The sequence below is a fragment of the Carassius carassius genome, chromosome 39 (genome assembly GCF_963082965.1).
Source record: "Carassius carassius chromosome 39, fCarCar2.1, whole genome shotgun sequence".
NCBI classification, from domain to species: domain Eukaryota; kingdom Metazoa; phylum Chordata; class Actinopteri; order Cypriniformes; family Cyprinidae; genus Carassius; species Carassius carassius.
In genome coordinates, this window is record NC_081793.1 from 22,924,289 (window position 1) to 23,068,467 (window position 144,179).

The 144,179-nt window shown below is 36.8% G+C and overlaps 6 protein-coding genes and 1 long non-coding RNA gene across 9 annotated transcripts; 3 read left to right on the forward strand and 4 right to left on the reverse strand.

Annotated features, from left to right (window-relative positions):
- Positions 1-3,166: 3,166 nt before the first annotated feature.
- On the reverse strand, positions 3,167-14,044 carry LOC132121659 (G-protein coupled receptor family C group 5 member C-like). Of its 3 annotated transcripts, none has more exons than XM_059531309.1 (6): positions 13,807-14,041; positions 13,609-13,675; positions 8,531-9,579; positions 5,062-5,162; positions 4,747-4,857; positions 3,167-3,782 (listed from the first exon to the last, which is right to left on the reverse strand). In XM_059531309.1, exons 3-6 carry the CDS (start codon positions 9,564-9,566, stop codon positions 3,756-3,758), a joined length of 1,275 nt encoding a protein of 424 aa, XP_059387292.1. In that variant the 5' UTR covers positions 9,567-9,579; positions 13,609-13,675; positions 13,807-14,041; the 3' UTR covers positions 3,167-3,755. The 3 variants fall into 3 exon arrangements, with proteins under 3 accessions (XP_059387292.1, XP_059387291.1, XP_059387293.1); XM_059531308.1 differs by having other exon boundaries at positions 13,609-13,680; XM_059531310.1 differs by lacking the exon at positions 4,747-4,857 and having other exon boundaries at positions 13,609-14,044.
- Positions 14,045-17,677: 3,633 nt separating this feature from the next.
- On the reverse strand, positions 17,678-23,447 carry LOC132121660 (probable G-protein coupled receptor 142). Its single transcript, XM_059531312.1, has 3 exons — positions 23,289-23,447; positions 20,820-20,967; positions 17,678-18,726 (listed from the first exon to the last, which is right to left on the reverse strand). The coding sequence occupies exons 2-3, from the start codon at positions 20,950-20,952 to the stop codon at positions 17,771-17,773; spliced, it is 1,089 nt and encodes a 362-aa protein (XP_059387295.1). The 5' UTR covers positions 20,953-20,967; positions 23,289-23,447; the 3' UTR covers positions 17,678-17,770.
- Positions 23,448-29,366: 5,919 nt separating this feature from the next.
- LOC132121657 (BTB/POZ domain-containing protein 17-like) lies at positions 29,367-34,982 on the forward strand. Its single transcript, XM_059531304.1, has 3 exons — positions 29,367-29,635; positions 31,432-31,702; positions 33,492-34,982. Exons 1-3 carry the CDS (start codon positions 29,542-29,544, stop codon positions 34,576-34,578), a joined length of 1,452 nt encoding a protein of 483 aa, XP_059387287.1. The 5' UTR covers positions 29,367-29,541; the 3' UTR covers positions 34,579-34,982.
- Positions 34,983-36,700: 1,718 nt separating this feature from the next.
- Positions 36,701-58,208, forward strand: LOC132121663 (dual specificity mitogen-activated protein kinase kinase 6). Its single transcript, XM_059531318.1, has 12 exons — positions 36,701-37,151; positions 50,140-50,203; positions 50,362-50,410; positions 51,362-51,475; positions 52,712-52,831; positions 53,147-53,263; positions 53,425-53,476; positions 53,558-53,685; positions 54,633-54,710; positions 55,270-55,409; positions 56,658-56,703; positions 57,396-58,208. The coding sequence occupies exons 1-12, from the start codon at positions 37,064-37,066 to the stop codon at positions 57,471-57,473; spliced, it is 1,074 nt and encodes a 357-aa protein (XP_059387301.1). The 5' UTR covers positions 36,701-37,063; the 3' UTR covers positions 57,474-58,208.
- A 44,487-nt stretch (positions 58,209-102,695) lies between these two features.
- On the reverse strand, positions 102,696-109,399 carry LOC132121664 (inward rectifier potassium channel 2-like). Its single transcript, XM_059531319.1, has 2 exons — positions 109,213-109,399; positions 102,696-106,449 (listed from the first exon to the last, which is right to left on the reverse strand). Exon 2 carries the CDS (start codon positions 106,203-106,205, stop codon positions 104,922-104,924), a length of 1,284 nt encoding a protein of 427 aa, XP_059387302.1. The 5' UTR covers positions 106,206-106,449; positions 109,213-109,399; the 3' UTR covers positions 102,696-104,921.
- Positions 109,400-112,056: 2,657 nt separating this feature from the next.
- LOC132121665 (inward rectifier potassium channel 16-like) lies at positions 112,057-121,850 on the reverse strand. Its single transcript, XM_059531320.1, has 2 exons — positions 121,843-121,850; positions 112,057-113,322 (listed from the first exon to the last, which is right to left on the reverse strand). Exon 2 carries the CDS (start codon positions 113,309-113,311, stop codon positions 112,148-112,150), a length of 1,164 nt encoding a protein of 387 aa, XP_059387303.1. The 5' UTR covers positions 113,312-113,322; positions 121,843-121,850; the 3' UTR covers positions 112,057-112,147.
- Positions 118,047-121,880, forward strand: LOC132121666 (uncharacterized). Its single transcript, XR_009426294.1, has 3 exons — positions 118,047-118,556; positions 119,987-120,032; positions 121,779-121,880. It is a non-coding gene; the product is annotated as an uncharacterized LOC132121666 (long non-coding RNA).
- The last annotated feature ends 22,299 nt before the right edge of the window (positions 121,881-144,179 follow it).

Sequence of the window (144,179 nt, forward strand, 5' to 3'; positions counted from 1 at the left end):
AAGGCAACGCTTTATAAGGTGAACAGGAGTTTGCAGATAGACTCATTTTGGTTTACTGAGTTTTGTATATTTCGCAACAACTGCTTTTAGCAGACACCTTTAGAAGACACTAAGCAAACATGACATGCCCAGTTTGGTTAAATTTTACACCTTTTTTTTCTATATCGGTTGAACTTTATGTGGAAAAGAGAGATACGTAACTTATGTACCACAAAAATAACAAAAGGCCAGTCTTTTGAAGTTCTGGTTAAGAATGGAGATCGTATAATACAGAACATGGGAATTGTCAGAGTCAGTATTAATAAGCACTGTGGTAACTCCATAAACCAATCTCATTGATCTCATTTAAAGCCTCTCCCCACCTGGATGAGAACAGCTAGGTCATTGTAAGCCTGCACAGGAAAGTGGCTGAATACCTCATGCGATGATGCAAATCTATTTGTAAACAAAGATCCAGTTTCAGCTGGAGTTTAGTTCGGGTTTAATGATAAAATATACCCTGAAGTGTGAATTTAAGCCATTTAAATAAATATACATGGCTTAAATCCTCACTTCAGGGGATATTTTAGCATTAAACATGAACTTATATTATATATATATATATATATATATATATATATATATATATATATATATATATATATATATATATATATATATATAAATCTTGTGCCTGTAATGTGAGACTTGCTTTGTTAGATTCTTGATTTAATGTATGTTCATGCAGCATTATTTTTGAGTACAAGTATAAAGCATTATTGATCAGTACAAGTACAGGCAAATAAAATGCCACCCCTTTATGAGGATGAACATTTGTACAAACAATGTACATCGAGTTTCCAAATGTGGTCATATTCTGATAAGGCTATCATAGAAAGTATTGATATAATCCAGTTAAGTCAATATTTTGTCCAAAAGTCCAAATAAAACAGCTGGCATCCTGTAATTCTGTACCCTGTAATTTTGGGCCTTATTCAGAATATACAGTACTATATATTCAGTGTAATTGTGTATTCAGTATAAAATGTTTTACATTGATATATAATCACATATTACTTTCATTTGTCCATGTGCAATACTTTAATACAAATTAAAGTAATATTTGATATAGGTAATGCCTTTTTTTCAATTAAATACGCTGATTATATATTATAACACATACTAGTGTTATTTTAGCATTATTTATATACAATAGTTTTTAATAATCTATAGAATTAAAGCTTTTATTTTTATGTTTTTCACTTTAATTTTAGTTTATATTTTAGTCATTTTGTGCTTTTATTAGCAATAAGCATAACAGGTTTATTTATTATTTCAATTTAAGTTCAGTATAAGTTTTTATTTCCAGTTGGTAATTTTAGTGCTTCATTCAACTTATTTCAACTTTTCTTATTTTAATTTACTTTATTATTATTTAAATTTTTTTATGTCTTCTAATATTTTAATTATATTATATTTCAGATAGCAAAAATGTTTTTCATAATTTTAGTTTTACTTTCAGTTAATGATAATATCTGATACATACATCCTACTTTTTGGAAAAGTCTTAACCATGAAATGGATATTAATAAGACAAAAATTCTGTACATGCAAACTTTGACAGCCTCGAAGATGGACTCTGATAGAAAAAAATAAAATAAAATAAATTAAGGTGAGAGGTGGCAATATCAAATTAATTTGTCCTGGTTCAAGAGTTATTTCAGTAAAGGTCTCGTTAAACCACACAGACCGACAGATTGCGAACATGTTCTCTTATTTACATCAGATATGCTACATAATTTAGCCAAATGGGTGGAAAATGAGGAAAGCTGATACATCCATAACACCTACTCATTATTTTAATGTGCCAAATGTCCTTTTGGAATAGAATAACAAAATGCCACAAACATGATATACAATGTTGTTGTAGAAGGACAGGTCTACATTCTGCTTAATACTCAACACACACTGAGGAGAAAAGGCTTATCATATTACCTATAGATTCAGTATCTAGATTTTACCGGCAGCATTTAAAATTTGAAACATGGCCAGGACAGGCTGCAGGGGAGACATACAAGAAAGCAGTCGGGTTGAACTTGATTAGAGACTGCAGATGCATCCTAAATCATTCTCACATCATAAAACCAAGAGGGTAGGTTGTGTTTCTATTGTGAATTAATTTTGGGAGGCTCCTGTAAAATGTAAAACAGATGCTAGAGTTGTTGAATATGATGACCAGAATACTGCAATCTAAGTTAATAATTACTACTACAACATAAGATGATGTTTCAAACAATCTTGGGATCCAAACAACGCTGAGCTCCATTAACAAAACACACAAACACAGGAGGCAGAGATGCATTGATAACCTTGATACAGTATATAAAAAAATATGGTGGTACATTTGCGTACTGTGAACATTTACTGGAAGAGAAAGCCGCTGACAATTTACTGTATGCAAAAAAACCTATGCTACTGTTGAATCTTTTGTTTAACTGTGATTAAATGGAAAGAAAGTTCTGTGAAGCTTGATTTGCAAACTCATTTTATGAAAAGCCTGCATTACTAGATGAGGGAGTCCTGAAGCTACACTCAATCATTTAGCATTCTCTCCTAAAGACAACCTGCTATTATAATTTTAATGCACCTGATCATACTTCTCTCTCAGAGAATTTTGGCTTTGCAAAGTACGTTAAAACTACTCTGGACTGATGTTAAAAAATTATTGCTGCGATTATTAAATAAAAATCATACTGACCCCAAACTTCTGAACAGTAGCGTATACATGTATCAGTATAGTGCTAATGCATTTACAGTAATGCAAAAACCAACAGTGTTCATTATGTTCTGTGCTTTGGTTATTTGTTGACACAGTGGCTACCTTTAACAACCCTCCATCAGGAACCCTGCAGCTCAGGCTGACGTACGGAGGAACTTATCAGCAGTACCTATGTAAATGTCATTACTAGTTACAAAGAAGTGCATTTTCCATTCGACTAACTTCCCTTTGGGAAGTTATCCTGATTATGTCCCTATGACCTGGTATACGCACAAACAGTCTCATATTACAGAATTGAAAAAATTGTGTTTTTCACAAGGACAGCTGTTTGTACCTAGAGCACGATGAGTTTATAAATATCCTTGAACTTTAATATCTATGTACATCAATAAGCAGAACATTTGCATATGGTTTGAAAAGGTATTCTGTTCAGCTTGAGTTTAATTCTAATTTACAGTCACAATAAATACAAACTTGGGAAAATAATGAAATAATCAGTCTTGCTGCTGCACCAAAATGATTGTGATTGCACATTTTATACATGTAATTTCAAGCTTATGCATATGTATGGTATTGCTACAGCTAAGTTTACAGAAGCAGCATTTCAAAACTCATTATACAGGAAAAGTGACAGAAAACCAGCACACATTTATTTTACAGTCCTTTGCTGGTCTGTGTTCCTTAGTAAACACAATTGGTAGCATTGCAGTAGTCTATACAATCATTTTTACAACTTATCTTTTGAATGTGCCCAATGCACAACCAAGCCATACTGTACAACATCTTCTGCTGTTCATTAAGGTTGAGATAACCCAACACATTGGCTTTCAGTGGAGCAAACCACCTAACTGTTGCTCATTCAGTCTGAGTTCACAGAAGTCTGTCTATGCGGTCGAGCACAGCGATGAAAAGAAAAACAAAATCACAAATCTTGATTTAGAAACACCAGAAAAAAATAAAAATAAAAAATAAATAAAAACTAGTTTAGGTGAGCTGATCACTGGGGTCTTCTGATGTAATTTCCCTGCAGTGAGAAACAGAGGAAATATTAGATTACACCTGAATCAATCTGGAAATATTTTGAATTGTTCTAAAAATCAAGGTTATTATAGTTAACTAAAACTAAAACCACAATATATATATATAAAATGTAAAAAAATATAAAATTAAAATTAATAAAAATAAGCTTTATGGACATTTAAAAACAAAAACAACAAAATTACTAAAACTTTAAATGGAAAATATAATAATAATAAAAAAAAACAACATTAATTAAAAACTAGCATCTCAGTGATTCTAAAATAATACTGTTTAGATGAAACACTGTGTAAATATACAAATATATATATATATATATATATATATATATATATATATATATATATATATATATATATATATATATATATACACACATATACATATACATATACATATATATATATATATATATATATACAAAGATATATATATATATTTGTATATTTAAATATATATACAAAGATAGGAATGAAAGCATATCATGAAAGAATGAATGACAGGGCAAAGAGAGAGAAGAATTCTCAACAGTGTAATCAAGAGAGACAGACAGAATGAGAGGCACCAGAAATTCGAGAAGTAAAGTTCAAGGACACTCTTTTTTTTCATCACCAAAAAGAAAGATGAGGTTGTTTTGTGTGGGTGATTATGAGTTTAATCTAAAAATCTGTAATATGCACATTTATCTGTTAATTGAAAGAATGGCATTTTCAAGTCACAAAAACATCACTTTATATATCAAACATACCACATTAATGGTAAATATAATACAAATATTTTCCATTTGTATTCATACAGCACCCTTACACAAAACTGAAAAAAACTCTCAATTAACAAGATCATTATAAAGAGAAAAAAATTATATAGAAGGGTGGAAGCTAAAGGTCAAAGGGCAATAGTCTAGGGAGACCCAAAGCAATCAAACACAGCATCAATAATACTCCACGTACATTTGTATATATTTGTCTCATGTCATCAGGTTGTGCGGAGGGGCTGATCTGGCCGTTCTGTGCTCGTGTGGATGCTCGTGGAATTACATTGTCATATGAATCCATCTTTTGCTAAAGCCGAAAGCAGTCCAAATATACATGGCATGTGAACACACAAATGCATAAAACATTGGTGGCTTCAACACATACTGTATGTAAATAAGGTTCTTTTGTGGACTTGTAAAAATTCAAAAATAGTTTTTGTTTGTGAACAGCGACCACAAGACTTAGTGGTTCTATGCATATTCAAATTAGTAGTAAAATATGTGCACTCACTTTGTTCATTCCTTTGGTGATGATGGCCAGTTCTGTCGGTTGGTAAACACAACTTCGGTGTTGGCCGTTATAGTCACTGTATGGGGACACAGGCTTATTACCTGAGAATACAATGGTAAAACAAAAATGTTAGCGGTTTGGATTGGAGTATGGCGCCTCTGTGACACGATATTCCTTATACACACTTCAGAAAATGGCAAAGCTGCTATATGCGATAAATGCAAATAGACAACCTGTTTTCCACTGAATAAAAGTAGTTATTCAGGGGAGCATATTATATATATATATATATATATATATATATATATATATATATATATATATATATATATACATACATACACACACACACATAATAGACAATTAAAACAACAAAATTACCCCCCAAAATCAAATATTAATAAAAAATATGATCTCTATGAAACTTAAATAACAATATTTTATTTAAAAATAAATAAATATGAATGTAAGAAAAATAAAAATATAAAAATACAAATATAAATATAATATATACAGATTAAATAAAACTAATTGCAAATATTCACATATAATTTAATTCTCATATAATAATCTGGGGTCAGTAACTTTAAAAGAAATAGTTTTTTCAGCAAAGATGCATTAAACTTATTAAAAGTGACAGTAAAGACATTAAAAATGTTACTAAAGATTTCCATTTTAAATAAATGTTATCGTTTCTGCTCATCAATTAATCCCGAAAAAAAGTACCACGGTTTCCACAAAAATATTAAACAGCACAAATGTTTCAACTCTCACAATTATTATGAAAAACATATCTTGAGAACCAGTTTAGCATATTGACTGAAGCCTGGCATTATGGCTGCTGAAGATTCAGCTTTGCCATCAAAAAATTACATTTTATTAAAAATAGTTTACTGAATGCCCTGTTGAGAACAAAAAACACCAAAAAAATGTAAAATAATGAAAATAATGAAAATAATTATAATAAATCACTGACCACAAATTTTTTATCGGTAGTGTGTAATATATAATATATAATAATAATAATATAATATAGTGTAATATAGTGTAAGGTTGAGGGTTCGTTTCCCCGGGAACACATGATAGGTAAAAATTGATAGCCTGAATGCACTTTAAGTCGCTTTGGATAAAAGTGTCTGCTAAATGCATAAATTTAATTTTTAATTTGATTAATTTAATATCATATATATATATATATATATATATATATATATATATATATATATATATATATATATATGATATATAATATATATTTTATTGACAATTTTATTAGCTTATTTTGAAGGACAAGAGCAAACTATAAAACAATGTTATGTTTCCAAGAAACTAGACCTTTCTTTTATCACAGTCACTTAGCAAATATCTCAGTATACAGTATCTTAACCACCATATCATGTGCATTTAGAGACATATGACACAGAGCGCTTTGATAAGGTTGAAATGGTGCAGTGGGGCAGAAATGTCCTGTTGCTCTGTGTAATGCCTATCACTGATGATACTGTTGCCACACCTCAGTATCCGTGGAGACATGATAAAGTAAACACACTCTTCGGGATCTCTACAGAGAGTCATATAGGAGTAGCGTGTGCTTCTATTGACTCATGTCAGGGTGGGAAAGGGCTTTCATTTTGCTCCAGCTGTTCATTTACTAGTGAGAAATGATTCCTGAACTTTCCAGCACTCAATACAAACAGAAGCATTCTTTCCACATCACAAAACCACAGATGCTATGTAAACATTGAAGATGAGGAAATGTTATTAATATATGCTCCAGTCATGTCTCAATAACACGCTATTGATACATGATTGAACATATGTGACTACATTGTGAGTGATTGGTTAAGTAAACACAGTTGGATATTGTTGATTCACAATAGAAAGGTTGAACCCATAGCTCTGAATGCACAGATGCATTGACATTCTCAGCTACCTGGGTTCAAGTTCATGGACATCAGAAGGCAGCAAAGAAATTTGCATGATGGCTAGCTAAAGGGGACACGCAGATGCAAAGATAAAGAGAGAAACAGACATAGGCAGTGACAGACAGATAGTGAGAAGACAGTGAGCAAGAGGAAGAGAGGACAGATGAACAGCATGTTCAGTGTGGTTTGATCAGATATTAGACTAAGTGGATTCAAACATCAGCATATCAAATTCAGGGGTGTAAGCAGAAGTTATCGTGAAATTCAGCCGGTTTTCCAGCATGTTCTGCAGCGTTGTCCTCTCTCAAAGTCACACGCTTCTTCTCCTCTCAGTGTATGCTAGCATACACAGACATATTGGGTTTCTGGATTACATAATTGGCACGATTAGTTTATTTCATAATCACTGCATGGAGCGTTTGAAAGGGCACAATTTAAATGGGCAAAACTACATGGCTGTACACAATGTCTAAGATGTTTCAGATCCCTAAATAATAGTAATTCAGAATTCATTCTTTAAAACAACATTAACAGTTCTGGAACATCTGCACTCATCAACAGAGCCACCTATGGCCTAAAATATTTATGTGAAATGTGAAAATAGAAACTTTTACCTTTAAAGAAATATGTCAAAACATATCCCAGGGTGCAACAAGAATCCTTTACACTTTCAGTGTTTCCAAAAGAGATGCTATATAGTGTGTGTCAGCGTAAACCGTCTGCTACAGATCAAATACAGTACTTGCACCGTGAATAAATACTGGTTTAGAACTTTCTATATGAATACTTATACTGAATATAAAAACTGCACAGACATACGAAGGTAATTTCAGGATTGCATCTGTCAAATGCAAATTGCGACTAGAATTATGAAGGAACCAGAATCATTGTGTAAAGAATGATCAAAGATAACCTACCATTCAAAGGTTTGGGGTCAGTAAGATTTTTTTTTTTTTTAATGAATTACTTTATTCAGAAAGTAAGCATTAAATTAATCAAAAGTGACAGTAATGACTTTCACATTATTACAAAATCCTGAAAAACAGTACCACTGTTTCCACAGAAATATAAAGCGGCACAACTGTTTTCAACATTTATAATAATAAGAAATGTTTGCTGAGGACCAAACCAGCATATTAGGTTGATCTCTGAAGGATCGTGTAACAACGAAGACAATAACATAAAAAAAAAAAAAAAAAAAAAAAAATTATATTTATTATTATAATTATATTTATTAAAAAATTATATTTATATTTATATATATATATATATATATATATATATATATATATATATATATAAAGATTTTATAAACTACATAGATTAATAAACATACAGTAAAAATATAATTAATGGTTTGGCACTTTTTTATATCTTTATTAAAAAAAACGTATTATCTGGTTACAATTAGCCTAATAGCTGATATGGATACAGATATATTATAGATCCCCAATAAAAACTAGTTTGTAAAGTTAGATAACTTCAAAGCAAAGATAATAAAGTTTAGACGAATACAAAGAAAAAACTCAAAAGCTTGCATTTACCTGCATTGCGCTCATCCATAGAGAAGGCCTTATTTTCCATATGTGCACTTTGCTCCTTCAAAATGTCCTCGTACCCTCCGCTGGGGAACAGATTTTCCCCGACAGCTGCATCTTCATCTTCCTCACTCAGGCTACACACCGCTGGCACCGTGTGAAGTAGCAGAAACACCCACGCGTTTGAAACCAGTGCTATTGCCAATGTGGGATCGTCCCAAGTCGACCCACCGTTCTTTGCGTTCCCATACACATACATGACAATCCACGCCACCCAGATGCCCACCGAAAACAGTCCTGTGACCAGGATGAGGGCTCCATCTTTGCGCCAATGCTTGTGCTTACCTGCCAATATGGGTATGGATGCCACCACAACCGCCAATAGTAGATTTAGAACATAAATGAGCGCCATGACAAAATCCTGTTTTTCAATAATACAGGGAACAGGAGTAGCAGAAGCCAGAATTCCAGTGACATTAGTTGGGTATCGCACAATAGTAATGATTAGCCATTCTGTGTTGATGACAACTTCTACCAGCCAGAGCCCCAGAGCCCCCAAGCACCAAACCCAACCTCTGGGCGCCGAATTCCTCCTGGCCAGTATGTTCAACCTCACAGCTTGCATGAGAAGGCAAGAGAAGCAGCCAGCGAACAGCACACCAAACAGAAAGCGGCGTGACGTGCATGTGGCAAAGTTGTTCCCGATGATGAAGGCAAATGTGAGGGCGAACAGTCCAAATGTGAAGATGAGGAACCCTGTGTGAAGCCCTAATGCACTGCGCCACTTCTTGTCAGTGACGAAGGGTAGGCTGGCTAGCAGCACGATCAGAAGAATCAGGGTGGCCAACAAACCAGCAGCTGCAAATGACTCCACTATAACACCCCAGACTGTTGTCAGGTCACAGAGTTTAAAATACAAGGAGTCCACATTATCTCCACAGCCCCTGGGGATTGAGGTCTGGCCCAGTGATCCAGGAAAGACACACAGAATGATGAAGAGCAGATGATGAAAACATTGGGATTTGGAAGTGAGGTGATCCATGGTTTCCCAGCACCTAAGAGAGAAAAGCAAGAATGAGCATAAAATTAAGAGTTATAAGATACTGAGTGATATTGGCTCAAAACTCTCCCCTTACACACCCAGTGAGGGAGTGACAATGTCCAGATCATGACGATATCAAAACCATTAAAATTTCACTCACAGGTTCATGCTCCACAATGGCCTTTTAGGTTGGCTTTCTAAAGATGTGAACTCTCTAGACTTTTGAGCACGCAAAGCTACTTGGACATTGCAATGATTATGGGCAACAGGATAACATAATTGAAATCATGATTTAAACTAATTTAAATATCTTAATTTAAAATATCTTAATGTTTTCTTTAATAGTTATAAATTATTGAGAATATATGTGTAGTAAACAGACTGATTTAAAACTCACAAACCTAATGTGCACATCATTCTAATTGTACACAATAAACCTAATTGTGCACAATTCACTGCCTGAATGGGTCTGATTTATCTAGTGTGACCACACATGAAGAGCAAAAATTAATCATTAAGTGCAGGAATTCTACACTTGGAGCTTATCCAGATTTGTCTGTTAATAATTGATTAGACTTTTTAAAAATACTCATGTTCTTAGCTCCAATTTTTAAAACCTTGTAGAGAGTGAATCAGGTAGTGAAAAATATACAAAATGATAAATTGATCATATGGAAGCATATGGGTAGGAAAAAAAATATTTGCAATATGTAAAATGGCAATGCATTTCATTATTTAAATGTTAATTTTCCCATATATATGTGCAACATTTAGTGCAAAATGAAAATTCAGTTATATAATTTCCATTTTCTACACTAGTTTTAACATGTAAATTAAAAACCTAAGTTGCAAAATTAAAATAAAACTGTATTACCCAAATTGATTAGATGTTTAACATGCTCAGGAAAATACTGTAGCAAAATTATTATTTAAATGCAATTTTCCTAAATGCATTTAGACTTAGGTGGTAAGACACTTGAGACTGCATTTTCATCGTGCAACCACGAGATAATTGTAGCAAAATGCAGTGTGAATTTCAAAATGCATTCTCAGCCAAAGGTGCGGATTTGGTGCGGCTTTTTTTTCTTTTCTTAAATGCATTGACACTTACACTTGATACGTTTGTATTGCATTTTCATTAATGTAGTTAAGGTCAATGTGGATTGAAAAATGCATGCCAAGCTGATCACGCCACCGACCTGTCAATCATTATATCAAGGAGGGCTCGGCAAAGATGCACAATAGGTCAATATTCACCAGTAAACAAACACTTTTCACCTCCCTCAACATCTCACAGTTTTACACTCCAATTGATGCACATAAGCAAATGGGCAGTGCACCATCCACCATACTTTATTCTTCTCATATTATAGATTACGTGTCCCCAAGCACTTAAGTGTTGCAGGTGCGTCACACATCACGCAGAGTGATGCGCGTAATTAAATAGTGCATTTCTAATGTAATTACCCCCTTACATTATATTTTGTTATTCTTTTAATACATAATATAGCATGTTCTGTGACAGCTGCATATAGATCTGACTGGTGAAGTGTCATCTGGGGAAGGCAGTAGCAGCAGCGTTTTCTGTGTGGTCACGGGCATCAGCCGGAGTGTAAACAGACTGAGGGATCTGAAGGCACACATGATGCTTAGGTGCCACGGGATGTGCGCTCTATTATGGGTTAGAAGAGAGGAAGACAACACCATGTATACACCAGACCCGAGCGGACAACAGTATTGAACCCATTATAATCAGGGATGCTGTCTACACTGGATGCGACAACTGTCGCGTCTGGTGTAACCACGGTGTAAGGTGGCAAGTAAAGAAGTGTAGAACTGCACTGTCTGTTTACACATTTAGCAAGTTATAAAGTTAAGTGCAAGTTAAGTGCAAGTTAAGTGCAATTAAACGGACAATTTTGACATACAACTGTTTGAGCCTATCACATCATTCAGTCCGTTACAACGCACCAATCAGAGTGCAGCACAGGCAGGCATTCGTGTCTGTGACTGACTGGGCGTCTCACCTGAGCAGGTGAACAAAGATTATCCCCGCTGCTTAAATATAAAGAAGTGTAGAACTGCACTGTCTGTTTTCTTATGTGCATCAATTGCAGTCTAAAACATTGAGAAGTTGAGGCAGGTGAAAAGTGTTTGGTTAGTGGTGAATATTGAATGAAAATGCAATTTAAACATCTTAAGTGTCAATGCATTTAAGAAAAATAAAAGACAAGTAAATCACCTTTTTTTGCAACCATTTTGCTGCACCGAATGCATCAGAATGCATTTTGAGATTCACACTGCAAATTGTTACAATTATCTTGCGGTAACACTATGAAAATGCAACTGTCCTCCACGTAAGTCTAAATGCATTTAGGAAAAATGGCATTTAAATGATAATTTTGCTACAGTTTTTGCTTGGACATGTTAAACATCTAATCAATTTGGGTAATTAATTGTATTTTAATTTTGCAACTTATAAAGCATTAAAATAGGTTTTTAATTTACATATTAAAACTAGTGCCTAATGTAAATTATATAATTTAATTTTCATTTAAATTTTGCACATATGTATGGGAAAATTTAAATTTAAATAAAGAAATGCATTGCCATTTTGCAAATTACATTTCAAAATGAATTTTGCTACCCATATGCTTCCATACATTCAGGCTAGAGCTTCAAAGTTTCATTTAGTACTCGGTAAGAAAGCTAAATATTTCAAACACCACCTTTATTTTCTATTGTGTAGTGAAGAGTAACCAAAATGAATTGAGTTCTGATGAATTGTTAACAAATCTCATTACAAACCGGAAGTGAGTCCATATATTGTCACATTATTCTGATTTTATTACTTAATCAATACTTCCCCTCAGGTATCAGAGTACACTTTCGAGAACTGCTACAGTACAGTTTGTGCTTTACTGAAGCCAAGTGTTTTCATATTAGATTTATAAAGACTACTTGTATTAGTTCATAAACTTTATTTGCACTGGAAGAACTCTCTCTGAAAATCACAACAGTAACAAATGCATAGAAGGTAAAAAAAGTGTCTTAACTGATTAACACGATGTAGGGCCTTAAAAATAATATAACATGAACTCAAGATCTGTTAGTTGTGCACCTGCTGGATGGTTGAAACAAGGAGTTCTCTAATGTTCTGGTTATAGTCAAGCTCCAGCAGAGGATTAAAGCTTTTCAGCATTGCATTTCTTATATTCTACCATAAATGTTAACAATATGTAAATTCGAGCATTCTATTTTAAGTTCTAAACTAGAATAAGGAGGGGGGAAAATTCTAATGGCTTGTGGTGTTTTCCACATTCTTGGGAAAGAGTTCCAGTGAAGAGTATTTATTCTGTGTTCCTTGTAGCTCTTCCTACTATTGCATTTAATTTACATACTATGCTCTTTTCTTTCTTTGAAAAGAAATTAATTTAGCGTTAACATACTACGTATATGTAGAATATTTATCACACGTCCATTCAAATATATAGTGCTAACAGACATATAAAATGTAGTGATTAAATATGACATTTTCAGTAATATCATCACACATTTTAGCAAGTTTTTAATGCAATTAAACGAACAATTTTGACATACAACTGTTTGAGCCTATCACATCATTCAATCCGTTACAACGCACCAATCAGAGCACAGCACAGGCAGGCGTCTCACCTGAGCAGGTGAAGAAAGATTATCTTCATTGCTTAAACATAACGGGATAATTTGACAGATGAAGCTGAATTTGAGTTTATTATTATTAATATAGCATTAATAAAACCGCTGTAAATGAGATGCAACACCTAAAACAAAACATTACTGAGTGGTGTCTATATCGTGTTATTTTCACCAACACATTTATAACCAAAATAAAGCACAAGCACATTTATATAATAATAATAATAATAAACAAAGCACATGCAATTAATATAAATAAGCTACAACACAATAAATGAAAGTACAAAACACAAACATATTGTAAAAGTGCAAATCAATGTACGAAATCACGGAGGTGCACAATAATATAACAAAACAAGCTCACCTTGTACAGCCAGACGTAGACACGGTGTCGTTGCTCTGTCACTCTTTGGTATATGAGCACAATATACCTGTTCTAGCAAGTGCATGAAAATAAGTTAGACATCACGACGCCAACGTGCCATAGAGCGCTGAGGTGAGGTTTCAAATCCTCAAAAAAGAAAAGAAAACAATGTTCCCTTTGTATTCCAGGCAAACAAACCTTCAAAATGCTTCAAGGATAGTCGAGGGCAAACACTTGGCGAGTTTTGATAGCTTTCAGCCGCCAGTGATGTGACCCAAACTTCTCTCGCGCGCACACGAGCTTGCACGTCCCTCTCGAGCTCTTCTGCTCTAGCTGTCACTGTCGGGAGCGCGCCTGCTTTCACTACCTGGAAAAAAACAGGAGCTGAAAAAAGTATCAAAGTGGCACTTTAGTGAGCTTCTTAAGGTGGAGTTAGTATTTTGTCAGCTTCAGCTTCATCTGTCTATCCACACAGTACATCCCAAGAGCCATTACTAACTGTACCACTTTTGGTAATTTGGGGCCTCAGTGCAGAGTAGCTTTGCTCTTCCCCAGCACCAGTCTACGTACACAGGTAAAGCTGACAAAAGCTTTATTTCTCTTTTCTGTGATTTCTTCTGGGTCTGAACAGAGCTGAAAAGACAGTCTGAACTTCAAAAAGAATCGAGGCACAAAACGAAGACAGATTAAATCTTCCTTTGCTTATGCTGCCCATTTGAAATATGCCGTTTGTCTCTGTAGTATTACAAACCTATATTAATATTACAAATATATATTTATGTTTTCTACTTTTCAAATTTACAAACAGAAAAGTAACAGGTTTAAAACTTAATCATGTGGGAATTATATTTCTAAAAGTGCGTGTGCATTGCCACCTAGTGGAAAATCATTATATAATCATTAACATTGATCTCGTGGATCTTGCTCGACTCCAAAAACATTTTCTACAGATTAATCTAGTTTGTTTGATATTTCTTCACGTGTAGACCTACTGTGCAACTGCAATTCCCGTGTTGTTTATTCCAGCAGTGACAAGACAGCATGGGAGCAACCTGCGGTCTGATGTCTTGCTCAAGGTTACATCTTGATCCCCTTTTGCACTACCAATAAAGCCTTATATTTATGTATCTGATTGCAGCTCAATACAGCTGAATATTCTGTTTTATATCTACACCTGGTTGTATGGTGTAGTACTCTATATAGGACTTTTTCCATTTCTGTTACAATTATGATATACTGCAGACAGAGAATTAGCGGACTCATTGTTTGTTTTCTTGTCTGGTGTGAGGTGTGAATGTGTTCTGCTCATGTAACAGGATACTGTAGCTATTGCACAGTGTTTTCTTTACTTTTTGTACAGAAGGAAAGAATGGGGGAGGGGGGGGGGGGGTTCAAAGAAACCTCTGCATGTATCACAACTAATTTTATAGGCTTGAATTTAAATGCTTCCATCACTGAATGCTTTTATTTAATTTTTTAAGGACTCCAAACAAATAGATCCTCATAGACATATTTCCTGTCAGGCTGATCAAAATGTAAAAAAAATTGATCAGTTATTATCAGTGCACATATTTGATACCGTAGCCAAAGGAAAGCTTGTGTGTCACAATGTAAACCATGAACAATAACACAACTCCCTTTAGAGGAAGTATTATGCAAGAACCTTATACCATTTTGTGGGAATATCTGTAAAGTTCAGCAGTTATCCTCTTATGCCACATCACATAAAAACATGCATAGTGACACAAGATTAAGTCATATTTCACAAAACAAATGGGAAAATATATCACGTTGCATCATTGATGAACAGTTAGGCAGTTCTCATCTGCCAGACATCACCAAAAAAAAAAAAGCAATTAAATCATCTGCTATAGATCATTTAAAACCATTCAGGTCAACATAGAATCACAATCAACCCCATTTATTTTCTTATTTTATATATAACAGGCAAGTGTGTACATGAAAACATCAAACATCAAAATGTTTAATTGCATTTAGATTGAGCTGAATCTGAAGCTCTGAATCTGTTCTTAAGTACATGCTGGCAAGTACTGCATGATCTGATCAGATAACAAATTACAGAGTAATATAATTGCCCCCTGCATATCTCTGGTGATCCTGGTGAATTCTAGCAAATGGACATTTTTGCTGTTGCTGCATGGGTGCACAGAAGCTCAAGGCCGGCTTTGTTCAGCAGTTCAGCCTGAGCTCCTCAGATGGGTCTGTTTGTCCAGTGGTGTTTTTACTTGTGTTCCCACATCATAGCCCCTTTTAAAGCCTCATCCAGTCTCCATGCACCGAAAATAAACATCTAAGCGAGCGAGTGCAGTTTGCACAATGGGGTTAAAAAGGTCAGCCATCTTGCTCTGCTTCACTGGATGGGCTCTGAAAGGGTTTCATTTAGTCATGCAACATAACCTACAGCTGCAAGAAAGTTCTCGGTCATGACAATACATTTGTTATGAACATTATGGGACCATGTCTTCAGTTTGATCAATAAACTATGAAATACTAATTACATTAAAATGGAAAATAAGATGTCTTGAGTAGATTTAATATGGCTTCAAATCTACCAAAACAAACAAAAAAAAGTATAGTATGGGGTGATGGATCATAAATTAATGAGAGAATACTGTTAATGAAACACTATTGTATGTGTTTAAAGAACTTCATTCATCTGCAAAGTGAGCAAAATTTATAAAAAAAACACTAAATTGATGTCACATATTCTTACAATATCAAAATCCAATTTAATGTAATAATTCACTCAAAAATTATATAAATCTGTCATCATTTACACATCATGTATAATGGTAACTTTTTGGATTACTCATCCGGTTTTTGATGTCAGTGTGACCATAATCATAGATGTCAGAACTTACTCAGTATGTGTTGGTGTCATATTTGAATGTATGCAAATCTAAAAACAACATAAGGTTTTTTATATAATTAATTAAATTTCAGCTGTTTTCTCACACAAAGCTATCTTATATGGCTTTAAAAAAATTAACAATACATTTAAGCTGTTTGTTTGTTGTTGTTTTGGTCATTGTGGCACTTGATAGCATGCATCACTTTTATTTTACATTTACTTCAATAATATGAAAAAGTGTATTCTACTTATCTGTGTTTCACAAAAAAAGGTTGGACCGACACAAAGGTGTAGAAATGATGACGAAGTATTCATATTTCAACCTCTTCGGATAGCCATTTATGGAAAATGAAAATATATAATTCTCATTTGATGAGCCTATCCTTGTTTTGAGAAATACTGTGGTATGTTTTCTGGTCCCCACAGGGGACAGGACAATAAATAAAACACATATGTAGATAAGTGCAAAACACACTGTTTTCTTAAATGGTTATGTCTTGATTGGAATGTCCTGCAAACCTTACTTTTCTTATCAGCAAGACAAAGTTAGCATTATTCAGCTTTTGTTTAATGAGTGTAAACCGTGATCTCTCAGGTTACTAACCAGAGGTCAGAAAAGACATTGTTCAGATTAGCATTACCTGGTGCACATTAGCATGAATGGATGATAGACTGTTCTTCCTGAGGGTAATATATGGGAAACAAGTCAGAATTTTTCTATTCTGTTGGTGATGCCAATCATGCAAAATTATACACTAATGCTGAGGTGACATTTACTATGGCTCAGAACATTTGTGAAATTTCATGGATGAAATCCTCTCATGACAATAGGATTAGATATTGCTCGTATTTAGGTTGGTTTAACGAATTTTCAGCATTGACCAACAGAATGCTGCTTGGTGTAAAAGTGAATTCTGCGTGAGCTGTGCTTCATACATTGCTTCACTATAGACAATGGACCATTTTTGCAAGCAACATTTCGCTAACGTGAACGCATTTTTAACTTATAACCATAAAAGCGACAAATTTGAATTCTTTTCTACTTGATCCTAAGAAAAATACCATGCTTTTGTTGGGACTTAAGAGGATAGTTCGCCCAAAAACTTTCAGTGCTCTGAAGAATGTTTCAACTTTTTTTTTTCTCAAAATAGTAATATATAATGGGTTCCAAAACCACATACCTTAATGTACCCTGATGACTGTCACTGTATGAAAAACAAAAACAAAAAAAAGAAGTCACATAGTTTTGGAACAATATGAGGGTGATTAAATGATAACAGAATATCCATTTTAGCAGGACTTGATATCTGCCCTTTTGGGAGAGAGTGGGGTTACCTCTCGTTGGGAATGTTTGGAGCTGGAAACACAGGTGTTGGAGGCATTGGCAGCAGTGCGCTGGTGATGTAGGGGGCGGCGTAGGTGCAATGGTCCCCACCGGAACAACAGGACATCCTTCACTGCTGCTTTAAAAGGTTTGCTGACAAAACAGTACAGAAAGAAATTCACAGCAGTGTTTAGCATGGCTAACATGTTGGCTAAGTCATATGCTAAATGTACCCGCCAATCGTTGTGCACCGATGACACATAGAGATGGTAGAGCACCACTGCGGTACGAGGTGCCCACAGGACAGCAAACACAGAAGTCACTGCTAGGAGCATAGCTGTGGTTTTACCCAGCTTGCCTGGCACTGCCAGCTGCTGCCCGCTCTTGTCTTGGCACATCTGTTGTCTCTGTCTCTTCCGGAGCCTCAGGATGATCAAGGAGTTTAGCAGCAGGAAGATGCAGCATGGAAGAAAATAAATAATAGTCACGTGGGTCCAAATCAAGGCGGTATCCAAGCTGTCTGGTGCACGGCTGACCCTCCACATGTCCGACCACCAGAAGAATGGCACGCCGGATGTTAGCGCCAATGTGAGCACCACTGCGATGATCCGCCGAGCCCGTGCCGGGTAACTGATCTGCCGATGGAGTAGTGGGTGACACAAAGCAACATATCGGTCAACCGAGAGGGGTACGGTGGCCCAGATGGATGCGTGGTTGGCGGAAAACTCCATCATACTGACCGACCTCAGCAGCAGCAAAGGGACGTCTTGGTGAAACATGGCCGTTTCCAACAGGAAGCCCACGAAGATGATAAACAGCTGGCTGAGGATGTCCGAGCCAGTTAGAGCAAGAAGATACACATACAGGGCCTTCTGAGTACGAACAGCCAGCCGGTACAGAGCCACCAACGTCAGGATGTTCACTAGGGAAAAGAGACAAATGGAATCAGAAAGAAGAATTGAGGTAGAGGACGATGGACAAGGCATAAACAGTTAGGGAATGAGGCCAGAGAAGGGAGCGGCAGAAGACTGAGATAGAAATCAAGGGCATGGAGGGAGTTGACACAGCAGGACTAATGGGAAGTAAAAGATAAGGGGGTCACATTTACTGAACATGGCGGCCATGTTTTTTTTTTTTTTTTTTTTTTGCTGGTTGACACAACAGGAGATTTAAACATTGGATAAAACTATGGAGAATTTTACTCAACTGAATCAAATCAAATGAAAATATGATTTCTTCTCATTCATACTTATTGTGTTCCAAACCCATATGCTGTTATTCTTTTCATCAAACTTTACTTACCGTGTCATACCACATTAGAAAAGCCTTTGGATCGATCAACCAAAAATTCATGCTTACAGTTTGTTGTTCCAAACTGATCACATCACTTACTTTTTTTCCGTGGAACATAAAATAAGGATTATAGAACATTTTTGTGTCCATACAATGATGTTTTGGACAATTTTTTTTTTACTTTCTTCAAAATGTCTGCAGAAGTAAGAAAGTCTTACACGTTTAGGATGACATGGGCGAAAGAAATAATGACAGAATTAAAATTTTGGGGTAAACAAAAGAGATCTTATATTAGACTGCTATTAAACTGATCTGAATTGTCTGTTGTGAACACCAAGCATCTGTCTGTGACCCTGATCTGATTTATATTAGCAATTTGGCTTTCAAATGAGTCTCTAATCAATTGTCATTTGTATTGATATTTATGGATATTAGTGAATTTATTGATCTCCTTTCTTTTCCTAAAGCATCTGTCAGTCTCTCCTATTGGTGTAGTAAAATGTTTGTGGATACTTAATGATTTTTTGACTGGTCTGATGTGTGTCTCAATGAATGATTACCATGACCTTCCTCTATCAAAAGACTCAAGGTGAAGATAATCCATTTCCCATGTGCCAAAAATATATATTTTATATATGGAACCGTTTTTTGCACCATGGTTAATAGTCAAATAAGATCTTATTTCATGGGGCTTGTTTATTTATAATTTATATACTGCTTCCATGAAAGTTTGAATTGGCTATATGTTCCACAGAATGCTGAGTTTAATTTGAGAATGACATTGGGAATTCAGTCAAATTAAACTAAAATAAATTTCACACATTCATTTCATGAGCTGCTTTATGTTGTTTGGCTCCATTTTGAGGATTTTATCGGTAAACAGCAAAATTCTGGAAAATGTGTTCTTCCACAAAGGTCCATAAAATAAAAGATTGATTATAAATGTATTTGATTCTTGTATTAATATGTTAATATATACTACTTATTTATTTATTTATTTAATAAATAACATTGTTTCAGGCTGAACAGGGAACTACAATTAAAATTCTGTCATCATCTCACCCTCTTGTCGTTCCAAACCTGTGGGAGTTTTTTGAAAACATATTTTGAAGAATATGGATACATATTCTGACATATTTTGAAGAATGTGGGTAACCAAACAGATGATGGTCCCCACTGATGTCCATAGAATGGAAAAAATATATATAATGGAAGTCAATGGGGATCAGAAACTTAAAAAAAAAAACACTTTTACAAAATATTTTCCAAAATATCTTCTTTTGTGTTCAGCAGTAGAAAGTAATTCATACAGGTTTAAAAAACTTGAGGGTAAGTAATTGATGACAGAATTTTCATTTGTGGGTGAACTGTTCCTTTAAGGTTAAATATACTAAAAATGATCAAATACAATAATATGCATTTGATTAAAATATGGTCATTTATAGTATACTGAAGTATATATAATAATAAATTAACTGCTATTTTATGTAAAATGGCGAAAGAACAATTAACTTCACAGATTGAAATACTGCACATTCTGAGGTAATTTACATAGAAAAAATTAATGTTTTATTAAAAACCACCTTTTCATTCCATTCCATCTTACTTCCCTAAATGAAATACAAAATTACATCTTGATTCTTAACTTTAAAAGGATTTTCAAAAAAGCATTCTGGTCTTAATTGACCCATGTTAATAGGAATTAAAATGCACAACTCATACCTGGTACTCCAACACACAAAAGAGTACTGTAGTAGACGACAGGGATGTAAGCCAACACACACTCTGACCTCTCCTGAGTGCTGCTCTCATCGTCCCGCTGGCCGAGCACTGTGCCATTGGGCCAATCAATCATGGCATCTCAGTTCCTCTTGTAAAAGGAAAGAGAACAGGAAGGAAACCTTAAAACTTCAATATCTGAATATGACCCTAAACGTGAAGGTGTAATGCATTTCAACATGGACGTTTACTTTTCTCTGGTGTCCTCTTACCGGGTCATTGTGTTAATGATGGAGACAGATTGTCCTCAAAGATTAAAAACAGTAAATTAGAGACAGATGGAAGGAGTGCACCACTCTCCATCATTTACTTGTCTTATCTTTCCACTTTCTAGCTTTCCTTCTATGTTAAGCTTTGATTACTCCCATAACTGCCCCCTCCTGAGAGGATGAGGTGATCAGCTTTGTGCCAAACATGTTTATTTGCTTTCAGACCCAAGTGCAGAGAGTGGAAATGATCGCGTTGTGCTGTATATTTCCTTTTACCTCATTACATCACTGGGTTTTTACGAACAACTTCTCTGCTAATGTGTTTTGGTGCTTTTCTTGTGTGTATCTCGTATTTGCAGTGTGCCGTTTTTGTGTTGTTATTGGAATTGAACTGTGGGTTATTCATAAGCCAGTCATTCTTTCTTCCTATCGAAAAACAATATGAGAGATGGTTTATGTTGTGGAACATGATTGCCTGCTATGATGGGAGTGCTTCATCAACTATCCTGGTTAGATGCGATAATTCACACTGTGGGTGAGAACTGAACAAGGCAGTGATGATTGGTCTTGTGTCACCTTATAATTACTTAATCTGTCTTTGTTTTACTGGGGATGTATGTGGGAGTCTTTGTTCGGACTGGAGCTATTCTTTCTATAAATGAAGAAGCGAGGTGACGCAGAAGAGAGCACTGTACATTCACTCCCCCCACCTACAATCCCTGAATACAGAGATTCAGTCAAATCAGTGCATGATCAGGGATCAAAGTTTCCATCCAGAGGCTATAATCTACAATTAGGGTCTCAAAAGATGCATATGAAATAACTCATACAAGCTGTTTAAGCTGAAAGCATGACACTGCAGCCTATAGCACAGCCCAAACAATGTGAATCCCAATGTCTGTCATTACTGTACCAGTTCACATGTGTGGCCGCCTGCCTCAGAGCAGTTACCCATGCAAACATCCATATCTGGTCAAACAGTGATAATGAAAAGAGTGATTCACCAAATAATAAACTACATTGTCTACACTGCGAAGTATAAATGTCCTCTGTTTCCATTCCATTTTCCAGAGATGTACAAGGAGTCGATGTGTGAGAGGTTTCAGATCTGTCTCCATGGACTTTTTGCTCAAATGAACATGCTCAATTATTCATATTCGGCCGGTGACCTGAGACGTATTTGCTCAAAGACGACGATATAGCAATATCGTCCATATCAGGACACGCAGGGAAAAGAGCCTAAGTTTCATAGTTTTTTAAAAAGGAAGAGAGAACATGAGAGTGACACAGAAACAGAGATCTTGAAATTCATATAGTTATACGAATATACACGTCAAATAACTGATTTATGTTTAGAACCAACCAGTTAAAACTTGTTTTTAAAAAGCTGTTTGGTAAGAGGATGTAATTAACAGTGGAAAGTGCACATTGTATGAACATTAATAAAATATTATTGTTTTCGTGCATATGGATGTTTTGGAGTCCTTCTATTTTATATACTTTTTAATACTTTTTATAAAATATAATTTTTTATAAATGTAAATTAATAAAATATCAAATCATGTATAAAATAATATTAAATAACAATAAAACATTCACATTCCACAGTCTCGTGGGTTTTATGGAGTAAATTTTATATTTATATATACATGTATATTTGTATAACTATTTATTTTTTGTATATATATATATATATATATATATATATATATATATATATATAGAGAGAGAGAGAGAGAGAGAGAGAGTAAATTATAAATTGATATATAAATGTATTTTATATATCATTTTATAAAAAATATATTCATTTATCACAGTCTTAAGGGTCTTATGGAGTAAATGATAAATTAACAATTATTAATTATTAATTAAGTGACGAAGAGTTTAACATTTAACTGTGTATTGTCACTTTGAAAGACAAAGATCTTGTAATACTTTCTGCTAATTCATCACTGGTATCATTTTAAAATATGATTGCTTAGCTTTTTACCCATTCATACCATTTTAAATAGCTAAAAAAAATTATACTGCATAACAATATAAAGAAATATTCAATAAAAAAGAGCCCTACAAAAACAGCATACACAATAAGTGTAACTGCAACCGATGGTCAATTTAAAACATTCACATAACATTCTTTAATAAAAATGAAGTGATCCATCAGATAGAGACTGATAGCTCATGGTCTAACAGGTTTTCTTACCCTCACAAATCGCTGTGGGTCCCCATCCGTGGACTCTTCCGCTGAGTCCTAACCGCCGATGCCCAGCCAGGCAACCCTTGAGGAGGACGGGGAGAGAGGACAAGGGTCTTTGAATAACAGACACATAACTGCAATCACAGAGCGAGTTCGGGAGGAGGTTATGGAAGTAGCTAGAGAGAGATAGTGAGAGAGAGGGAGGGAGGGGTTAAGCAGGGCTGATTTCTATAGGGAGGATTTTGGTAAACGGGTGTAGCATTGAGAATGCTAGGTCAATGTAGTGAAGACACATGAGAAGAAGGGTGTATAGTTTCACAAAGCAATGCCTTCAGACCCACGGGAGCTCTTATCCATTGTGTGCTCTTCTTAGTGCCCTTTATAGGATTCCTCTGGCTGTGATGTTAATGTACATTTAATTTAAACCTATGTATAACTTCTGAGGTTCTTTTTAGGCTTGAATCATTTGAATCAATAGATTTGTACATTCACTGAAGAAAATGTCAATAGTCCTTGCCTGTGAAAAACTCACCGTCATGATGCTAAGGTGGTTGCCAGGGTAAAGGGGTTGCTAAGGTGTTACCAGTGGTCTTAAGCACTTTTTTATGCAGTCGCCAGGTGGTTGCTTTGGTGTGCTGTCAAAAGTCAAAAGAGTCCAGTATTCTGGTTTGTAATGTAAATATGTAAATAAATTCTTCAATGTAACTTTGTGGTATTTTCATCATCATTCATTTAGTGATCCAACAGAAGAAAACTTTAAGTCTGATCACTTACTGTACCACACTTCAAAAATAGTCATTTTAGTGTTATTTATATGCTAGCATTTTTAAAAGCATTGTGAATTAGCTTTTATTTTTATATATCCCATTTTAGTCATTTTGTTGAGGATTGTTTGTGTGTGTGTGTGTGTGTGTGCGTGTGTCAATTTAAGTTTTAGTCATCATGTGCTTTTGTCATTTTATTCATTTTTTTAATATTTCTATTTAGCTTTAATTTATATCGGTAACACTTTATTTTAAGGTGTCCTTGTTACACGTTACATGTAATTACTATTATAATAACAATTAATTATGCATAGTTACATGCAAGTAACCCTAAGCCATACCCAAATCCTAAACCTAACCATAATTATATGTAGTTTATTAATATTACTCAGAACTTATATGTATAATTACACGGTCACAAGGACACCTTAAAATAAAGTGTAACCTTTATATCTATTTCAGTTTGAATAATTGTATTGCTTCAGCTTAAACTTATTTTATTTCATATTATCTTTCATGTTATCTAATATTTGTGTATAATATTTAGTTTATAATTATTTAGTTAAAATCAACAACTCTGCTCAAAATGTCACATAATTTGAAGTCAATAAAAAATCTGACTCAAAACTGGCTCTTTAATGTAGTAGTACCAGTAATAATTTTTTGTCATTTATATATATATATATATATATATATATATATATATATATATATATATATATATATATATATATATATATATATATATTTTTTTTTTTTTTTTTTTTTACCTATGATGGTAGAATCACTGTAATCTTGAAAGTTTTTGGCTTAGCATGTAATCAATATAAAAGTACCATGGTATTACCAGCTGATACCATCACTGTACAATGGTACTGTTACAGTACATTTTGTTCATTTAATAATGTCTAATTTTTAGCCAGATAAATACATGTATTAAATGTTTTCTAGAATAATTAGCTTTCCTCACCAGCCAGCAACACACGTCTCCAAATGGTTGGAACAAAAAGTACATGTACACCACCATCTGGACATGAGGAGAGAAAGTGACAACTGGGATGAATGGATGCTCTCTCTCTCTCTCTCTCTCTCTCTCTCTCTCAAGCAACCATTTCTTCACTTTTAGTTGCATAACAGTGAAACTGTTTCTTGTTAATTAGTAAAATTATGTATTGGATTTTACTTAAAAAAAAAAAAGTAAATAATTGAAATGAAATGAAAATACTTAGCAAAACATAAAATATCAAAATAAAAAATAAAAATACAATAAAATCCATTAAAATAATATATAATAATATATAATGACAGTGACACAACATTCCCTAATACAAGAAAAAAAAAAAAAAAAAAAAAAAAAATATATATATATATATATATATATATATATATATATATATACATATATATTATTCATGAGTTATGCAGAGCTCAAAATTGGCCTAGTGTTGTCACACTATAACATTTTTAGATGGCAGAGACACCAATAAAACATTTATCCCAGAGGAGAATGGTGATTTATTTTGTCATGTGATCCAGAAAAGCATTCACTGCATTGCTTGCTTGCTCCACTTCAACATGTTAGATCTGAAACATGCCACATTTGATATTGGGCTGGTCAAAGTTTGTATTCCAAACCATTCTCAATCAATTCCTTCACTCAACATGACCACTAACAAGTTCAATCTGTTATATATGAAGTCCAAAACGTCTTTCTATGAGGTACAGTTGCTCTTGTGAAGTGGAAGTCAGCAGCTCTGAGTTAAAAAGAAGTTTGTACTTCACAAAATTCTTTCATTTTTGGAATTGTTTTTTGTTATCGAAATAGTAGATGCTAGCACAGCTGGAGGAAGTGTTCGGTCTCTGTTCATTTGGCCTACAAAAATCAGCTTACATAGTATAATGTTTAGGAGTACATCTATATGCTAAGTGAAAGTGACGTGACATTCAGCCAAGTATGGTGACCCATACTCAGAATTTGTGCTCTGCATTTAACCCATCCGAAATGCACACACACAGAGCAGTGAACACACACACACACTGTGAGCACACACCCGGAGCAGTGGGCAGCCATTTATGCTGCGGCACCCGGGGAGCAGTTGGGGGTTCGATGCCTTGCTCAAGGGCACCTAAGTCGTGGTATTGAAGGTGGAGAGAGAACTGTACATGCACTCCCCCCACCCACAATTCCTGCCGGCCCGGGACTCGAACTCACAACCTTTCGATTGGGAGTCCGACTCTCTAACCATTAGGCCAGGACTTCCCTAAACAGGCTTATAAATCCTGTCATTGATTTAAAAAAAAATAAATATTATGTTGTTCCACTTTACAAAAGAGCCATTAAACATGCTGGGATGCAGAGTATCAGTTCCACTCTGAACTGATACTTCACTTTTAAATAGTCTTTGTAGAGTGAAGAAAAAAATCGCCAAAAACTAATTCATACTCATATAAGCACTTAAAGTGAAGGGTCTTTCTGTTCCATCTAAACTCATACATTTATAAAAGCAGGTAATGTGATTGTTCTGAGCGGAATAACATTATTAATGTGATTTTACCTATCTGTAATATCTGAGGCATGTCGGGGAGATGAAGGGAGAGAATCAAGATTAAAGGAACAACAGATGAACAAGTGGCGTGAACTAAAGCAGACTATTAATGAATGGACAGAGATTAACACAGAGGACCTTTTTGTGATGAATTATGGATTGTTAATGTTTCTTTGTCTCTATAACAACAAAAAAATAGATCAGCAATGCACATTTCTGTGTAATCAATGGCATATTTTGCTTGCTACAATACTGCCCTCTAGTGATAATACCCATTCAAGTCTAGTGATTTTTGGAGACGTGAATGACAACGTAATTTTAAACCAAATTAATAAGTTAACTGCAAATGAAAATAAGCAGTACAACACAATATACAATTGAAAGGCAGTAGAGCCATAGATACTGCAAACTGAGGTGCCAAGTGGGACAAATACGGAATCGAACTAGGCTTGCTGGGTCACTGTATCATTGATTTTGACACTCATTAATCAATATAGCTGCAGGCTGACCAGACTGGCTTTCACTTCACTGAGAGCTTTAATACTAGAGCATGAATTACTGGTACAAAATAACAAACCAAAAGTTCTGTGGTCATATTATATTATGTCGTCAATAATCAATGCAGTAAACATGTAAATATGAAAATGTGAGGGAAAATTTAAAAAGATTATTGGGGTGTTTTACAGAATATTAATTTAGTCGTTTTACTTTGAAATGTAATGTTTAATCAAATGTGTTGCTTGCTGTTTTATATGTGAAACTTACTAAAAATTTCTGAGTGAAAATTTGAATATCACTAGATTTTTTTCAATGTGGACTTGATAATAATATAGCCTTTATGCTTCTCACTGACTGCTGATCTTTCACCTGAATATGAAAGCTATTGGGGGAAGCTCACTGCTTTATTAAACTGTCTATACAGTAAGTCACTGCATAACTCATAGTTACTGTTCTAGCACTCTTCAATAATATTGACCGTTCCCAGGACAGGTCACCAATGAGAAAATACAAACCTTAAGTAAGGCATAAGGTATAATCAGCTGGTCATTATCATCTGACTGTACATTATCAGCTGTTTGTGTCCGTCCATTTAAAAAATTTTCAAAGAAGATGAGTCAGAAAGTTCCAACGTATTTAATAAAAGAATATACACAGGGTAATAGCAGCGTGCATGAAACACAAACAACATCCACCAATGAACTGAGGGAACAAAGACACTTAAGTATACACTGATAACAAACTAAAAGACAGGTGTGATGATCAAATGAATTGTCATATTAACTAAACAGAGCAGGAAACTAGAACATAGACAACAGGAAATGAAACAAATTAAAAGTCCATGATAATGAAAACTAAGTGAATAGACGACTGACAGAGTTTTCCTTTTTTTTTTTTTTTTTTAAAGAAATGTATACTTTAATTTAGCTTTGTACTGTAATGTTTTCTCGTCTGTGAATGAGACATGAGGTAATCTGACAGCGTGGCATTCAATCCTCCACCGACTCCATCTGTGATTGAGTCGCTGATTAGCCTCTGCTCTGCCTGTTCACATTCATATGTTTTGGAGTGGGCGTGGTTTAGCAGCATGATTATGCAGTGAAGGTGGGATCTTGCGTTCAAAGCAACCTTGCTATTGCTTGTCTTTCTGATCTGAAACTGCCTGCTCTAACTTTAAACTCTGACTGGGCTTAGTTCCAATCAGTTTTTATATTCACCCAACCAAATGTTGTATCAGTCTAGATCAGGGTCATGATCGGCCTGATTGTAGCTTCAGGATTTTTCTTAAAAAATTCACCCAAATTTTACTTGGAAGTTCATCTCACACACACAGAGCACACATACGCATATCTGTTCTGGTGTTGCCTTGTCACACAGCCAATGTTCAGGCTTTCTCAGCACATTTCCACTGCTCCTTTGACTGGCAGTAAACAAGTGACATAACCTCTAACTAGAGGACTCTGCAGCAGCGGTGGATGTCCTTACATACAGAGAGAGAAATAGACTCCAATCCTTCTTTTGATCCTGAGTGTGGACAGCATGTAATAAGATCCACAGTTTCAGTCCGGCTGAGTGACTGGCTCAATGCTTAACAGACAAGTACAGGGGTCTAAAATACTTCTGGGTGCCATGTTTAGACAGTTCAATTGCTAGGCCTTCTTCTTATACTTTGAACAAACCACTAATCCTAAGAATGAAACATTTGTGATATGGACATGAATCATATTTTAAAATGAGCAGGAGGTTGTGCTATGCAAGTTATGCAATTTTAAAGAGATATTTTCTCCATTCCAAACCTGTTTGCATTTCTTTCATATCCACAATACAACACATTTATATAAAAACGTGTTTGTGCTGTGACTGCAATGTTTTTTTTTTATCTTGCCAGTAGTGAATTACCCCTAAAAGCAACCATATAGCAACTTCCTGATAACCTCTCACAACACCCTGGCATCAAACAGGCTAATTCTCTACAGGCATGCACGTTTTACTTACATTCTTCTTCAATAAAGCATACAAACAGGTGCTATTCTAACAAAAGCATGTATTCATTTATGCATGCAGATACATTTGCATAAACACACCTGCAGTTCTCCATTACAGTTATAATTTGTGATTAGAATTGCACGCTCGCTCTGCCCGAACAGCTGAGGCCTCCTATGGATCTGTGTCATACAACATTAAAAAAGGGAAAAGTCAAAATCAATGCCGTTGTCATGGCAACTGCCATTCCTGCCCACCAAAACGAACTCCCCGCCCCCCACAGGTTCCACTGATCGATAGGATATCGTGAGGGTGGAACTAACCCAAAACAACCAGTAACCTACATACTAGTTATGCACCAAAGCATATGTGCTGAGAAGGTGGCCAACAGACCATCCATCAGAGGGTTAAAAATATAGAATACAGACAGAAAAGAGGGAGATCAAATCAGCAATCGGAAAATAAAAGATGGCTAATTTGTTGGGGAATGGGCTGCTTGAGCACATTTACCTGCTCTTCTTGCTTTCGGCCGCCAGGTCCCATGTGCAACTTGTCCATGGAGGTAAGATGACTTTTCTTGTGCTTTCTGCCAGATGATAGATGCTTTGTTTGGGCATCGTGTCAGAGGTATTGGTTTTGTAACTCTGAGTTTCATCTATTGGATGATAGAAAATAATAAGTCTAGAGTCTGAAGTCTGCACTTTGCAAACATACATGTTAAGAGATTAATAGATTACAACCTATCAATTGAACTTCAATTCATCAAGATTTTTTAATACAAAAATCATGTTTTAGAATAAAAAAATAAATAATACCCACATATTTTCTATCAAAGACAATTACATATCATGTCTGGTTTTAAAAGACAATTATATTGTTTGAATGTGATGACAAAAAAAATGTTTCATCAGCCATTGAGCCTTTTATTTTGTTTCTATTATTATGTTGTATTTCATTAGAGATCTGTTTTATGATTCATAACTGCTTGTACTTTATGTGGTAACAAACAATAGGAAACCACGGGGCACTAAGTGGTTTGTTCACACAGACACACCAATGCAAACACAAGCATGCACACAAGCGGCTCATGGCATTTCCGGGAACTCTGCAATGACACCCAGTCCAGTGTTCAAGCAAATGCACTAGATTCACTTGCCCATTATGAATACATATTCTGTTTAAAAACACTTGGCAACCTTCTGGGCAAAAAGGATGGTTAAGACTTCTACTATATTTGTAGTTTTAACCATGTAAAATTTTAACATGTTTCAATGTACAGAGGAGTCCAAAAGTCAATTTTATTTATATAGCACTTTGTATAAAACACTACCAAACATAAAGCTCTGAATAATCTAAAATAATAATAATAATAATAATAATAATTATTATTATTATTTGTAGTAAATTAAGTTTAATTGATAATACAATATATTTATTATGTGTTTCACAATTATGTACAATACTGTTCAAAATTTTGGGGTCACTACATTGTTTTAAAATACTTTTATTTAGCAAAGATGCATTAAATTGATTCAAAGATTTCCATTCCATATAAATGCTAAATGTTTTCTACTGACAAAAAGGTATCATGATTTTTACATGATTTAACATTTATAATACAAAATGTTTCTTGAGCACCAAATCAGCATATTATAATGTTTTCTGATGGATCTTGTGACACTGAAGACTGAAGACTGATGCTGAAAATTCAGCTTTGCATCACAGGAATAAAATACATTTGAAAATAACTTCAAATAGAAAACATTGTTTAACATTTTAATTTTAAACTGTCACAATATTTCACAACATTACAGTTTTTACAGTATTTTCTATCAAATAAATGCATGGTGAGCATGAGAGACATCTTTGAAAAATACTAATAATGTGGCTTGAAACTGTAACAACATTAACCTTTTTTTATTATTAAAATATGTAGTCCATTTATAGATTTCGATTATCCAGGCTATTAAGTTGATCTATAAAATAAATATGGAACAAGGCCAACATTACAAGCCATTAATGCCACACCAAACTGTGTGTATATTTAAAGTCAGAATGTATACAGTCAGACTCAGAAAACCAATACCAGCCAGGTTATGATGCCTGCTACATTGTTGCAAATTGAGTTTCAATGCTGAGCCAATGCAGAGAATACATAAATATTTGTCAACAAGGCCTTTATGAAGCAGCATAATATAATGGATTACTACTACTCACCCATTGTTTGAGAAATACATGTTTCTTGAAGCAAGTTCCACTCAACAGTCAACAGCACTTTCAATTCGACAAATCAGACTAAATCTAGATGATTAGTCACATGAAATTGATAATTACACTTCTTCTTCTTCCCCCCCGCAGAGGGACTGGTTGAAGGCACCACAGAAGTGATCAGTCACTCACAGGGGCTACTGGCATGGCTGGAGGGCCTTCTGGTGCTGGGGAATAACAGTGACATTTCCTTACGTGTGGAAACAGTGGATGCGGATGAGGTCAAGGTTATCCAAGCCCACACGCTGGTGCTTTCACTGCAGAGCCGAGTGTTTGAGGAGATGCTGAGAAACCGCAATAGTGGCACGCTAGTGCTGCGAGAAACAGCAGAATGCACTGCCGTGTTTGAGAAATTCATCAGGTTTATTTTATTTTATATTGTTTTTGTATAAAAAATTTTATATTTATTTAATCATTTATTTATATAAATTAATGTTTGAAAATAAAAAATATTTCTGTGGAGAACAAAACGAGAAATTATGAAACATATGTTTTTACCATACAACGACAATGCAGTGGCAATGACTGCCAAGCTTAAAACAGATACAAATAATATACTTAAAATTAAAATGTATTTGTGTGTGTTTAAATAAAATAAAATAAAATAAAATAAAATAAAATAAAATAAAATCATAGAACGCACCTTTATATCATTAAGGTAAATAATAAACCTAAACTATAATTGTAGAGCATCATAAACATTTTCTTTACAAAAGCATCTGAGATTAAAGATTTTGTTTATGCTCTTTAACTTTCTAAGCACTGCATAAAAACTTTCTAAACTGCAAAAAAAAAAAAAAAAAAAAAAAACATGTGCTGCATCATCCCAACATTTTAGCCTAAAACATGACCAGTTATGAGAACATTCCCATCCCACACATGTCCAAGACTCTCTCTAAAGGCCAGTGCTGGAACTGCAACCTTCCTGCTGTCAAAGCAGCTCAGACCCAAAAACAGATTTAGATCAATGAAACACAACAGCAATATATAAAAAATGAACTCTTTGCTCTTATGTATATCAGCTTTATAACAAGAAGGGCCAAATAGGGTAATGTTACAAAAGTGATGTGTGGCTAGCGTGAGAAGATGTTTTGGTTACAAGAACACACGCCACCTACTCATTTATTTTGAATGAGCTGTTTTTTGTTTGGGGTTTTATTTCCTTTATAGGGATCCAAAGGATGAGATGACAATCAGATACTTCAGAATTTTAAAAAAGGAAAACAAGGCACTGAAAACATTAAACTACAGCTGTAAACACAACAACAAAGTGCATTATTATAAAAATCTAAGAGTCATTGGATGCCATATCTGACACAGCCTGTTAAATACATACCAGGCTGGCAGAAAATGTTAGCAAAATGTCAACAGTTTATGATCTGATATATGAATTGAATTAGACACACCCAACACGAAAGCTGAGATGGAATTCAAATCATAATGACAGAAAGACAAACTGCAATGCACACAACACAAGTTTAGAAATAAGCATAAGTAATTATATTGTATTTTGAATAATGCATATTTATTTCCTGGTATGTATAACACGCCATATTTACATATAACAATCCTATTTTTTTTCTCAACCAGTTCTCAACTCCTTCCAAAATAGTTAATACAGCCAAAACATTCACCACAATGTTGTCAGCTAACTTAAATTAATTAAATAAATATACAATTATTGAATATTCTGCTGTGAGTATCTTCCTTTGTTTTCCATGAAGGAAAGCAAATAATAATAATTCTAATAATAAAAAATAATTAAAAACAATCTGGCCAAAACAATACAGCCAAACGTTCACCACAATTTTGTCAGCAAACTTTATAAAACTAAAGTTATTTAATCAAGTTAATTTAGAAAGAATCTATTCATTAATTACTATTATTAATTATATTAATGTAAAAACAGTTATTTATTAAGTAGCAAATAAAATGTAGGTTTAAAATATATGAAAGTACTATAACAATACTACTTAATAGACATTAATATACATTTAAATAATATAATAGAATAAAATTATAATAAAATATTACAGTTGTGACTTATTGTGTGCTACCTTTGAACTCAGGAACTGAATTTTTAAACATTTTCAATTTGTGTAAGATACACTTTATGATCCTTGTTGGACCCATTTTCTTCTGTTTTGCAGATATCTGTATTGTGGTGAACTCACACTGCAGTTAGACCAGGCCACTCCACTGCACAGACTGGCTGCCAAGTACGGCATCTCCAGCCTCCAGCAAGGACTAACCCAGTACATGAGCCAGAACCTGGCCAGCGATTCTCTGGGCGGCCACGTGGTGGGCTGGTACCAGTATGCCGTGTCGGTTGGCGACACTGCGCTGAGAGACAACTGCCTTCAGTTTTTATCATGGAATCTGTCTTCGGTGCTTCAGAGTGACGAATGGCCGTCGGTTAGTGTTGACTTGCTACTGACTCTTCTGCAGCGCTCCGATTTAGTATTGAAGAACGAGCTGGAATTATTTGAGGCGCTTGAAATCTGGTTCACCAGGAACGACCCGGATACCTTGACAGCAGAGAACGCCCTTCGACTGGTGCGCTACGCCATGATACCTCCACACGAACTCTTCCGCTTGCAGCAACAGTCACCGATCATGACACGCTACCACGAGTCAGTGAGTGATCTTCTCTACAAGTCGTACCAGTTCCATTCAGCTTCACCACTTCACCTGGCAATGTTCTTTGATGTAAACTGCAGCCTCTTTGTGCCCCGCAACTATCTCTCATTTATGTGGGGATCTCAGTGGGTCATAAGTAACCCAGCACGGGACGACCGCAGCACTAGTTTCCAGACCCAGTTGAGTCAGAGCGGTTTTGACTCCAGTAAGCGGGTGACATGGAACGCCCTGTTCTCACCCCGCTGGCTCCCTCTCAGCATGCGACCCATGTACACCGAGCAAGGTGGCATGCAGCCTCCGCGGCCCGATGGAGGAAATAGCATTGCCCGGCCTCGTATCATCATTACACCTGCTACTTCCAGTGCAGATTTAGCAGGTGTCAGCTTCCAAAAGACGATACTCATCTTGACAAAGCAGAAGGACAAGCTTGTGGTGCGGCATATCTTCAGTTTCCACCAAAGCACAGAGGAGGTGGGCAACTTCTTGGCTGGAGTGGACCTGCAATATCACACATCTGAGTACCTGGTGGATGGATCGCTGTACTTGCAGATCATTGTAAAGCCTATCTACCAGACTCTCATAGCAACCGAGAAATAATGTAACAAGCACATTGAAGTAGGATACATTTGATTTTAGATTAAGAAGATCTACACTTTTTTTTGATGCAAGAAAACATTTAGATATAATTTGATTAACGCTAATGAAGTGCATCTCATCTGTCCTTATATTGTAGGCTATTGTAAGTTAGAGGTTTACTCTGGGAAAAAGTGAAATGCACTTAAAATGTTCACCTAAAATGTAAGACATTTCACTTAAAATGTCAAGTTCTGTCATCATTTACTCACCCTTGTTTCATTCCAAACCTGTATGACTTTATTTCTTCCATGGAACACAAAAGGAAATGGTTGAGGAATGATAATGCTGCTCTTTTTTATATTGTGAAAGTGGATGGAGAACGGGATGTGTCAAGCTATAAAAAGCACAAAAACACTATACATACATCTTAAAGTCTTTCTATTCTATTAACAGTATTCATATGAGTTATGCGCTACATTACAAGTTTTCTAAAGATTATTTCTGTGTGAAGAACAGACTGAAGTTGAAAATTTTACCTTGACTATTAGCTGTGGTCACCATTTACTGGCATTGTATGGAGAAGAACCGATTTGAAAATCTGCTACAAATATCTCATTTTGCGTTCCATGAAAGAAAGGAAATAAAAGTTTTGTAAATTAGGACACAATTGTAATTTTTGAGCAATTGTTGCTTTAATGTAGACCATGACATACACTAGTGTCCCAGATATAACTCATATCAAAGGTATTTTTTTCTTGATTAGGCAGAAGCCCTTTCCTTTTAGGAAAACCAGTTTCTGTATAATCACAACAACATAATTTGTCCACACTGGACTCAATAGACAAATAAATTTAAAGTGCACATGACTCTAAACCAGAGTGTTGAAATTAGCATAAATAATAGCCTAATGTATATCGCAAAAAAAAAAAAAAAAAAAAAATTACACATTATTCTTAACGTTTGAAATTTTAATATGCTATTTAAAGTGTTTCAAGGTGCTATTGTTAATTTAAAGAGAAATATCAAATCTCTTTCAAACCTGTAATGTCTTGAAATGTTGCACAGTTGTGATTGTTATTTAATTATTTAGACCAGCAAGTGATGTAATAGGCTATACAGTATATTTAATAAATCTTAGTTATTTTTCTGTATTATCCTATCTTTGTGCCCATAATAATATTTTCTGAGAGGCCTATCAGTTTCCTTACATATTGTGATGTATGTTTATGTACACAACACAATAAAATGCCTGGTGCTTTCACAAAAGCTTGAATCTATCATTGATTATGAAGGTAAAAGAAAGAAGACAAAAGACTTTAAACAAATTGTCATCATGCTTTAGGGTCAAGGTTACGTTTTATTGAGTGTTCAGATATTCTCTTACAACTTACAAGACAGTAAACTGCGACCAGTACAATCAAAACACTTTTATAAACCGGCTCTTTTCACTGAATCAATAAAGATGACTGCAGTTCGATTCACGAAAGAATGAGCTAGTGAGTCGGTTCTTTTAAGTGAATCAAAAATATGCAGAGCCACTAGTAGAGTCGGATTCGCGATCTAATGATTCATATGAGCCGGTTCCTTCAAGCGACTCGAAAACACATATGAATCAGTTGGAGCAGGTTCGCCTATAAATTAGTCAAAACGTCGACTCGAAACAAATCAACAGCTTGTGTTAAATCTCACGAATCTTAATATGTAGCAAATTTAATTAGGTAAAGTAACTGACTGGATGTTCGTATTTTTGTTTTGCTGTAATCAGTTATATTTTGTAGAATTAATTATTAAATGTTATCACATTTATGCCAAAAGCCCGTGTAAACAGTACTAACGTTACATACTTTTTGAAAGAACTGTATTAACCTGATTTCTACTTTGTAACATCTGTTCTGTTGAAATCTGTCATGCCCCAAAAAGGACTAAAATAATCGTTAGACTGAAATAGTTAAGAAGACTCAGAACAGGAACAAGAACTGATGACAATTTCCTTAGATTTCCAATAAGAAATAATTTCCATCATCAATTTTTTAGTTTCAGAATTACTTGATGACTACAAATTCAACCAATGACACTTGAATAATGAAGTACACTTCCTCAAGTACTTCACACCCTGCTCGTCGGTCTGTAACCTGAAAGAGTCACATTAGCACTAGGCCTGCTCCTCCTTTTTTCCCCGGCGCACAGCAATTACGTGTAAACTACCAGTCCCATGATCCCCGGCGTCGTCAGACAGGAAGAACGTGTGTTAGCAGGGGCTCACACTGATCCAAGTTAGGAGCTCTCAGCTGCTGGCCTTGGCCCATCATGTAAGTGGCTGCCGAGGTTTCTTTGCAGAGCGGTTGCAGAAAACCCCTTGTTTTCGTTTCGTGCAATTGAAGGGCCAGCCTTTGCACGGAGAACAAGTTACCCGACGCCCAAAGGCTCCGAGTGCATGAAGATCGCGGCTTGTATTTTGCACCTTTGTTGCAAGCAAGCCCGCTTGAAGCCTCACTGCGAGGGATAGATGGAAGGAGGGAGCGACAAGGAAAGCAAAGTCTTTTGTGCTTCCCCTTCCCCCAACCCAAAAGAGGAGATGTCGCTGCCAAAACCAGGTACGTACTTTTTTTTACTCAACCGATCCGTGCAAAACCTCGGAAATGCAGGCAGAGTTGCATGGCTTGCAAAGTGCACGGCTGCAGCTTCATCCTGGCCAATGCATTAAAAGTTTGATGGCTCGCGAGGGTCAGTTGCGATGGCTGTTTTAATGATCTGCCTTTTTTTGCAGAGTTTCTGGTAAGGCGATGCTCTCCTTAGACACTCGCACGGGCGCTATTTGCATTCGTGCTGTGCCACGATTAATTAAAAGAAACGCCTTTTTCCGCGTTGAGGAACTGCCTAGCCAGCAATGCAAAAGTGATTGTGCAATGGCAACGCAGTCCGCACCCGACTTATTCACGCGCACGAGGCGATTTTCTCTCGAACAATGTTCGATTGTTACGTCACGACGGCCTCGGCGTCGTTCTGCACCTTTAGATCAGTTAGTACAACTTATGGCGTTGATGCATGCGAGGTGCATTAGATAACATGAAACTTTGGCCGACGGGTTAGTGTGCAGTGCTATGGGGAAACAGGGACCTGACAGTCTGCTTGCATGCCATGTTGAGCATGCAACAATTTTTATTAGTTGCTGTAATGGAAAATAATTTGGACGCTCTGTCATGCAAGCTTTGTTACAGCAGTAATGCATAGGTAGAGGCTGCAAAAATAAGGGGCTAAATATAGTTTTGTTACTGCAATCGGTTTAAGGCTTCAGATGTGCTACACAAGTCTCCATACAAAATTATCCACAAACCCTCAAGCCAAAAGCTGCAGAAAAATATTGTTTCGTGGCCCATGAATGCAAGATCACTGGCATTTGTTCAGCAGTTCATGCACAATCATGATACTCATTGTATGCATTTAAATTATTTCCACTTATGAAGCTTTGCAAGTTGCTTCAGACGCTGCCCTTAAATTGAACCACCAAGTTATGTGACAGATGATGTGAGAAGCAAGTTATATTACTTGCTGATGGACATATTTGTAATTATGCAATTGTCGATATTGTCAAAGAAATGGCATGCAAAAGTTGATTTTACCAACTTGAAGCTGCTTTAGGTTGCAGTTCTTTATCATGAGTACTTATTTTGTACTACATATTAATAAATTATTTATTTGCCTTTCAAAATCAAACTAGTTTGCAAAAGCAAATTCATTCATGTTAATCAAAAACCTGTAGTATTATAGCACTCTTTAGCACTGGTGCGCTATTCAAACTTTTCTACCAATTAAATTTTGGAATGCATGCATTGAAAGAAGCATAATAATAATGATTCTGACAAAAACACAGGGTTCCCAGCACTGCATGCTAAGACCCCTTAATTACAATCCATGGAGCCTTTGCAACATATCTAGTATCCCTGCTTTTTCACGGAAGTTCTGTATAGAGCCCGTGTGTGAGGTTTCTCACACCTTTGGCTGAATTGACATACATGCACAAGCCCAAATTAAAGCTATGGCAGCAGCTGTTACACTGGGTCCACTCCTATCCACAACCGAAGTTGAGAGGTAGACTGCAGAACAGGAGCATTTCAATTCTGAGAACAGAACACTCATGGATCATATATTGGTAGGCTGAAGAATGTTTTATTCTGACGCCCTAATGAGGTGATTGTGCATCGTTGAAAGCAGTAATTGTGTTGTTGTGTAACAGTGACACACCTGAGGAGCATTTGAGGAACTAAATTCTTATGAACCAACCCCTCGCCATGCAAACAAACACAGCTTTACCTTTGCACGAGGAGCAATGGATTATAAAGGGCAATGTTTAAGGGCTGCTTGCTATTGCTTTATAGTGCAACTAATTTAAACTTAAATATAAATGTATTGAATGGGTACAACTTAAAGGGATAATTCACCCAATGTTCAGTGTTTTACTCACTCTCATGTACTTTTAAACCTGTATGGATTTCTGCTTTTGTGTGTGTGTGTATATATATGGTTTCTCTTTTTTTTCACACTAAACAATGCTTGATCTGTGCAGATTTCTCTCCGGATCCAGACAAGATGCCTTTTCACTTGAGAAAGCAATGTTATGGATAGGATAGTTGTATTTTAGTTGGAAGTTATTAATGGTGTATTTGTTTATTACAAACACACAGCTTTTCACTTTACAAGATGTTAATTGATTGACTCGAGTTGTGTTGTAGATTATTGTGATTTTTTTTTTTTTAATCAACTGTTTGGACTGTTGTTGACGGCACCCATTCACTGCAGGTGATCCATTGGTGAGCAGTTGATGTAATGCAAACCTCTTTCAAGGAAGAAACAAACTCTTCTACATCTTGGTTGACCTAAGGGAGAGTAAAACTTTTTTGTGTGAACTATTCCTTTAAGAATTTATGCTTAATTTTCTTCCGTGCGTATACATGCTTATATTTTTGTTGTTATGATGCATACTTGCATACTAAAACTGCAATCTGAAGTGTCAAATACCTTAAAGGTGCATAGCTCATAATGAAAACTGAAAGTCAGATTCCAAAACTGATTACAAACAAACACTTTTAAAAGGATGCACGTAGACCGTTTTAAAAGTTGGCAACTCTTTTCCTGGTTGGAAGTGATTTCTTGGAAAAGCAGCCGTACTTATTTCAGTGGGGGTCTATATTGTGCTTGTTGGTCCCTGGTTCATTGAGTTTGCTCTGGCCCTGGTGGCACACACAGCAAAGTGATGTCCCCGCTATGCAACCATGCAGCGTGCTGCTGCTGCCATGCAGAATTGTTACATTTGTCCTGCTAATAGACCACAGAGATACTAAATCCCCTATATGCGACAGCTCAATTGTTGGTGACCGTCCAGCCTTGCTGTGATGTTTTGATGCAATAGCATGAGGATTGTTTCAAGCATTGTGCAGCTGATCCCCCCAGGCCTTTCACTTTTTGGCTGTGTGCATGGAGAAAACAACGGTGCCGTTCCATCTCTTCAGCATGCTTTTCCATGAATTTATGCATGTTGCAATTCAAGGCATGGAATCTCCACTATTCTACCATGCAAATCACTGACTGCAAGTTGGTAAGCTTGCATTCCAGTCTCTTTATCAATGAAAGAAGTACAATGCATGCATTTTCTAAACAGCTAAGCTGTGTTTATTGGTGTAATGTCAAGCCTGGGAGTGTTCTCCTTCTGAATTGCTTGGGAGTGACCAGTATGATGACTCTATTGGCTCTCTGGGAGGCCCTGTCTAGAGGCCCCTCTCTGTCTGTCTTTTTTTTTTTTTTGTCTTTCATGGTCTCGCTCTTTCGCTTTCTCTCTCTCTCTCTCTCCTGTGGGCCGTGAGCTATGCTGGGTCGCAGGAACTGCATTCTGACATTGATCCATCTTATTGCAGACTTCTGAATAATTGACTACTTTTAGGGTTTTCTGTTGAAGGCCGCCAGGGTGTCTCTTAGCATAGCATTACTAACAGTATTGCTTTCCAAGAAAGGACCGCCTTTAGCTTATTGCAATCAGGGTGTGAAGTACATGTCTAAAAAGGGTGGAGATTACCTCCTCAGATGCCTCATATTGGCCAAATAGTAGTTTTTTTTTTTTTTTTAAAGCAAATTTTTGCCCAAATGATGCATTTGTTGATTAAACAATTTACACATTATTGCCATCATTTGCAGTCTTTTTGTTTTTCTTCTTTCTTTTTTTTTATACAGGAAGATACAGATTCCATACAGATTCTTGTAAAGATTTTAAACAGATTCTTGTAAATTTTTATAGTCACATAAAATAATATAAAAGAATCCACTCCTGTTTAATTTTTTTTTTTTTTTAAGAAAATAATACTTTTATTTAGCAAGGATGCTTTTAATTGATTTAAATGTAAAACTTGGCATTAAATACATGTATAATTTCAAAAGATTTCAAGTGTTTTTTTTTGTATTTTTGCAGATTCTGATTTTATTTATATAGCATACTTTTATTTAGTCTCACTGGTAAATACCTTTTTTTTTAATTTAAAACCAAATTTAAAAACTAAAACAAATACTGAATGGTGATTAAGAAACATCTTATTGAATGTGTGTTGATTGTGTTGTTTGGACTGTAGAACTATGCAGTTATTGCCTTTTAATTTCACATGGTTACAATTAATTTTTTCATTTAAGGCCAGTTCTATGTAGTTTCAACCCAATTCAAAAACAAAAGCTGAATGCTGTTGCCTGTACCATCTATGTTTGTATTGAATGTAGGCTACTTACTGTGCAGTTACTGCCGTTAATTTAAGATGGTTACGGTTATTGTTTTCAATAGCCAAAAGCCAGTTTGGCCTATTAAATACCAAATAAACATCTTGTTTATGCACACTTTCCTTCCTTCTTGTTTGTTAATTAAATCTGTATCGGAATCGGCCAGTTTTCTTGTAAAAAATCGGTACCGGAATCAGCCATGAAAAATCATGATCGTGCATCCCTAAGTGTAATATTTCCACACAAATGGCATTTGGGAAAATGACTTCAGTGCGGTGTGTGTGTGTGTGTATGCACAGAACAAAAGATAGTTTGAAATAAAATGAAAAATGGACAGTCGATTGATGCATCTGTACTCCACTGTATAAATTAAATATAGATTAATCATTATTAAAGCTGCAAAGTTACTTGCCAAGAGAGGGTATTTTGTATACTTTTGTATGTTTTTGCCCATCCAGGCGGCTCACGCGCGTCAATGACGAGGCTGACTGTGAGCGTGCTGTTTTGTGTGAAGTGCTGAATGTATTTAAGTTTATTAAGACTTAAAAACACATGCAAATGATAAAATGTCTTGACGTTTCATTCAGTTTCCCGATCGGGCAAGAGACAAATCCGTCTACTCTACCAAACGTCTTTTTACGCTGACCCAGGCCATCAGGCAGTCCTTATTGTCGCGCCCTGTAAGCCAGTCACCGATCTGGGTTGATCGTGAGGAAAATCGGCAGATTCTGATCCCTGGCCGATCGATCGTGCATCCCTACTTTTGAGCTTTCTATTCATTACAGAAACCTAAATTTTTTTTTTTAATTGTTTCCACAAAAATATTGAGTAGCACAACTGTTTTCAACATTGATGATGATAAATGTTTCTTGAGCATCAAATAAACATTTTAATGGTTTCTGAAGGATCATGTGACACCGAAGACTGGAGTTATGGCTGCTGAAAATTCTCAGGGAGCAGGGTTCACGTGTACAGAAATTTCTTGCACCATGAACAATTAAATTATGTACAATACCCCCAATCCTGCACCAATGAAGGTCCTGGTGATTATGCCATTGTAAAGAGTGATTAGGTCATGCATCATTATTTAAAAAAGATTTTGTTTACAGCACCCAAGGGAGGTCCCTTCTCTGCAGGGGGCAGTAAACCTCTTTCTGTTGTCATCCAATGAAGCCAAAATGTGTTCGATATTAAGGCACCACTTACTTGGCTCCACATGTACATTTGTGAAAACCCTCTCACATGCAGGAAATAATCTCTTTCTGAAAATAAGACAAATTCATTCTGCGGTGCATAATGATTCTTCTTATGCTGGTCTGTGTTCAAACTGACTACTATGAAATTTATGGTTTCGTTAAAGCCTTACAGATTTTGTAATAAAGCTTCTAACATTCAATATGCTTTTCTAAAAATTTGGAATTATTTGCAGAAGGCTGCAGCTTGAGTCTTAAATTAAAAAAAGGTGGCATCTTTAAAAATGGTGAGATAAACACCTTATGTAGTTGTCGTGAAGGTTTCTAATGCCCTTGTTTATGTTAACATTTCTGTTTGGTTTTCAAAATGGCGTATGTCACAACCAATTATGCTAAGTGCAGAATAAAAGATTTTGCATCTCATACCAACCACTTAGTGTGACTGCGGCAGTGTTTCATGGAAGATGTCAGGGCAGAGATTAAGTGTCAACAGCAACAGGTTGAGGACTCCACCCTCTGGTAGCACTTTGCCTTGCTCTAATTCTGCCAACCGGATCATGCATTGTGGAATTGGTACACCTCCTGGTATCCTCCCATGCTTGGAGGAGAATTTTATCAAAAACATCATGGCTCATTTCATTCTAGAGTTTAACTTGTTTGCCTGCATAATATGCAGGGACAATTATTAGATTGCAGTTAAAGGTACATTTATGTGCCACTAAAATCAACAGATGTACTTGCAAAAATTACTGTTTTCAAACAGGTTATTTTAATGAGGCATTGATGCTCTTTGGGGTTGGTCTCCTATCCCAAACTTCATCCATCTAAAATGGTGGCCTGCAATATGTGCATGCAAAAATATGTGCACACAAAGCATCACCAAAATTCATTTGCAAAAACAAAACAGGTTGGTTTATTGAGCCGGTGTTGTTCTGTTGGGCTTGTTTCTTATCCTAAGATGCATGTATCTAAAATGGTGACATGCGATGCAAGTATGCCAAAATTATTAGATTGCAGTTTACGATTAAAGGTAAATTTATGTGCCACTAACTTGACCAATTGCACTTGCAAAAATAACTGTTTTCAAACAGGTTGGTTTATTGAACCAGTGTTGTTGTTTTGGGGCTGCCTCCTATACCAAATGGCATCCATGCACCCTTTCAGTCAGATAAGTGTGCAGTTGTGTACAAATGTAATGCTTGTACAACAAACTTAAATTTGAATTCATAACATCTACAGTTACAGCAATATATCAGTATGAAGTTATACACTGTGGATAACTCTCTCAACAAGCAGTCTGTCAGAGCTCACACGGCAAAGCATACAAAGCTGTATGATCTACCTTAAAGCATTTAGTATGAAGCACTCCCAATTTAGTTTGTGCACCTTCCGCTCCACCTCCCTTTGAGGTCCCTTCCATTCAAATGCATAATTTGTGTTTTTACAAAAATGCAAAAATACTTTTTTCAGTACCACAGTCACTCTCTTTGAGGTTTTCAGTACTGCAGCACCCCCCCCCCCATATATATATATATATATATATATATATATATATATATATATATATATATATATATATATATATATATATATATATACATACATAGTACAGACCAAAAGTTTGGAAACATTACTATTTTTAATGTTTTTGAAAGAAGTTTCTTCTGCTCATCAAGCCTGCATTTATTTGATCAAAAATACAGAAAAAAATGTAATATTGTGATATATTATTACAATTTAAAATAATAGTTTTTAGTTGTATTATACTTTAAATTATAATTTATTTCTGTGATGCAAAGCTGAATGTTTAGGATCATTATCACATGATCCTTTAGAAATTATTCTAATATGATGATTCATTATCAAAGTTGGAAACAGTTCTGCTGCTTAATATTTTTTCAGAACATGTGATACTTTTTTAGGATACTTTGATGAATAAAAAGTAAAAAAAAAAAAAAAAAAAGCTATGTTTTTAAAATATAAATAGTTTGTAATATACACTACTGGTCAGTAATTTGCAGTCAGTAATTTATTTTCTTTCTTTTTTTAAAATAAAATCAATACTTTTATTCAGCAAGGATGTGTTAAATTGATAAAAAGTGATTAGTAAAGAAAATATATTATTAGAATATATATTATTAGAATTTTTTGTTTTTGAATAAATGCAGTTCTTTTTAACCTTTTATTCATCAAATATATTAGACAGCAGAACTGTTTCCAACACTCATAATAAATCAGAATATTAGAATGATTTCTAAATGATCATGTGATAGACTGGATGTTACATGTGACACTGAAGAATGGAGTAATGATGCTGAAAATTCAGCTTTGCATCACAGGAATAATTAAAAAAAAAAAGTATATTCAAATAGAAAACTATTATTTTAAGTTGTAATAATATTTCACAATATTACTGTTTCTTCTGTATTTTTAATCAAATAAATGCAGGCTTGATGAGCAGAAGAAACTTCTTTCAAAAACATAAAAAATAGCAATGTTTCCAAACTTTTGGTGTGTACTGTATATATATATATATATATATATATATATATATATATATATATATGTGTAAATATATGTATATGTTTCAGCTGTTTTCCTTTTTATATTATTAAAGGCCTTAATACACTACCACCCATCAAAAACAATTAATCGCGATTGTCATGCACATTTTGACAGTAAAGCCGGTTCTGTGATTAGTAGTCAATCTCCATCACCTGCTTCCAGGTGGAGCAGCATTTACTACACAGAGCCGTAGTTCTCTGACAAGCTATGCAAAATCACATTCAGCTCTTTGCTGTTTGCGTATCTTCTCAGTGAACTATAGCTCTGTGTAGTAAATGCTGCTCCATCTGAAAACACGTGAAAATACCACATTTAATAACGTTTTAACTCCAAATTCACTTCATAACGTCAGTTGAGTGTTTGAAATAAATCCTTCTGTGAGATGATGTGGCTTCTTAAACAGAATAATTAAGGCACACAATATTTCATTTCATTGTGTTCTAAGCAGTTATAATGTTGATTAGCATTTCTTTTTAGATATACTTTATTATGATGAAAATGTATTATAATAAGAGATAAACCATATATTGCCATAATCGTGTGTTTATTAGTCACGTTGAATGAATGAAAGCAGTTAAATCAGCTGCAGCCATAGGGAATTCCTGGATTTCTTCTTTGGGGCATATTTGGATTTTCAGCATGAGAGCGCCCTCTGGAATTTGGATGGATATTTACTGCTGATCACAAAACTGTGCTTCACTGAAAGATACACATGACCCTCGCAGCTTATGCCTAATCGCAATTCATTATTTTTGCAATTTAATTTTGATTAATTGTGCAGCCCTAAATTTTTTTGCAACAAATGTCTTTCTATTTTATTTTAGTATGTTATTAATAATATTGTTAATATTAAGTTCTACAAATCTTTACTGCCTTCAAATTTTTTTATGTTTAATAACATTTTTATTTTTTCCCAACCTTTAACCAAGCACACTTTCAGGCACTGGCCTTTATTTGTCTCTGAGGATGACATGTCATTCCTGGACTGTCTCTGTAAGTGGAAAGCAGTAGAGGACGCACAGTGAGAAGCAGTGACGACATTCGTTCTAAAGCTGTGTCCCCAGCTGCTGTGACCCAAAGGGTCTGCCATCTTTGGAAATATAGAGTGTCTTACAAACAGCCAGTGCAGTCAACCGGCAGCCCAAGAGAAGTTATTTTCATCTCTCTCTCTCTCTCTCTCTCTCTCTCTTTCTCTCTCTCTCTCTCGCCCTCTGCCGGGTCCCTGAAATTCCATTGAAAAACTCTTGGGATTGTTGGAATTCGGAGTGGGATAGTGAAGGACTAGAACTGCTTGACTTGGGTTTTGTGGACGGTAAACAAGGTCTTGAGCAGACGACCACAAGTCAAACAAGCTACAGCTAGGGGGTCTCAGGGGTCAGTAAAGTTCATGTTACACCATAGAGTGAAACACGACGGCAATTGTGCCTGATTCGCATTGCTAACGTTCACCTGAGGCCAGACGCTAACGGATCGGTCAGACATCCGCAGGGGCTGTTCTGTGCCAAACCCTCTCTGGTGCAAATGAAGCAATGAATTTGATTTATTCAAACATGTTTTAAAGATTTTGCAAGCATTTTCTGACATACCTGGACATTGCGCGCAGTTCAGCAAAAATGAGAATTAGTGTGTGTGCTTGCTTTTCCCTTCAACATGATGTTAAGTCAATATTAGTATTCGTATTCACATTACAATTTTTGCACAATTTTTTTTATATAGTTGACAATTTTTACTTTGTGTACTTGTTGAACAATACCTTTGTTTCCTGCCAATACTGGGTAATTATATAATCTATTGATCTCTTCACATGTTCACAAGCTTCACAAGCACTTTCACATGTTCTGATATCATGTGCTTTCGGTCCTGTGTGTATGTTTTGTTTTTGTTTTTGTTTTCATTTCTTGTTTACTGCTATGGGAACAGTGGTTTTTGGTCAGCCTTGAGTTTGGACTAGCTTAAAAAAATGTAATGAAATAAAACAATGAATGCATTTTCTTATAGGAAACCAAATCTATAAAAAAAAAAAAAATGTCATTACCGGTAATTGAAATAAAGCTTTCAGTAACAATTTATTTTAAGGTGTCCTTGTTACATGTACTTACTATTAAAATAACAATTAATTATGCATTGTTAAATGCAAGTAACACTAATTCTAACCATATAGTAAGTACATTTATTACGTTGTATTACTCAGTACTTGTATGTTTAATTACACTGTAACAAGGACACCTTTAAAGTGTAACCAGCTTTTCACTGACTGAAATAAAAAAAATAAAGCTGATACATGTAGTAAGTATATAGTAATTACTAAACTAAGCTTACTTAAATTGCACTATAACTAAAACTGCAAACATAAAAGTTAATTCAAATATTAATAAATACAGTGATACTGTAAGGAATACTGTACTGTAATACAATAGGCTATAATATAAATAATTCTACAGTAACGCTGAGTTTGATATATTTGTGCATTCACTTGTAAATGCAAAACTGTGAATTCAACTTTGTTTTGCATTTTTGCTGCCCAAAGCAATGCTAATGGACAATAACATTGTTGTAATTTGCTCACTTAATTTAATATTGCCAGCAAAATCATTGCAAATATTGTGACTAGTCAATATGTTGCACAGCCCTAATTTGAACTTCGCATGGCCTTTCAATTGTACAATTTGTACAGTGGTTCTGTTCAATATGAAACCTTTTTTATCTCAGTTATGCAAACAATAATTGCCATTTGCCAACCACTTCAACAGCAGAATTTATTTACAAACAGAGTTGTTAATGTGACCAAAATAAATGCAATATGTGTTTATCTGCATGCATGCGTTTAGTTCTTCTAGATGCGGCTGGTAATTTTCATGGTGGCTTCAGCATGGATGAAAGAGCTTCTCCAGTGTGTACAACAAGCTGGAACACGTTCCAGTAGATAGAGCCTCCTTTGCATCTCCCTTTATGCTTTGTCTGTCCATTGACGCATTTCAATTGCTGTGGGCTGTGGATTCGATATAGTCCTGGACTGTTTGCTATTTTACTCAGCTCAACTTTGTCACATCGCCAACCTTCACTCAAACTGCTTCGTTAATTGCCAACTCTTGATAAAAACAAATGAATTCTGGTCACTTTATGGCTATAATTGCAGTAGTTAATGGGAGCATTGTGACATAGTAGGGCACTTGTTATATTCGGAGTACCCTAAGTGGCTATTTTTTTTTACTGCTTATGCAACAGTTTTCACAAAGTTAGCAAAGTCAGTAAATGAGACCAGGCTTTTCCCTTCATCGCTGATGTGATCAGCCTGAAGAAAGCTATCGGGTTTCTGCCTGTAATGTGTCAGCATGTGTGATTTTAAGGATTAGAGCTTTCAACACGGAACATTGCTTGAGTCGGTTGCTAGGGAGTGATTTCCAGTTGGGGTTTTTTGGCAGTCGTTATCAGCGATGTAGTTTCTGCAGGAGGCCTGCGATCATTTTGTGGTTTTGTACCCTCACTTTAAAAGAGATTGGAGTCCTTGGTGAGTATTTTTTTCGAGTGTCAGCTTTCTGTTGCTATTGTTGTGCATGTAAAGGCTGGTGGGAGAGGTTTTTTTGCTGGTAACAATAGTGTAATGGACATACAACAGGACTGTGGGTGAAGGTTGACAATTCACAGCCCGCTTCTCATGCTGCAGTGGCAAAATAGCTGCTCGTATTTTATGTAGAATTGTGACAATATGGGAAGTGTCTCTGCTTTTGTTTCCTGTGGGCTCATGGTGTGGTCAGGACTTTTCTGAAGCCACACCTTTTGCAGGGTTTCTTTCTCGGGTAGTGATCTGTGCAGCCATTGAGTATTTGTTAAAAACAGAACATTATTCTGTTTGGTTGAGCAGCCAGACACTGCAAGTTTGGCTCAACCATATATTTAATTTTTTCCTAATTTTATTGAATGTAAATTTTATTTGATCTTTTTTTTTAATGTATTTAGTTTTTACATTACTGTCGTAGTATCACAGAAATGGCAAATTTCTGCTTTAATATTTAAAATTCAGTAACACCAACATTTCTTTTAGTAAATGTAACAAATATATATCAAAAATAAAAAAATTTGATAAATATAAGGGAAGTTTCTCAATGCCAGTTTTTATAACCAACAGCAAAAACCTAATATGCTATTAAACTTTATTTAAAAAGCTAAATTTTAATCTAAATATTCCAAAAATTAAAATAATGGCATGTATGGCAGCCTTTATTGATTAATTTTAAATGAAAATAAATGTAAGCATTGTTTTAAGAATTCAGATAGCTAATTAGAAATATCTATTTTTCTTTATTAATTTATGAAGTTTGAGCATTTTCAGACTATGTGCAGACACATGCATGAGCATTTAAAAGCAGACACCTATGAGTCAGACAGCATTTAGGTACTAGATTGAGAGCTGCTGATGCTACACAGAGACTGATTGTTTCATTTTTATTTTTGTTGTCATAGAAGTACAGCATGTGACATCCTTATCCAAGCACAACTGTTGATATGTATTGAAGTAATCCCATCTGCACATGTTATACCTAATGTTGCATTTAGCAGACTGGAATGAGTCAGTGGGTGTGGGCTGTTCAGGTGCCATCAGGAATGTGGATTGCCCCACTCTGGTGTCACTCATGATGATGGGTCACGCCTGTGGAGGTGGCACCTCCGATCTGCTGCAGATGGAGAGAATGCACCAGGCCTTGCCATCTCGCCTCCCTCTTTCACACTTGCACTCTCTCTCCTCGCACTCTCTCGCTCTTTCGCATTTACTCAGCCGGGATCTGGAGCCGCTTGCACTGTCTGACCGTAAGTGCTCATCCGATAGGGAATCTCGGAATTCCATGGGGAGCAGAAATAAAGGAAAGGGCTCTATATCCCTCGGGACGGTTTCAGAATGCTTCTTTTGTTTAGAAAGGCCTTTTGAGTTTTTTTTTTTATCTCACATAAAGCTTTCGTTGCAAGACATTTGTTTTTTCTCTCTTGAAAGGATCTTATTACTAACAAATGCAGAAGGTCTTGACTGACTTGGGCATAATAATGAAGATTTTTGTCTTTTTTCTTCTCTCTGCAGGTAAAAAGAAGCCACCACTCAAGCTTCCAAAAGAGGTGTTTGAGAAACCCCAACCTGCTCCTACGTAAGATTTTATGCAGATTACAGTGCATTGATTACGTTTTAAGATAATTACGATTTTCTCAATATTACAATGAGCACGCCTACTTAAGGCTAGCTTTAGTTAGTGAGTCATTTACCATGTCAGACAATGACACTCAATGGGATTTCTTTGTTGCACAGACCCCCGAGAGACCTGGACTCTAAAGCCTATGTTACTATTGGAGAAAAGGTGCGTTTCATCATCCTTTCTTTAATTAAGAATGAGAATCTTGTGTATATTTTTCATCTTTATATATTTATACTTTTTTTTATACCTATTTGTTTCCTGTCTTCTGTTTTATTACAAATTAATCTGCCTCAGTCTGGTCATGGCAAAAATCAACAACTACCAAATCTAGACATACTATGTGAAATATTTCATGCTGGAAGGTTTCACTTTGCCTGCATCTCTTCCTCGTCTGTGTTAAAATCACTGAGAGGAACTGTCCTTGGGTCACCTGTATGCAAAGCGTCTTTTTAATTTGCATTCCCGTTCTAAGGTGATAGACATATCTTTCCAAATGTCATATTTTACTTCGTTCTTTATGGTGATGTAACTCCCGTCCCAGGCTTGATATGAAAGCTTGGCTCTGTGAAAGACCGGCGGGTTGTAAAGAATGGCCCAGTGCACATTACAGCCCTTTTGAATACGTCTGATTGTAGGGAGCCTGGAATGCACTTTACTGCCTCTCAGGCTGTAAAATATTTATTTTAAACTCATCAAATAAGTGGAATTTTCCATTGGAAAAAATGAAGGCTTTTTGTTTTCTTACAACCAACCTAGAAGAGTAACTAACTTTTCGGATGAAATCAGGTTGGCACATAAGAGTTTTTGTGAAGAATTTCTAAGGAGCTGGTTTTGTTGCCTCAAGGTTTAAGGCGTTTGCTAGTGATAGCGAGCTGATACAGGGACTGGAAAATGTTATCTGGAATAGCGTGCTTCCATTCTTCAAACCTCATAGGAAGCAATCAGCTCATGTTCATTTGTGCTTTTTATTTTCTTGTTAGACGTCCTTCAGACTGTCTGTTTGGAATGCAGGCTACATTTTGTTTCCTTGTTTGTTTCCATAGTGTGTGCATCAATTTCCTCATTCATAAAGTTCATATGATACCTTTAACTTGTGTTTTTGTTTGCGGACAGAACTTTGTGGTGAAGGCGGATGATTTGGAGCAGATTGGAGAGTTGGGGCGAGGGGCGTATGGAGTGGTGGACAAGATGAAACACGTCCCAAGTGGAGTAATAATGGCAGTAAAGGTGAGTTCATTCAGTCCTATGCTAGCCAGGAGTATTGCTGTAATTAATGTCTCAACTCAAAATGTATTAAACTTGATGCTTGTAGCATTTTCTCTTGAAAATAATAGTTGCAGTGCACATCAATATTTAAAATGCTGTTCAGTATAAAAATAACCTGTAAGCCTAAAGCGATTTGTTGCTTTTATGAAACTTTAGTAACAATACAAAGTCAGTAAATTAAATTTATCAATATTTGCTGAAATAATGAAATAAAGTGGTTCTAATGCTGTGTACAGTTGCTAAGCATCCTGATAACTTGCCCTATTTAAATAGAATGTACTGTTAGAGGTGTGCTAGTGTGTTTAGTAACATTTTACAACCACCTTGGAGCCAGCTTTGAATGGCTTCTCCATTCCATCATAACTCAGTTTTCATGTCATTTTGTTCAATCAGCATAAAATGTGTGAAAAGAAACCACAACAACATAATAATAAGTTAAGCTATTTAAGTTAATCTTCCTTGAGATAACCTTTTTGGTTATTTTTGTCCTTTTAATAATTTTATTTTCATTAAAAACATTTATTAAGCTACTTTCATATCAAATATCATAGAAGATATAAACCATTGTTCAACAGTTTGGGGGGGTCGTAAGAATGTTAAAATGTTTTTGTAAGAAGTCTCTTATGCTCATAGTGGCTGCAGTCATTTGATGAAAAAAAAGAGTAAAACATTAATATTGTGAAATATTTACATTTAATAATAAATTGTAATAATATAATACAACCTTTAAAAAAAAAAAACAATAACCAATTCCTTGTGTGAGCTGTTTTCTGTTTAATACAAAAAAAAAACTGAAAAAAAATAAACATAAACAGTTCTGCTTCTTAATATTTTAAGGATTCTTTGATAAATAGAAAGCTAAAACGGCATTTATTTGAAATCAAAATGTTTTCTAACATTAAATGTTTTTGCTGATCAAATAAATGTGTTCTTGCTGAGTATAAATTTTTGTTTATAAAATATCCCCAACCCCAAAAGTTACCCTTTTATTTTTCTTTAAGCATTTTTCAACTTAAGTCGAATTAAGTGTGCCTCTCCTACAAAGTATATTTTGTGACATTACAGTAATAGACAAAACTGTAACATATGCATTTCAGCACTTTTTGAATTCCGTGTTCACCAGCATCCTGGGCTGAAACGATCTTTTTCAGAATTTACAATATTATTGCTCATTTCCCTGACCCATTTATTCTACAGCGAATCCGGGCCACAGTAAACACACAGGAGCAGAAACGGCTGCTAATGGATCTGGACATCTCAATGAGAACAGTCGACTGCTTTTATACCGTTACCTTCTATGGAGCCCTGTTCAGAGAGGTACAGTAAACACTGAACACAGTAAATGCACTGCGCAGTCATCTCTTTTACCTGACAGCATTTGTAGCTGTTTTAATCCTAGAGTATAGAGTGGTAATTGCACAGACTAAAGGCTGAGCAAGCCCAGTTATCTGAATCTGTGTCTTTATAATGTCTCGACTCGACTGTTGTACTTTGATTCGAAAGAAAAGTTCCACAGGAAGTCCTACAATGGGAATGTGCCTAGTCATTTCCTGCTGTCTCATTTTTAAGGCAGGTTGATGTTGTTATAGCTGAAATCCCAGCTCTAACCTGATTGGCCCATTGTGTTGTTAGGGTGATGTGTGGATCTGCATGGAGCTGATGGACACCTCTCTAGATAAATTCTATAAACAGGTGCAGGAAAAGGGTATGACCATCCCTGAAGACATCCTGGGAAAGATCACCGTATCTGTAAGTACCACCGTATTTTCTGTCTATATTGAGCAAAAAATCGACATGAGATGTCTTTTAAATGATTAATGTGTTTATTTTTAAATTGCATGCCCACTTCCTGAGCATGTGTAAGTCCTGTAGATCTGCAATGAGCCTGATGTTTTATATTCCCATTGCAGATCGTGAAAGCATTGGAGCATCTCCACAGCAACCTGTCAGTGATACACAGAGGTGAGCTGCTGCTCAAATACAGTATTGTCTATTTGCTTTTTAATGATGCCAGCAACTGATTTTCCTCTTGTCTTTCTCCAGATGTGAAACCCTCTAATGTCCTGATAAACATGCAGGGTCAGGTGAAAATGTGTGATTTTGGCATCAGCGGGTACCTTGTGGATTCAGTGGCGAAGACAATGGATGCCGGCTGCAAGCCATACATGGCGGTAAGCAAGAAGAAAGAAGAGTTGTATATTTAATTTTCTTGTGTTGGAAATTCAGATTTTTTTTTTCATGTACATCATCATAGTCACTAGTCAGTTAATAACAGTTTACACAAGAACATTTAATGCAATATATTTCAAAATTAATCTGAATATTTAGGGGTTAGAATATTATATGCATTTGTTAATGTAAGTATTTGATAAATGGTAATTAATATAGTTGAATGGTCAGTTTTTATTTGATGACTTTTAGGATCATTAAAACTGCAGAATGTTTTAAGTGGTATTTTAAGCTTTTTGACAATTTGACAAATATTGAAGCCACCTACTGTACTCCGTTATGAATTAGACATGAGCTGTTCTCATGTAATGCAATATTTCTAAATGAATCTAAATATTCTGGGTAAGAATATGCATTTTTTTTTTTATTTTGCATATGTTGTCTATATATGTGTGTGTAATTCAGGCTAATAAAATAAATTAATTATGAGTATTTGCCATATAATTTTAAGACCATTAAAATATCAGTTTTTATTTGATGTCTTTTTAATGTTATAAACATTGAGGGTCAGTGAAACAGAGTTTCGTTGCTACGCATAGAGTTTTGACTATTTTTGAAACAAATAATTAAACTTTCTACTGTAGCGGTTCTAAAAACCGTTCAAAAACACATATTGAGATATCGATAAAGTGTGCATGCTTCTAGAGAGTTTTCCAAACACCTCAGACTTCAGCTCACAGTGTTCATGTTGCTCTGTATATAGCTGTGAACGTTATACATCTGAATGATAGACTTGTGTCATAAAGAGGAGAATGTTGTAAGGGCAAAAGTGACACATTTTATGGCACTATTTCTCAGGCTTGCTTATCTCTCTAGACTACTTATCAAACCACTCTTCCTCTTTTGCTCACTATCAACTTAATGAGTCATATTTCTTTTTCATTCACAGCCTGAGAGAATCAACCCAGAGACCAATCAGAAAGGCTACAACGTCAAGTCTGATATCTGGAGTTTAGGAATCACAATGGTACGTCTGAGTGACTTTGGATACTTTTAACACCTTAATGTTGCTTAACTGTAACACTTCATTCATTATTATTTTTATTTATGACATTATGCAATATTATATTAATAATGCTTAACAGATACTTAATGTGCACTCAGACTTTGTGTCAATATCAGTTCTGTCAGTTGATTTTAAATATTTATTCACAATTAATCACATAATGTTATGTTATAGGTTAAGATTTAAATTTGATTTAAAAGATTAAGGCTCCTTGTGTAATATAAAACAACTTAGAACAAGTTTCCTTTATATAATCTTACACATTCAAAATGCATTTACATTTATACAAATTACATTTTCACTCGTCCAGCTTCAATGATGATTATTTTTCACTTTGCAAAGAGTAAAAATTGCTTCATGTTGATTTGTTTTATATATTATTCATAAAAAGGGTCTTTCTCTGTTACTTGGTGATTGTTACATTAATAAATAAAAAATCTGTGCTGCTTCCTCTGTTGCGTGGCACGTTATGATTTGTGATGGTTGTGTTGTGAGTGACGTGTGTTTTTCATCTTGTCAGATCGAGCTGGCCATTCTGCGGTTTCCCTATGACTCGTGGGGAACGCCATTTCAGCAGCTGAAGCAGGTGGTTGAAGAGCCGTCGCCCCAGCTGCCTGCAGACCGCTTCTCACCCGAGTTTGTGGACTTCACGTCACAATGGTGGGTGTGCTGTTACACACAGTTGCACACTTGCACATTAGAGCACAACAATAATGATTTCCAATTTTCCCTTTTCCCTGGCTGCACCATAGATGTAAAAAAAAAATTTTATTAAGAATTAAATTCGCCCATTAAATTGATCAACCATTACAGTACAATTTATTTTACATAAACAATCGTGTGAATTCTTTTTTTTTTTTTTTTTTTTACAAAAATGGTTAGGAAAAAATCAGCATATTAAAGGGATACTCCACCCCAAAATGAAAATTGTGTCATTAATCACTTACCCTTTTTTTTATCACTTACCCTCATGTCGTTCCAAACCCGTAAAGCTTTGTTCATCTTCGCAACACAATTTAAGATATTTTGGATGAATACTGGGAGGCTTGTGACTAGTGGTCGAGTGATATATCGCCAAGCCAACATATCGGCCGATATTTGTCATTTTTCAAATCTCGGCATCGGCCGATAAGTTTTTCTGCTCGACATTTTGACAGCGTTGAGAGCTAATGAACTAATGCACATTTAATTTCACAAACCTTCCAAACTTAGTCGAATCCAGCTGTGAGATCTTGTGAAGTGTGTATCAGCATGATCGCGTGTTCTCTGCATGATGGTCTGTCCGTGTGAATTGAATGCTTTAAACTTTAAACTCGTGATTTCAAATTATGCTGCGCTTTATGCATTTGCACACTGTCATATTCATGTCATGTCACTGTGTGCTGTATGTAAAATGAGGGTTTTATTTGAAAAATATGATTCACAATGCACACAAACTTCTGAATCACTGAGCTCTGTTAGATCTGTAATACACACTTGTGATTACATCACCCAAGATGGATATCAATATGTAAATGAGGCCTATGAATTGACACAGGATGCTTTATTTGCAACTCGAGTATGTGGGATGATCATGACTCTGAGTTCTGTAGAATTGCATTTCTCCGAAACAAACAACGCTGACACAACATTGTTTAGTAAAAGTGAAAACACACTCATTTTAACTTGGCGTAGAAACACATCAACACACACACACACTCTATATGTACCTTGACTCTGCATTGTGTAGTTGGAAAGCGAACAGGATGTAGAAACCCTGATTGCATCCTCTCTGTCACATCGTGAGGGGAAGTACTCGAGGCCACAGTTTGCTGCATTGAGGTTTTTGCGTGTTCCTGCTCCAGTTCTGCTAATTCGTATTGCGTATCTAACATACTTGTTTTGTTTTTTTCTCTGGTTGTGTTTCAGCTTAAGGAAGAATTCCAAAGAGCGGCCAACTTACACAGAACTAATGGTGAGTTAGATGCTGAAACTTTTTTTGTCGTTTTTGTTAAACAAACATTTCCCTGAATTGGCCTTTAGGTGTCAGACTTGTGCTTTCGATGCAAACTTGTTTGACAGCAGTTTGACTTGCTATATCTTATCCAAAACTATTGTGAATAAAATTTGTGTGTGTGTGTGTGTATGGTTTAATATGATATAAAATGTGTGTGTGTGTGTGTATATATAAAATCTATAAAACCTATGTTATTTATATTATGATTTAATATAATATAAAATATATGTGTGTATGTATACACACACACAATTAATTTTAGCATACATTTTCATTACTGAAAATAGTGCACAATATATTTTTTTACAAAAATACTATATATTTGCATACATACACATACACACACACACATTAATTTTAGCATACATTTTCATTACTGAAAATAGTGCACAATATACTTTTTTACAAAAATACTATATATTTGAACACAAACACACACACACACACACACACACACACACATATATATACCGATGTATTGTATTCCACTCTGCAGCAGCATTTTATATAATATATAATTTATAAAATATATTTCTTTAACATATTCATGTGCATGTTATGTGTAATGCACAAATATTTTTTTATATATAATTTTGCATTGAAATATGCATTAATTTAGTATTGATGTTTCAAATCTTTTCTATACCCAGCAAAATCCCTTTTTCACTCTCCATGACTCCAAAGACACCGACGTCGCTAGCTTTGTGAAGAGCATCCTCGGGGACTGAGAACGTCCCTCTCAGCAAAACTGATGTGTTGCTGCGGGGGGAGACGGGACTATTTCAGAAAAAGCACCAATAGCAAGACTAACATCTGTAAGACACGCCCACCTCAGCAGACAGCAGTGAACAGGCACACAGGAGGGTCTGGGGGAAAGAACACCGAAAGTGAGGGTGGGCGGGGCGTTTCCTAGCAACACACGGAATAGGGCATGGGGCGGGAATCTCAGCGCGTGCGTGCATGTATGTGTAGGTGCGTGTGTGAGAATAAGCGCGTTTGTGTGTGAGTGTGTGTAAATTCTTCACCTGCCTGTATGTGCATACATGTGCATTAAAAGGTTTTACAGTCCCAAGTCAAACTTCATCTGTTGTTCAATCTCAGTCCTCCTCCAGCTTTACCTCTCAATCCAAAAAGCAGTAAAAAGCAGTTTTAGCATCAGGGGAGTCTGCTATAGATGTCTGTTGAGTTTCCCCAGTGGCACTTCAGTGTAATTCTTAAAGTATTCAGAAATGTTACCCACCCCCACAATGTCCATTTCTTCTTCTTCTTAAAAAAAAAATATATATATATATATATATATATAAAGAGAGAGAGAGAGAGAGAGTGTGGTATAGATATATTTATCTATTATCTAGATATGTATATACTCAAAAAAAAAACATTAAATACATTTGTTAAATGAGGACAATATTCTGTGTTGGCTGTAAGAAGTGATGGTTATTAAAGTGAATGATTGGAGCATCTTTCTTTTCTTTTTTTTCTGATTTTGCAAAGACTGATTGGTACATTTGTGTCACTGAAGGCTATTCTTGGATCAGTTTTTAAATGCTATTGTAATCGTGAGCGACTATGCCCATAGAGCTGTCCCTGAATCAGATGGCCAGAAGTGAAAAGACCACTTTTCACATACCCTCCATGAACTCTGTGTGTGTGAGTAAATGGGTGTAAATGCTTGTGTGCTGTTCGTCTAAACCAAGGTAATTTTGGGCAAAAGGTATCTAAGTCTGTTGGCTACATCTAGACCTTTCTGTTCTGAGCCAATCAAAAAATTCTCACTCTCTTCAATTGCAATCCAACTGGAAATGATTATAATTATTATCATTATTGTTATTTTATTATTATTATTAATATTATTATTTTACACAGTGCATATGTATTAACCATAATGAGGTGTTCTGCAGTTTCTGTATGTTTTGTAACTGCTGTTTTTCTCATTGGAAACTTGACAATTTCTTTTAAATTTTACGGTGGTGTGCAGGTATGAGCGTGTGGTCATTTGTGAGAGCGCGTGTGCACGTGTCTGCATGTGAGCATTATATAAGTCTGAACACACGTAGCTGACAATTCTTTCAAAGCCTCACTGTAACTTGGAAGCCTGATTTTGTGCCTCTCTATAGACAAAAAAAAAAGAAAGAAATCTAAAACTAAGACATGCTTTGCTTTCCACAGGCTTCAGATGAGGATGGAGGGGGTCTGTTGTTTTGCTTTCTGGGCTTCTGGTTTTATTCTCATATAATTTTTGTAAGGTGGAGATGATGAATGTGTTTTGAGTGTGTGTGTGTTTTTGTCTTGTGACCACTGTACACAGAATGGATAACACTGCTGATTTGCCTGTAATCGTTATATTGTTTGATTCAAACATAAAAGTTCTCTTATCTTCACTGTTTCTTTTTGATATGCAACATCAGGATTTCTTTTTTTTTTTTGGACAGTCAGTCTGAAAGCAGAAATTATTTTCATTTCACCTGGGTTTTAGTGTATACTATTTGTATACTGTAGAATTAAATAGTCAAAACCTTAAAAAAGTGTATTATTTGGGTAAATGCTGTCTAGGCCTGGGTCACATTTCCCCCCTTCCCCCATTGTGGCATTTCATTATTTTTACATTTGTTGGATGACAAAAGGTCATTTATACAGTGTGAATGAAATGTCACTTAAATAGTAAATAAATGGTAAATATGTAAAAAAAAAAAAATCATGTTTGTATTGCCTTTATGATTACTTAAATATCGGCAGAATTTTTGTATAACAATGCAACAAATGAATACCTTAATGTAAAAAATCAAGAATGTGAAAAATAAAATAATTAAGGGGTTGCTACAATGTGAAAATATTTTTATTTAAAATATTTTGTTCTTGTGAATTCAAATGTGACCCGGACATGTTTTCTTAAAATTCCAACAAAAAAAATGCAAGCAAACATGTTAAGGAACAACTGAAACTTTTTTTTTTTTAGTCCTAAAAGTTTCTGTTCTCAAGTGTCCTTCAAAAAAGATGACTGCTGGATACCAACCCAAATTTCTCCTCTTCGTCTGCTTCATTCATTCAAATGAACGTTCCCAGCCATTGAATGCTATAACATTAGTCATTAGAGAGTGGACATGACCATGAGATGAAAGTACGAGTGAAAAAATTCAGCACAAGCACTTTGAAAATGCATTTTTTTCATAGCTGGCGTAATAGATCTTATATTTTATATTTAATTATAAATTATATTTATTTTTTCCTAGTCTCAACTGCTGTTTTATCAGTTTCTTGTCACATCTTTGTTCATTTGAGAAGGGTCATTCTATGAGATGGGTACAATTAATGTCCTTTATGTGTTAAAGAAAATACTTCTAAAAGTGATGCCAAATGTTGTTGTTTTAATATAGACCCATTTTCTTTTAATGCATCAACAAAAATTACATTTCAGTGTTCAGTTTTCAGATTTGTTTTCAGATGTGTTTTTAAAAGAACTTGATACTTGACTTGCCATCCCAGAATGCCCTCTGTAGTCACACTAATAACTTTCCCAATGATTTAGTCAATGTGAAAAGAAGCTGCGCTGAGAACCCAATTTTTGACCAACTCCACATGTCACTCTCTCAGGCAATACTCTTCGTTCCAGGTAGTTTCAAAGTATTTTTAGAGTTGGGGGATACAAAATAAGCATTTGAGATTTGCTCAAAGTTGCTGTATGTGGTTTCAGTTGTTTTGGCTGTCATCACGCTTAGCAACATAGTAAGGATGTCTTTTAATGCAAACCTGGTATTTTTTTAATTGCATTGAAATTATTGCAAATTTGTGCCATAATTTCTGAGGTTAGTAGTTTTGCCTTGACTCAGTGTTGCAGTACATGCTTATTTCTAGCAGTTCTTTTTTTTTATATTTTTCATGTGCTCCTTTGTATTAACGTTCATTCTTTAGTTTATTATAAAACGCTAGTTGTATATATCCTTTATTAATCAGTGCAACATCAAAAGAGAAGCAGAAAAGGGTTCTTTGATCAAAAATCCACAGGAGGTCATCATATAATTGCTGGCTGTGGTTTGTCTATTCTTTCTCTCCTCTGGTTTTTGACGGGAAATGGCGAGCCACACTGTAGGTGTCAAAAATTGTGTTTCAAGGAGGTGTGTATTCATCTGATTGTTAATTAAAGGGTTTCAGTTCTCCATGTGAGTATGTCTCTGTGTGCCAGCTCTGTGATACCCACATGCTGATTAAACTCATAGTATGTCACCTGTATAGTAAAATGAAAAACGTGCCCTGGGAACCATTGGTGAGTTCTGCTTTAACCAAGTGATCTCAGAAAGAATGAATCCGATGTGTTCATCTCCTCTTACTAGAATATAAGAATATGGCTTTAATTAATCACAATGCTCCGGCTGCACATTGATGTGCAATGAATCTCCACAGATGAAGAATTAAAGGAAATGTGAGGACATGTCTGTTCCTGTTCCGATGCCGTAAAACGAATGGGGGAAATCTCCGTGCTTTGGAAGGGGGTGCAGGGCGTCGTGCAGGTTTCTATTCAAATCTGAAAAGCCTTCGGGCATTTAAAGTTCAAAAATGTAGTTGAATCTGTCTTAACTGTCATAGAGTGCTGGGAAGCCACTTTGACAAAACTTCCCAAGGTACCAGCTGCTCCTAATTTATAGTACTTCAATTACAGTCAAGCAAACCTATTTACAGTGTAAAAAAGTTGATACAGTAACTACACTGAGGTATTTTTTTATGTTTATTAGATATAATTTATATGTAATTATATAATGATGATTCATATGATGATTTATACATGGTTTAATTTCATCTTTCAAAAACAAAGCATCTCAATTAAGTTGATTGTAAACTTTATTTGTATAGAACGTTAAATTCTATGAGTTGAAAACATAAATCTGTACATTCACATGATTTACCAAAAGAACCAATTCACTGAAATCCCTGTTCAGTAACTTCTCAACTGACTTCTTAAGTTAAATGTATAATATAAAATAATAAAAATGAAAATTGTCATTATTTACTCACCCTCATGTCATTTATGAACCTTATGACTGACTTTCTTTAGCAGATCATTATTCTTTTAGGTTTTGCAGAAAGAAAGCATACAGGTTTGGAAGATGAGGGTAAATAAATGATGGCAGAATTAAAAACTTTGAGTGAGCTTCCTTTTAACTTGAAGTTAGTAGTGCTACTGCTTTTAATTAGTTACTGTACACACTACTCTTCAAATCTACTTATGTACAAAATGTTTGTATAGACTACAGTGTGTACTGAACCTGGCAGTAAATGCACAGCAAGTTTGTTTTTTGAACTGCCTTTGCTTTGTAAAAAGAGTAAAGTGAGTTTTTTGCTTGAGGACTTTTTTTTTTTTTTTTTGCCTTTTTTTTGCCTTTTTGTCAGCCTTTGTACCCTTATTTTATCCATGTTTATTTATTTCTTTTGCAAGTTACCATTCATTCAGCAGGTTCAGAGGATGAAATAGAAGCTTTAACTTAATTTTACCCATGAATAAGAGAAATTTTGAGTAAAAAAATGCAGAAAGCATAACATTTTGAAGTGTTTATTTTTTCCCTCTTTGTTAAGAGAATAGATGTACGGACATGTATTTTTGCTGGTCTACTAAGCTGAATATATTTTTGTGGATATTTAGATAACAGTTGACTGATTTTGTGACCCTAATGAAAGGGGCTCAATAAAAACAGATTTTATCCTTTAGAGATGCCTTCTGTTGGTCTCATCCTAATGAAAAAGACTGAAAAAGAGACGTGGACTTCAGTAGAGGACATTTGACACATGGCTGGGTTCCAGTGTTTAATCAAAAGCTTGAGCTTTTACTTTTTTTTAAATTTTTTATGCAAATGGGGTTTAGGCTGCAGTCACGTAGCAGTGTGAGCTAGTGTATATGGTGAAGAGGCCACATGAACTCGTTGTCTATTGAGGCTATTACACATCATATAGACAGCAAAACACAGCAGAGATGAAGCCTGTCTGTCCAAAAGCCCTGATGGCAAGAGAGGGGAGTGAGAGAAGATGAACTTCTTCGGCCCCTGTGTGTGCGGCACGATATAAAGGGCCCTATTTCCAGACACCTGCTTTGATGAGTTGTGTGCTTTTTGACGCACATCCCTCCCCCCTCGTTCTTGAGCTAAATAATGTCCCGTTTGGATAGGGGATGTATTTATAGCATACTTCAAGGCCTCTGTTTCAAGATCACAACAGGTATTTCTTCACATACTCTCGCAACTAAATCCAGCTAAAGGGCAAGAGGATCCATTCAATAATGGAGAACTTCACCTCAGTTGAAGTTTAAACGAAAACAGAGTATGTTTTGTGTTTAAAAATATCTATATTTTCTGGTCATAAAGGATATAAGGTGGTTTAATAAGTTAGAGGAAAAGAAGAGTGTCTGAATAATTATGGCATTGATTCAGCCTTCCATTTTGTCTTTAGCCTATAAAACTACTGAAATCTGTCGAAAGACTTTGGTTTAGAAGTAAGAAATTAACAAAGCTGAGTGATTCCCACAAACATTCTACATCACAGAAACCAATTAAAGGCCTTGACATGTTAAAATCAAGAGCCAAGTGTGTTTAAACATGTTATTTATTTATTTTGTTCATTTTCCTTTTCTTTTTTTTTTTCTGTTTACCTACTTCGCACTGGAACTTCAACTTGTTTCCTCTTACTTATGAGAATTCACGGACTGAGGGGTCATAAACACAAGACGTCCAGAGGAAGTGTTAAAATATGCTCTGCACGCCTGCTCTTTTGTCGAAGCCAAGGTGACGTTTGCACATATGCCTGTAGTAATATCGAATCTGTGAACATGTTTCCTTTTTTTTTCTCTTCTCTTTCTTTTTCTCTGACGCATTTCTGAAAGCATCAACGCGATGCATGTGTTCTTGTACTTGTGTAGTCAAGCTTAGTTTTGATGTGACACCATGCAACACATATACATTTTGTCATATTAAATATACCACAAATAATGTTTGTATATGCTGTTTCGTGGCTTATCTGGTCATATTTATGTTGCTTTATTGTTTTGTGCTACATAATGTGAAGATGTTTTGCACTTATATGAGACTTGCATTCATTTGTTATGATTAATATTAGACCTAACTTTTGGTTTGTGTGTATCAAGTTCCAAATTTGTGAAAAAAAGATGGAAGTTTAAGTACTTAAGTCATCAAAATATTGGAATGCAGATATCACTACATGATTTTTTTTAACATACAGTGTAAAATAAGCCTGTAAAAACTCTATTGTGCAGTATTCTGTTATTGCGATAGGAAAATTTGATCATAATGTCCCCTTAAGTTTCACGGCCATTCATGCCAATGTATGTGGTGACCTGTGAGTGGCCTTGTTTGAATTTTCATTACAATTAATGTCATTCCATGGCTTTGAGCATGCACTCACACCGTAACATTCATCATTGTGAGTAGGTTTCTCAGTGGGACTTCTCATAGCGGGAGGGGGCTGGTTTCCTCTCTGTGCCCTGGTTTGGGTTTCACAATATAACGAACCGGCTTCCCATACTGACAGCTGATGATGTCATGGAAACTGTTATGATTGCACTTAAAAACAGGAGAATGATTTGTAATGAAGTGCAGCTCTCCCCTCGTTTTCTTGAGGAAATGGGGGGAGGTGGTCACCTTTAAGCCTTTGAGTTCATTAAAGCCATCTACCTGAGCTGAACTCATACGTTTTCTGATGTTTATGTGTTTATGTAATCCAGAGCAGGGTGCTTTGTGGGACCATGTTGAATTTCACTCAACTGAAACATTTATATTTTTAAAAAAGTAGGGCCTCCAGTAAAAGATGGTTTTAATGGACATTTTACATCCGTTGCTGCTTTTCAGGCAAGACACTGTAAATTGATTGCAGTACAAAAGACCTGCCGACCCGAGACACAAGGTCTCTGCAGACCTTTATATCAAACTGTCTGGTTCTCATGCCAGACCGCTCAAACAGAAAAGCACGCTGAGAGAGACCAGGGGGCATATGAGACTTATGCTTATGGGATATATATATATATATATATATATATATATATATATATATATATAAACTCAGTGGCTATTCTTAATATTTGCACAAAAGATATGTGACATAAGGCCCTTACATAAGCTAACAATCAGTAAATCACTAATTTACGTATTACAATTTATATAACCAAAAATAATTCAGTTGTGTGATTCTGGAAGTAAAAATCCCATTTGTTTTCTCCACAGAGAAATTTATTTCTTACAGCAATGTATAAAACCAGGAGAGCCCTGAAATTAAATTTATATATACTTCTTTATATCTTTTTCTTTTTGACCACTTACTCTCCTGAAATACTGAGAATGACAATAGACAATGTTCAGTAACTAAATAATACAATCAATAATTGTAAGTATAGCTTTCAATTAGTTATAATAATAAACTATTTTTCATAGGCTTCATTGATTGATCTACAACCCGAATTCCGGAAAAGTTGGGACGTTTTTTAAATTTTAATAAAATGAAAACTAAAAGACTTTCAAATCACATGAGCCAATATTTTATTCACAATAGAACATAGATAACATAGCAAATGTTTAAACTGAGAAAGTTTACAATTTTATGCACAAAATGAGCTCATTTCAATTTTGATTTCTGCTACAGGTCTCAAAATAGTTGGGACGGGGCATGTTTACCATGGTGTAGCATCTCCTTTTCTTTTCAAAACAGTTTGAAGACGTCTGGGCATTGAGGCTATGAGTTGCTGGAGTTTTGCTGTTGGAATTTGGTCCCATTCTTGCCTTATATAGATTTCCAGCTGCTGAAGAGTTTTTTTTACAATTTTTTTACGCAGTCTTTCACAGATTGGAGAGCCTCTGCCCATCTTTACTTCTGAGAGACTCTGCTCCTCTAAGACAAAGCTTTTATAGCTAATCATGTTACAGACCTGATATCAATTAACTTAATTAATCACTAGATGTTCTCCCAGCTGAATCTTTTCAAAACTGCTTGCTTTTTTAGCCATTTGTTGCCCCTGTGCCAACTTTTTTGAGACCTGTAGCAGGCATTAAATTTTAAATGAGCTAATTAAGTGGATAAAAGTGTAAAATTTCTCAGTTTAAACATTTGCTACGTTATCTATGTTCTATTGTGAATAAAATATTGGCTCATGTGATTTGAAATTCCTTTAGTTTTCATTTTATTAAAATTTAAAAAACGTCCCAACTTTTCCGGAATTCGGGTTGTATATATATATATATATATATATATATTAATATAGATTATTATTAATAATATGTATATGTGCAAGAGAAGTAAAACATTTTTTTTTACATAAAATATATATTTTTAATAAATATAATTCTAAAAAACAAAAAATTAAAAACAGTAACACAGATTTGAATTAAAATGAGGGAGAGTAAATATTACATTTTTGTGGTGAATTATCCCTTTGATACACTACAATAAGACCTATGACTGTAAATGTTAACTCTAAAACCGAATGGAAGAGTATATGACACCATCCATCCTTCCTTGTTTTTTATTTGTATTGAGTTGCCATGGCAGCATAAATGGCATGTCATTGGAGATAGTGGCAGTGGATATGTTGTATTGAGATTAATGGTGTGTGAGAGGGGAAGGTGTTGTCATTCTAGGTCATCAGGGTGACAACCCAAGAGAGATGTCATACGGTCGGCAGTGACGCTTTTGTCCAGAACAATACACGGAACCAGCTGCTGCTGTGAGAGTCAATACAACACCAAGGATTTGACTGAGAACCTGTTTACCCGTGTATCATCTAGCCATGCCCATGGCGGACATACAGACACATGGGTTCCATCACTAGATTATCAAGCATCCTCTTCGGTGTATGCAGCCTGTCTACTTCTGTCATTGTCCAAGCAACTTCTCCCCTCCCCTTTGTCTACAGTAACAACAAAGCCATCTGAACTCTTTTTGAAGCACTAAACAAAGAGATCTGACTTACATTCCTTTTTTGTTGTTGTTTTTGTGCTTGCACACCCGCAGTCCTTTCACCAACCGTCTGATTCACACTGTGCACAAATATGAGAGGCACTTTCCAGTGAACACACACACACTGTAGGGAACACACACTCGGAGCAGTGGGCAGCTATTATGCTACAGCACCCGGGGAACAGTTGGGGGTTCAGTGCCTTGCTCAAGGACGCCTCAGTCATGATACTGAAGGTGGGAGAGATCGCTGTACATTCACTCCCTCCACCTATAATTCCCGCCAGCCCGAGACTCAAACTCACAACCTTTGGGTTAGGAGTCCAAATCTCTAACCATTAGGCCACGACTTTTAAATATGATGCATCATCAATTCAACTACTCAAACAGAAGATTGCAAACTGCTTCAACAAGTAAAGAGCATATTTGTTTGACTAAATAAGTGTGAACCGACTCCGAAACACTTGACACTTATTATTCAAAGAGTTGTTTAGAGTGACTTCCAGACTGCACCTTTAATACAGCAAGATGTTTAAATAATTAAACAACATAAATAAACCTTACAGATTTTCAAAAAATTTCTTAGTAAAATCACCTGTGAATATTTTCCACACTGATGCACTTGCTGTCATATCACCATTTCTACTTAGTTATACTGTACTGCAGTTTTTTTTTTTTGCTAACTGTTTTTAATCAAATAAATTACATCATATGCTGATCAATTAATCAATTAAAGTGTCATGTAGTGCTGCCGTTGGTTTAACGTATTGCCAAGGTCTCACTACAGGATTTTAACCCCGATTTGCAAGTCAACAAGGTCACCGACAGGAAAATAGACAGGTGATCAGCGCTCTGTAAGGTCGTGCATACAATGTACGATTTTCATCTGAGTTTGAGCCAAATTCTGACTCGTGCAACTCATTTTTTGATTCTTGTATGTCTTTTGTCATGCATTGTACAGGGGGTATCAAGATGCAATTATCCTCAATGAACGGACCATATAGTGTGAGCACATAAATCATAAGCTTTGGCTTGACATTGCATATGATTAACACATACAGTGCGGGGTGGTATTTAAGAGAAACATTGCTAAATGCACACACTGCATGCCGGGCCTGATCTTTATGTGTGAACTACTCAAAGATGCATCTAAGAGGTTTTGCTGACACCTCGCCATCACCAAACAAATTTCTAGCATGCTAAATATCTGGATCTTTCGGCCGACTCGACATCCCGTGGTGTCAGGTGTTGCGACGAGCTACAGCCAGTAAGAGGGCAAGACATGGGTTGAGGTCACCAGAAGAAAACCAGCAGTGGCAACATGGCTTTAAGAAAAGTGTGGACACAAGAAACGGGGCAAGATTTAGACCAGAACCAGATAGAGTTGTTGGGTGGCAGAGTTGTGTTTGATCTGTTGTGGATCATTTATGTAGTGACGCCACAATGACTTCAAGACAGACAGCAAGTCATGTAGTCTGGACAGCACAGCGATCTGCTGATGTTCAGAACGTGTAGTCTAAACTGGGCTCATGGGTCAGTGCTACTTTTTTTTAAACAAACTACAAAGAAAAATGATGTGCTTTCCCAGAGAAATGTGCTTTGTGAACTGTGCAAGGTAAAGGCTTCTACACTACAGGAAACCGATTGGAGGGAATCGAGAAATGTGTACACAAAAACACTCACTCTCTCTCTCTTTCTGTTTCCTGAAGGTAGGATGTGGCACTTTAAATTTAGATCACAGCTGTTCAAAGTAATAAAAATATTAAAGGCCCCCCGTGGCCAATGGGAGGAGAGACAGACCTTACCATAGACAATTTCTACAGAAGTCTTATATTGAATTTATATTAAAGCTAATATTGAACTAGTGTGGGTGTGATGCTGATGTGATTCATTGGTTAAAATGTTGTATTAGTGGTCTTGTTTTCTCACTGCTGAATCAGGTCAAACTACCTTATAAGGGAAAACAGTCAAATATACATTATATGACTAATAAATGCAGCCAATATGAATCTGCATGAGTCTGGATTAATAAGCCTGTTTTTACATGAAATTTTCATTAAGAATAGTATTCAAAAGACATCAGTTAATTTGATCTACAATCTTCTGGCATCTGTTAATCATCTAAACAGTACGGCCGAATGAAAGAGTAGGAAGTCTATGGACATGCGGACATGTGTCTTTGCTTTCACGAGGGTCAGTGGTATCTGTCCCACCAAGGGATTTCTCATTATAGTGTCTCTGTGTGTGTAAGAGGAAAACACCATGTTGACCTTAGCTAAGTGTATATCAGTACAGACAGCTGCTCACTGCAATGTTGGACAGCTGTTAGGAGAGAGAGAGAGAGTATTGGATTGTGCATGGGTTTGAAAAGGACATTATCTGTTTGAGAGCCGCTTGCTGTTTTTAAATGCGGTGTGTCCCGTTTTCAGTGCGATTCAGAGTTTCCATGCTGGCCAGATAGGGAGTATTTTGACCAGCTGAGTGGGAAAGAGGAGACAGCTGGGAGAAATCTAAAACAGCATCAGACAAGCCTTTAAAAATAAAACTTTCATCCCTTTAAGAAGAGATGTTTTTATCATGTAGAGGTCATTCAGGAGGAAAGTGTGGTTATGCATTAATTTGTCATTCAAATATTTGCTCATTAATTTATTAATTCCATTAATCATTCATTCATTATTCCTCAACCACAGGACTGTTATTGTGTGGAGAATAACTGAAAACAGATTATTTCTTTATTTTTATTGGAACTACATTTTAATTGAAATTCACATATTGGATTTTATTTAACGATTCACTTAACACTAAACCCACAAAATAAACTTTCAAGGGTTAATTCTGGCATTATACTGGCAGGAATTATATCTGAAAGTGAAAGCTATAAAGCAAACTTACATCTCCAAATTGTCTTGTTTTCCCACATGGTATTCTTGTTTCCAAAAACTCCCTGCTTTAAACCAATTGACATCTGTCTTCTTATGTTCTTGATTACTGTGGATTCGCTCTTTTTAATGTCCAGAAAGAAACCTCAGAGGATCTATTTGGGTATAGTTAAGAGGGTGTCTTTGTCTTTCACATTAAAAAGTTTCCGTCCAGTGTTTTCCTCCAAAACCAAGTGTCCAAAGACAGCATTGTTTCATAATTACGGCTAGAATCACCCTCTAAAAAAGATCAATCTGGAGGACAGAGTTGAATGACAGTCTGAAGCAGGCCCTTAGGTTCCTTTGGGAGTATCAAACCTTTGTCCTAAGACCATTAGCTTTGAAAAACTTCCCAAGTGGCTGAAATCTGATTCTTGCTAAAGACCCTCAATCAGCCAACAAGTAACCATCAGTTCTGGTCAACCACTGGTCAAGCTTAACTCTGCACATAGACGGGACAATGAAGGAGGTTAGCATCTGTTATGCATCTAACTTAACATGTCCTAATGCACTATTTGTGCAATAACCTTGCTATTGTACCAGTAGATATAATTAGGATACAGACAGAATATTCAAGGACACATATTTTCACAGATTTATTTTGGAATATCTTTGTTCAGCAAACAGGCCTTAAATACAATTGGTGTGCAGTAAACTTAACCTGTTAGAAAACCCATTTTCATTTTGAAGGAGGCCAAGCATATATATACAAAATGGAAAATTCACAGAATTAAAGCACAAAGTTACAGAAAGAAAAGAAGATGGAAACACAAAGATTGCCATTTGATTAATGGCAGAAGTGACAGGATGGGTTAGTGAAACCCTTCAGATAACGTCATTGCAGATTTATACTTAAAAATTAACCCTATAATGTCTAATGTATCATTGCGCATTTTTCATTTGTTACATTTTTCAGTTGGCAAAAAGTAAATGCAACATTATTAAACAAAATTGAAGTCTTTCAGATACTAATAATGTTTGCCGGGATATGGCATGACAGAAATTCTGCTTTATAGCCAGTTACTGTATATCAAAAACAATAAAGCTGTTGTGATCTCATAAAATCTTTTTCTGTTAAAACTATTTTCTGCTGGTTTTCTCGCATACCCTTTGCACTGACTCTGCCATGACTGGACGAAGCTTACTGTCAGCTCATTTGAATGTCTCATTTACTTTCATTAGATGGACACTCTAACAGACCGTTAGCACTGCCATTGTCATGGAGACTGGCCTGAGAGCACCTCTCAGCTATGACTATTGTGTGGGCACACCACTTAAAGTGATGTTCTCCAGAACTATGCTGCTCTTGTTTTTAATTCCTTGTGGAGAATGTAAAAAGATTGCTTACTAAGCTATCTGATTCCCTGTTAGGCTTTCGTGGGATTAAAAAAATAAAAAATAAAGCATGATAGCAGGAAGTGACTGCAATGTACTGTAGGCGAATAAAAACTCTACTGGCATTCGCAGGAATTGAGTGGCTTTCTTGGAAACTGAGGAGCAAGAAAAGTGAATTTATAATGAGAAGAATGGAAGCTAGCAAATTAGAATTAATGTTTGACGTAATCAGTGATCAAGGGCTACTGTTGTAATTTGAGAGGTGGGGAAAAACTAATGTACTAATCTTTTGTACATTTTGTATTTTAGTAAGTCTGCAAAAGATTGAAATGAAAATGTAAACTGTAAATGTAAATTGCATATATATTGCATAACAATAGAATGATTGGAATCACATTATTTACATATATACTGTATGTGTGTATAGACACAATTGTTTTTTGTATTTTGTATATTCTTTTTGATAAGTGATATTGAAACAATGCAGCTTTAATAATGTAGAGCTTATAGCATTCCTTAAAAAAAGTATGTATGTGTGTATGTATGTATGTATGTATTTTATATTTTTTTATGTATGTTATACAGTGGGCGTCCAAAATTCTGCAAAAGTTTAAAATGTAATAATTATTCAAATTTAATAATATGAAAAAAATTTAATAATTTGAATTTTGATAGATAGATAGACAGATAGACAGATAGATAGATAGATAGATAGATAGATAGACAGACAGACAGACAGACAGACAGACAGACAGACAGATAGACAGACAGACAGACAGACAGACAGACAGACAGACAGACAGACAGATAGATAGATAGATAGATAGATAGATAGATAGATAGATAGATAGATAGATAAAGTAACAGTGTGTGAACATTTAATTTGGATGAAACTGTGTCTTCTCTCAATTTCCCTTTCACGTCAGGATTTGAGTCCTATACCCTCCTAACACACACATGCTTGCTCATGTATTGCAAGGTCCCAGTAAGATGTTCCACATGAAAGCACAAGTAGGGGACTCGATAGTGTATTTCAACAGAGAAAGACAGACACGCACGCTAACGCAAGGAAGCACTGTGTTCTTTGACCTCTCCTGTTACCTGCTTGCTGATTAGATGCGGAAAACCAACCTTTATATCATCTCGAGCACTGCTCTTATCTAATGGGATTCTCTATACACAGTCTGAGGTTTACATTACATTTACAGATTACATTAACTTAGTGGGTGTGTGTTGGTCTGTTTTGTATGGAAAAGCTCTTTCATTTATCAACAGAGACTTATGTAAATAAGTTGGAACACTCATCAGAGTGTTTGCTGAGTTGATGTATGTATGTGTTTCAGTGCAATATATGTTATCCCTATTTACTGTACTTTCTGGAGCCACCCACTTTAAAAAGCAAATTTTCATTCAGCGGTGTGATTGTCTCCACTGAAATGTGGTATACTGTAGCTACACACCATGGTGTTGGGTAACAATAAATTCAATCAATTTGCCACACTTCTTACAATGACCTGCAGTGCAAACATTTACTTAAGGTTTTTATTATTCTCATTTTCTAATGGTACTCAATAGGAAATTAATATAGCATACTTTGATATCAGTTGATGGAAAATTTAAGTGAGCTGTTAATATCAGCAGAATTGTCATTTGACAGATTTGATTACTTACAATGCAGCTTATTCCAGTTCAGACTGGACAATTACAATCTCAAGTGTAACAGGGTCCAAAGACCACACGGAAAATATTTTTACATCCAAACATTAGAGATTGTGTGTGTGTGTGTGTATATATATATATATATATATACATAAAAGCTGGATTTTTAGAATGTTTATGATAAAGTCTGTTCTGCTCAGAAAGGCTGCATTTATTTGATTAAAGTACTGTACAATTGTGAAATGTTATTATAATTTTAAATTACTGTACTCTATTGTAATATACTTCAAAATTTTGTTTATTCAGAATTTTGGTGCTCAAGTAACATTTCTCAGTTAAAAACAGTTCAAAAGAACAGCATTTATTTGAAACAGAATCTTTTGTACATTTTACACAATTATTTTGTTCACTTTTGATCAATTTAATAAATTTTTTCGAAATTAGTGTTAATTAAAAGTGTTAATTATTTTTAAAAAATCTTATACTTTTGTGTTTTTATATACTATTTTACATTTTAAATGTGCTAAAACAAAACTATTTACAATGGTGGTTTAATTACAACATATATTTGCATTACACTATATTTTTGAGGTACAGTACGTGTGTTGTGCTTTGTAATATAGTCAAGTCAAGTCACCTTTATTTATATAGCGCTTTAAACAAAATACATTGCGTCAAAGCAACTGAACAACATTCATTAGGAAAACAGTGTGTCAATAATGCAAAATGATAGTTAAAGGCAGTTTATCATTGAATTCAGTGATGTCATCTCTGTTCAGTTAAATAGTGTCTGTGCATTTATTTGCAATCAAGTCAACGATATCGCTGTAGATGAAGTGACCCCAACTAAGCAAGCCAGAGGCGACAGCGGCAAGGAACCGAAACTCCATCGGTGACAGAATGGAGAAAAAAAAACCTTGGGAGAAACCAGGCTCAGTTGGGGGGCCAGTTCTCCTCTGACCAGACGAAACCAGTAGTTCAATTCCAGGCTGCAGCAAAGTCAGATTGTGCAGAAGAATCATCTGTTTCCTGTGGTCTTGTCCTGGTGGTCCTCTGAGACAAGGTCTTTACAGGGGATCTGTATCTGGGGCTCTAGTTGTCCTGGTCTCCGCTGTCTTTCAGGGCTGTAGAGGTCCTTTCTAGGTGCTGATCCACCATCTGGTCTGGATACGTACTGGATCCGGGTGACTGCAGTGACCCTCTGATCTGGATACAGACTGGATCTGGTGGCTACGGTGACCTCGGAATAAGAGAGAAACAGACAAATATTAGCGTAGATGCCATTCTTCTAATGATGTAGCAAGTACAAAGGGTGTTATACACCCCACCCCCCTCAAAAAAAGTACAGTTCTGTTTTTGAAAAGGACTGCAAGTACTCATCATGAATGATTATCATGCATTACATTTGCACCTTTTTTTCTTTTCTTTTCTTTTCTTTTCTTTTTTTTATCAAACTGCGAGTAAATGGCAGGCATCAAAAGTATACAGGTCAAATACAACATTCAAACTGATAGTTATTATGACTCAGCTAAAAAGTGGCATTATGCATTATGTAAGCCATTAAAGCACTTTCACAGACCTGCCTCTTTCTTGACTTTTCATCACAGTTTCTCTCTCTCTCTCTCTCTCTCTCTCTCTCTCTCTCTCCCTCTCTCTCGAGAGGGCTGGTGAGTGCAGTGTTTACCTGACCTCCTCTGAGGCTTGTTGCTATGGCTGTGTGTGTATGGGGGGAGGGTGGGGGGTGATGGAAGCAAGATTGAGTTGATGGTGAGAGCACCAGTGGAAGGTCAGGTGTTGTGAGCAAACACTCACATCAATCCATTAGTGCTTAAAACCGCTTGACACGTCGCCATTAATCTACCTCAGACCTATAAAGTAGGCACACTTTACCAAAAAGTGAACAAGACACTCCTGTTCTCATCTGCCAAACATAAGTGTGTGTCTGCAAGTGTGAATATGTCTGTGTGACTTTGTTTGCTGCAAGCTTTGTACGTCAGAAAAGTTTTGCTTTACAGATAATCTAGCATTGTCATTCAAGTTAAGCAAAATCTGAAGGTGCATCATTAAATATATGTTCTTTAATATATCAGCTTCACGTGTGACTGCTTATAGTTATTATGCTTACCTCACCTTGTTCTTACCCACCCACTCCTCAACCCTAACCGCTGCAGACTGTGTGTTGCTGTGGCACTGTCTATGCTATTATTGGATGGCTAATTGGTTGAAGAGTATGGAGGCGGGCTTGGTTAATTTGGTGGTGGTTTTGCATGAAGCCAATGTTGAAAATAATTCAGATGATGATTCACTGACATCTGTGAGGTGGTCCAGAGATGGCCTGTGTTACTCATTTACACCTACACAATGGTCTCATACACACAGCTGAAGAATAGAAAGAACATTTTTAACTGAATGGCCTCTATAATGAGGTTCAAATGTGTTAGTGGCAACATGAAATAGATGAGATATTATTTGATATCTTGTATGTAAATGATATTTAATTGCATTTTAACGGCATTAACATTAGTGTGCAGATAGACTATTTCCCCCCGTAAATTATGAAAGTAATTTTAATATTGAATGAATGACTTTTAGAATTAGGTCAAATTTAGAATGTGTAGGAAAAAGTGACCTGTGACATATATAGATTATATCAAACAATTGAATAAAACATATGCAGGCCAGTTCTCCTGCTTGTATGTAATTTTACAAACCTCAGGCTTTACTCAGGGCTTATCAGATATTCAAAGCTGACCTATTCTTTTATTCAGATGTCTCGGTCACCTCTTCATACAGCACTCCCAGACCCTTTTATCATTGTCTATTATTTTTCTTTCTTTCTGTATTCTGTTAATTTACCTTTAGCGTCTTTCTCGGTCTCTTTCTGTATCTGAACATCAGTAGATTTATCTCCCTCTGTGTCTCTTTAACCAGTATCAACTTTCTCGCTTTCTCTGCCTCTCTCCGGTGGTTAAGTCAGTCTCTAAGGAACTCTAAATTAGCTGGCAGAACAGTTGTTGGTGCTCCGATACTATCAATGTATTTTCCACAGTAACAAAGACGTGCACAAGTGGGAGTGATTCAGTTTGAACATGAATACATATGTGTCAAGTTTATCATTCAAGATGCTCAGCGGCAAACTTTGCTGCTATGCCACTAGCAAATGCCATCTCATTGAAATGCAAATTTTTGACATTTTAGTAAATGCTCATCTGACGCTGAAGCGCTTTGAATAGTTGCTGTTTTGCGAACAATGAAAGAAATTTCACCCATATTTATTTGTTTATTTCATTCAGGACCCCAAGCAACACCTACAGTATGTGTTGGGAATGTTTCCGTGTTGGCAGCTGTCATATAAAGTATGTCTGTTGCAGACTGACAGTGTCTGAGCTGGATGAAATACCTAGGAAACTGGTGAGATGGCCACACAAAAGGTGTGATCGGAAATGTTGGCCAGACTCCTGGCACATTGAACTTACTCTCTAAAACAATCCCATCCTCGCTACAGCTGTTGTTTTCTCTCCACGCCTCATCCTTCCCATATCATGTCTTTGCACCAAGCTCTTGTTACCCCAATGAACCAGATTTAACATGATCACTTTTCGCACAACATATTGACATTGGCTGACATACTCTCATTGGCAGTATTGCCAGTTTGTATAAATAACAGGATTATTTATTTATTTATTTTTCTTGAATGTCAAAACTATTTCTTAGTTTTTTTTTTTTTTTTTTCACAAACGTGAAAGCATCATCTGTGACTGGTCGGATGATTTTGACATATGTGTGTGTGTGTGTTTATACATTCCGTAGCTATTTAAATATTTTTAATTTATTTTATTCTTTATTATTTTCATTCCTATGCATTCATTCATTCATGCATTGATTCATTGTGGTAAAATGATATTTTTTATTGAAAAAAAACAATTATATATTTTTTACTGAAATGAATATGATGGAGTTCATTTAATAATATACTTAACATAAACCCTCAGACCAAGATGCTAGGTTAAGTAGGCACAACTCTAGGACAATGTAATGTAATTAAATTTTTCGCAGTCAAACGCTGCACGCCGGAGATCCTGCATTTAAACTTTGACTATAGCCTATACATGTTGCATATTAATTGTACTCTTTATGAACCTCAAAGCATATGTTTGTGTATTTTGTGTTACTTCATAATGATGTTCTATTTGAGAGCATTTGTAGTGTACCCTTTTGAAAAATAAGTTTGTTCAAGTGTGCTATTAGTATACTTCTTTTAAACTAAAAATAGGAAAGTATGCTTTTAGTTTACTTCTCAGAAGTACAGAAATGGGCTTTATGTACTTCTTAGAAATATTCTTAAAATGACATTTAAGTATACTTGACTTATACTTACAAAACCTCTAAATATATTTGAACTATACTTGTGCTCCAAGAATCTGTGTTATTATTATTATATGGTAGAGGGCGCTAGTACACATCTTCTGTACAGAATTTCCAAAAAAACAAGTGAAGAAGAAAAAGAAACAACGGATACTAACACATGTAACACGATCATCTGACATGAAACAGCATCAAAACTGTAACGTTATGGAATAAAATGTCGACTGATGAAGAGGCAATAATTACTGTCAAGCTTTTTGGGTGTTGATCGACTCCATCTACACTTTGACTATCATTCTGAATCCAATTCATAGTCTTTTCGTTCAAAATGTTATTTCTTTATAAAACTTACCCACTTTAAAGTGTTTAAAAAAAGAACGCATGAAGCTAGAATAAAATGTTTTTGTTTACAAGCAGATACCCTGTTCTTTCTTTTGATGTTTTGTATGTTCAGATATTCATATAACAAAATATATATAGATTAAAACCTAAATAGGGACATAGTATTATACTTAAAGTATGATGTAAAGTTCACCTAAAGAAAACTTATGAGTATACCTACAGTATAAAACTACTACACTAGCTGTTTACTGAGAGTATACTTTAAAGTGTAGAAAGTATTTAATTAGTAAACTATCAGTAAATCTATAAGTTCACATTTAGTATAACTGCAGTACAAACTACAAGCATAGAGGTTAACTAGTTGTGTACTCAAAGTTTGCTACCGTTATACTTAAAGTATACTTAAAGCCAATTTAGTCCCAAGGAGTATTGAAACAGTACACTTACAAGTCTACTACTAGAACACTGGTAATTGTATACTTGCTACATAAAAATATAAAAATATACTTCAACTTTACTTAAAAATACTTAATAAAATAAACTCGAAGTATACTACTTTAAGGTAAGGGTAGGTATAGGGCCCAAACATAACCTCAAGCCTCAAGTCCTGCCCTGGTTGGGAGAGGTTTATTAACTTCTAATGTAGTCACACAAAGGTAGTCTCCCAGCAGCCTGACCTACGTGTTGTTTACTGTCATTGAGGATCAGTCTGTCAGCTTTGCATTAGCTCGAGATGGCCAGCATTGGAAAGACAAGTTCATTGCTCAAAATCCTTCTAGAATGGCTTCACGCATAGACCGAGAAACCTGCATGTCCTTGACATTATCCAAGCTCGGGTTTTAGTACTGACTTGCACCTGTTCTGGCCTAAGCGACTGTTGCTACTATTGTTAAAAGTATCAAATGCATTGTGGGTAATCCAGTTTGATATCAAAGCCAGAGAGAGAGAGAGAGAAAGAGAGAGACCAAGAGAGAAGGTTGAAGAAAGAGTGTGTGGGCCTCCAAAATTATAGAGTGTGCTGAGAGATGCCCAGAATTCTGAAGATGTCAAATGGAGCTCCGCTCAGACTCTGCCAACGCATATGAGAAAGAAGTGATAAATTCTCACACTGACTGACACATACACACCTATAATTATAAATAGACATGCATTTACAACACAGTATACAGCCGATACAGTCGCATAAAGAACTCACACATGCTAATGTGCTATGTATGAGGTCAGCTGGGGGTCAGTGTTTAAGGGCAGCTCAGATTAGTAGCAGGGTTTTCCAAAATGATGCTTAGTTACTGTAAGCATACTTTGGGAATGGCGTCTCCTCCTCATAAATAAAAAAAACTTGTCAGCAAACTGACGGGAATAGCCCATGCAAAGATTTTACATGTATCACCTTGAGTAAAGCAGCAAGGTAAAGCAATAAGAATGGCCATGCATTATAATCTTTAAAAAATCACATTTTTAAATGCATATGCAAAAGTTCCTGGAAATGAAGTCTTTCATGGCGTTCCTGCAAGTTCAAGAGTTCCTGGGAATTTCCTACAATTGAGTTCAGAAATCATAATTATGACATGATGTGCATTCAAGTGATTTTGGTTGGACAATTTAATATTTCTCTGAATCTTTCACTTAACAAAACTGGATGATATTTTGCACTAATGCAACATAATGAAGACGGAAAACTTGCACAGATAACTGTGTCTCCTCATAAACCAATTCAATTATCAAAAAAAAAAAAATCATTACAATTTTTAATCAACAGTGCACAAAATATGTGCAAACGAATAATTTATAATTAAAATATTATTATCGTCAATAGCAATTTATTTCATGTCAATTTTTAATCATGTTAAATTTTGGGCTTAAACTTTGTTTTTGTCAAGAATTCCTCATTACACCTCTGAATGGTTACACTTCTGTTTTTGAGCAGAAAAATATAAAAATTCAGATATTTAAAATAAATCAGATGAATTTCATATGTATTTTATTAGTTTAAAGCCTGGAGCAACAAATATTAATTCAAATTATTAATCCATATGCTAGGCCTATACATTATATTCTAACGCAGTGCAGATGCCAGTCATATGGTGCCAATATACCATGCTTCCACCTCCAAATTAAATTCATAGGTTTATTTAGATGTGTAGTAAACATTTGTTTTGTAAGTCAGGTCCTGTTGCATCACTTGGGCGGGATGAATACCAGTCCCTCATTGCTGATGAATCTGTTTTCACTTTAAACATTTAGTCTGCGAGCAGTGAGCCATGTAAAAGAAAAGAACAACTCTAGCACATGAGATTGAGTTGATAGCTGCCGTACATCTTTTTCAGATCCATCCCAGAGATCAGATTCATTTGTATGAGGTTCTTTCTCTAGCCTTTGTCTGGTTTTTATCACAAGATATAATCTGAGTCACGATAAGAGAATTTTGCAAGTGTGTTGCAAATCACAAAAATACTACAAAAATGCCTTTTCTTTTCTTTGTTACACAGTGCAAAGATAATCAACACCAGTATGAAAATAACTGGCTGCTACCTGTACAACCAAACAACTGTTGCACCAAACACATCCTCATTTTGTATTTCGATCAAAAGCATGCCAGGCTCTCGCAGACAGAATAAGCTCTTCCTATTGTTCATGAAATTCCTGACCCTTCATGATCCCTCTTGTTTGACGTGATCCAACCACACTGTTGGCTCTGTGAGCCCAGCTGTCAGGGGTCTGGCCACCGGTTTACACACCATAGACACGGCATAGACTTGATGCCAATTATTGTTTCAAAGAAAAAGATTGAAGTGTATTTTTTATCTTTATTAGTTTACTTTATTAGATAAACTAAATATACTGTATGAAAATAATTGAAGACATAGTTTACCTAAAAAATATGTAATTATTTGCATGCCCACAAAAGTATTTACAAACCTGTACATGGCAAAAAAAACAAAAAAAAACATAAATAAATTAATGAATGTGTGATCATTAATCTAAATATCTTCTTTATGTTACACAGAAAAAAAGTCAAACATGTTTGGATTGTCAAGAGGGTGAGTAAATTATAACAAAGGTTTCATTTTGATGAAATATACCTTTAAATTCCCCTAGGCACTGGAGAGTACGCATTTTTTAAAGTATTTATTTACATATGAATAATTATGTTTTTGCTTAAAATTTGCAGTGCAATTAGCTAATTATTTACAGAATTTTTTGCACACCCTCAAAATATTGCACACCCCTATGTCTCGGACAAACAATGTCAGTACTATGAAAGTTCACATAATGAAAGTTATCATTCTTCTAACTATCTTATAAATATGTTCCAGAGAAGAAAAAAAGAACAACACGAGTGTGAGTAAACAAGGACAAAATGTTTATTTTGGGGTGAACAATCACCAACTATTGTAACTAACTATTGTAACATTTGTCAAGTCTTCACGAGTTTTTAGAATATAGAATATTTCTTCATGTGAATATTTCTGTTTGTGCTTAAATTTTGCAGTGCTATAAGCAACTTAAAATTAATTACCTGCTTCAAAGAGAAACATCGAAGATCTTTATTTGTTTACTCCATTATATATCTTTCAGATATGGTAATTATAGGCATAATTTACCTAAAAAAAACAACAAAAAAACAAAATGCATGCCATTAAAAGTCTTTGCAAACCCGTATGACTTTGCAAACATGTCAGTGTTTTTTGTCAACATATTAAGTGTTTCATAATTTACTGAATATGAAAGATTTTTATTTTGGGGTGAACTATCCCTTTCAATTTTTGTCAAGCATTCCTGATTTTATATAATATATATATATATTTCTTTCCATGTGAAAAATTCTGTTTATGCTTACAATTTACAGTACAATTAGTAAATTAGCATTCATTTCTTGCTTCAAAGAGAAAAAATTAAGGCTATTACATTTTTTATGAATTTCTTTTAGAAAATATACCTTGTGACAATTAGCAATCTGCTGTAATAACAGCTATTACTAACCGCAGGAAAAGCCCAGTTGGCATGCATGCAATGTGACACAGTCAGAGATAAGTCTGGAGATCTCACAAACTTACCGCAGACGAGGAGGAGATGGAGTGCAACAGGTTGGTTTATGTCATTCACTCTGCAACCTTCCATACATCAGTGTCGGCAACGTGTCTGATGTAAGGAACAAATCACTGTTCTGACAGGGCTATTTTAAATCAGACCACACTTAAGGCTGTGTAATCCTAACTTGGTAGGAAGAGTGCACTCAGACATAAAATGTTTCATAATCTTGTTTACGAGTACAACAGGTGGTTTTCCTAAGCATGTTTCCAAGGACCGAATAAGTGTCTTGTATTTATGTGCCTGCAGCAAAAGTGATGTTCTTCTGATGCTTTTGATTTTTCTCCCTTGGCAACAAGGCCTTTGAAAACATGTTGATAAATGTAATGTCTTTGCAAACACTCATACATAATCCAATAACTGCTCATATGTTTTTTATAGTCTTTACATTCTGGCAATTGAGCTACACATGACACATTTTATTAAACATGCTGCTTAGTCACTAAGGCAGATGTGCTTCCTATTTACTTCATAACGTGCTTTTCACACATTACTGTGTTTGTTATTTTTTGTTAGTCTCCATGTGTCTCCTGTGTTTTATAATTATAATAATTATTATTATTATTTTTACATTACAGCTATAATAGGAAACAAATTTGAAAAAAGGAGAGCAGTTCAATTAGCCACATGTAATCTCACCAGTGGAGTAGGAAGGGGGTTGTGTCATGTTCTAAAATAAGACTGGAGGGTGGCCGGATTAAATTAGCGCAAGCTTGATAATGATAATGATGATGATGATGATGGCTCTTCGTGGTTGGGGCTGTGCGCATAGAAGGCGATGGAGCTGCAGGACATCACATGATCTGTCCTTCTGAGTGACTGCAGTTCGAAAAACACAAGCTTTTAGACCATGGGACCAAATGGTCATGACAAAAGATTTATTTATTTTTTCCTGAAGTACTTCTAGCATTACTAGATCAGGATGAGGAGAGAGACATGACAACAGTGTTTATTCTGCTGTTTTGGAGATGATGTCAAACACTTACTGTTGCTCTGGTTAAACCAAAGCATAAATATTTGAACTGAAACAGACACACTTCTAGTAAAAAACATGAAGCATCCCTTACAAAAATGAACCATGGTTTCACTACACAAAAAAAAAAAAAAAAAAAAAAAAAAACCTTGCTTACTATAGTTAAACCATTAATTAACCATGGTTTTGCTACACTAACCATTGTTTAACCAGCAATATAAATGGCAACAAATATGCCAAAAACACATGGTTACCATACTTTTACTACAATAAAACCATGGTTAATTTACATAAGGGAACGGCCCCTTTTTTAAAGGACATTCTTAACATGTATTACATTAATGCATTTGGCAGACACTTTTATCCAAAAAAACTTATATTGCTTTCAAAGTGTAGCCTAATTTTTTTAAATATATAAAATTCACGGATTCCCTAAGGAATTTTTGATAAATGCATCTGAATTCAAGTACTTGAAAAGTGCAAGACTCAAAAAAAAAATTCAAAAAAAAAAAATTCAAAACAACATTGCCTGTTGTTAAGGATAAAAAACAAAACTGATGGCCTTTTATTGTATGGACGTGAAAAAAAAGTTATTATCTTTTTTTGTGTTCCAATGAACAAAAAAATCTTACAGATTTGGAACAACATGAAGGTGAGTAATTAATTTTCATTTTATGGAGAACTATTATTATTATTATTATTATTATTATTATTAAGAAATGTATTATTAAATGAATGTTCTTACTGTATGTTTACCACGAAAAAAACGTTCCTGGAAGAGTTACAGTACAATCATTGTTAATATTATTTAGTTCTAATAACTGGTAATTTAATTTCTTAATTTGGCAAATATTGACCCCTTAGTAAGCTGTTTTATCTCAAAATAAGTGGTGATTTTTGAATAAAGAGCACAAGTAAAATTTTGCTATTTGAGTCCCCATTCAGCCCTGTCTAATGGTTGGAACTATGATGAAGATTAATATACACCGATGAGTTAAAAGCAAAGATGATTTCCACTGTCCTGATAAAAAACAGATGAAAGCTCTCAAGGTGATGGGGTAAAAAAAAAACAGACCAATGAGTACCAGCTGACTGATATGAAAAAGAAAAAGAAAAAAAAACACCCTGGATGTGCGTTCAAGTTTGGAATTTCACAATCTCCAGTATCTTTATCAGACTATAAAGATATGTGGGATTAACTCTTGAGCTATAATATTGCAGCTGCCCAGCGCTGACTAAATTCTCCCAGATCTATTTCAGTCAGGAGTATTAGTGGGACAGATGAATGGAAAAATACAACTTCATCGTCTCTTCACCAACATTACCCCAGTGACTCAGGAGATGGGAGAGATGACTCAGTGAGATCAGAAGATGTATGGACAGATAAATGGCATTTAAGGTCATATCAAGTCTTCGTTCCAGCCCGCAGATCAGTGGACATTGAGAGCCATCACAACTGTTCTCTTGAACTACTGAAAGAATGTAGTGGCAGCCACAAAAAGACTCAAAATGAAATTATAATCAGACATGCCTTGTTTTTCATGGAAAATTTTGACCCTGAAACACTTCCCATCCCTTGAATAACACTGACTTGAAAATACCAATCAAAATCATTTCTGCATCATGGATTCATAATCTATCCCACATCTAAATGTTGCTGTTTATAAATGTAAGTGACTACCACTCAAAAAAATGAAATCTGGGTGTGGTTCGATAAAAATAAATAGAGCATTTTGAAACAAATACAATTAATCAGTTTAAGGGAATGTACACAATTATTTTAAATCAGTCTGAACTAAATCCATACAACCTTAAAAGAGCTCAATTAATTTGTGTCGAAACAACGAAAAAGAATGATTCGAGTCAAACTACTTCTTTTGCGCATGCGCAGATGATAGGAAATCCACGTTACCTCGTCAGTTACCGCGGGCGCCATTAACGTGGTGGAGTCCAGTCTATGGTGGAATGCTGTAGAATTGGTAAGTTCAAAAATCCTTTATCATCTGCATTGTGCTGATAGAGAGTAAAAATATTTAAATCAGTCAGAATTCAACATTAAGCGGATATTTGACCGCTTATTGGAATATTTGAACTACTCTATTAGTCACACTTTCATACTCGATAAAAACATAGTAAATCGATATAAATGCCTGCATGTATGTACATAGTTTAACATTAATGCGATAGTCGCTTAGTTCTAACTCCTGTTGCAAGCGTCATTTTACTAGATTGTTTCAGTTAAAGGAGCATTGCGTAGGTTATGAAATTTCTAACCGTTACTGACACCAGCAGCCGTTACTGCAGCCAGTCTCATGCTCGTTCTCAGTAAGCACGCTCTTTTTTTTTTTTTTTACTTACGAGGAGTGTCCGTGGGTGTCTGAATTGTGCTGGAGGATGGTCGCTTCTTTCCATCCGCAGAGTCCATTTGAAAATACTATTGCCGCTGCTTACTATAATGTCTGGCGTGCCGTACGGTTGTAAGCCCAAGTAGACGGGAACGCGCATGACGTCACATTTTGTGTGAAAAATGGCTCATTATTCCTGTAATAAAATAAAGGAAAGTTTAAAGTGTTTTATTAGAGTGTGCTTGGAAATAACTAATGTTTTGATAACGAACATAGAAATTGATAATGTAATTTTCTGATTTCATACAATTGATAGTTATTTTACTAGATTGTTTCAGTTATAAAATTAGCCATTTCATTCAGGTGACTGCTGCTGAGCATTCTGTAGGAGATTTCTGTTCAGGTAAAGATTGAACACTGCAGATATATGTAAAAGTGATTTTTATATATTTTTATTTTATTTTACAGTTTTTACAAGAGCAATAAACAGCATCCCATGCTAGGGCTTTAGTAAACTTTTTCATGTGGTAAGTTGTATTAGTGATGTTCTTAAAGGGTTAGTTCAGCCAAAAATGAAAATTCTGTCATTAATTACTTAACCTCATGTGGTTCCAAACCCGTAAGAATTTTGTTTATCTTTGGAACACAAATGAAGATCTTTTGATGAATTCTGAAAGATTTCTGTCCTTTCATGAACAGCGACACAACTGAGACTTTGATGCTTTAAAAAAGTTAGATGTTCGAAAGTATGATGAACAGATTTAATTTAGGCTTTTACTTGCATACAAACATTGATCAGCAAACATAAACAGAAGGTCAACTGAACCTGCTTGATGCCCAAAAACAGAAGATCAAACGTCCTGCGTTACAAGAATTAACCTCATTTGTTCTCTTACGAGAGCTCTCTCGTACTGCGTCTTAGCTAAGACGCTACGGGAAAAGTCTCTTTTCACGAAATACTGAAGCAAAAAATTATCCTTAATTTTGTATTTTTTTAAAGCGCATTTGCAGCAGTACACAGCCATAGGCGAGACGGCTCGTTCACTCTTTGGCTTGTTCTGCGGCAACTGCACAGCCTATCGAGCGCGGGCTGATGCAACATCAGACCAATAAGGGCGCTTCGCGCCCTTCTTGCCACTTCCCGCCGAAACGGGTGTGGCCCAACCTATAAAAGGAGCTCGAAAAGGCTGACTCACCTGATTTTTCATCTCTTCAGCGAAGCTCACGCATCGCTGGATCACGGAGGAAGCAAGCGCCGTCTGAGAAAGCACATCTGCAGGACGAGCCATTCTGAAGCTGCTGGCATCGCCGCCTTCCACTGCCGTTCCTGCTGCGCTATCCGGTGCCTATATCCTTTCTGTTATATCCAAGCTGTTCTTTATGTGTGTGTGTGTGTTCGCCCTGCGACACACACTCGTAAAAGAGCTCGCGTCTTTTTTAGGATGCCTTCCTGCGGCTCGTCAGAGCCCCACTCAGCGAGGGAGACCGGTACGTCATCTGTGTCTCCTGCCTGGGTGAAGATCATGCAGCGCTCGCTGACGGCGGATGCCCCCACTGCGAGCTGTTGCCATGGTGACTCTGAGGACTCGCCTGGCCTTTTTCTCTGAGCCTGCATTCTCCGCTGCGCTGAGGCGCCGTTAAAGCATCGCTTCCAGCGGATTCCGGAACCGTCCTCAGCTCAATCGAGCTCGCCGGTTCGCCCTGCTTCACCGGCCCTCCCTGCATCGCTTCCCGGTGGGCAGCGCCTGCTGTTTGCCGGCGCGTCATCCGAGGAAGTCGATCTCAGGGCCGCGTCGGGGGAAGAGAACATGCGCTCTCTGCTAGCTTCGGGCAGTGAGGGCTGGGCGAGCTCCGAGGATCTCGCGCCTTCTGCTCAGAAGCCCAGCAGACGAGCTGACATCGAGAAGGAGCCGGGGGGAATGCTCGTGTTGGCCGCGATGAGTCTCGGCCGCGAGTGGTTTGCACCAGCGCCCCCCCTCTCGTTCCCGGCTGGATGGTATTTCCCTTTCGGATGAGCGTACTTCTCAAAGCCCGCCTCATTTCTTCCTGAGCTTCACGAAGAGGTGGCGAAGGCTTGGAACGCTCCAAATTCAGCGCGAACTCGTTCGTCTGTCTCACTAGCATTCTCCACACTGATGATGCTAAAAACAGGAACTACCACTCACTTCCGCCGGTGGAACAGGCGATAGCGACGCACCTTTGTCCGCCCTCTGCTGGACGGCGGCAAAAGCGGTGTTGCCATCTAAAGCCTGCTGTGTGACGCTGCGTCGGCACTACTAACAATGGCTGCTTCATCGAAGCGCAGGTGTACGAGTTCCGCTGTGGCCGAGCTCTCACCCAAGCGCGCCGCTGTTTCAGTTCCAGGAATTGTGACTGTCTCAGCGTTTTCTGCAATGCGCAAGCCTGCACAGTTGCCCGCTTGCCTGCACACAAAAGCCGTTATCACAACAGCTTCAGCAACGCAGCTCGAGACCCCCGTTCTCGCTCTACCGGCCGTCGCCCCGCGCCGCGGGGACGGCGGCAGAGGATTACGGTGAGGCCGGGAGCCCCGAAGCCATCCTAGGAAAGCCATCTACGCATGCTGCATTACGCTGCGTCGGCACTACACACGATGGCTGCTTCATCGAAGCGCCGGTGGACGAGTTCCGCTGTGGCCGGGCTCTCACCTAAGCAGGGGTTTCGGATTGTGTGCTAGGCATTATAAAGAGAGGCTACTCGCTACAGTTTTTTTCGACGCCCTCCGCGCTTTTCAGCGCGCGTCGAAACTACGGTCAAAACAGAAGTAGCACACATACTTCGGGCCGAAATATCAAAACTGTTGAGCAAAGGGGCTGTAGAGCCTGTGTCTCAAGCTCAAAGCGAGGGGGGGGGCTGTACAGCAGATACTTTCTGGTGCCCAAGAGAGACGGGGGTCTCAGGCCCATACTGGATCTAAGACAGCTGAACAAGGCATTGATGAAACGCAGTTTCAAAATGCTTACGACCAGGAAACTCCTCGCGCAGATTCGCAGAGGGGACTGGTTCATGTCAATAGATCTGAGGGACGCGTATTTTCAAATACAGATAGCGTCAAACCACAGGCGATATTTGAGATTCGCCTTCGAGGGCCAGGCATACCAGTTTACAGTCCTCCGTGGCTCCTCGTACGTTTACGAGGTGCATGGATGCAGCGCTCGCTCCTCTCAGACTCAGAGGCATACGAGTGCTGAATTATTTGGACGACTGGCTGGTTCTGGCCCGATCACGAGCGGAGCTCGTGGGCCACAGGGCCGTTTTACTCGATCACCTCGAGAAGCTCGGCCTCAGTGTCAATTGGGCGAAGAGTTCGCTGAACCCCAGTCAGACGATCCTGTTTCGGGGTATAGTTCTGAACTCGCGTTCCATGTCGGTGCGGCTGTCACCACAGCGCGCGATGGGCATTCAATGCGCAGCGAGTCCTTTCCGCTGCGGCGCGACCGTGTCGCTCAAACACTGTCAAAAGATGCTGGGTCTCATGGCCTCAGCATCTCCGGTTCTGCGGCTGGGCCTGCTCTGCATGCGCCCCCTGCAGTTCTGGCTGAAGGCTCCGGTGCCGCGCAGGGCGTGGACGTCTGGCCGGCTGCATTTCAAGGTCGATCAGAGCTGTGTTGCGGCTCTAGCACCTTGGACAGCGAACGGCTGGTACCGATCAGGTGTAAGCCTGGGGACTTCCCCGAGTGTGAAAATGGTGTCGACGGACGCCTCCACTTCGGGATGGGGAGCGCTGCTCGAAGGCAGACCGTCCTTTGGCCTATGGTCAGAACGGGAAAAGCTCCATCATATCAACTGCCTGGAAATGCTGGCAGTGGAGAACGCGCTGACGCGCTTTTGTCCCCATATCAAGGATCACCACGTCGTAGTCCGTGCGGACAACATGTCCGTGGTGTCCTACATAAATCGCCAGGGCGGTCTCGGGTCCCGAAACCTGTGCAGGCTGACGGAACGCCTCCTGGTTTGGGCTCAGCGCAACGTGCGCTCACTGAGAGCAGTGCATGTGCCTGGACTGCAGAATCTGGGTCCAGACATGCTGTCTAGAGGCAATGTTCCTACGGGCGAATGGTCTCTACACCCGCAAACAGTCCGGCTGTTGTGGGAGAGATTTGGCATGGCGGAGGTGGACCTCTTTGCGTCCCACGAAAACGCTCACTGCCCCACGTTCTTTTCCAAGAACGAAAGCGCGCTGTCATGAAGATGGCCGTGCTGCCCGCTTTATGCGTTCCCTCCCGTCTCCCTCCTTCCGCAGGTGATAGAACGGGTGAGAGAAACGAGATGTTCAATACTGCTTGTAGCACCTCTTTGGAAGAACCAACCATGGTTCCCAGATTTGATGCAGTTAGCAGATGTTGCCCCGTGGCCGGTACCGTTGAGGAGGGACCTCCTCTCGCAGGTCAGGGGCTCGATTTGGCACCCTCAACCGGAGTTGTGGTCCCTCCATGTGTGGGCGCTCAACGGTTACCCGCTGATCTCGCAGTGGGAGTGCTAAATACCATCACTCAGGCTAGAGCTCCGTCAACACGACGTCTGTATGCCTCGAAGTGGTCGGTTTTCTCCAGCTGGTGCACAGCTCGAGGTTATTCACCCCTTAGTTGTGAGGTGACGGAGGTCCTCCCCTTCCTACAGGAGCTGTTGGATAAGGGCAGAGCCCCATCCACGCTCAAAGTTTATGTGGCGGCCATCGCGGCGTTTTCTGAAACGGCGTCCGGTCAGTCAATAGGAAGGAACGATTTAGTCATCCGGTTCCTCAGAGGAGCTAGGAGGCTGAATCCTCCCAGACCTCCGTCAGTCCCTATGTGGGACCTCGCGGCGGTTTTGGAGGCCTTGAAGGGTTCCCCTTTTGAGCCTATCCAATCGGTTAGCCTTTAGCATCTGTCGTTCAAGACAGTATTCTTGTTGGCTCTCGCTTCTGTGAAGCGTGTGGGTGATTTGCACGCGCTCTCGGTGAGCCAGTCGTGCTTGGAGTTTGGGCCCAATGACTCAAGGGTCATACTCAAACCTAGGCACGGGTTTTAAGAGCTTATGTGTTTCGCTCTGCTGCCTTTCGGCAGACGGAGCAGCTGTTTGTCTCGTTCGGTGGACGTTCCAAGGGAATGGCTGTTTCGAGATAAACTCTATCCAGATGGATAGTTGATGCCATAGCGTTAGCTTACGCTTCCAGGGGCCTTCAGTGCCCGTTGGGCGTCAGAGCACACTCCACAAGAGGCATCGCCTCGTCGTGGGCGTGGTTTACTGGGATCTCCTTGCAGGATATATGTATGGCGGCAGGTTGGGCCTCGCCATCTACATTTATCAGGTTCTATAACCTGGAGGTCCCCGCCTTGCAAGCAAGGCTGTTGTCGGTATAGTAGATTCAGGGCCCTGAGGGGAATTCTGAGTTCACGAACGCTATGCGCTGCCGACTGTTATATGGGCAGTATTGCGTAAGACCCGCATTGCCACATTGGTCAGGCCTTGCCTCGGCTGTGTGATGTCATATTGCCGCATCTACGGATGCTGCTAGATATAGGATGGAGGGCTTTTTCCCTTTTCTGTCCTGGACTCTCTGTGAGTCCCTCAGGTGACTGTGCACTGTAAATCCTGGGCGTTGCTTCAGGTTTATTGGTGTGTGATCCCTGCGCGCACGGCGTTTTACATTGGGTTCCCGTAGCATCTTAGTTAAGACGCAGTACGAGAGAGCTCTCGTAAGAGAACGTACTCGGTTACTAAACGTAACCTCGGTTCTCTCTAGAAGAGCGAACGAGTACTGCGTTCTCTGCCGTGCGCACGATTCACTCTGGTTCGCTTCGGCGATGAAATAAATCAGGTGAGTCAGCCTTTTCGAGCTCCTTTTATAGGTTGGGCCACACCCGTTTTGGCGGGAAGTGGCAAGAAGGGCGCGAAGCGCCCTTATTGGTCTGATGTTGCATCAGCCCGCGCTCGATAGACTGTGCAGTTGCCGCAGAACAAGCCAATGAGCGAACGAGCCGTCTCGCCTATGGCTGTGTACAGCTGCAAATGCGCTTTACAAAAATACAAAATTAAGGATAATTTTTTGCTTCAGTATTTCGTGAAAAGAGACTTTTCCCGTACCGTCTTAGCTAAGACGCAGTACTCGTTCGCTCTTCTAGAGAGAACCGAGGTTACGTTTAGTAACCGAGTACGCTCTCGCATATCAAACACACATGCTTAAGCTTCCGTTCACCACAACTGATGTGTGAGTTGATGAATGTTTATATGGAAATAAAAACCTAAATTAAATCTGTTTATAATATAAAGCGAGTCTTCAGAAAAATTTGACTAAACCGCTCAATTCATATGGATTCGTTTTATGATCTCTTTATGAACTTTTTGAAGTATCAAAGTCTCAGTTGCATAGCTGTTTATGGAGGGACAGAAAACTTTCAGAATTTGTCCAAAAAATCTTCATTTGTGATCCAAAGATGAACGAATATCTTCCAGCATGAAACGAGGGTGAGTAATGAATGATATAATTTTTATTATTGGGTGTACTTTCATACAGATTGTATGTACTGTCATACTTGGTTATCGATATGCTATGGTCAAATAATCAATGTTTTTGTGCCTTTTTTTTTTTTTTACAGAATAACAGCATAGACATGGAAAGAGAATGCATCCTCAAAGCAGTGTATGTATACTTAAAGGAGGACCATGTACAGCTGTTCAAGGAGTACAATGTAAGCAAAAGCTTTTCTCTTCTTTACTTTCATGTTTACGTTATGTTTTGTATGCTTGTTACAGGTTTCATATGTTTACTGGAGGTGCAACGGTTCTCTGTAAAAAATCGAACAGTACCGTTCTCTACTTACGGTTCGGCACACACTTGCACCGTGGTCCACCTCGAATGATGATGCATCTGTAGGCTAATAAGGTTTGTTTAAAATAGCAAAGTGGAAAACAAACAGAGTTCATATCTTTGATCTATTGTATTAATTTGTAATGTTGCTTGTAGTTTGATTATTTGTTCTTGTTTTCTTAATTTTTATTTTACAGTAGTCCTATTTTCCCTGAACATAGCACATACTGAACCGTACCGTGATACGAACCGAACCGTGAGCATTTTGAACCGTTGCACCCCTAATGTTTACTGTCATAAATAAATATTGTTGTTTTACACGTGAAACACATTTTATTTGTCTTGCACAGGATTGCGACTGGGTGAATGCTAAAGAAGTAATAGAGCAGATGGTAATGGGGATCTACATCGTCCAATCCGTAGGACACCAACCAGGAGATAAACCTGTGGACGTTGGTATCGTGATTGAAGGGACTGAGGTTCTCTGCTCTTTGAAGAACGTAGTTGTAGCAGTGGCCATGCTGCTTGGACTTACTTACGCCTTGAACCTCAGCTACCCACGAGAATGCAAAGCTACATTTAAGGTCATCCGGAAAGTGTTCTTTAACTTGGATGGACAAAAACTTTCACCAAAGGTTCAAGCCCTCAAGAACAAGATGCTGGAGTAAGTTACCTTATGTGTGTATTCTAAAAAGACTAAATCTTGACTTCCGAAGGTATTAGCTGTGAATATACAGTACATTGAAATATCAATATTGTTCATCTTGGATGATATTTTTTGTATTTTTTCACCTGAAAATTTGCCTTGAAATAAGAATAAAGAGAAACTTGAGAAATTCACTTTGAGAACATTTTATTTGTGCATTAAATTACATTTTGATAGACATGTCAATAATTAAACATTTGTTTGAAGTAAATAAAGTTGTACAATTAACAGTAGTAGTTGACACTATTTCTGTTTTTCTAAATTAAGTGATTAAGATGAATTGGCTCAACAAGAATAAATTCAGAAAGTTTACAGATAAATTCAGAAATATGATTAAAATGAAAATGATTTGATCTTGTTGGTTCAAAATGAATTTTGCTCTTGGGTTCCATTTGCCTAAATTAAGTTGAGACAACACTATTCAAATGTGTGGAAATAGGTGTCATAATTATATTAAGCTAGACCAATGATTTATTTTTTTTGAGTGAGAGAACCAGCTGCTGAAGGCCTGAACTCTGCTTCACCCTGCGTGATTGTCCTGTCAAGGTCATGTCTGTATGCGTCAGGTCTATCTCCTGTCCATCAGGGCTAATTCTGTCCGACACAGGAAAGGAAACATGAGGATGTTTGTCTACAAACATGCCCTGTCCTGCTGAAATAATACAGGCTGTTTTAGTGGGACAGACTTGAACTTTATAACCAATTAAGGATAACTGTATATACAGTCTATCTAGCCATCCATCTTGTTATAGAATACTGAGTTGAAAAAGTCTCAACGGAAACCCAACCCCCACTAAAAAAGAAAACCTTTAAGATCGAGATTTAAGATAAAAAAGGCTAAAAATTCTCACTTTGTTTCTTGCAATTCTGAGAGAAAAAAAGAATTGTAAGATATAATCTTAGAACTTTTCTTCAATTCTGAGTTTACGTCTCACAATTCTGATCTTTGTTCTCTGAATTCTGAGAATAAAAAATAAAAAGGTCATTGTGTCAACGTGGTCATTGTGTTGAGACTTTTTATGTCACATGTTATGTCATTATGTTCAGTATCTATCTATCTATCTATCTATCTATCTATCTATCTATCTATCTATCTATCTATCTATCTATCTATCTATCTATCTATCTATCTATCTATCTATCTATCTATCTATCTATCTACCTGTCTATCTGTCTGTCTGTCATTGTATAAAAAGTATTATATATTGTATGTATGTATGGATTTTAAATACACCATTTTTCCATTAAATTTACATTCTAGACAGTAATGTCTTTCAAGGTTTCTTTAAATCTGAATGAAGGGAACACAGTGAAATTCCACGGACATATCCATTTAAGGTGCAAAAATGTTCTTAATGTCCTCTTTTATGAGGCTGTCATGTACTGTCAAGTGTAAAAATTATCCAGGTATCATCTGCTTTTATAACTGATATATATATAGCTATAAGGTTTTTCGCCAGAGCTAAATATTTGGTCTTTTTCCTTTTAACAGGATGCTGTGGAACAAGAGCAGAGCGGAACATGAACTAAAAAGTGTGGGCAGTGCATTTGACCTTTATAATGGAAGCTTTAAAATGAAATGCATAGTTTTGGGGGCATATATGTAAAACTGGGTATAATTCGCTTTTAGAACTGGTTATGTTTTTACAAGTTCTTTATGGAGCATTTTGGTACCATACCTTAAATTCAACACTGCTTTCCCATGACCAGCAAACTTTTGGAGGAAAAACTATTAGATTAATCCATTTTTGTGTGACATTACTGCTCAACCTTTGCAGAATTTTGCAAGTACCACTAAAATCCATTTTGAAGGACACAATTTGCAGCCTGGGGCTTCATCCACCTAGCAGATGTTGGAAACTTTATGGAATTGATGTTGCGTCATCAAATGCTGCAGGGCTATAGGGCTGTACCTACTATTCTGTGAAATTTTGAGTAATTCGGTCATCTCATGAATATTTGCATGGTTGCATCATATGCTATTCAGCCCAATTATAGGCAACATTCCCTTATACAGGTGTATTAAATGTTGCATTATTCATCTCAACAGCTGTTTTTCATTTTATCAATATTCAGAGAAAATTTGTTGCACCCATATCAGCAACCCATATCGCAGGTTGTGGTAAATATTCTAATTTACAAAAAATATAGGATAGAAGCGAGCTTGCTGAGGTGCCATTAAGGCCATAGAGAGAAAAACCGAAACAGACGGTATTAAAAGAAGGGTTTCTGAGAAAGATGCTAAAAATGACACACTTCTAGAAGAGAACTCCACAGATTTCAAAATGTTATTTTTGGTTTAACCCGAGAAACTGTTTTACATATTAATTTCAACTATCTAGTCTTTGTATGTGTGTGGGTGTGTGTGTATGCTATTTTGTTACGTTTTTTGACAAATTGAGATAATTGATATTAACATGGCCATTATTTGACATTTTTAATTGTTTGATATTACTCAATATGATTAATGTTAATTGTTAGAAGCAGAAATGCAAAAAATCTCACAAATTACCTTTTGGTTATTGACTGTTTGTTGAAATATCAGCTCAAAAAGCACTGATTGTTCAGATCCATAATGATATTGTTCGTATAATTATTTCATGCCCTGTCATTTATTGCTTACTTTTATACTTCACTACAGGTTTCAGCTATTTTTTTTTTTTTCAAGGATGACTCTGCAGAGCCGGAGATCGTGTGAAACTGGAATAGTGTGCTCAACAAACAAACGCAACAGCATGAGGATCACAGGCTTACAGCAGAGCTCGCGGTTTCTGATAGAGCAATTTCCCAGACGGTGGCTGGTTAGAAAGTTTTTTCCGGTGATAGTTTGGTACATGGATTGTTCTGTGTTGCCTGCACAGGGGCCTGTTGAGTTCAGTATTGTTTACCCTCCCTTTAGATCACAGCTGGGCATAAAATCTTAAAAGAAATCACCTGTTTGTGGACTGATACACACAGATCCACTTCTAGATAAATCAAACCTTAAAATCATTAACCTTTTCATGGTTGTTGGTTAGATTCCTTAAAAAAAAAAAAGATTAAACGGGTCATATCTTGAATAAAAACATTTTCCTTGATATTCTTGAGATACAAAGGTTCATTCTGCCATGAAAACATACTGTAGGGAAACTGTGCCAACTTATAACACTGTTTACTTGCACATGCTCTCTAAAGAAGTTATCCAAATCATGTAATGTAACAAAATTAGTGCTGAACACAAATAGCTAGCAATCCTTGTTCTTGCAGGCCTATTCTGAGCGCTGAGTTGTGGAGGATGCAGCAGAACATACTTTAAACGTACAGTATGGGATTTTTGGCCACCAGGGGTCACTCAATCAAAATAATAACATAAGACGTACTTTGATGACGTCGGGAAAGAGCGTGGGCTCATGGGAGTTGTTGTCATTGGAACACGCGCTCTGTCGCTCCCCACATTCTGCACTCATTCTAACTTAGTATTTTGACAATCGCGTCTTTTCGAACGGAGAGATATATGAATTATCAGACCCCTATCAAATCAATATTCCATCTAGCTAGTAGTAATATATGTTAAAAAACACGGTCGCCTTTCGTTAACAATTATAATTACGTTTATACTATGATATCGAACAAGATAGTGAACTGCATTTGAAGCTACTTTATCCAGCTAGATATAGAACACATGTAGATTTACATTATACTATACATGAGAGCTAGTCCGTCTGCGTTTTACACAAGACATCATCGTTTCACAAAATATACGGATAGATACAGTTAGCTGAATGGATGCATACCTGTTTATTAGAATGCAAGCGAGTTCGGCATCTCTCTGTAGTTTCAGCTTGTCACGAAGCTCTCTCCATCTTGGAAATGCAGCTCCAATATTTACCTGTGTCTTGTTTCTTCTCTTGTCCCAAAACCTTCTCGGGTCATTTATTTCACCCGTACATTTGCGCTTCACAGAACATGCAGGCAAAGCATAATCATGATTCATAACTAAGTTATTGATTGAGGTAAAAATACTAATATAAACAATATAAATATAAAATATAATAGTCTCGATCAAGGCTAGCTACTTACTTTTTCTTTTTCGTCTCTTCTTTGCTTCTGTTCACCTTTGTATTTGGCGTTCCGCCGGGTTCCGCCGGGTTTCCACAGGAAGTTAGATAAACTAGAGGGGTCAAAGGTTATATGATGCCATAGACGGGCGACAAAAAGGAAATAAAGAAACGTGCCGTGTCTTCTAATTAAACTATAATTTTCTCCGAATTTGAAAGTTTGTGGAAACTGTTGGGATAATGTAAGTACACAACAAAAAAAAAATATATAACATAGATATAGTGATTTCTGCTATTTTTAAAGACGAAAAATTACATATTGTGCCTCTAAGCAGTATACTTTAGTACCATAGCAGCAGTGGCGTAGCCAGGGGAGGGGCCATGGGGGCACCGGCCCCTCCTGAAAACTGATTGGCCCCCCAGTGTGCCCCCATCCTCCTACTTGTCTGTCACTCACAAATTCAAATCATAATCTTTCAGTTTAGTAAATAACTCATGATTGCGTCGCGATGCTTCTCAACAAGGACCAAGAATAGCGAGCTGCTGTTTTCCAACGAAAAAAAAGCACACGGTAAGTTGATCTATTTTATATAGCTTATGTTTTTCGATGAGTGAGTTGTTGCAGTGCAAAAAGTGTTTGGTACTAACGTTAAGTTAGACTGTGTTAGACTGTGTGTTAGACTGATGCTGAATGTAAAAGGGGTTTACTGCGTTACAATTTACTTATTTTCGGCCGAACGAAAAACAACGCAATTTAAACCAATGGTTTAAAAAAAGTATAAATGCAATTATAAAAAAGTCATTATCGAATTATGCAGTCGATTAGCGACTTTTTTCACTTAAGTGAGGTTACGAAACAAATCGTATGATGTTTATCTAACGCTCCACACTTGAGACTTTTTTTTACAATCTATGGGTGAGACACATGCAAAAACATCGTTTTTTTTACTGGTCAATTTTGAGATTTGGGGCTGTTTGTCTTCAATAACATGTCTTCTTTCAGACTTGTGGTGGAAAAAAAGTCCAAAGTACACATATAGGTCTTTATTTTACTACACCTTTAGTCTATTTGCGTCTGTAGATTTCTCATAAATTCAGTTGGCGTTCTAAATCACCATGGTGCTCCGCGATTGCGGTCTGCACCCTGGAAAGCTCTCTCTCTAGCTCTCTCTCCCATACAATGTTCTCAGATCCAAATATGGTCATTTCCTTTTCATCAGCAACCAATTGTGAAAGTACAATGGGGCATTTAACACTAAAAGTGAATCTCATTAGCTGATGCCAATTTCCGACAATGTGATTCGTTCAGATGCATCACATGACGTGCTCTGACATTTCCACAGTGTTTTTGACTGTTTTTCTGTTTAGTTGAAGGCCATAAATGCTGAGTTATAGGTTTTGATGTGTTTTAGTTGGTTTGTATTGTTGATTGCTATGGATTTGACAAGATATTGTGTCTGTAAATAGTTGTTTCCACTACAAAAAATAATTAGCTTTTACATTACAAATTTTAAATGCCGTTTTCTCAAAATGCGTTTTTTGTCATTCTTCAGTACAAACATCTTAGCCTATGTAGCAGCTATGTGCACCAAACTCTCCAGTTATACACTTATATTCTGTATTCTGAAGATATCTCCAGAGAGATTTGTTAATAAATCATTACTGGCCTGATTAATGAGACATTTTAATAAAAATAAAAAAATATGCCGAAAATATATAAATATATAAATATGCCGAAATCCCTCTGAAAATCTTTTTTCATCTTGTGTGTAATCAAAATGAATTTTTTTTTTATCATTATCATATGTTCATCATATGTCCGCAAATATCATACATAAATATTTAATGCATGATTAAATATCAAAATAAATAACTAATACTAAAATAACACTGGACTAATTAAGCTATTCTAAACTGTTTCTATAGGATTACATGTTAAACTAAAGCTACCTTTTTGAACGAGTATATCTAACAAAGTATGGATATATGATATTTTTAAATCAATATGCTCAAGATTAATTAGCCTTGACATAAGTAGATTTTGTTAATTCATCAATGCAAATTTACTGCAACTGTTGCTATGCAAATTGAATGGGATGTGGATAATAAACAAAAACAATTTATTATATTAAATTTATATTAGTTATATTAATTCATTAATTGTGTATTTATTTCTATGAATTATTAATGTTATTCTGCATTTATATAAATAAGGCTATTATAAGACTATATATATATATATATATATATTATATAAGGCTATTATAAATAAATTCTATTATTATTATTATTTGTGAGTTGTACACTGTTCATACATTGGATTCTTTTATTTATTACAGTTCGCTTTCACTTTTGTAAATTGTATTTGATTGTTTTGATTTAGAGCAGTGAATAACTGCTATTAAAATATAATAGGGTATCACTGTTTATTACTGATTTTAAAGGTTACTGAACTCTTGAAATGATTTGGATATACAGTTCAAACAACACAAGATTGGCCCCTCTGTATCAATCGTGGCCCCTCTTGTGCCCCCCAGTTGAAAAAATCCTAGAATCGCCCCTGCATAGCAGTGATACTTTAATGCTGCCATGATTGCTAAAAAAGGTACGGGATCTATAGGCTAATGAATATTGCTAAATTATGATAGAATAATAATTTGTATTTGTATTTGCATTTGCATCATACTATATTAAAAAGCTGAAACAATGCAGAAAACACATGCAAACAGAGAATTTTATATTAACACAATTATGTTTTTCAATTAATATATGCATATATTCTAATACAATTAAATTATGCTAAAATTTTATCTAAAATAAATAAAATACTTATTTCATACACAATGAGGATGTTTACTTGTTAAAACAACAAAAAACAACAACAAAAAAAAACCTTTGTTGCAGCATGTTCGACTCACACAAAAAATCTAAAAAAACACGGGTGGAGATTTAAAAGTGGAGGGAAAAAAAATCACCTACTAAGCAGTGTTACTCATGCATCTTGCCCAACAATGTGATCCCTTCAAACAGGAAGCCCGACTCAAAGCGCCTTTCCTGGTCACCACATTAAATGAATAATTCAAAAAATAAATGGAATATTAAATAGTGTGACCGGAAAAGGGTTGACACCCTATTCCTTATTTTCCCACCATTGTACAGTAACAGCCTGTCCCATACGATCTAGAGTCTACACTCTGTGTGAGATTTAGTCATTTTTCATATGCTCTTTAAACTTTTTTTCACATTAATACTACACCTTTTTAATTTGTCATTCATTCAAATTAAATCTTCCAGCTTGGCATAATTCATTTCATCAACTGTACATAGAAAAATATTTGTGCATTTGCGATATATTATTGGCTTCTAGTTTTGCAAGTTAATACACAGCTGTTTTTACAATTTAATACAAATCTAAATCTGTTACAATTGACTATAGAATTCAACATAAATCTAAATCTGTTTAACAATTTAATATTCAGTTTCACTTAAAAAACTATTTTCTGTGACCTTTTTTAAAGTAATGTGTATAATATTTCTGTAAAATTATAGTCTGCCTGCATTTTCACAACTGAAATAAAAAAAATAAAATAATGAAAAGTAGACATAAAAAAACTAATAATATAATAACACAATTAAATCACTAAAACTTTAACTAAAATTAAAATGAAAACAGAAAACATTAAAATAAAAACTAATTCAAATTATTAATAAGAATAACATTTCTGTCTTGCGTGTTTTTTCTTTTTTTTTTTCTTTTCTTTTTTTACTTTTTGCTGGTTTGTTTTGTTGCTTTTGCTTTTATTACTTTTTGTTGTTTAGGTAGTGTACTAGTCATGCATGTTTAAAACAGTTTTGAAATATTGAAGAGAAATAATGCAATGTCCAGTGCCAAGATTTAAGACCAAAGACCAAGTTACAACATCTTAGTGGTCTTGTATTACGTAATTAATCTTTACCACTAATGCAGTCAAACAACAACAACAACAGCAACAATAAAAAACTTAATATTATACAAAAAGTAATTCCTGGCCAGAAACCTCAAAGAAGACACAATTTTTTGTTCACATTGTCCTTCTTCCATATAATTCTTCTTGTAAATGGTAAAATGGTAAATTGACTATTTATATAGCGCTTTCAACAGACCCCATGACCATCCAAAGCGCTTTACAAGTTGCCTCACATTCACCCATTCACTCACTCAGTCATACACCGACTGTGGTGTCAGCCATTCAAGGTGCCATCCAGCTTGTCGGGAGCAGCTGGGGTTAGGTGTCTTGCTCAAGAACACCTCGACACTTGGTCAGGTGGAGCCGGGGATTGAACCACTGAGCCACTGCCCACATGTCCCTATCTACATCATCAGATAATCTGCTATTGAACAGAGCAGATGAGATGACACACACACACATGACACACACACACACACACACAAACACACACACATGACACACACACACACACACACACACACACACAAACACACACAGGGGACATTATACAGACTTCTATTGTTTTTATATTCAGATAGTTATACACTTTTTGACTGAATTCCTCCCCTACCCCTAACCCTCAAAGAAAACTTTCTTTTCTTTTCCTTTTTACAATAATAAAAAAAAAAAAACCTTTGTTAACTTTATTTTTTATATCGGTTTTACAAAAGAGGACTTCCCCAAATGGAGGTTTTTGGCGATTTGGTCAGGGTCCTTCCTTTTCTATTGCTCCAAAAATCCAGGCTACCTCAGCTGACATTATATATATATATATAGTGTCAGTCAAAGCCTCCTGTGTATAAAGATATTTTCCATGGCACCAATCTAGTTTCTTCATAATTTTTCTTAAACACAAATCTTGCTCTGGATGTGCAGAGCACGATTGTCATCCCTATTTGGTATTACTAAAGATCTCATTTCCTTTCCCTGACAAACTGGTATTTCTCATCTTGACATGATGGTGGTGGTTATACAGAGATCTAGTGCGAGAGGTGTGATGAGTCTTTTAAAGTTAGTAGCCCTTATGAAAAAAGAAATGACACTTTGATGGAAATCATTTTTAAACCATTAAAGCTCTAGATGTCAACCCCAGTAGTTCAGTGAAAGTTGCCCAGCAGGTTTTTTTTTTCAGTCGTTTGCTTTTCACTTAACATTATCTGTAATACTTCTGTTCACTTTAGCTCATTATATAAAGGTGCTTAAAAGGTTCTTCACAGCGATGTCATAGAAGAACCATTTTAGGTTCCACAAAGAACCACTCAGTTAAAGGTTCTAACCTTTTTGTATTCTGAAGAACCTTCTTTCGCCACAAAGAACCTTTTGAGAAACCAAAGGGTTCTTTCGATGTTAAATGTTCTTTATGGAACCATTTGGACAAAAAGGTTATTCTATGGCATCGTGAAGCACCTTTATTTTATAGCATTTATACAGGCGTTGCATAGAGCTGCTTTGAGTTAAAAGGAATGAATTGAGTGAATTTTTGTGCATGATGTTAGCGTCAGCTTTATATCTCACGGAAACAAGCTATTTTATGTAAGTTGTTGCCATGACCTGCCCTGAGATACAACTGACCTCTGAAGACATTTTTGATGAATAGTAGAGTGTCTCCTGAATTCATGAAAAGACATGGATTTGTTGAGTTGGAAAATAAAATTCTTCAGCTATGAGCACTTTTAGTCCTGTAGACATTTTTATGACATAACTCTCTTAAAAGACACTTTTCACTGTCTAATTTATTTTAATTATTTACGAATAATATCCATCAGTGGTGCATTTCAGATGATGTTTGGCATTTTATAACATTCTGTGGTGGACATTACATTTGAATCTTTTTTTAGAAAAACATGACTCTTTTGTCTTGCTAAGTATAATTTCATAGCTTGTATTTGATGTATCCAAAATATAATTTTTAAAAATATTTTCACCTTTATGTATTAGGTGCTAAATGGCTGGTTAAAAATTATTGAAATCATTTTCAGACATGAAATGATCATACAATTTATTATTATTGTTATTATGTTTATTGTAAGATTGAAAATCTGGGCCTGTGACAAGGTAAAACAGTGCAATTTAACTAAAGGCATTCTATTTATTCACATATATTTTAATGAAGGCATAGTAAAAAGTTTACAAGACAAGCTGTAATTTTATTATCATTATATAAAAAAAAACTTTTTTTTTTATCAACCTATGGGACATAATATTGCCTTAAATTGAAGAAACTTTTTTTTTTTTTTTTTTTTTGGTGAAGAGCTGAAGATGTCTTTAAAAATATATATTATTATAGCAGTTTTGGTAGTCTGTATAACATTTTATCTGTATATCTGTGTTTTATGTATTATGGTTAGTCTTTCCAGTGTTTTTTTTTTTTTAAAGAACTTACAGTACCAATCCATGTTAGCTGAAGAACACAGTGACTTTTGACCATTTAATCTTGTTTTATTGAAAAAAATGAAATAAAATAGCATGTACAATAAAAATTACAATAATAATTATTATAACAGAAACATCAATAACATGAATAATAACAGAAAAATCTGTACATTCCATTGTTTTCTTTCAGTACAATAGGGAAGACTGATACAAAAAAAAAACAAAAAAAAAACGACTGCATAAAGTATGGGGATATTTACAACAAAGAGAAAGAAACGCTGCCTATAGACTCACAGTCATTAAAAGGAGCATTTTCTTTAAACGAGCTAACAGTAGCCCGGTGAGAACCAGGTGCACTGCATATTTGGCTGTTTATCAAGTGTCTCTTGAAAACTGACATGCCAATAAAAAAAAAAAAAATTGGCTGAAACAGCATTGATAGCAATTTATACTCTTTTGTATGTTTAACACAGCTGCATAATGTACAGTATTTTCAAAATAATTATGCCCTAATTTTATTGTCTCCTTTTATAGAGCTTTCTGGGGAACATGCTCTAGTGGCTGTTTTGGGTTACTTCAGGTATTTAAGAAAAAGCAAGGGTGAGAGGAGACAAGGTATACATTACAATCAAACATCTCAGGATCACATTTCGTGTGCAAGTGCAGATCTGAGCTCAGATTCTGTGTTCTGATTGTCATTGGATCACAGTACCATGATCGCAGTCTAATTACCTAGTCCTACATACCCAGTCCTTGGTACACCTGCCAAACAAGTCATTGGGGTTGTATTGCACTTTGTCAGGCAAGACAAGAGGTTAGAGTTGATTGAGAAATAATGAATTATTAGAGAGGCTTACAGTCAGAAGGGAGAGTGGATTTTGTTGTCTGTCCCATTTCTTTCTAATAAAACCCAAATCGTTCAGCCATTATTCACCCACACAATGTGTAAATGAAACTATATGTAATCCATGCAAATAGAGCCTTCAATCTAAAGGTTTTCTATGCAAGATTTTCCAACCCAAACACTCATGTAGCATTAAACTACAGTAACACTGAAGTTATGGGATCGAAAGGAGGGTTTGAAAATAAGGTAGGCTAACCTGTAGCTCTTATTTCCAATGGGTTTTGTTTTTCATAGTCTTTGTCTTATACACATTTGGTTTTGAATAAGAAAATATTCAATAAAAATAAACCATACATGTGCGTAAGCAAACGAAAAAAAATTTTTTTTCACTTACAAATATATATACTTTTTACTCCACATCATTACTTGTCCTATTGTTCTACATCTAATAAAAGAATTTGATGCATTCTTTATTAAAGATCATTTTGAATACTCTTTGGTTTAAGTCTAAAACTCTATAATATGCAACATAGCAGCACTTGTAGAAAGACATTCATTAACATGTTCACTCTTTTTGTCCGTGCGGACATGATGACCACGATTCTCATTCTGATACTGATCTAAAGACCCTGTCCAATATATATCGCAATAAACAGGCATGTTCCTGTGCATTTCTCCCTTCAGATAACCTGAAATGTATTGTTGAGGGCTTACAACTTAATGTTTTTTGCTTTTTTAAAGAGCAAACACGGAGTTGTCTGTTTCCCAAATAGAGGTCACCCACCTTAGCCCCCTGAAAGATTGTTCCATAAATACCCAAAAGGCCAGTGTACTTAAATAGAAAGGAAAACGGTAGACGGTAACTAGACAGTACGAACAGGACTTTTTAATGATACTTAAGACATTGACTAACACTCCTGGCTGATTTTTTTTTTTTTTGGATGATGTTATTTCTAAAAACTGTTAATATTTTATTTTGTTAATATTAAGCTTTTATTTTTCGTAGCTATTCAAAATGCCTAATTCAATTGACAGAATTTTCCATATCGATATTACCATGAAAACATTGGTCTGAACTCGAATCATTCTTACATCGTTGGACACTGCACATGGACACATGCCTGCTCATTTTCAAGTTTTGCCAACCAGTTACTGTACATGCTCTTGGCTTCACGTCATTCAGAAGCAATGGTCTAAAAAGGTAGTGTAACCTAATTGGGGAACTCTCTCTTCTCCTCCCTTAATGTGCATTCTTCATTAGCTGTGCAGTGCCTCTATGCTGTGTTTTATTTAACCATGCATATTCGTAAGAACACTCTTGTACAGTTTCTGTTGATTCCTCCTCGTAACTGTACCGTTAGCTTGAGTCTGCCTTGCCGAGGGGCTCAGTTCAGCGCAGTGTGCCTGTATGAAGAGTTGTCTGTAAAAACCTTTTCGCTAGTTCTGCACAGTCATATTTCAGATTCCCGCCGTAGAGGCCGCGGTTCTAAGGGAATGGTAGCCTGACTATGATCTGAGTCTGAGCTAGTGTCTGTGTTTGTCCCGCCAGGGCCCAGGCTGTCCCCGTTCCCTTCCTCTTTCTCCTCTTTGTTTGAAAGGGCCACCTCGTTCTCATAGCAAAAAGAATTTGAGTTGGACAGGATATATTTTTTCTCAGCAAGTTCCCTTGCACTGCACAGGGGGGTACTGGGCACTTCGTAGGTCTTGTGAAAGCGAGAGTAGTCTACTTTGTAATAGTTTTTCTCCTCGAAGAGGACGGGCTCAAATCGGTGTCCCCAAAGGATCTCACTGGCCACGTAGGAGCTGCGGCACTGGGTGGTCATGGCTGTGGCCTCCACCATGCCCTCCAGGATAACTACGATTTCAAAGTCAGAGTTCTCCATTTCCTGTTTGCTCATGTCATAGAAAGGGCTCTCCTCGTCGATCTCATGGACGATGGTGATTGGTGACACCAAGAAGATGCGGTCAATGCCACTGTCAAAGCCCACGTCGATGTCCATCTGGTCTAGAGGGATAAACTCTCCCTCAGCTGTGGTGCGAGATCTAAGGAGCTGAGCTCGAACGTGAGCCTCTACCAGGTGGCTTTTGCGCAAGTTGCCCACTCTCCACATCAGACACAGTTTATTGTCTCTCATGGCCACTGTAGCATTGTGGCTGAACACCAGGGTCTCATTCCGCTTCTTGGGCTTTGCCATCTTAGCCATGACAGCACCGATGATGAAGGCATCAATGATGCAGCCCACTATGCTCTGAAATACAACCATGAACACCGCGATGGGGCACTCGTCTGTTACATATCGATAACCGTAGCCGATAGTGGTCTGTGTCTCAATAGAGAAGAGAAAGGCAGCTGTAAATGTGCTGACGTTGGAGACACACTTGGGACCGTCGTTCTCCAGGTCTCCATGGAATATTGCAACCAACCAAAAGATACATCCAAAAAACAGCCACGACAGCAGGAAGGCCAAGCAGAAGATAAAGAACATCCATCGCCAGCGAATGTCCACGCAAGTGGTGAAGATGTCGGCCAGGTATCGCTGGCTTTTCTCGCTGACGTTGATAAAATGCACGTTGCAGTGTCCGTCTTTCTTGACAAACCTGCTCTGGGTCTGGTGACGGGTGTGGACCTTGCCCTTCCCATTACCGTAACCATTTGGCACCGCAGCAGTGGCCAACTTCATACCGTCCTCCTCTGATGACACGATGCTGTAGCGGTTGGCCCGCACACTTCCCATCACCTCAATCTGGGAGGTCTGTGCTGTTTCTGCTTTGGAAAACAGTCTAAGTTTCTGGAAAAAGCGTTGGAGAAACAGTTTTGAAACACTCACGGGGACCAACACAAGCAGGAAATGGGGTTGTTCAGAGCAGGACGCAGGAGGCGTCTCTTTGCTCCGTTGGACCTTTGATTGATAGAAAGGGCCAAGGATGGGGTGATCACTCGGTTCTCATCTGCTCTGGTGATATCATCGATCAAATGTCCTATACGAAACAAGAAACGAGATCATGTTAACGTTAACATTAACTGGCAAAGACTGTAGACGCAACATTCTCTGAACATTAACTGAACTGAAATTTTGGATCTAACACACATGCCAAACGTGACCACATAATTCTCACACATTCTCATGCAAGTCTCAGCTTGTACTGATAAATTTGTACACTGATTAAATCATAATGTTAACATTTCCATCTGAATTTAGGATCACATGAAATAATACTAACTTTGATGCATGGTATGTGCTTAATCAAAAACTCATACTTTGAAACTTAAGAGGACCCAGACCATTCCTTTCAGATTGAGAAAAAAACAGCAGCGTTAGCCAACAAAACTTCACTCAAAATGGACTAATCATCAGTGAGGCTGTGAAATGAGGCTGTGAAGTAACAACTGAAAGTTTCGTGTCTGCTTGTGAGATTTTTTTATCTTATTTTTTGTTATTGATCATCAGTATTATTGTCCATAAGTTGAAAAAGATAATTCTTAATTTGCCTTTATTTTCTTGTGCAACATCAAAGGTTTTTATATCATGTCATAATTTCAGCCTCAGTTATCACCTGCATCAACACCTTGCCAATTTAATTCAATCAAATATATATATTTTTTAATTTTCTTAAATACAATGACATTTTACCAGGTACTGCACCACATCACTTGATAATGCCATGTCAAAGCCATGTCTATTTATGTAATCTCTCATATAGTGTTGCCCATTAATAATACCCGTTTTCACATACTGTGCTAATCAGGGTAAGGGTGAATGGAAAATTGTTTTGTTCAGTCACGTATGTTCAGTCACGTATGTCTCTTACCAATGCACTAATTTAAATTGCCAAAAACTCTTCTATAATCAAGACTGGTGTCCTGAAAGCTCTGCTTTAAACCTTTATTATACCTTCCATATATTTCACATGTTATCTATTTTTAGTGTACTGAACAATAATAAAATGCTTTTAAAGAGTGTCTTACAGGATATTCACAAATCATCACAAAAAGGTCATTGCAGGTATTCCAGGTAAAAAGCTGAAACAGCCGATCCTTTCCATGAAAAACAGAGCTATAAAATAAGACCCTTTCCCTAAAGGATTTTTGACATTTTAAGAGTCACACAGGCACAACTAATTTAGTCAGTGCAGAAAGGCATGCATTCTGATCAAATTTTTTCTTGTGCCCAACCTCTTCAAATACTGTTTCAAAGTACATAACATATACAGAACTATTGCTTAAATATCAGCAAAGGTAAAAACAAGCTAAGACTGATTTGCAGTAAGGTGCAGAGCAGGGACTGAGACGAGGTTTGTTGACTTGAGAGCTTGTCCTCTGGGACCTCATCTTCTCTCTCAGCAGTATAATGACAGCCCTGTGACATTTCCCTGGGGAGGGCTAAAACACTACTCATTAAAGCTATTCTGTCCTCAGTGGTCTTAGCAACCATAACTGAAAAGAAATGTCTCATTTTATCTTATTTAGCAGATGCACGGAATGCAAAAGGATTTGAGAGAGGGAAAAGACAGTAAGCGACAAAGGGAGACCATGAGAAAATGGTATATTTGTATTGAAACAGAAATTACTTTTTACATTTTTTTACTAGTAAGGATATTTCTGCCGTCTACAGCAAGCGTAAGATGTTAATTTCTTTTGGTTTTACAAAAGACATGTTTTTCACATGTGGCCCCACAGACATTCAGATAAAGAGCAGGTTGATAGATGCCATTATTTCTTACATGAAACATAATATAACAGTGTTTATATCTAGGAAAGGTGTTTATTTTGATGGCGTGAACCAGTGAGGACCAATGGAAAATGTTACATAAAAGTTGGATTAATAAATTTTAATTAAGTTGGATTAATTAAGTTGGATCCTTTCACCCTTTTATCACTGTTAACAGTTACACTGTGGCATGCATAGACAAGACAGTAGCTGCCAATCGAAAGTCTCAGAGTGTTTAAGGCAGAAAAGCGGATCTGTGTCTGTCAGCCGCCTGACAACTGCTGAGCACAACTGCGCTCCAAATATATTAGACAAATGCATACTTAGCAACATAGAGTTAAATAGAATAGACTACGAAGAACAATAACAGGCTATATAATATTTTAACATCATGTGTTACATGCACCAATACATATGCAGTAAAACCTACATGTTCCTTTTATAAGGCAAATCTGTCAGGCAGAAGTCAACAAGTGTGGAGGGAAAAGACATTCCCTTAAATCTTTTTTTTTCTTCACAGTTTCCTTCTTTTGAATAACTAAATACATGTATAAAGTAATAAGAAACTCAGGATGTGGTGTCACCTTGTGTATTTATCTTCAGAGAAAATCAAAATCGAGAAAAAGATTTTAATATCTTGTTACCATTCCATAAAAAAAAAAAAATATTTTAGTGCTTCCCTTAGACAGCAATAATATTAAATTCAGCTCAAACTAAGACTGTTCGATTACGTGATATGCTTCCCAGGGATTTTGTTGTTGTTATTTTTATTTTTTAATGATATAATGTGTTTCCAATAGACTTTTCACTCAACAGTGTTCTCAAACTATGCGACTGTCTGCTATCAAAAGTCAAATAAATTCGAGAACTCCACCAAAAAGTCTCTTGTGCAATGAAAGAGCAACATCTGAGCCACAACATTCTTAATTAAATCAAGTTAAAACGTATAACACAAAACACTTCATATTGTCAGACAGTCCGGGTTTATTTACATTTTCATAAAATATCTCAGCAAATATATTTGCGACCTTACCTAGTCATATGTAAATGAACACGAAACAGTTTTCATATATAAAAACATCCCACGAATGGTTTTAATATCCACACTGTCTTCTCATGAATCTGATTCTCTCCGCGCAACGTATTAACAGTTTTTGAAATGAAGCATAAGAACATAAATGTCCACGTTTCTCCTCTTGTTTGCGGCGTGCGGTAACTCATGTGCTGTTTCTTCTAGGCTTCAAACCCATTTAAACAGCACGCAACAGCTGACCACGCCCCCTCTCTTACAACCGGCCAATCCGATGATTCACGCGCGGCTTAAACAATCAGACTGGAGAGCAAGTGAAACACGGAACCACGGCGACTTGCAAATTCAGGCTTGAATCCCCCCGATGGAAGCCAAAACAAAAGCTTGTCGGAGTCTAAAAAGTATGAATTCTTTCATAAGTGTGCATATGTGTCAGCAGAGTTTTCAAACAACATTTCAGCGACCACCACAGTTACAATGGACTAAACAGACGCTGACAAACACAAGCCGCGTTCGCCTGAGGAGGTAGCAGCAGTACTATTTTTTCTCAATGTTTGGCATTATTTCGACAAAACATACGGTCATTATTTGTTTACAAGTCATAAATATAATCGAAAAGTGACTTCGCACAAATCTCGCCCGGTTTCGCTGTGAAACTTATTAACTGAAAAGTCAAGTACACTGAGAAAAATAGTATGTAATCCCCACACTGACCTCAGATATTGAATTATGAGAAATTATGAGACCAAAGGCAATGTGGACATCGTTTATCAGGCTTCAGATTTAAATAAAACACTTCTTATAAAGATATTTCGTTTCATTAAACAAATCCTGTATAAACTAATTTAACACGAAATACTATTGCAGCCTTTAGTCAAGGTTATGCCATTGACAGAAAACAGTTTAGTCATAACCGTCTCCAAATGTGCTATTCTGGGTTTTGCCATTATGAAATTTGATCAACAAATAACTTCGTATAGGATCCAATGTATGCATTTCCACAGCACTTCTCCGGAATTATCCAGGCTTTGTCTTCCAGCATCTGTGTGTTGTATTGTTGGGAATCAGTAATTCAAGACCACTGTGAAATAAAGTAATGATCATTTATTGTTCAGTCAGAGGAATGTTTCTCCATCTCTTTATAAGTGGTCCAATGAAAACCCAGCAGCAAGTGTTCCACAGTCCTTTGCCCTTCCTGGCTGCTGCGTGTCACACACTGCTTACTTATCATAACTAATGAGCTGTGTTAAACTTTTATTTGTGAAGCTGTTGCAAAGTGCTTATTTTAGTTACTTTCTTGTTCAAGTCTATAAATAACTATTTATACAGACTATTTATAGGCGAAACATGGTGCATGAGCTGTCCGGCCCCTGTTTACCTTTCAGCCTAATTTGAGGCGATGCTTGGACAGCCCTGCATCCAACCACAAGGTGGAGGCCTGGAGACTTCACTTTCCGAGGAACATGTCCTGAAACCCAGCAATTGTATTCACTGTAGCAGACATATGTTTTTTGTTAATATATCCGAGACCATACATGCCACCGTTTTAAGTACCAGTCTGTTTTGAAAAGGACATCCTGGACTTTTTTTTTTCATGCCAAATTATTGGAAGTGGTCAATGTGATATCATCAGTGTATAGTTGAACAATTATAAAATGTGACACTATATAACAATAATCAAATAATATTATATAAGGCTTCACTAAAAAATCTTTTTTATATGAATGATCTGTTTATTATAATATACAATACATGTTAAAATGTATACATTTATATTAAAAGTATTTCAGAATTGCTTTGTTATAGGAGGGAAGGTCTTTCAACAGTCATACATTGCACAATGGAATCTAAATACTCATTTATCATTCATGTGATTGTCCTCAGGGGAATTGGATGCAGGCTGTGTAAATATGAACCCTTCTCACAAGACTGTGATGACGCATTTCAATGGTCATCGGCATCGTAAATGCCGATGACCAACGTTTTTTGTATTTTCATTTTTTTTTCTTCTGAATACATCTATAACGCTATGCTTTGTATTATATTACCTTTTGCATCAAATTACAAAACAAATAAAAAAAAGCTTAATGCTAATGTGAGGGTGTTTCTTATACAGCATCTATGGCAGTGATGGTAAGTTATTGATTGTTCTCTCTAGTGACTGCTGTTATCAGTCTCTTGTTTTTTTTTTTTTTTTTTTTTTGAAAGTCATGAAAACACTATCATGGAGTTTTTCTTTTGCAAAAATGGGAATGCAAAAAAATTATTGTGGTAGTCTCCCATTCACTGCTATAGACATTTACCCAACTATGACAACTTCTGCTGCTGAGAAACCCAGAAATGTGAAAAAAGTTCCATTGAAGATTGCCACTAGGGCTCTGTTTCCAAAATATTTTATTAGTTGTTTGGATGGAAAGGTTAACCACTTTGCAAAATAAGGTGGAACAGTGTTCTGCACTTACTCAGCTAGTGCTAAAGAGACACACTGACTGACCACAGTTTGTTCCGGGTAATGTCACTGTCATGATAATTGACCCATTGCTTCTTATGTAAGTTGAAGGTTTGGGTTCATAATTGAATCAAGGAAGTCCTTGTTTTACATCTCTTGACATCAAAGAACCTTCAAGGTCATAGAAGACGAGTCTGTAATGTCCATCCATGTTTTTTCTATGTCTGTGATAAAGTGATATTGAGTTTGTGCAAGGCTGCTAAATGCCACAAAGAATGTATACAACATAAGTAAGATGCTAATTAAACAAAACTTTTATATTATTTCTAATATAGTGCTCTAATTGGATTATAATAAAACCAAAGGGCCTACAGGGCTTTAATGAGATTTTCCTAACTATAAGTGCATTATTTCTTACAATAGTGATGCCCTATGAGGAAGCCCTATTTCAAAGTGCTATAGCAAAGTCAGGATGTATCAAGGCCACTGTTATAGCTCGTGTTCTTGGACAGCACTGCTGGTTGATGCTTTTTCTACCTCAAGACTATTCCCATTAACCAATTCCACAGCTGCTGTTGGAGAACTTAGGTGGAGTGGTTTGTGTTTTGGCTGTTGAGAGGACCTCTTTAGGTCATACTCCTCTGCGCTTAATTCTGGGACCAGGACTTTAACTGTGTGGTTGAACAGGGCGTAGTCCACTCTGTAGTTCCTGTGGGTGACCCTGATCATCTCCTGAAAGTGCTGGCCCCACAGAATCTCACTTGGAGTGTAGGATGTGCGTGTCTGGTGAAGGATGCCTGTGCAGTCGTCTGTATAGGTGAAAGAGACCACCAGCTCAAAGTTCTCTTTCCTTAGGTCCTTACAGCTCACCTTATATAGAGGACTGCCAGGGGTGATTTTATGAACTATAGTCGTTGGGGTGGCCAGGATGATGTTCTTCTCTTCAATGTTGAGATCTTTGTATGTAACGTTAACTTTTCCTGTACAGTGTGCTAGGTGGCGTACCAGCTGTGCATGAGCCATTCCTTCTACCATGTGGTTCCTTCGGAAGTCCCCAACCCGCCATGACAGACATAGGTGATCGTCACGCAAGCTGATCACCGCACAATTGCTAAATCCAACCGTTTGGGCTCTCTTACGGGCAGATGCCATCTTTGCAACTGCGATACCGATGACAATAGTGTCAATGAAGACACTGATGACATCTTGGATGGTTACTACAATAATGGCAATCATGCAGTTCTCAGACATCCCCCGAAAGCCATAACCAATGGTGGTCTGGGTCTCTAATGAGAATAGAAAAGCAGCTGTAAAACTTCGAACCTCATAAACACATGGATCATTGGTGGGGTCTTTCATATCTCCGTGGGTCAAAGCAATGATCCAGAACAAAATTCCAAAAAAGAGCCATGATAAAATGTAGGAGAAGGCAAATGTCAAAAACATGACTCTCCAGCGGATCTCCACCAGGGTGGTGAAGATGTCAGTGACCCAGAGAAGCCACTTCTCTGGAACATGGTGCACAACCATTTTACAGCTCCCATCTTTTTTCACATATCGTTTCTTCTTGGAGTAGTAGTTGTCATCCGTAAGCACACAAGGAATTTCGTCACTGCACTTCACTCCGCAATACTGTACCGTGCCCGAGTTCATGCTGCCTCTGTCTATAGAAGAGAGAATGCATAGTTAGATTCACAGGTACCTGTAATACTGAACTAGATGCATATATGTGATAGTGATTCTGAACATATCAGTTTCATTTACAGCAAACTCGAGGGACCGGACATCTACACGGTTTTAGAACAGGTTTGACAGACGTCGATTGAATGATTTTTGCAGCTGACCAGAGAAGTGGTGGCTTTTTTTTCATGAGAAAACAACTTTTGTTATGCTGAGAAAATAAGACAGAAAAAAAATAAAGCATGGCCTCTCAGGGCATCCATAAATCTTATGGCAAACGATAAATCGATATACAAGGAGATTAAGGATATTGACAGAAATCTTAATTATGTCTTTGGAGGATTTGCCAGTGCTGTAGATGTACGATAAGTCTTACAGTGCTTACACAAAACACAGTTACAAAAGCATATGGTTTGATAGTTACTAAGTGTATTTGGTGAACTATTTATTTTCTTTGAGTTTTATTTACGCTAAACACATCCTTGTTTGTGACAGTAACTGTTATGATGGCATTTGTATTGTCATGTTGTATTCTATGCATGTTTTCAGGGAGATCCGAGATGTGTATGCAACTGACAATTCAAGGGATTTTGATTAGGTTTACAGACATGTTAAATATATATCCCAAGTCGTTTTATAAATAGGTATTTAGATACATTTTTGTGGATAAGTTACATTTTTCAAGTGGCTTAATAAGGTGGCAAGTTGGCTTCTTGTTTGTTTTGGTTTATATCTGTAAACACTCTATAATATTATCTTGTAAATGTGGCTTGAATTGGTTGTTTTTGTTTAAATGAGAACTAAAATGTCTTACCCACATTGTGGTATTTTGTTTTAGTACATTGCTGCTAAATGTAGTAATTTCTAAACTTTACGAGAACATATTTTTTAAACACCACCATACTTTGTCTCTTGGTCATAAGCGCCATGGGTTGTGTTAGGACCAACTTTAAGGCTGTTTTAGGCTGAGCGGGGATGTGTGGAACAAGAAAAGGGTTGTGGTCAGTGGCTTGGCCATTTTATGGAGATCACTTAACACAAGTTTAACTTGGGGACACCATATGGAATGCTGGACCAGAACAGAGACCAGATCTTTTGACATAATCCACATTTTTCCCTGTTGAAGAATCTAAAATCTGGGTGTTAAGTACATACTACAGTATGTGCATGTAGTTCTGTAGGACAGCAGCTGACAGATGTTTTCCTCTCTTGTTTCAAGTGAAGGCGTGTTGCTCTATATTTTCCCTGTTATGAAATACTAGATTTAGCTTATTAAAATGTTTGCACAGAATTTAGTTATGCAAACAGATGTTTTGGAACAGGTCTAAACACTTCATGGCCTTTGTATCGGTAGACTTTTCTGTCCGTTTTTGAACATTGTTTGTCAATGCTAAACAGAAACACCACGTTGTGGACTTCCCCTCTTGAGCAGGATGATGTACAGGCTTTTGTTTGCGGTTTCACACCTGTGCATTTAAAATGCACACATTACATTTATGGATGGGAAGCAGTGTAAATACATATTTGTTTGTAATGATGACCAAAATAACTTGGAAAAAAATAATAAAAACACACGCACAACCACAGGCTTTCATACACACTTGCATGCTTAACCACATAGCTGCAAATTATGCAATTTTCCACACCACCAAAATAGGAACGTCTGTGTTTAACATGGAACAGATTGCAAACAGATACTTATAATTACTTCTCACGCACTTCATGTTGCGTGTCTTAGCATGAATTCCTGGCGTCCTTGATTAAAATGTAATAAATCCTTTATCAAAGGATGTACTTCCAGCTACTGGGAATATAGCCTCCCTCCATCCAATAAACATATTATAAATGGTGTGTTTTTCAGTGTTAAGGGAACACAATTTTAGATCAGGAATTCAGTTTCTATGTTCCTTTGAAAGGTGTTGTCTTGGGACCATGTGATCTTCAACTCACCTGCTACTGGCATCTGCAGTTTTTAAATTTGCATTTACCGTCAGTAAAAAAAAAAAACAACAACAACAAAAAAATCTTGCAGATTAATGCAATTAGGGCTTTCTTGTGTTTGTCTCTGTTACTTGTTTATGAACACTGATGCTATGTAACCGATGAATTTACCATACTGTGGGAATGATGGAAAGAGACAGAAAGAAAGAAAGAAATGAGAGAGAGGCTCTGAAAAAAAAACCTTAATTCATAAATATGTACATTGGAAAAAAAAGAAAACATTCGACTCAATCTGGCATGAAAGATTATTCCTAAAATATATTGACAGTGGAATAGGGGGTAAATTCTACAATTTGATCAAATCCATGTACACAATCAGCCAATGTGCTGTTAAAATTGGAAACCAAAGAAGAAGTGTGGAGTGAGACAGAGATGAAGTTTAAACCCCACTCTCTTCAACATTACGTCAAAGATTCAAGGTCTCACTCTCCATTACACAGAAATAAAGTGTCTTCTATACACAGACCTGGTACTCCTGTTGCTCACTAAAGAACGGCTTCAGGACAGCCTATATCTGCTGGAGAATTACAACCTCCAAAAACTAGAAAGTCTTTAAGAAAGTCATGATCTTTCAGAACCGCTCCAGACCTCAGGGACTAACACATACCTTTACACTATCACACAAAACCATTGAAACCACAAAAACATACACTTACCTAGACCTAAAAATTGCTCCAACAGGTAACTTTACTTTGGCTGTGAATGAGCTCAAAGAGAAAGCTCAAAGGCCATTAAAAGATCATTCCAGTCCAAATCTGGCTTGAACTTTTCAAATCAGTTATTGAATCCAATCCAATTGAAAATCTGCATTTAGATTTTTGTAAAAGAATACACTAAGTCCACAGAAAAACACTCAATGGATGCAGGGCAGAATTAGACCAATACCTTCTCCTTATAAACATCCAAATAAAGACACATCAAATTCTGGAAACGCTTAAAGACAAGCGATCCCAGCACATACCAATATAAAGCCCTGAAACATCAAGAGTTGAGGCTCACCAAGAGTCCCCTCCTTCAGCTGGTGCTGAGACTGACTGAGAGCACGCCGACAGAAATCAGCCAGCCTCAGAACTCACACTCACTCTCAACCATTTGGCCCACACAAATCATCAACACAGAGAAAGACAAATATGTCACACACTGGACAAACACCATTAAAAACCAACACAAATTAGAATGTTATTCGGCACTAAATCGAAAGTACACCATGGCAAACTACCTGAGCACAGTTGGCTGATGTCAAACTCAGGAAAACACTGAAGATGTACAGACTCTGCGAGCACAGCCTGGCCTTAGAGACGGGCCAGTGCAGACAAACCTGGCTCTCCCGTGAGTAGAGAATCTGCTCCTACCACAGTCTGGGAGAGATCGAAACAGAGACCGCTGTTACCCCAAAATTAATCAAATATTTCCCCAATTTAACATTTGTGGCCCAACCGAAAAACTTTGTTTAATTCTCTGTGAAAAAGCCAAATCTGCAAAATTGCTGCAAATTTTTTTGCATTGAGTCATCACCTGAGGGACAAACACGATCAAGATACAAACAACCAATAAACACACTCTCACACGGCAAAACTGAAATACTGTTACACAGGATCGAAAATCGTTATTATTTATTTATTTATTTTCTATAAAACATTATTTATAGTATATACTGTAAATAAATGTTCAGATATTAAACCATTCTCTTTGTTGTCTTAATGCTTTGGCAATACAAAATGTATTTTTGTCATGCCAAAAAGGCTATTTGAATTGAATTGAACTGAATTGAGAGAGAGAGAGAGTCTTCTAGATTTTTTCCAGTGGTGGATTTTTTGTATTTTTGTCAGAACTTTATTCATGTGTTTCATCAGAATTTTATGTCGGAATGTTGGTTTGACTGGTACATTTTGGCTTCCCTGTTCTATTTTAAGATAAATGTTTATTATTGGTAATTCTTTTTTTTTTTTTCAGAGCTCCCTTTGTCCAGTGTCAATACAGTTTATCATAATAGATTTGTTGCATGGAGATGCAAACCTCATTTCAACAAACCATTGTGATCTTTCCAGTTTGTGGAATTCTTAGAAATGTAACCTCATTTTGTAGCAGTTGAGTAATCTAATATCTTCAATTTGCGGTTGCCTTCTTTAGTTCATCTCTTTTGATTAGTTTGGCTTTGGTTGCTGAGCAATTCTTACAGTACATGTGTTTGTATGTAATTTACTGTAGGTACCTGGTGTAATTTAAATCTTGTGCTGTTCATTCACCATTAGAAGTGTCGTCTCACTTGTACTAATTTTGTTATTTGTTACTTTGAAGCTGTCAAAAAGACTCTTTAGAATGAGATTCTTCAGGAGTGTAGAATGTCAATTTTATGAATTTTATATATATATATATTTTTGATTAATTTCAAAATGTATTTCAAACTTGCATTTTATTCAAAACAAACAAAATATATATACATAATCTTTGTTATTATATCAAAATGCAATAATTTGCTTTGCCTCAGAAACAACTTCCATTTCAGCTGATGTCACCAGTACCTCTTATTTCAATCCCTGTCCTCCAACCACTTCCATTTACCAAATATAATCAGTTCCTGATAACATTAAGTATTGCCCTACAACCATTTTCGCTTACAAATACTTTAGATTATGGATGTACAATGGGTTTTGTATGGCGCTTTAAATTACTTTTGTTCAGTTTTTTTTAATTTATTTCTGACATAAAAGTGGTTCCAATTAATATTTTGGTCAAATGGACTTTATGTAATAACTCACCCAAAACCATTTGCTGGATAACAAAAATATACATTTTGGTACATTTCTTACACAACGCTGTGATATGGCTTCAGAAAACTTGGAATATAAGGCAAAACTTGTATAAACTACTTTTATGATATTTCCATGGTGCATTCTTTTTGAAGTTTTAAAGCTTGAGACCAACTTCAGTGTGATTAAATCGGCAACCTGTCAAATCAAATCATATGGGTTCAGACCAATATGAGGATAAGTAAATGAACACAGAATGTTCATTTTTGGTAAAGTATTCCTTAAATTATCTTTGTTCTTCAGAAAACATTTGCTGATTTGCGCATTGATAAAGAGCTCTGTGTTTTTTTACTGCAGGGTGAGTGGGCTCAACCAGGATAGCGAGAAACCATAATCTGGGTGGAGTCCTGTGTTTTCTCCATTTAACCATTTCAGGAAGGATCTCTGACCTGCAATACCCTGAGAAGGTAAATTAATACGGAATGGAAGCTTTCCATTGGGAGAACCTTTGGCAGTAGACTAATCTTTTAGAGCCAAACCACTATGAGCATCTTCTTCACTTATTGCTACCTCCACCCAGTCATACTGCGCTGCAGGTTCCACTAAGCTAACTGGCTGAACTGGCGTGCATTTCCTCTGGACACAGAGCCATGCATGTTTTTGCCAGATTATGTATTGATATTTCTCTAATTGTGTGAAATAGTCAAAGTATCATCCAATTATCTTTTCTTGTGAACTGTTGGATATACAAACAGAAGAGGCCCTGTGGTTTTGTCTCCAATATTTGTGTGAAAAATCAATGCAGATTGCTTAAACTTAATTTCCACAATTTATTTACTATCCATTTAGTTATTGCTTCAGTGAACGTGAACGTGTAATTTCTGTGCATCACCCTACCAGTGGATACTTACTTTTTATTTGTTTAATATGCTGAGAAAACACTATTTCAAATATTTTTTTTTAAATTACACATTTTACAGTCTTGCTCCAAGAAAGTGACATTTCATGGCCGTTGTGCATGTGCAAACACCAAAATGGGTTAAAATTTATGATGTAGATTTATCAGTGTACATTTGCCCAAATTGGTGCCCAAACTCATAAAAAAAAATCAAATTAATTGATTGTGTTGAACCATGAGTTTTTTGATAGTCAACCTGAAAGCATGACTGTTAGTTTTACATTCTGTTTTTAGCCTATGTTGTGATGTTTAGAGCATTAGATTGGCCCACAAAGCAATCTCTGTATCATGATCATTCCAAATTACACACATCATCAATTCCCATCATTACCAATATTTCTTTGTGCATAAACGCTGTACTGTTTCCCACAATGGAAGGGGTAGTGTAGACGAATGTTTGTGTAGACATTTACAATGGCCTCTTCAGATAGCTCAATTAGAACTGACTCCATGGTGATTTTTCACAGTTTAGGGCCTTAAAATAGTTAACCTCAAATATTTGCATGACTTTCTTCTGCAGCATATAAAAGGAAAAATTCTGAAGAATGCCCTGCTAATTTTGTAATTGTCTGTGTTCCCTTTGCATCCTTTTTTAAGCTTAACAACATAATTCCCAGTTCAGCGTAATCGCATTCAAATGGTCATGCCATGACACGAGGGTGTAATGTAAACTTATGACTTAAATGATGAGTACTTTTACTTTTAGGGTGAACGATCCATTTAATGTAGTCACATAATTTCATTTAGCGATGAATCACTTTGTGGTCAAGTTCCAGAGGAAACAGAACCAGCTTCTCAAAAACTGCATCTTGTGCTTGCATAAACAATTTCTCAATTTACTGGACAGGCCACTTTTTGTGTCAGACACTGTGAATGGAAAGTCACAAAGATTTAAACAAAATGCATACTAAAATGGTGTAATTCTGCTCTGTCCTTCAGACGACCGTCTCTCAAGACAGACACTGGTACCAAATCATGTGGTCAGGTAAAGGATGCCAATGTTTTATCAAATCATTGTGGCACAAGTAAGCACTAAGTGTCTTTGAATGCTAAACATGCCCCTACTTTGCTTTGTTTATTGTTTTGACCTGACAGACACCGTATTTCAGAGATAAATTTCATTGTGTACTAAATATTCTTGACTGTCAGGTAGCACATTGCTCTGGGTTTAGAGACCCAGTCAATATTAATGCTAATGTATACTTATGTTTAAATAATTCAGAAGTGCAGTTTCTTATTTTGCACAGGACACATTCAAACCGCATTGTCTTCTAAATGGACGGTTGTGTCTTTTACTTTGATCCTTTCACTCACGATCAGCTAAAGGGGAAGGTCGTATACATAAACTGCTCATGTGGGACAAATGGCAATGTTCTGAATGTCAGAGTCCCGTAACAGCTTACCTCTGCTATGTTTCCTGCACCGCTTGAGGGCTTTACAAGACCATTACATGCCATTTAAAGCAAATAACGTCCATGCAGATACACAGTATTCAGTCGCACGAAACCACCCGCTATGTGGGCAGCAGAACTTCTTTGCCCTAGGCCCTGTCTCACCCATAATGACCTTCAATTTCTTGGTTCCCAGGAAGTTAGAAGCACTTTATTTGGCTAATGGTTTACCAGTTCCATCACAAGCTCCTGTGAATCAGTGCACCAGACTGTGTTGAGAAAATTGTAATGTTACGTAAAACTTTTAGTCTGTGCAAAGATCTTGGAAGATGGCACCTGCAGGTTACAGGTATGGTACATTCTGTTTTATTTTACTATTTTTTTCTCAGACATGTTAGTTAAGTCAGAGATTAAATAGGAATTGAGATGAGGACTAAGCTGTCACCTTGTAAGGACTTTTCCGCATTAGAGTACCCTTAAAGTGCTACTGTGTTAGCCAAGCTCCATTAATCTTTGCCCCGAAGCACATATCAAAAAAAGAGATGTTGACATTTTTAATGTCCCTGGAATACGTGACAACAGCACGTTGTAAGTTTAAGTTTAATAGAAACAAATTAGCATGTAATATTTATGCAACATTAAGTTTTGTGCTGTCAGCTTTTTAGAAATTCCAAGAAAATTCCCCGAGACATATATACAAGTTGAACAGAATGCATTATCACTTGTAACAAATTCTTAATGACTCAGTTCATACATCAATAATTATGTTTGACAAATAATATTTGTTGTAAATTTATAACATAAATCTATCTTTAATTATGAAATACAGTAGATGGAAAAAAATACTTTTATTGTTTTAAAAAATCAGCTATCTGTTTTCACACTTGTGGGTCATTTGAGTCCATTGTTTTCTTAGATTACAGCATGTTTTCTTAGACACCTTTTGTGCTCTCATTTAAAGCTTGAGACTTGTCCTCCCTAAAGCTGCTCGAGTGTCACCCATATCCTGACTCAGCCCTTCCTCTAATGCCTCAAAATCTTAGCAGAATAGGTTTATCGCTTCTCACATGCCTCTTTGCTTATCTTTGTCTGACAGCAACAGGAAACAAGGAATAGCATTCACTTTTTGGGGGAGGATTTGGTAGGCTAATGACTGGTCTTTAAGACTTGACTCAAATTGTTGTCCACCTCGTGTCTTTTAAAAAAACACTCATTCAAACTAAGCACTTAAGTCTCTGGATCTGTTCTCTGTCTTATTTAGGTTTACGATAATTTTAGCTCAAGTAATTTGTCATGATCTACATGCATTGTTCTTACAAATACTGTTATTCTTCTCGCAGGTTAGCTGTGATTTATCATTTCTGGTGAATAAGTAAACAGACTGAGAATGTGGATGGTGCCTACCTGCTCTGTGTCTGTGAGAGTGTAGCGTGCTTTGAAGTTTCCACCTGAGTGAAGGACTGCACACAAACTGCCCTGGCTGTAGAGGCTGGATTGGGTAAGTGTGTGATAGAGAACCAGCCCACCTGTACCTATGCTCAAAAGAAAATTCACATGTGCTCTGTAAGTGTATGACGAGCTTAAAGCCACAGTGACAATTTCTGTCAAGTGATTTCTTTGTGTGCTTGTGACGTTTTTGTCCAAATAATGATACATTTTGGCATTTTTATCACTTTAGCATTCTCATGCACTGTTGGGATAGACAGACATTTTTTAAATTGTAATTGTTTATGTCTAATCAGAAAGTCACTATTTTTTTCCAGCTGTAAAAAAAAAAAAACAACAAGACGGTTGGTGTGGGTGCTAATATAGTTATTATAATGAATTCTTCTTCTTCATGTGAATGGGCCTTAATTCATTGGCTATGTTTGGCTGGGGATTGTTAGCAGACTGGAGTACTTAAATTGTGGTATGTTCCTCGCATATCTCTATCATATTACTTGTGTGAATTTGGAATATAGTGAATGAGTTGTGTGAACAAATTTTATGTTGCTTTTTTTGTATTTGTTGTGTGTTAAATAGCACTGTAGACATTACGAAACATATAAAAGAACAAAATTATGAGTGACACGAGGGTGAGGAACTTTTCCTTTAAGTCCAGTGTAAATATATGTGTCAGTACAAACAAGCAACTCATAACTGATTTGGGTACGCACAAATACAAGTAACAAAAATGGCCTGAAATCAAATAAAACCTGTTACGTGCTCCCGGGAGTGAGGACATGTTGTCACAGTAAACAGAGACAGCATATACATGAACAGCTTTGTAGTCTTGAGTTACAGCTAATTCATCACAATGGCACAATAGCTGATCTGAACGAGAAAATACAGAGGAGAGTAAACTTTATCACTCCGGTTCTCTCCAAATGAGATAAAAAAAGGGTTTCTCTAGGCCACATCACTTTGTTCTGTTCATGCCCACTTTTTGTAAGAAGCAGATCCTTTTTCACATTTCCTATATTCAGGATCATTATCTCACTTTTTTGCTTGAGTTTGAGAAATAAATAGATTAGCTTGACTTATAAACAGTTTGGGAAGGTTGCTGCTTTCTGTGTGCCTTCAGGCACACTTAATGAAATGGAAACGGGGGATTACTGCTCAGCCACCAGAACTTTTCCATGTTGGCACAAATAGAAATGATGTATAAATTATTAGTGGTCTAATTAGAATTTTACATTACTGTATGTAGATTCACTCTTGGATTCAGTTATTAAAGTTGATTTTCAGAGTATACAGTATAGAGGACAGATGATTGATATAATAAGAATTTAAAGAAATAATTCACTCAAAAATAAAAGTTTATTCACACTCTCATAGTTCTGAACTACTTGATTTTCTAAAGAATAAAAAAGCAGAAGTTTATTATTTTGCATAGAAAATGTTTACCAGGGGCTGCAAAGCTTCAGAAATCACAAAATTGATATTGTCATCTAGTGCTGTTCTGCCCAATCCAATTCTCTTTGAGAGTCTTTTTATTAACCATTGATCTTTTATTTGGATCTAGTTATTTGGGTCATTCAGTAGTTCTGTAGCATCACATGGGTCCTTATCTATTACACAGATTCATTGACTTTCATGTGGTCTCTTAGTATTACGTTCATCCTGTGATGACTTCAGTAAGTGTAATATTTATCCCAAAATTTCTTAAAGAATCTCAAAGTAAGTTCTCAAAGTGTTAAATATATTAATAGGTCCTTCCTGAAAAGTCTTAATTTATTTTATGTATTTATTTATTTAATCTTACTGACCCCAAACTTGAACGGCACTGTACAGTGAACATGAAAGGGCAATTGCAATCCATTTTACTTCTATAATGTGAGGTACAACATTCAGTGAGATAAGCTAAATTAAGAACATACTTGAGAGACTGATAAACTTAAAAAATGTTTTTTTTTTTTTTTTTTTTTTGCTTTATGCCATGGGCTGAAATTGTCATCAAGGTCCTGGATGTGCACATGCTTTCAATGAAACAAAATTGAATTATGCCAGTAATTTGTGAGTTTCTTTGGCTTTATGTTTCCCCTTCTGACCCCAGACACAAAGCAGCCCCTGTTGGTGTTAATCAAGCTTTTTAATTTTGCTTAATCAGTTAACATGTTGCTAACCTTACAGCTTGATACCCTAATAAGCATTCAAAAAAAAAAAAAAATAATCTTACTGACCCAAAACTTGAACGGCACTGTACTGTAAACATAAAATAATGGCTGTTCTTTTGGGGGGTTGGCTGTTCTTTTTTTTTTTTACACATAAATATTAAGCATACTTAGCATAGTATGATTTCTGAAGGATCATATGATATTAAAGTAATGAATAATGGCTGCTGAAAATGCAGTTTTGTCATCAAAGGTGATATTTCACAGTATGACTGTTTTTGCTTTTTTTTTTTTTAATCAAATAAACACAACTGTGGTTCGCACGAGATTTCTTTCAAAAGCTTAAAAACTTACCGACCTCAAACTTTTGAATGTAGTGTAGTTCAGTTTGATTATAATTTTGACTATTTTACCCAGTATCTTTCTGCTATTTTTATGAATAATTTTTGGTATCAAACCAAAAGTATGTGTTATGGTTAGTTTTCTTCACATCAAAATTTATTTGGACCAGACCCTGTAAATTAGTTTTCTGTGATGTTTCCTGTGTGACCATGGCATAATGTAGTGCTTGTCTCATTCTTCTAAGGTCTTTAAATGCCTGTGCGTGCGTATGAGTAAGTGTGTGCATGTCTGTGGATCTATTCAAGGTATTTGGTGTCCAATGGTTCAGAAAGCATCCCGTTTAAATGTCTTCCTTCAAGCAAAGCAGCAAACAAACAAACAAACGATTGTACACTGAAGGACCCTGTGGGCCACCCTGTCTACAGAACACTCTGGTGGTGTGAGTCCTGGTTGACTGTGGGTAGCTTGTTTCACATGTGAACTATTAAGAGAAACACAGATGACCTGAAACAGACTTTTTTTTATGTCTGCACTTCTAGACAAGGCACTTACATAATTCCTAGTGAAGCAGTCCAAGTAGGCTAATGTTTTAATTCAGATTTCAAATAGCACTGTACAAATACGTTGTAAATGGTTGTGAATGCTGTATGCAAATAAACCTAAAGGTGTGGCTATTTGTCTTTATCGTGTCTTTCTTTCTGTTTTTCAGTTAACTGGGTACAAGAGTAGTTCACCCAGAAATGAAAATGGTCGTTTACTCAACTCCTATTCCCTTTTTTTTGTAATGAACAAAGACGAAAGCTTTCTAAGCTTCAAAAATGGCACAAAAACACAATAAAAGTATAATTCAAAGCCATCCATGCAGGTACTTCTTACTAAATTCAATTTTTTCTGAAGTCATAATAGAACTTGATGCGTTAAACAGACCGAAACTGTACTGTGTTTCCCAAAACAAGAAAACTGGTTAACAGTTAACTGTTAACTGCTGCAACTCGATTTGTTTAGTCACTGAACTGAATTTAAGAACCAAATAATTCTGGATGGTTTTGTAACCTAGATCAACCGAATCATTGATAAAATGTAACTTTAAATGGGTTTGGATTGACATCAGGGTGAGTAAATGATGGATTATTATTATTATTTTTTTTTTTTTACTATTTTAGAAATATGTACATTCTCCCTGAAAATCAATTCCAGGCTGCAAAGATCACCCCTTATAATGAAGTTAATTTCTGAAATATATGGTTTGTGTATTGGATTTGTCTCAGCCCTCCTGTTCCATTCTCACATTTGCATCTCAGTTTCATATGCATTCTCATGTCAGTGGCGATGAGGCTGTGTATTGATGCTAATCTGATAGAGCACAGCGAGGGGAAATAGCCACTTTTCCCTGGCCCTTTTTCACCCAACCCCTGCCCTGCCCCAACCGCTTGGCTCCACACTCATGTTTCCATCTCAGACCTGCTTTTTCTATATTACATTTCAAATGTAGCCCTTTCACTCTCTTTGTTCTATCTTTCCTTCTTTCTTTTATTCTCTCATTCCTCGTGTTTCCTGGTGACTGAGTTAAATAGCTCCAGGAAAACAGAGAGACTGAAAGGTCTTCATAAAGATGTCATTACCCTGTCAGACATGTTTGCCTCTGTATTTTAGATTCCCCTCCAATCCGGCAGAACCTCATAGCTGTGGTCACGTATTAACCTGTTGTCCAGACAAGTACACTTAACTTTGGTCTTGACTTGTATAAATATTTTTAAAGTCTATGATAAAGTGAAACTGGGACACTTTATCAGTTGCTTTTCATATAAAATAAACAAATCTGTGTTAGTAGTTGCATGAAGCCAATGGATCTCTTCGTATTTATGAAATACAAGCATGTCATTCCTTTATTTTGTGCTTTCAAGTGTTTCTGTGTGCTTATGTTTCATAACCTGTAGTGATGATCATGTTGTGATTAATTATAGTAAATTAATTAGTTTTTTGTTTGTTTGTTTCTTTTTCTGTTACCTTATTTTTGTTGCAAAATGTTTTTTTTCCCACCAATATTTTGTTCACTTTCCTCAGCTGGTGTAATTCTGTTCATCTTGACAGTTTACACTGATTTAATCTAATATTAATTGAGTTCATTAAACTAAATTAAATTTTTACTGTTAACATTTTTACTAATTCAAACACAGCCACAACCTCTAATGTTATGTGAATTCTTGTTTATTTTATTCTGTTTTATTTTGCTTTTGTAAAGCTTTGTAGAAATGTGTTTTCAGTCTAGATAATGTTACAGTTTCAGTAGAGAAGTTCCAGTAGAGAAATAGATTTCTAGCAATAAACCATGGACTGTAAACCTTTCAAAATAAAACTACTGAGATATAGTGAAGAAAGCCAAGAAATACGTGGTTTGTTTTATTTTTACTTATTTTTTTATAAATCATATTTACCAGTGAAGCATTACAACACCCTAAATCCTAAACTGAGTTTCAGTCAATGCAGTCAGTATTCATTATGCAGGTTAGATTGTTTCAGGGCTTAGAACTCATTGAAGTTTTTAAGTGATGATTTAATAAGCAGACATAGAAACACTGGCCACTAGTGCTAACGAATGGCATAGCAAACATAATGATCGCTTTCAAACAGGTTCCCCAAACACTTGGTCAGTCAAAAAGACAGTCCCGCCCCAAACTCAAGCCATTGATCGAGCCAGTGATTCTCTGTTGAGCTGGATGGGAAGCTCAAGTAAACAGCGCAATTATTTGGAAGAGCCACAGTTCAGGGAAATCAATCAACTAATGGCATATAACTGTCTCTGGATATTATATTGGGATATTTTTATCCTCTTTACATTTCATGTCTATGGATAAATGAAAGGGAAAAAATACTTCAGGTTGCTAAAAAAAAGAATGGTCACTGTTATGTTCTAAAACCATTATATAATTATTTTAAACATCCATGGTGAAAATATAATGGACCAATGATTCAACTGTGATTACAGTTTGATTCATGTCTATGGAATTCCTTCTATCCATCTGTTGTTTTTAGGCTCACCTAAACTTAGTTTCTTTGATTGAAATCCCCTCAGTGTGTGTGTACTAACAGCCCTTGACATGAGTTATATATCAAAAGGCTTTTTGTATCTTGCAAACATTCTCTGTCTTTCTCTCGCCACTCTTGCAAACAGACACTCTCACAAACCCACACATATTTGTCACACATAGCTTTGGAAAATCTGCTGGAGTTTATTTGCAGATAGAATAGTCATGTAAATGTTTCCAGCAACTGAGCTTTTCCACGCTTTTCCATTGTTTTTGCAGTTAACTCGAAACCTTTTTTGTAATACCTCATTGAGTCTCAACAGAAACATAAAGTGGCATGCTTTTGTTTATTAGCATAAATATATTAGCATTTTATAATAGAAAAATGAACTTTTCCCTTGAGTAATATTGCATTTATTTCATAATTAATAAACAAACAAAAACAATATTCAGCATTTTCGTAACAATTGTCCATTTTAATACCTCCCTTTGAGAAGAACCCCATGTAACGCATATGTTGCATATCCTATTTTTCCTTTTTGTGTTTCTCAGAAGAAATCAGATCCTATAAGGGTCGAATGACAAAGTGGTGATAATACAATTATTTAATTAGCAAGATTATTTTCAAGATTATATTAAGACAGACATTGACTTTTTCATACAGTTTACGACATTAAACAGAAAAAAAAACATTGCATGATGAGGCTTCAGGATGGAGTTGAAAATAGAAGAGACAAAGGAAGACCCCTAATTATTGATTACAGCTGGAAAGGAATACTAAAGATGGGGTAATGTTGAGTATGGATAGGTTAGAAATTCATTGTCATTCAAAAGATAAAGATGCTCACTTTCTCTCTCTCTCCCTGTATTATTAGAGTCCATAAGGAAAGTGATGAGAGATCACTGGCTAACCTTCTGTCGACTCCAGCACTCCAGAGAGAGAGTGAGTGAGTATAGTGAGAGTTTTTGTAGAAGTCACTGGTCTCCACTGGGCTAGTCAGGGTGGAGCCTGGGCGTCTGAAGCTGACAGTCTGTCCTGGGATGAACTGGGAGATTTAGTGGACAGGAGTCAGGACACACACACACACACACACACACAGAGAGCGAGAGACACTGATGGTGTATGTGAATGAGGAGGAAATCAGCTGTTTAGGGGAAACAAGAGCTCAGCCAAGACTCGCCACACTGTCTGGCAGAGTCCTCCTCCTCATCGTTCCATCGTTTTCATTTTCAATTACGCTCCACCCCGGTCCATCATTTTCCTGTTTTCTCTGTCTGTCGACCAGGCCAAATCAAATCCCACTCTTCTTGGTGGTGCTGTTTATCCTGGTTTCCGCAGGGAAAATTGACTTGACTCAGGGCCACTGAGGAGATGTTATCTTTTTTCCGCTGACATTTTCGATCTCAAATCACATCATACTCATCATTTGATCAAGAGGGTTGATTTCATAACAATTGGGTTTTTAGGCACGTGACCCTGTAGCACTTGCAATAAACACTAGTAAATGAGATACAGGCAATATTGACACAATCTATCACCAAGCAAGTAAAAACAAGTCTTGTTCACACAAACCAACAGGATTTTAGGTTGCTGTGTGTTTGTGCAGCATGCAAATATCTGAGCAGAGAAGAATATTTCTGATAGCTTTCTACTAAACACCCTCACGCTCTGTCTTATAAGGTCAAATGTGATTACTTCAGAGCACTGTCAGAAAAAAGGCCTCTGGCAGTGTAATACACACTGCAACAAACACTAGCGCACAAACACGCACTGGCCGACAGTGATGCTGGTCCCTACAGCTGGGTCTCCAGCACGGAGTCGTACACAGTGGTCCACCTGTGACAATAAACACTGTGATTACCTCCTAGAGCCTACTGACGCCATCTAATATACTCAGAGATCATCACAAGGACAGTGTGACCATTCCATCCGTCTCTCTCTCTCTCACTTCATCTCTGTGACCCATTCCCACCGCCTCCCCTCAGCAGAACAGAGAAGCCTCCAGGGAGGTGCATTGGCTCAATTCCCCCAGCATTTTCCATCACTGAGACCAGGAGGTGCGCACCTGTGATGCAATTACAACAGCATTTGTGCAATTGTGTTCATTTCCATTTTTTTCTTTCTGGATTTTCTCTTAAAGGTGCATTAAGATGGTAGGTCTAAAAAAAAAGCCTCCCAACAATAACGGTGATGTCACCTGCAGACATCTCTATGATAAAGGCAAAAGACATGGCCACTCCAAGTTTTGCGCTGATGAGATTAAATTTGAAGTTTTTTTATCATTTCTAGTAGAAAGTCTTTGTTCTTCTAGCTAAGAGTCTTTTGCAAACTTTAGAGCTGTATCAGGAAAACGTGGCACACCAATTGGGGATAGAGTGACCTAACATCCCAGTAAAACCAAGACTGTGCTTATTATATAACTACTTTCCCGTATCTGGCATTAAAGTTGGTTTTATAGTTATAAATAAACATTTTAAACTGATGTTGATGTGCTTGTTTTTTTTTTTATATTATTTTTATTATTCAAATTCAAAACCCTACCCCTAAGTTATATGAGTAATGACAGTCAGCATGTAATTTTTTTTTATTTTTTTATTTTTATCATGGTCATCTGGTCACTCTGGTCAATTGGTGAAGATCTGAATAGTCCTGTGACCAGCATTTTGGCATCCCACTTGCTAATGCTATTGCATCACCAGCTGCTCAAGTTTTTCTTTTGGTTAGAACTCTTAGATCTGGAGGCATACATTTTTCTCCTAGTTTTTGGCATCATGCAAAGTCATTCAGTGAAGTCGATGATTAGAACCTCTGCTCATGGAATTGGCCACAACTTCTTGGATTTTGAGTGCAATGATAGCCATCTTTTAAAGGTCAGCCGTATTCCCTGTCTGCCATTTTAAATTTAGTTCCTATCCTTTCATCTAGTCAGGATATGACTCATGAGTATCCTGGTTATTATAGCAGTGTGAATATTTCAAAACTTTATATGTAATGCAGCTTTGAATTTGAAAGCAAAACAGGAAGTAAGGCTAAATCTTAGCAATGCTTAGTGTGAGTATGACATTGAGACCGTGCCTTGAGAGAATCTTAAGGGTTTGGTGGTAGCGCCACCTACTGGTTAATAATTTAACCTTTATATTTAAATCTGTCACAGTTTTTACAATAATTGTATTTAAATCATAAAAATAGGCAATGCATAGGTTGTCAATTGACATCTTATTGGTAGCTGGTTGCTGCTTTTTCTAACACAATTGCCCTCTTGTGGTTCCAAGTGAAATTAAGACTTGCGAACATAGTGATAATCCCAAGTATATCATAATATCCATCGCAAGCACCAGCAAATGTTACTGAACTCCATAACCTCCAGTCACCTTTGCTCTAGATTTTTGATCGCAATCTCACAATGACTCCATTTATGAGCATCTATGCAGACTTTCCCTCTTAGATTGGTAGCTCATTACTGTGCTCTAGGCCTTCAGACTGCTATCAAGGTCCCAAGTGCTGTCAGTCAGTGAACAGTAAATAAAAAACAATTTAGAGGGGAGGGCTGGTTTGATTTCCTTCCGTTACGCTGCCCCCCTCATCTTGCTGTCCTGTTGTGGGAGAGTGTTAGAGAAGCCTTTGTAGATTTAGGGTGCTAAAGAGCCACACACATGGTTTTCCTAAGCTGTAAATTTTATGGATAATTTCTGATGTGGTTAGAGATTTATACCCCCCAACTAGGACCACCATCTGCAGGTAATTATTCCTCTGCTCACACGCTTTTCTCCATTGCTTTCTCATTCTCTCAAACACACAGAATTTTTTTTACAACTCCTACATATTTTATACACTTTGTCACTCTTTGTCTTGTCTACACTCACTTAGTTACACAGCTGAGGTTGGTCTTTCCTCTATCTGAACTTTAATTTGACACCCTTAAACAGTTAGATGTCCCGAGAGACAAAGAGAAAGTGAAATTCAGGAAAGAAACTGTGCATTTCCCTCAACGAGTCCTCAGAGGCCCGTGTAAATCAGACAGCTTTGGAGTTCAGGTCTGTCGGAGGGCTTTGGGTTATGTCATAATACACAAATTTGCCCGAATAGAACTGCAGCCAAACCAAATCATTAGGGGGAAGTGTGTATGTGTGTGTGGTGTGTGAGTAGGTGGGATTTGAAGAGATCTAATGTTTTTCTGGATGTTTTGTCATCTCGAAGGCAGAGAACTTTATATTATTACAGTATCTCATGGAATCCAAATACCTGTAACATTTTCCATCCTGCTAATATTTTCCATGATATTTTCCCACATTGTTCACTTTCTTGTACACGTGATATCTTTTTAATTATTGGTGCTTGCGCAATATTTAGGTCAGATAGGACAAATCACTGTGTTTGAAGGCTGATTCTTGTTTAATGTAGTTTTAGGTGAAAACAGTGGTGAACTCTGCATGTGTCTCTTTTCTCTTAAAGCACATTAATGGTGATGAAAGATTCGATCATTTGTTAAGGACCTATCAAAGACAGATTCCCAGTTCCAGCCATTATAGTCCATATATACCTTGAAGCAAAAGAAACCTGAATAGTTTTGTGTCACAGAGTGATATGCTCCTCTCTATCATTGGGCGAGGAACTGCTGCCATAAGCTGTAATAACTGTACACAAAGCGTCTATTTTAATGCATCTTTATTCATGAAACTTGTGTAAGTATTGTGTATTAGTAGCCTTACGTATTAAGAAAGCTTTCATTATTGTTCAAAATATCTTGTTGTTTATTCCAAAGAACAAAATACATTCGTACAGGTTTTGAATGTCATGATGGTGAGTGATTGATGAATTAGATTTTATTTTTCTTACTTAGTAAAGCAGAGATCTCAACTTCTGTTGGGGTCATTTGAGGTTGAACTGAATGAGTTTGTAGCGTTGTAGACTTTTTCGACCCTGCACATTCACTGACTATGATGCTGGCAGTGTTGGTTGATGATTGGCTGACTGCACTTTAAGCTGGGATGATATGTCAGTCATCTGTTCTCCAACCTCGCTGGCCTCTTTGACCCCTGGGTCCTGGGTAGCGAAGGCTAGTCGGCTGGTGTCCAAGTGCTCCCCTAGAGCTTTACCTTTTTAAAGATAATTTATTTTGATTTAGCAAGTTTAGCAGGTCTTGAGCCATCAAGTTTTGGCTTTGAGGGTGTTCCAGTGCTTGTCTTAATAATCCCCTGCAATAAAAAAGAGGGGGAAAAAAGGCAACATTTCGGCCCATAACAAGGGTACTGTTCACTTCTCCTGTCCTCTTTTGTAAATGAAAAATTTATTGCTATGGCATTGAACTCCAAACCAAACAGTAAATCTTACCTGCTAGAACTGAGCAGGAGTGTGTTATGGGTAAGGGGAGAAATCGTTTCATTAGAAACAGCTTGTTAGTTCATGTTTCTTGTTACCAAATAGTTGTTGAGTACTTAGAAGGCAGCATTATTGGTTCCTTATTGAATGGCACCAAAGGTTTTATTCTACCCTCCTAACATATATTCATTTCAATGCCAAAAATGCTTAAAACTAATCCCTTAAACAAATACTTTTAAACCATATCTACAACAAAAGTATATCAGTGTTATAAGGGTTCATATTACAATGTACATCTGAATGTTTAAATGTGCAAAAAAGTACAAATGTGTCACTTTAAATGCATTGCCCCATTGACACACTGAAGGTAAAATTTTTTCACAAATATTACATTTTTCATTAGCTGTCTGTAACTTACCTCTATGTTTTATGACTTTTGTCTCGGTAGCTAAATATTTTGATGACCCATTCATTCCTGGTATTTTTCATATGCACATACTTTGGGAATTTAATATTCCCAATATTCTCCCTCGCTTTTCTTCTCTTTCGCTGTTGTGCATTTCTTCGCTTGGAAAGAGCTGAGCAGTGAATACTTGACATGTGTTGGTACCAGACAAATAAAAAATGAACAAACCAAAATAATAATGAAAACATTTCTTGTTAGTGTAATGGGAAATGTTAGCCTAGAGCTTTGACCTGCTCTGGTATTGCTTGGGCAGCCATTTCATTCACGAACAATGTTAAGACGGTTCACTCCAACCCAGTCCCACACATTTTACAAGCCTAAGTCTTCTGTCTCTCCCTTCCTCCTCCTCAAGCATCGTCCATCTTGACCGATGTCACTTAGCACTGGTCATTGTGATTGTAAAGGTCTCCTAGTTTTGGGATTCTCAGATGAATGGCTGATACTGTGAATCGTCTCCCAGCCGGTATAATCTGTTGGCTGATCCATGAGGCGTCTGGACATGGTTTTTATTGCCTGTTAGGGAGCACAGGCTCGTGTGGTCCGATCGGACTAGAACAAGAACCTGCCTGCGACCCTCATGCATGCACATCCAGTAAAAGCATTCAGCCATCACTGCCAGTTCTCTCAGGTAGAGGAAGGATGATATCACTCTGTTGGCCTGCTTTTACAGTGCACAAATCCTCTGAGCCTTTTATTCATAGCTAGTCTATACCTAATCTAATCCTCCAGTAGGTAGCACAAAACCCCATGGATTGCCAGCATCCTGCGAAAGGTAGCAAACAGAGCACTTGTGAGCCATTTTACTCTCCTCTCTAATTTGCTAGAAGAAAATGAGTCAGGGGAAGTGCAAGCTGAAGCCACTGTCAAGAATGGCATTGTTTGGGCACGCTCCAGCTAGAACAACTTGTGGTTTTTCTGCTTGCATGAAGTGGAGTGATTCCACATTCTGGTGGGTAAGCATAATGACACGCTGACTGGGGAAAAAGTGAGGATGGACGAAGCTTGAAGAGGAGGGAGGGAGACAGAATCAAGAGATGGATGCTAAGGAGAACATTAAGGACAGAACAGACAAATAGGGTCAACGTCAGGGCATACCGCTAAAACAAAGAAAGAGCTGAGATGGGAAAAAAGTTAGCTATGAAAAGGGAACAGCATACGAAGTGAAGGAAGACAAAACATGGATAAAACTTGTCCTGAGTTATAGTTACAGTGTTAAATGGCTACCACTGACAGTGATGTTGATGACTCAAAACGTACTTAGGTTTTGATCCAATGGTACAATGTAAAAGAGAACAACGGGGAGAGGAGTGGAACTGAACTCTGATTTGGACCAGGATGTTATGTTTTTTAATTTTTCTGTAAATCAGCAGGAGACACTGTTTAAAAGGCCATCGTTGGTGATTATACATGCAGTACATGTTTTTTTTTTTATTTATTTTTTTATGCTGGATCTCAAGAATGGTATGACTAGTATATGAAATTTACTGAAAATTTAAATCAAATCAAATTTGATTTAAATCAAAATTTTAATAAAAATAAAAAAATAAAAATAAATGAATAAATAATTTTAAAATGTGTGTGTGTTTTTTCAATGTTTCTTATAGGGTTTAAGCAATTAAAGAACAGAATTTGAATTTAATTGGCCACACCCCAAAAGAACTTAACTTGGAATGAGGGAAAAGGAAGTTTTACTGAACTGCAATTTCAAGAATTTCAACATGGGTAAGGAATTCTAGGAAATAAATTGTTCTTTCTCCCGGATGTGGAAAGTTATTTAGTATGATTAAATACAGCTCTGGAAAAAATAATCAAGGGAAAACTGCAAAACCATCAGTACCGCTCTCTGTCGGTCTGTAGCTTTGTTGTCCCCAACGTCTGCAGCTTGACCTTGTTCTTATGAATCCCTGTCTTTTAAATTTTAAGGATGGAAGCACTCACTGTATCCCTGTACCATTAAAGCCAGAATTGAACCCTTCTTTTCCTCACTCAACTCTTTTGGCATGGTCAGTAGTTATTATTTGATTCCAGTTTTGAGGACCAACTTTCACTGTTTTTGCCATCCAGCTGGTCCTATTGAAAGAGGATAGTGATGACCACAGCAGTGGTTTTTCTACTTTTCCTTGTTAAATAAGATTTGGTCGAGGTGATCACCTAATCAGTACTTCATTAAGCAAAATTAGGTGTACCTATGTTAGAATTCAACTGGCATTGGAATGGAATGTCTGCCATACATGTAGAAATGCTGATTTAAGAAAAATTTGGACTCTTATCAACTGAACGCCATTGCTAGTGTACAAATTCAGTACGTTCTAGTTGCTTATTCCACCACATAATCTGATTAGCCCTTTGTTTTAGAATCATCCGCTTGAGAAGGCATCTTTAAAATGTAGTGTTCATAGCACCATTCACTGATTTAAAGAAAGAAAGAAAAGGAAACTTCTATTTAGCGCTGCAAGTTTAGACCAGTCCTTTTTAAATAAATAATGCAATTATAGAAAGGTATTGTAGCCAGACAGAAAAATCAAGACTCTTGTTTTGGGTTCAGATAGTATATGGACACAGAAATCTATTTACAATGTCTTTATGCCTAGACCTTACAGACATACCACCCTTCTGAAAGAGAGAGGGAGAAAAAGTGAGCTCCAATGTGTTTATAGATTAAACTCCTCCAGTAGTACCACAGAAAAAAGGGGGAAAAATAAAGGGAAAGAAACAACCCCTTCCACCACCACAGGAGGCTGCACATAGTTTCCATTTACTTCTTCACTTGCATTATAAAAATAATTAAAGGGGATGTTGTGAGGGGGAGCAAAAGGCCCTAATGTCTCTCTGCTGTGTCATCTCAGCAGGTCCCATCCAGAGTCCACACAGGTCAGCTCACTTCAGACATCACCGTGCAGATTGGGTTGCATCTACTGTTGAGTCCAAGTGAATTTGTCAAATTTTTATTAAATTTTTTTTTACGTTTTGAATTAACACATGTGTAGTACATTGACACATCAGTCAAAAACTTGAAATATGCTCACTGTAAAACAGTTTCATGACTTAGGTATTGACTTCATTAGAGACCTCATTCGTCTAGGCAATGATTTATAATGTTCTTCAGTGGGAAACAGCTGCAGTGACCACAGACTTTCATATTTGCCACAAGCTTCATTAAGATTACAAAGTGTTTGTCTTCTTTTCTGTGTTCATTTATCTTTGCTTTTGTAATTTGTATATGCTAGCAAATTGTTGTACATACGTCTCATGCTAATGACACCGAACGGCCAAACAATTCCTCGGGGCACGTGGTGCTTGTATGGGGTGTCACGGGATACTTCGCGAAGCCAACTCTCCAAAATACCTGCTCTCATTTGAAACACATTAGAGAGCGATGTGTTCATTCTTTCCGACGCGAGGTGATGCACTTGTCTGGTATGAAGTCCTCAGTTTGTGGGCGGCCTTGCAAATCGTGGGGCCACGGAGTGGGCAGGGAAATGATGAAAAATGAAATGTAGCCGCCATTCCTGAAAACCAACAAACGTGATATATCCGCTTGCGTGTCTGGCTCTCAGGCCATGCAGTTTTTTTCTTTCATGAGCAGACGGTTGTGTGTGTGAGAGAGACGTGTTGTTGCCATGTGTTCTCTTTCATGCTGCGTGTTAATTAGTAAAGATGTACAGACGAAGCCATAGCAATGTTTAACTAATTCTCACACACTGCTGATGACACCTCGTGGTCTGCACGCCCACCTCATGTTCCCTTAATGTGAACATGCATCCCTGCAGAACACCGTACTACAGTTAATGCAAAGTTTGTGTGTTGCTGGGTAACAAGTGATCCAGTTTTGGGATTATGTGGAATAGTTTTTTCAGTGTAAAAATAGAGAAAATAACTGAATACAGTGTGTCTTTATCATCAGACATTTATCAAGGTTGCCTTAAGTTATTATTTTCCCATCTAGCATGCCATATTGGAAAACATATGTGATATATTACTTGTGTTAAGCCACCAAAACATGTGTATAAATATTTTTACGAGGAGTTTCATTTCACATTAGACTGGCTCATATATAATGCTGCGAGTGACACAATGACCCGTGCTATTTGCCAGAAAAATGCAAGTAAAAAACTGCTAAATTTTTCCGTTGACATGGAGACAAAATAGTTTTCAATAAAAATTATGCAAAATACAGTTCCCTTTCGATACTAAACTCATACTGCATCTTGCTAGACACATATGGGAAAAAAACTTTTTTCTCCTTTTTCATTCACGCAGTGAAACTGCACGGCCAGTGGTTTGTGCAGTGTATTATAAAACAAACCAATGGCTAGGCAGCGGTTCTTTTTCGTTTTTTTTTTAAAGATGGTGGCCTCCAGTCCATCCTTTATTTCAGACACATGAATCACACCCTCATGAAAAGGTCATTCAGGATGACTACACTGAAACAGATCTTTGAGCAAATTTGCTCAAGAGACTGGTTCTTTTCTCTGGATGCATACTTCTGGCCCAATGCACTTTTACGAAGTACATGGACGCGGATCTCCCTGCTCAAAGACAGATGGGAAACCGCATTCTCAACTAACTCAACGACTGCCCCCTTCTGGCCCAGACAGAGGCAGGATTAATATCACACAGGAGCCTCCTCCTCAGCCACCTGGAGTGCCTGGGACTCAGGATCAATTTGGCCAAGAGCATGTTGTCCCCCACCCAGCGATTATCGTTCCTGGGAACAGTTTTCGACTCAGCCCAAATCAGAGCTGTAGTTGCGCCGGATCAGGCTCTGGCTATAGGGAGGCTGGCGACCTCCTTCAAGATCGGTTCCACTTGCCCCCTAAAAAGTGTTTCAAAGGATGCTGAGCCTCATGGCAACAGCATTGCCAGTGCTACAGTTGGGTCTGCTTCATATGCGCCTCCCTCAGTCCTGGTTGAAACCACGAATTCCATCCCATGCGTGGCGTACGGATGCCTGCACATCAGAGTGAGTCAGGCCTGTGTAGCAGCCCTGGCCCCCTGGACGAATTCCCTTTAGATGGAACCAGGCATGGCCATGGGGATGGCTTGTAAAAGTACAGTTGTCACAACAAACTCCTACAACTCAGGTTGGGGGGCCCTGTGCGAAGGCCCATCAACTTTCAGCCACTGGTCGAAGGCAGAAAAAGGGCTTCCACATCAACCGCATTCAACTATGTTGAGCCTGTCAGTTCTTCCTGCCAGTCTTAAAAGGACGCCATGTGCTAATTCGATCAGACAACATGTCTGTGGTGTTCTACATAAATCGGCAGGGAGGCCTCTCCTTGAGGAGAGGCCTCAAGGAGAGGGCAGCACTGAGGGCAGCACATATACCAGGCAAATTGAACCAAGGAGTGGACATTTTATCAAAGATCAATGTCCCCTAATGGGAGTGAATGCTCCATCTGCAAATGGTTCAGAGGATCTGGGAGATCTTCGGCAAGGCCGAGGTAGACCTCTTCACCTCAGAAGACAACTCTAACTTCCCAGTTTATTTCTTAAAAACCAAGGATTCATTGGCCCACAACTGGCCCAACCTCCTTCTTTATGCTTTCCCCCCAATCTCTCTGATCCCACAGGTAATCAGGCAAGTAAGGGAACAGAAACACAAGGTTCTCCTGGTGGCCCCCCTTTGGATGAACCAGCTGTGGCTATCAGAGCTAACTCAAAAGTTGATAGCGACCCCTTGGCCTGTTCTGCTGGAACGGACTCTCCTTTCTCAAGCAGACGGGACAATATGGCACCTTCGAACCAACCTATGGGCCCTACACCTCTGGCTGCTCGATGGGACCTTCCAGCCTCCCAGAGCAAGTTTTGAATACAATTTCAGAGGCTATTGTCCCGTCTAAGCGATGCCTCTACACCTTAAAGTGGTCTATTTTCTCCTCTTGGTGTCAGACTACCGATTTGACAGAGGTGTTGTCATTTTTGCTAGAGCTGCTGGATAAGGGACGCTACCCATCCACACTCAAAGTCTATGTAGCGCCCATAGTGGCTTCTCATGCTCCTATCAAGGGACAATCTGTGGGCAGACACAGTGCGGTCATCTGCTTTCCTTGGTGTGTCAGGAGGCTGAGTCCGCCTCATCCCTCTACCATCCCTTCATGGGATTTGCCCATGGTGCTGAGGGCCCTGAAGGGCCCAACCCTTGAGCCGCTACAGTCTGCAGCATTCAGTCGCTATCACTAAAGACTGCCCTGCTTCTAGCTCTGGCAACAGTAAAGCAAATAGGGGACCTGCAGGCACTCTCTATTAGCCCTGCTTGCCTTTAATTCAGGCCCAATGACACTAAGTCATCCTGAAACCAGGGCACAGTTAGGTACCTAAGGTGCTCTTCACTCCATTCAGAGTACAGATCTCTAGATAGTAGATGTCATCTCGCTAGCATACTGTTCCTTGGGCATTCAATGCCACATTGGAGTACAGGCCCACTCAACTAGGGTCATGGCGCCGTATTGGGCTTGGTCCAGTGGTATGTCCATTGTGGATATTTGTGAGTTGGTTGGCTGGGCCTCGATGTCCACATTTGCAAGGTTTTATAACCTGGAAGTTCCGGACTTACAGGCCAGAGTCCATTCCACTTAAGTGACACGTGCTACATAAACAAATCTGGCAGAGAGCCCTTAACTGTATCACGCTCAAGCTCTTTGGCATCAGTTCACCTGTCTCCTCTCAGCCCGTAGGTGTCGAAGTGATTGAAGTACTTTGGAATGAATAATCAGGCCAGGTGTGACCTCAAGGAAATTAACCCATTTTAGCTTTGGATTATTCTTAACTTCTCTATGGCACTGGATTGCATATGGAAGTTTAAGTTAAGTAACAGAGTACATTTCTTTGCCTGTAGTAAATATACCCAATTGACTGATGTTGGCAGATATATTCCACTGGCTTATTGCATTTGGAACAGAGCTAATGTATCCTTATACTATTCTCTGTAATTGCATGTATGATTTGATGTTGGAGAAGTACCATTGATGTGAATAATAATAATTATAATAATAAACGTTATTTTATATAGCGCCTTTAAAAGTAGCATCTCAAAGCGCTTTAAATACATATAAAAATATGAAGTTAAAAGATACACACAGCAGTACAGGCAGTATAGAACTAACCAAACAATACAAAGAAAATATAATAAAAGACAAAGTAAACACATAAATCACATAAAAGAGACCCTAAAAAAATTAAATTTTAAGGGAGAATTTAAAAACACTAAGGGATTCAGCATTCGTTATCTCAGAGTGCATGGAATTCCACAATTTAGGAGCCAAAGAAGAGAAAGACTATCACCCATAGTTTTTAGCGGAGTTGTTTGAACAGTTAAAAGACCAGATGTGATGTGCTCCCTTGCACTGGTCCTAGTAAGAATTCTAGCAGCTGAATTTTGTACTAACTTTAATTTACTTAGGGTAGCTTTTGAAACTCCACAAGCCAGCAAAGCATTACAAAAGTCAATACGCGAACAAAAGTGTTGATTAACTTTTCAACCACAGAAAAAGTCAACATGGGATGTAATATGGCAATGTTTCTGAGATTAAAAAAAGATGTTTTGACTGTATTACGAACATGCAGATCAAATGTTAAGTTGCGTCAAATATCACCCCCAGATTTTTTTGTTTAGTTTAAAACTGTAAAGCAGAGACATCCACACTTAAGGTTACAGACTCTGCTTTGCGCAACTGGTGAGGTGAACCAATAAGCATTACTTCAGTCTTGTCACTGTTTATACAAGAGAACATTTTCAGACATCCATTTTTTTATATCAATAAAACATTGAGAAATAAAAAACAGAGGCATATTAACATTAAGTTTTGAATGTATGGAAAGTGTCATCAGCATAAAAGTGAAAGTTAAGACCAAATGTTCTTAAAAGTTAGCCAAATGGAAAAATCTAAACACTAAAAGTAAAGGGCCCAAAACTGATCCCTGGGGAACACCTGAGTGCACCAAACCGACCTCAGACCTGCAACCTCCCATCACAACAGACTGCTTGCGATCAGAGAGGTCGGACCAATGCAGAATCAGAAACTCCAAAGATAGTCTCTAAAACAGGTGATTAAAATAGAGTGATCTAGTGTCAAAAGTGGCACTAAGATCTAGAAGAATCAGAATAGATAGACGGCCAGAATCAGAAGCCATTAACAAATCCTTAGTGGAATCCATTTACGGAATCCAAATTGAAGTGGCTCAAAAAGATCATTAAAGGAAATATGAGAAAGCAATTGAGAAGCCACTGTTTGTTCTTAAATCTTGGCGAGGTATGGAAGATTGGAGATGGCATGAAAATTATTCAGATTATCAAAGTCCATTTTGTTAGTTTTTAGTACAGTGGTGACAGCAGCAATTTTCTGGCACAACACCAGTGCACAGAGAGGCATTGGTAATTCTCAGAACAACAGGAAAATTGGAATCAAAACATGATTTGAACAGACAAGATGGTATCGGATCCACTCTGGAAGTCAAAGCTTTCATTTTCAAACCATATTACAGAGAGCATGGGAGTCATGAATAGCAAAGTTGGAGAGAGAAATACAAGAAAATGCAGAAATATTTAAGAAAGAGGCAGCGGAGGTCTGAGTCATAATAATGTGGTTACGTATATTATCGATTTTAGTGCAAAAAAAATACTTAATACGTATTACACAGGTGAGTTGAAGCAGGAACATTAGAGAGGCTGTGAGTTTTAATCAGCTTGTTGATTGAGTGTAGCTGACACAATTTCAGCCATATATTCAAGTAAGCTGTCTTTCCAGGCCAGGTGATGAATAGTTAAACCTGATATGTACCATCTACGCTCCATTTTATGACACATAGCCTTCATAGCATGCAGATCATCATTGTACCAGGGAGCGAAGCTTACAAAAGAAACAGATTGTGATTCCAAGGGAGCCAGCATGTCCAGGCAAGACAAAAGAACAGAATTCAGAACACAGGCTTTATCATCCAGATCATCAGATCAGTTCGGTAATTCAGTGTTAAAAAAGCCTGATGATCAGACAGACCTAAATCAGAGGTTGACAACTGAGACACAAATGAACCATTGGAAGTCACAAGGTTTAAAGTGTGGCCTTTGTCATGTGTAGGACAGTGCATAAGTTCACCATATGCGCCGTTCATACGGGACACGTCCCAGCCAGGATTTTAATAATGCCTAAAATATCCAGGTTTTGGCTATTTGCACTGTGCAGGTTGATCATTGTGTAACATTCATGAGAGCTATGAAGAGCAAAGCAGACGGCTCCTTATGTTTTCGAATCGCTTTCACGTGTTTGTTCGTTCATTTGACTTGAAGCATTGTGGTGCACTTTGTTTTGTTTTTTTGGATTTGTGCGCAGCGATGCTTCAAGGCAATCGAATGAACAAACACGTGCGCATATTTGCATTGCTTTGATCGTTCCCTCTAGATCTCACCTTCTCACACGCAGCCCCACGATTGGTCGATTATGTACAATACCTGCATGATATTGGTCAAACTGCTCTGAATGTTTTAGGCATTATTAAAATCTTGGCTGGGACGTGTCCCATATGAACGGCGCTTATGGTCACTCTAATAAGTTGGTTTCACTCAAGGCACTCCAATATGAACAAAAAGTCTTTGTTGTTGTGGAGTCTTTTATATCCATGTGAATGTTGAAATCCTCCAAAAGAAGTATTTTCTCAAATCTGAGGCAGAGAAAAGACAAATATATGAAAATTCAGATAAAAAGTCTTTATTTGTCTTTAAAAGGCCTGTAGACTAGCCACTGCAGTAGAGAGGGGTGCAGAAACACTCAAAGTAAGACATTCAAATGAGTCAGATTTGGGAACAGGCATGGGACACATGTTGTACTATTGATTGTGCAACACAACGATACCCCCACCTCTGCCATAGGAATGCGGGAGATCAAATAATCCATAACCAGCAGGAGTCAATTCATTAAAAAGAAGACAGTTTCAGTTAAACAGAAAAGGTCCAGCTTTTGTTCTAAAATAATGTCAGATAAGATTTGATTTGTTGTTGAACAGCTTTGTTAAGAAAAGCTTTGTTGTTGACAGAGTGCACGTTAAACAGTGCTGATTTCAGCAGACACGAGGGAGCAGATGAATCTGAGGCAACCTCCACACACTTGAGTGCTGATAAGTTATTATAATTAATTAACCCCTTTAAAGGTACAGGTTGTAGGACCTGCCACAAGAGGGCGCACTACCAAAACAATAACAATCGTGTGGTTTGATAATGCTAAGAAGGAGCGTGGAATGATGGGATTTGTTGTCTTCTATACAACCGCTGACGGCCATCAATCAGACGGAAAGATAAATCATGGATTTAACGGATGCAAAGACACGATCAGACTATAGATCAGACGCGTCCTCTCGCAGGTCTAGAGATGTGATGCCCCGCGTTTGGCTTGTAAGACCCATAATACTAATCTTGTAGATCGTTATAATGGCATACATTTTCTGTAAAGATCTCTTTCTAGTTAAAGTTTGGTCTAGTTAAAGTTTGTCGCAAAGCTCTCTCCATCTACAAAATGCAACACCGATATTAATCCTCGCTCTTTCTCTCTTGTCCCAAACTCTTCTTGGGTCATTTAGTTGGCCCGTACACTTACGTTTACGGGAGCTGTCCTTGTCGACAGAACGAGCTGCAGACGTTAAACAGTAATTATGTTCCATAAATAAGTAACACAATCCACCACAAAACGTGCAAGAAGAAGTAAATAAGGAACTGGTTGAAGCAAGCTAGTGGTTTGCTGGACGCTGGACGCTAGACACTACTTCCGCTTTGTCCATGACACTGTTGTTATGTGATTTCTACATCAGTAAAGGCGGTAACAAAGGGTAACTAATGTCATTAACAGGCGACTGCACTGCCCCGTGTCCCTGTTTAGAATGGGAATTTTCTCATGATTTACAAGTAGTTTAAAACATTAGAGATATTGTTAGTAATGTCGGATAAGCGACAGATTTAGATGTTGAGCATAAAAAAACTGTATATGCCTGTAATGCTTATGTCGCAG

What these genes read in the sequence shown, in the direction of transcription:
- LOC132121664 (XM_059531319.1), bottom strand. Translation starts at nt 106,205, where the DNA reads ATGGGAAGTGTGCGGGCCAACCGCTACAGCATCGTGTCATCAGAGGAG.
- LOC132121665 (XM_059531320.1), bottom strand. Translation starts at nt 113,311, where the DNA reads ATGAACTCGGGCACGGTACAGTATTGCGGAGTGAAGTGCAGTGACGAA.
- LOC132121659 (XM_059531309.1), bottom strand. Translation starts at nt 9,566, where the DNA reads ATGGATCACCTCACTTCCAAATCCCAATGTTTTCATCATCTGCTCTTC. An exon ending in TATGGATGAGCGCAATGCAG is followed by an intron (nt 5,163 to 8,530) that starts GTAAATGCAAGC and finishes TTGTATTCTCAG; the next exon opens with GTAATAAGCCTGTGTCCCCA. An exon ending in TGAGACAAATATATACAAAT is followed by an intron (nt 3,783 to 4,746) that starts GTACGTGGAGTA and finishes TTCTCACTGCAG; the next exon opens with GGAAATTACATCAGAAGACC.
- LOC132121657 (XM_059531304.1), top strand. Translation starts at nt 29,542, where the DNA reads ATGGCTAATTTGTTGGGGAATGGGCTGCTTGAGCACATTTACCTGCTC. An exon ending in TGTGCAACTTGTCCATGGAG is followed by an intron (nt 29,636 to 31,431) that starts GTAAGATGACTT and finishes TCCCCCCCGCAG; the next exon opens with AGGGACTGGTTGAAGGCACC. An exon ending in GTGTTTGAGAAATTCATCAG is followed by an intron (nt 31,703 to 33,491) that starts GTTTATTTTATT and finishes TCTGTTTTGCAG; the next exon opens with ATATCTGTATTGTGGTGAAC.
- LOC132121660 (XM_059531312.1), bottom strand. Translation starts at nt 20,952, where the DNA reads ATGATTGATTGGCCCAATGGCACAGTGCTCGGCCAGCGGGACGATGAG. An exon ending in TTTGTGTGTTGGAGTACCAG is followed by an intron (nt 18,727 to 20,819) that starts GTATGAGTTGTG and finishes TCTTTTCCCTAG; the next exon opens with TGAACATCCTGACGTTGGTG.
- LOC132121663 (XM_059531318.1), top strand. Translation starts at nt 37,064, where the DNA reads ATGGAAGGAGGGAGCGACAAGGAAAGCAAAGTCTTTTGTGCTTCCCCT. An exon ending in GATGTCGCTGCCAAAACCAG is followed by an intron (nt 37,152 to 50,139) that starts GTACGTACTTTT and finishes TTCTCTCTGCAG; the next exon opens with GTAAAAAGAAGCCACCACTC. An exon ending in TGGGAAAGATCACCGTATCT is followed by an intron (nt 53,264 to 53,424) that starts GTAAGTACCACC and finishes TTCCCATTGCAG; the next exon opens with ATCGTGAAAGCATTGGAGCA.